Consider the following 144,179-nt stretch of genomic DNA (forward strand, 5'->3'; position numbering starts at 1 on the left):
TAGCTGCAAACGGCGGCTAGTTGCAAACACCCCCTTCCCGTTTTCTCTTATCTTTCGTTTTTTCTAGTTCCCACCTTTCAGCCCGCGGCACCTTTGTCATCGGTTCCGGTTGTTTCCGAACGCTGTCGCGTTGCGGTGGCGTGCGTTGCCCCGCAATGCCATGTGGTACTGATGTTGGTTGCCATGAAAAGCACGTGTATTCCTTTTATTCAGAGAGTTGGGTTGTCTGTGGCCATTAGGCGGTACGGGGCACAACTTACCTCAGCAGTCATAATGTAGTTCCGCGCAAAAAACAGGCAACAGACGAGCGAGAGGACAAGGACACACTCGCTCGTCTATTGCCTGTTTTTTTGCGCTGAACTACATTATGACAGACTCGTTCCAACTCGCCCAAGAACGTTACCTCAGCAAGACATGCGGAGACAAAAAAGTGCAGAAAAGCGGCTGTTGGGCGACTACAAGATTTCATTTCAAACAAATATACAGGGCAGCCAACACACACATTGCGACCGACTCACAGGGACAAAGTTAAGGTGGGTCGCTTTTGACAGCTATACGGTAAACAAAAAAATGGGGGGGGGGGGGGGGCTAAACGCTTCCTTATACTCGTCTCTGTTTTCTTCTTATTTTTAATTACTGTTTTGTTATGCCTCCAACTTGTGAGCCCAAATTTTGGCTTCCCTGTCTACTTCCAGTCTGTGCAGACCATAAAACCTTTCGTTTTGGTCCTTTGATGTTAGCCGCTGTACAGGCACTGGCGAGTCTTCGTTGCACACCAACGTGATTGTCTTCTGGCAGTCTCCGTCATCGGCCTCCAGTGATCCGCCTTATATATACATCAATTTGATGACATTGCCCTGCTAAGAACTGTCAAGATATTTGCAAGCCACTTCTAATGAATATATAATTCCGCAGCCTTTTCAACAAAGTTACGAAGAGTGCGTCACTATATTTGGAGAATCCGCTAGTATCAAGCATCCGAAGCTGAATTACTTCTCGGCACAGTATCATGCATTAGACATCATGAAAAAGAATCTACGTATGTTTTTACATGCACTTCCTGTGTATAAAGACCATGAACGTGTATTGTCAGATGTTTAAAATAAATACCTGTCAAGCACATTCAGCTAAGAAAACTCAAAGGTGCTGAAGAAATGTCACGGAAATCAATATTTTAAAATAACAAACGATGCATTCATTACACGCACATAAATATAACAACCACTTTTTCACACATTCAGCCCCATATAACGTTGCTACGCGCATTGTTGAATATTCTTTCAGACACAAAGCAAAAAGTTAGTCCTGGAAAAAAATGCCAGGAGCTCGGCCCGTACACGGAAATTTCAGTGGCTATTTAACCAGATTACGGGAACGGACTCAACTGAATGCATGATATGTCATGACTGCGATAGATGAGATAGAAAAAAACCGCTTAGAACAGCTGAGTGAGATCGCTGTTGTGACCACCACCAACTAATTTGCTGCGGCTGCTGCCCCAAAGGAGCCGCCGGCACCCGTTTCCCTTCCCCGCCCCGTCGCGCCGCAGCGGCCGCAACTGCAACTAGGGCCAACACGCGCTGTTCCATAGAAAGCCGCCCGACGCGGCAGGCCGTACCCTGCGCTTTTTCATCCAGCGGCCGTGGGTATACAAGCCGCCCGCTGATGGCTGCCGAGATAAGCGCTAGACACATGGTGCGATTCGGCATCCGATCCGACGTGCGACGCCGCACGCGGTATACGGCGATTCAGGACACATGGGGGCGAACGAGCAATCAGCGCGCAGGCTCCGCCCACACACGGCACCCCGGCTTGCACGCTCGGAAGACATCGCATCCTCTTCGTTGACTGCAAAACAAACAACCTTACGCGGCCACGCTTCGTTCTGTAAGAACATTGCCAATAAAGCTACGCCTTCGCAAGCGACAAACATCTCAACAGACCGCATTCACTCGCGACTCCGAGAGTAGGCTTGTCACGACACCGAGCGTAGGCCTAGCAAGGCGGACACTGTCGCTAGCGCCGTTCGCGATCAAACGCGAGCTGATCGTCGAGCACTTATTTTTATCAACATGATTAAAACTTTTACGCTGATGACACGCATTTACATGCGCAATTGGTTTTCTCGTAGACCTCGATTTGACGAGCAACGGTGGAAGCAAAGACGGCCGGTGCGGCTGTTAGCTGCGAAGTGGCCTTCCATCGCGGCTCGATATCTCGCTAGTGGTTCGGAAACGGGCGCCGCCTTGCACAAATGACACACTTCAAACGTCATGAGTTATTTGATGTCAGAAAGAAAGTTTAACCAACGTTTTTCATGATCGGAGCCGTCCGAACGTAGTTCAACAAACGCGCAAACAAGCAACAAACGCGCCACCAGAGGCGTGACGTCAGGCGTCTCCCGCGCTGCCATTGGCTGCGGCCGTCAGACCGACGCGACAGCCGCGCGGCTACATTCAGCAAGTTGGATGCCCGTGCGGCGTGCGAATCGTCTCCGCACGCTGATGGAACCTGTTGGGCGTCTGTCGGATGCGGCTGTTGGCACAAACAGCCGTACGACGAATCGCATCCGAATTCGCACCATGTGTCCAGCACTATAGCGGGCGTCAGCGATCGCGACCGCGCCCTTAGAATCAAAGTTCAAAGTTGCTGCTCGAGCGACCCCTCCCCCCTCGTGTCTTTTCATGCTCGTTCAAGACATGCGGGGCATTTCCTCTGCTTCGACGGCAGGCCTCCCGAGCCGAGTGGTGTTATCACATGTGCCCTCCGAGCGGCGGAGATGGGCTCGCTCGTTTGATCCCTGCTTCAGCCGCGTTCGTCGCCCACACTCGCACGCTTTTACCCACGGTAGAAGATGCTATGCGGGGGGATATGTTGTCAATTTGGACTTTATACGGGACATGACGGCAAAAACCAATCGAGAGTGTCCATAGAAAAGGACAGTCGTTCTCAAATTTCCTGATGCTTGTTTTACTGCGTGCAGAACGCTTTTTAAGCCACTTTTGCCGCAGTACACTTGTGTCCTGCGGAAAAGCATACTGAGATTTAGAAGGGGCTATTAGTACTAGCTGTCAGGCTGTTCCTTAATTACGCATTCGTGCACGCGCCGTGTAAATACGAGTACTAGTTTGATCGCTGACGTCTAAAAAAACATGGTTGATCCCTCCGTCATAGGAATCGGAATAACACGAAAGTTAAGCGTGCCATTACAGAAGTAATTGAATGCTTACTGTACATTGATATAAGAGAGTTTGCACAATGTATATTGATGTGTGGCATCTAATGGCGCCGTTTAACGTGTATGCACCCACTTTGATGATGGGTGGTACATCTCCATCCCGACGACTAACGTCCATGTTAAATGATTAAACAAACCCTTGTGGTAGCTGTAGTAGTTAACGGTGAAAGCGTAATCAGAGAACGAGGTGTGATAGCCAGAAGAGCGTCGCATATTGGACGCAGATGTTGGTCGCCATCCCGCGGCATGTTAAAATGTGATTGAACACCACGGCCGGACTAGAGGGAAACGCAAAGCGCGTCGTGCCGCCCCGGTAGCCCGGCCGCGATTTTTCTCGGGGCGAGCGCGTGAGCATGGAACGCGGTGTTACAGCCAGGTGAGGCAGGCGCGCGTCGCAGAGCTATTTTTGGTTTGTATTAGCGTGATGCTGAGCGAGGCCGACGCTTTTACGACGCTTGGGCAAAGGTCGCCACCTCACGGTGTGTTAAGGCATTGACAAAATTCAACTTCTATTTTACACGCGCCGAATGAGACGGACGCGTAACGTGTTGCAGGTGCTAGTCGCGGAGGCCACAGCAATGACGAATTACTTTACCTTACCACTCCCAGAGGTCAACACCACGCAGCCGACCGGGAAAGTGGTAGATATAAAAGGCGCGTTCGTAAAGCCTCTTAAGTCTGTCTCTTAAGTCTGTGACCATGGCGCAACAATAAAGAAAAAAAAGTGACCATGGCGCAGTGGTTAGCGTGCCCGGCATCTGTTGTTGCGGACCGAGCGGTCGTGGGTTCGATGCCCGTTGACGGTACCTTTTTTTCTTTGCCATCTGATTGTGTATATTTTTTCGACGTCATTTCCGTGACGGAAATACGTCACTGAAGTATTGGTGGACCCCGGCATAAAACACTTTCGTGTTAAAATTATTGGCAATCATTTTGTGCTGCTCTGTACGGCATTTCTGCGGCCTTAAGAAACAAGTAGACAAAAACGTGCGCCAGTTTTCTTTTTTTCTGCACCCCCACCTGCTTTAAAAATCTCCCGAACTTCGAGTTTGCCAGGTTTGCAGGTCCACATTAGCATTTGCAGTGCCTGTCGAATTATTTGACAGGCCCTGCAAATGCTAATGTGGACTTAGCAATTGTTCGCAATGTGGGGGCTCAACACATTGCTTTTATTGAAATAGCGGTGTTCACGTGCACTGTGTATGAGTTAGCTGATGTTGAATAGTTTGTACGTATTTTTGTTTTCTTTTCTGAAAGCTGGATTTTGTTATACTGCTCCAAATATGGGATTTCATGCTAAACAATTCAGAGGTTTTTTTCGTAACCTGCTCCAAATTTGACTTTGTGTGCTCCAAAAGCAACATCTTGCTGCTCCAAATCCTATTTCGGCTGTTGCACCCCCGCAGATGGCTATTTCTTCGATCACACATTTTAATGCTGCTGCACTAAAGATCTCAACCCTAGCTTTAGTTAGACGGCGCCCGTCCGTGCACGGAACAAGGGATTCAACAATCAGTAGCACTCTGATGTACAAGATGGCGCTAGGGGCGGCGGTGGTTTAGTGTCCCTGTATATTTCGTGGTTTATGCAACAGTTGATCGTCTGCTCGCAACTTGCTTGGCCTGTGTCGGGCGGAGCAATCCGGCGCCTGCGACTCGTATAAACAAAACCGAGCTGCGGGCGAATGCCGGGGGTCGGCACGTATATCAGCCGGCTTCGGCGGTGTTTTCCTGGAAGCGCGCCTTCGGAAACGCGTGGTGGTGTTGGCCGGAACATCTCCGTCATCGCCTCGTACAACTGTGTGGTGGGTGCAAGCCATTGCGGGGGACTCGGGCAGCGACAGCAGCGAGCGTCTGCTCAACGGGCTCGGGGCTCCGATTTACGACTTGGAAGTGCTCGCCACGGACTGCGACTCTGCCGAGCTAAATGACCCGACGACTATGGTGTTGGCATATCTCAATGGCTGGAGGCATCCGGGCACCGTGCTCGAACCGTGGGAACGTGACCTTCGCTCGAGAGCGCCGTGCATGAACTTGTGAAGACCCCGTGCAGCAGTGTTTTAAGAGACCTAAAGGGAGGGTCCGGGAGAGACGGATTTCGGAACGCGCCGAGTGCGCATCGGAATAAACGAACTGCATTTACCCAGTCTAAGTCTCCTCTCATCAGCGACATAAGAGAGCCGGCTTTCTCGGTTCACATCGGAAATAGGTGCCTTTTCCTCTTCAAACCACTACCACCACCACCACCGGTTCACACCGGAGAAAGGGGCACCACGAACTTCACTGCCTGCTTGCACAATCGCCGCATTCAGTCTCCTGTGTTTGCATATCAGCAGTCCACCATAGCTACAGTGTACTAGTAGTTCACATGGCTTCATCGCCCAAATATGGGAGGCTCCATGTCTGGCCCGCCTCACGGACTTTACACATGTGCAGGCGCAGGTTAGCAGCAAGTACAATGCCACAGTAGCTGTTGAGTGTCGTTACATCACAATTTTAGATTTAGAAAAATTTTAAAAATCCCTTTCTTGATTTTGTGAACTTCCAAATTTAATGAAATTATTTAGGTGTGGTCATCACTACAGACCGGATTTTAGGCAAATGCCTATTTTGTTCCTTGCGCTCCTATCGCGCCATTTTGATATATATGAGCATGAATTAGAGGTTAAGAAGTGCTTTTACAGTGTTCTTATAGCGCCTATAAATGCCTGTTTTTGGCGTTCGTGCCTAAATGCTTACAAATGCCTATAAATGCCTATTTTCAAAATTGGCGCTTATATGAACGCTATTTATCCTCAAGTTTCGCTCCCGGGTGCTGATTGAGACCGTTATTCAAGTTACCGAAGATTGACTGTTGGGAACTATGGGGTTCAACATATATAGTCCTCTATACTCGGGGACAACTTTCTGTGGCAATGAAGGGAAAGCTACAGAGCCACAATGCACGTATCCTAGCGCTAATGAATGTAGTCCCACAATTGCGTCCGTATTTTCTGCGTGAGAGATATAAAATACTCCTCCATTTTCTACATGTAGCTTTTTGAGACGGAACACAGCGCACTTCGCCTAATTTCTTCCCCTTGTTTTCATCTGTTTCCACAATAACCTTGTTTATTTATTCCGACCGTGGATGTTTACTGTTTTTCTGTTTTAGTTAGTCCATTCATTATGTATATCGTGTGTTTGACCGCTGTGAAGCCGCCCAGTGTATGAGGTGGCCAGGTTCCCCTCAAGCTGCTCAATGCAGCTTTTTTGCCTGATCATCCTCGCAACCTTGTTGTGAATAAACACAATTCAATTCAATTCAAAGCGAGATATTTGTATTTCTTTTAATTTATACGTTGTCACTTTGCATTTTTGCGTGCGTGAAAAAGTCGCGCCTTTTACCCGTACCTGCAACGTTTACGTCGAAATGCAACGCTAGCCATCACTTTGCACGGTGTTACGAGACGCGCGCCAAACCGGACTACTTCGCGTAGCAGTACATGTGCAGACGCTCCGCCCCCGTAGCTTTCCCTTCATTGCCACAGAAAGTTGTCCCCGAGTATAGTTCAACCGTGGCCTCCGAGAATAGCCGGCGGCGCGCCGGCGAGCGTTCGCCGCCGCGCTGACATGGCCCGAGCGGTCGGAGAGCCTTCAGCAGAAAGGAGAGTGACATAGAGTTAATATATAGAGAGTGAAGATGATGTGCACGCAGCTTTTGTTTTGTTTAGCGTAGAGAGAAATCTTTTTTTTTTTGGGGGGGGGGGGGGACAACCATACTTTATATATGTTCGTGCATGGACGCAAAATTGAATGGGGACGTTTGAACCCCCTCCCCCTCCGCCTGTCTACGCCAGTGGTTAACTGCCAGGGGAGAAATTGGCTCTACGCAATTCGACCCGGCCAATAGGAGGAATCCCTCCCTTCTGGTATTTTAGCAATCTGGCTGTCTGCTCCTGCTCTGCACTTCTCAGTCATGCCGGAAAGACACTCAACAGGAATGTGTTGATTCGAGAGTGGACACTTGACTCACTCTGCAGATCACGGTAGTGCGAACCGTGCGGGACAAAAAAAGGCTATGTTCAAATGTTGGCGCCTTTGTGCCATCTTCAGCAATAACATTTTTGTTTTCCTGTCGTAGATAGAGGTCGCACACGTATACGTTTGAAATTATCTGCATTTATGTGAAAATTTATTGTGCCTATATACGATTTTGGAAGCCTAAAAGTGTTTTGCCTGCCTATTTTTGGCGCCTAAAACCAGCTTTTTTAGTGCCTAAAAATCCGGCCTCTAGTCATCACTTCATTAAATAAAGTTTAAACTGTATTAAAACAGGGAATGCTCCACATGGAATTTACATGAGCATTTGGTTGCTTACTGTTTTAAGGGGGGACGTGGCAATGGGAATGGTAAATTTGGTCAAAATGTTCAATTTTACTTTATTTTTCAATCCTCAGACCATCTTATTTATTTATTTATTTATTTATTTATTTATTTATTTATTTATTTATTTATTTATTTATTTATTATTTATTTCACAATACTGCAGGCCACATGGCCCAGGCAGGAGTGCAATTACAGAGAAAGAAGAACAATACAAAATAATTTATAACAACACTCGCAACATAATGGTTTAACAGCAATATAAGAGCAATATAACAGCAATGTAACAGTTTATAACGCAGCATAACAGCAATATAAGTTTCAATGATTCAATATTCATTACGAAAAATGTTGCTCAAGGACTTCGTCAAAATTGTCTGCCTCGCAAACGAACTTAGGTAGACTGTTCCAATCCGAAACAGTGCGGGGAAAAAAACTCTGTTTGAATGCCTCCGTTTTGGCAAAAATGTGTTGTAGGATGTGTTTGTGAGTGTTGCGCGTAGTTCTCGCTGTAGTGGTCTTTAAATATGAAGGTGCAGACATACCAAGTTTTCCGTTAAAAATATTGCGCAAGAATTTTAGTCCACTGATCTTTCTGCGGACAGCCAAAGTGGGGATGTTATGAGCTTTCATGAGTTGAGTTGGTGAATCTAGTCTTTTGTACTTATTGAATATAAATCTGATGGCTTTCTTTTGTAGCGCTTCTAAGCTCTGTATATCTTTTTTTCGTGTACGGATCCCATACAACGGACGCATACTCCAACTTAGGTCTGATAATAGCATTATACGCTTCAAGTTTAACATTCACAGTTGCCTTTGCAAGCTTCCTTTTCAAAAAGCACAGTTTCCGAAAAGCTGAAGTGCACACTGACGAAATGTGTGCTCGCCACGTCATATCACTTGAAAGGGTGATCCCTAAATACTTACACTGCGTTACTGATTGAATGGGGGAGCCATGAATATTGTAGGTAAACACACTAGGATTTGTTTTTCGCGTTATATTCATGAGCACGGTTTTGTCAACGTTTAATTCCATGTCCCATGATGCGCACCAGCATTCAATGTTGCGAAGAGTTTGCTGTAATAGGTCATGCTGTAATACATCATGGTGAAATATTAGAACAAATTTAGCAGCAGAGGTTTCGCAAAAAGCACTTTAATAGTGCGCTGTCATCAGAAACTATGAGAAAATTGGGCTTTAGAAAATGCAAATATTGCAGCTTTCCCTTGGCACAGTGCTACCAACTTCACATCATCGTAAAGAGGACACATCAGAGCTCAAGGTAGCCGCAGTGCTGCATTTTTCCAATGAAAAATAAAACCAGCTCTCTTCTAAGTTCCGTTTTCTTAGCTTTGAGCTCCATTTTCTCGGCTTTCACTCTTTTTGCAGTTGCTGTCAGTCATCCCTGTGCCATTTTACAACAAATATATAACCATTCTGTTTTTAAATGCGAAGCATTTCATAGCGAACCCTAGACACTCTGAGCGTTTCTATCTATCTATCTATCTATCTATCTATCTATCTATCTATCTATCTATCTATCTATCTATCTATCTATCTATCTATCTATCTATCTATCTATCTATCTATCTATCTATCTATCTATCTATCTATCTATCTATCTATCTATCTATGTCTCTGTCTGTCTGTCTGTCTGTCTGTCTGTCTGTCTGTCTGTCTGTCTGTCTGTCTGTCTGTCTGTCTGTCTGTCTGTCTGTCTGTCTGTCTGTCTGTCTGTCTGTCTGTGTGCCCTCCTGATCGCCTCCTTAACTTGGTGTAGACCAAAATTGGCATGGGAGGGTAAGAGGATTTGACGAATATGACTGTCTGGTCATGACATGAATAACATGAAAATCCTGTCCTGTACGTCGTCAAACCCTTTCCTCCGGACACGTGTGGCACATACCCGTTCACCACAGGTATGTTTGCCTGCATTTGCTCAGCAGTGCGGCGGTTCGGGCACGTTGGCATTCCATCTTGAAAAAACTATGAGCGCACGGAAAACACGCACGACAAAAAGACACACATATGCACACACGTAGGCGCTACTTCCAACAAAATTTATTCTTGTGATCCACTGCTACTTATAGCACACAATCAGCCCATATCGATGCGCCGAACTCCCAAACCCCCCCCAGATGACACTTTTTATTTTGACGTTGTCATACCCAGGTATTCAAACTCTTTTTTTGTTAGTGCAATGGACGGCATGCTTACGCATTTTTCGCCCATCTTTTCAATCTGCTCTGCCTCGATTATCTCTCTTGTCAACTGATTTCGATTCTTGTTAACAATTCTACATGTGTCAAACAAAGGCACACAGCCACACTTCTTGCAATGTATCCCTAAAAAGCCACCAGCCACGTTCTGGACGTTGTACGAGTGCTCACGTAAGCGGTCGTTGACGCAGCGACCGGTATGTCCTATATAGCTGCGGCCACACGACAACGGTAGGCAATAAACAACGCTTTCAGCACATTCTACAAACTTGTTTTTGTGCTTCTTTTCACAGACGCGTTTTCGCTGTGCTCCTGGAGCTGTCATCTTGCAGAACTTCTTCAATTTTGTCGGGGCTGAAAAAACAACCCGCACGTTGGCTCGCTGTGCGATTTTTTTCTCAAGTTATGGGAGACAGTGTGTATATACGGCAACACACTCATGCGTCGTCCGCACTCGAACAAGTTAGTCGGAGGTTCATGTACACTTTTCATGTCTCGCAAGATGCGCTCCGCTACAGATACGAGTACAGGCTGTGGATAGCCAGCATCAGTCAGTCTTTTCCGCTGCAATTCAAAGCTCAAGGAAACCGAGTGGTGACACGACTTCCTCAAGGCGTTCTTGAAGCAGAGGTTGGCAATTGCCCTCTTAACCAGTTTAGAGTGTGCCGAATGGTAAGGAAGCAAGGGTTTTTGCACGTGGCTCGTAATGCCAACAAGAGTGATCTCCCTTACTTGACAAGCATTATGCATAGGTCCAAAAAACGCATGGTTCCATCTTGCGGTAACTCGTGTGTCACTTCTGGGGGTTTCAGGCTATCATGAATAATCGGCAACAACGCTTGCACCTCAGCTTCAAACAGATCGCCATGACAATCGACAAAAACCAGAAAATCATCCACAAAAAACACTTTTACTACCTTAGTTCCCACTAATCTTTCAGCTAGCTTTTTACCAAGATGGCCCAAAAACAAGTCGCTAAGCCGGGGGGCAATGCAAGACCCGATGCAAATGCCCTGTTTCTGTAAATGCGGGGTATCATCCCACAAAGTAAAGGTAGATTTGAAGTAGCACTGGAGAAGTTCCAAGAAATGCCCACACGACAGACCTGTCACGTTCAGGAAGCTAATGCCACCATATTCATCAATGGTCTTCTCAACACAGAGTAACAATTCATTATGAGGAAGGGAGTAAAACAAATCATTTACTTCAATAGAGAAAAATTGCATGCATTTTTCGTGGTTCGGTCTCCTAATATTAACTGCTTCCGATTTGTTAATCAGGAATGGGTCACATAGGGGTAAAACATCAAGCTTGGCCTGTAAAAACAACGCGACTGGCTTTTGCCATGTGTCATGCTCAGAGATAGTGACTCTAAAAGGCACACCCACTTTGTGTGTTTTTGCAGCAAAAAACACTTCTAGAGAGTCACGTTTGCTCCCCTCAATACTCTTAACCAACTTGTCTCAATTGAGACGGTTGCAAAGCTTCCTAGCCTCAGCCTTTATCTTTGGAAGCACCACCGTCTTGTGATTGTCAAAGACAGTGGAAATGGCTTCGCCAGCCTTTTTTTTCGATACTGTTCAAAAGGGAAGACGGCAAAGCCGCCCTCTTTGTCTGCTGGCACTTTGTCTGCTGTCTGCTTTGACCGCTGTTAGCGCCATATCATTTACATCGAAGCAATCTACTCAAGTCCACAGGTGTACAGCCCGAAGTCCTCCCGATGGCCATTCGGTTGAGCCTCGCGGCGTTACACAGCCGGTTCTCATTTTTTGAAGAAGTAACCATTGAGCAGTCGAATGTTAAATTTCATCTGCAACCTACAGAGCTCAAGTGGAAATTATAAGGGCTCGTTTTTCTTTGTTAGACACAATATTAATGAGAAGTGATCGTGTACTGTGAACTGATCGTGAACTGAGAACTATTATTGAAGTCAAGAAACTTGTCTAGAACGCCGGAATGGCACACTCCAGCACACTCTGGCGCCATGTATACCGATAACTAGTTGATTAAGCATTTAACCTTACGGCTTTGCATGCGAGAATTTGGGCAGTTGTAATCAGAAAACGTCGTCAGTGCAGTCCGGAGCATGGGCGTGCGCACAGGGGGGAGGGGGGGCTGGTCATTTAAGAGCGGGGCGCAAAATCTGCCCCATACATTAGGCCCCTAGTCACCTAAGAGGGGGGGGGGCGAAATCTGCTGCGTACATTGACTTAATTAGTAAAGGGGGGGGGGCGCTGCGATGAACCTTCGCCCCCCCCCCCCCCCCCGATGGCGAATCCTGCGCACGCCTATGGTCCGGAGCGCGCCTTTTTGATGTGTTAGACAAATGTGCTGACCACTGACCTGTACTGTACTACGTTACGTACCCGCACGGCAACACACCCGACGGCGCTCGGATGGTAATCCGAAGGTCGCGGGACGGAATCGTAGCATTTTCGATGGAGGCAAATATGTTTGAGACCCGTGTGCTGAGATTTAGGTGCACGGTAAAGAACCCCAGGTGGTCGAAATTACCGCAGCCCTCCACTACGGCGTCCCTTATAATCTTATCTACTCTTGGGGCTTTAAACCCCAACAAATATTACTCTTTGGTCGAGTTGCGACGCGGTATGAAGAGGTGCAAAAGAAAACGGTACACCCTAGCGCAATGTAGCAAACTAAAGGAAGAAGCAGAAAACCCGCAGTGAATTTGGCCCGGGGCTCTTTCTAGGCGCTCCAGTTCTTGATCTGTCTTCACGTACCCACGGCAGTTGTGTTCGCCACTCTCAAAGCCCAAGAGATACGATCGTACGATTGCTTCATCGCTTAGCGATTACGAACTATCAATATCTACCCTAATCAAGCCGCCAACGAACTACGCAGCGTGGATGACGACCACAAGAATGTAAGAAAACTTCAATTCGTTCACGCGAACCATGATGGCAACCAAACGCGCCTTCCTTATTTTTGTTATCACGTACCTATGAGTCGCTTGACAAGACGTAGTCACAATAACATATCCAGTTGAAGCCGGTCGCTTTAACCAATGACGTCATATATGACGTTGCAAATGGGTCACGTGACCCCGAGCTGTATTGCGCGGCCAAGCTATGACATGCATGTTATGATTCTCATGTTATGACCTGTCATTTATATTCGGCATACAGTCATGTTACGCCATATCAATTTTGGTCTACATTCCATTAACGAAACGGGCAGGAGAGGACAAAGTCGTAGGCGGCTAGATAGATAGATAGATAGATAGATAGATAGATAGATAGATAGATAGATAGATAGATAGATAGATAGATAGATAGATAGATAGATAGATAGATAGATAGATAGATAGATAGATAGATAGATAGATAGATAGATAGATAGATAGATAGATAGATAGATAGATAGATAGATAGATAGATAGATAGATAGATAGATAGATAGATAGATAGATAGATAGATAGATAGATAGATGGATGGATGGATGGATGGATGGATGGATGGATGGATGGATGGATGGATGGATGGATGGATGGACGGACGGACGGACGGACGGACGGACGGACGGACGGACGGACGGACGGACGGATGGACGGATGGATGGATGGATGGACGGACGGACGGACGGACGGACGGACGGACGGACGGATACGTTTAAAGCCGCAGAAGTTTGCTAAGAAATGCTTCGCATTTAATTCCCGCTGTGAACAGCAAAGAGAGCTTTGCCTGATTCCCGCCGGTTGCTGCATGCATCCAAAAGCGCAGCACCCGGGCATTCTCGATGCCTTGACAGACTTGTGATTTAAGTCAAAACGATACCGAATGTCGTAAGGTTACTGCACGCTTTTTTTTTTTCAGGCTATAAAAACAATTGCCCTCCAAAGCGCCGTGCGTCAGCGGCCAGGAGACACTAGCGAGGCGAGCGTGCTGGACCCTTTATGTGGCGAAGCCGCCGTGAGCGCGCGGCGGCGAAGAGAAAAGGAATGCGGTACTTTTCCCGTTCCAGTGACTTTAGTTGCCATTAGAGTGCTTTAGAGTTACTGTATATATTACCTTTAGGTAGCAGAGTTGCGCCACTGCTTTCCGGACGCCGCTCGCTGTGCCTTCGATGATTCCAGCAACGCTATTCGCCGAGCGCCGTCATGTGGTCATAGGTGGCTCCTTTGCGCTGCGGAGAAGCCAACCCTGCCAACACTTCGATGGCGACGCCGACACTCCGCAGATTCCGGCCGCTCAAGGGCGGTTGACATCGGCGCTGCTGTTATAGTACAGTTATAGTTTAGCGTTAGCGTGATAGCGGGGGTCAAGGGAATATCGTTACCGTGCCGCAAACGTTAGTTGTGGACAGCGTGTTCTAGTTTAGCGGAATATCGTTTACGTGCCCAAGCTGAAACGGTGGCGCCACCTAGAGGAGGGTGAATGCGTTAAAAAAAGTGAACAGAAAAAACAGAATTCTCGCCTGTATCCCCGCACGACGCAGTATTGCTACTTTTTCTGTATATTTGCTTGCGTTCATCGTTTTAGAATGTGACGAGTGCAATAAACGCCCCATGAAGATCTGTTTCCTTGTCCATGTGCATTATAAATTGTGAAGTACAAAGCACCAGCTGCACTTTGTCCCTGTGTAATTGCTTAGTAATTGCATGCTGTGCAGCGGGTGTTGATATAACGATGATTTACGTGAATTTAATGCAGCTTTCAGACCTTGAGCGAAAGGAATGTTGCATGGACAGGGCTGTTTAACCGCCCTGTCGCTGCCGTGGGCCGTGATTGTAAGCATGCGCGCATAATACGGGTGCCGCACGACCACTTTCGATCGCTATCGAGCCCGATTCAGTTGAAAACTAGATTACAGCTGGCTTCCTTCCACAGTTAACGTAAAGGAGCCAAACGCGAAGGAGAAATTCCGTCCCTAACGGGCTCGATCGCGATCGAAAGTGCAAAAATAATTTCATGTCTGCACATGAGAAAAACAGCGGAAAAGGAGACGAGGCAAATGTGTGACCAACTAGCTCACCGAACCACACTTCTGCTATTTCATATCGCCGGTGTATGTGTTTGTCACACGATGCATTTTATTTCATGATTACATACTAGGAACGTAAGCGTAACATCAAGGCTTGTAAGCGTTGAGCTTGTTAATTGAATTTTGCTCTAAGCATACAAAAAAATAGAAAGAAAGCAAAAGATAAATCAACACTGTCGCGCGAGCGCGGCTCCTACGCGGGTGGTGAGTGGCTTTCCCGCAAGACTTCGGAGCCCAAGATGGCGTACCTTGGCGCAACTCTGCTACCTAAAGGTAGTATAGTAGTACAAACTTTATTGAACTGAAGGGAATTAGGGCGAAGATGAGTGGGTCCCCTAGTCCAGGGCCCCACTAGTCTTTGCGGCTCGCTGGGCCTGATCGAGTAGAGCTACTTGGCTCTCCCGATCATTGCTCGCAAGCCAGACCTTCCACTGCCTCTCGAATGGGTTTCTCCCTAATAAGGGCGAATTGATTTCGGGTGGCCTGAGTGTACACGTCCACGTTATGTGGGTGAGAGATGGCCGCTCCCTGCACTAAGGACATGTGTCCGGGTACTGCGTTGGGTGGATTTTGTTGAGAATTAACAGATTGGGCTACGTGTTAGTTTGTAACCGGCGCCAGTCCCTAGTCTGCCCGATATCGAGTTTGCGGTGTGGTGGGCTGAATTTTTGCCTTTCTTTCCTTTGTGCCTCCAGGATGTCGCGTGGGGTGACTGGAGGTTCGTCGAGAGTCTCGATCGGTGCCCGGATAATGATTCCGCGAGCTATACCGTCTGCCCTCTCGTTACCCTCTAGCCCCGCATGTGCAGGACACCAAATGATAGCGTGATATTGTTGCATGTGTGTTCCTAAGATTTTCGCAGTAATTTTTGATACAGCTCCGGTTGCTGACTGCGAGTTCGAGATGACTAGGGCGTCTTGGGTCTTGTATTCGGCATCTCGTATGGCCAATGCTATTGCTGTTGACTCTGCCGTGCTAACTGAGGTGGTTCGTACGGTAGCTGTGATCGTGCTTTTCTTACTTGTGGCTACAATAGTGTATTTGTCTTTGGCTATTCTGCAGGCGTCAGTGTATTACACGTCCCGATTGTGACCAAACTGCTTTTGCAATGCCCTGGCCCTGGCATCTCGCCTGCCTGCGTGATATTTTGTACTCATGTTTTTGGGAACGGGAAATGCCGTTATATGTTCTCTGACCTCATGGGGTAGAAGTGTTTGTTCTCCGCAATGCTGCGGTCTCAAGGGATACCCTAGTTTTTGTAGTAAGGCTCTGCCTTGCTCTGTTGAGTTGAGTCTTTCCCGCTGCGCGAGAATAACTGACGTTGCAAGCTCTTCAAATCAGTGGCGCACCGACGGGGGGGGGGGGGGGTTTGGGGGTTGTAACCCCCCCCTGAGACCGACCAACCCCCCCCCCCCCCCCACTGTATCTGCCCCGCTGTCCTTCTCACCGGGAGTCCAAAGTTCATATCCAGAGGGATCCTGAGGTCGACTTTTCCTGACTGGCTCTAGAAATGTGTTGTATTCACTCATCTACTCCTAAATTGAAAAAAAAAAAAACGCAAACCGCATGCTCTATGGCTCTGCGTTCCTAAATTTCCAGGGAAGCAGCTTTCCAATAATAATATCTGGGGTTTAACGTCCCAAAACCACGATATGATTATGAGGGACGCTGTAGTGGAGGGCTCCTGAAATTTTGAACCCCTGGGGTTCTTTAACTTGCACCTAAATCTAAGTACACGGGCCTCAGTCATATTTTCGCCTCCATCGAAAATGCAGCCGCCGCGGCCGGGATTCGATCCCGCGACCTTCGGGTCAGCAGTCGAGCGCCATAACTTATCACTAGACCACCGTGGCGGGGCGCAGCTTTCCAAGAAAAAATATGCTTTCACGGGTTGTCAGTCTGGCCCGTTTTTTATTTTCTTGCCCTTTTGATTACTACAATATAGAGTCACTGTATATGCTACCTAGAGCATGCCACGGCAAATATAAGAATGGAACACATCGAGGGACGAGCTCTCATTTCACTCCAGCCGCAACCAAAAATATTTCTCAGATACGTCTAAACGACTGTTTCTCGATCGTCAAGAGATCCTACGTCATAATTTTTCTCTCTCATATAAATTTCATTGAACGAGAATTCAATTCGCCCTTGAAACATAAGACTCTCGGCCGTGTTTGGATTTTCCCGTAGCCTGAAAATAAAACACTGCAAAAACACCTAGGTGTTTCGACTTGTGTAGCTACACAAGTCGATATCTTCGGTTTTCTTCAGACCCCCCAAAAATGCGGAATATATTAGTCTTAGACATTAATGCGAAGAGCCGGAACATACTGCAGCGCACAACGTGAAAAAACAAAAGAAAAACAGATGATATATTCAAGAAACTCACCAAGAACACCTACGGAAAGTCTTTTATTCAGAAAGCAGTTCACTTTCAAAAACACGACGCAAGCTGATAAATCCAGCAACCCCCCCCCCCCCCCCCTTTTCCAATCAACACCACCACAGAAATGCATCAGTCTCTACTATCCGAGTAGTGATCGAAACCATCGCTCGCATCGACCGGCCGCCGAAAGAGAAAATTCAAGACACCAGCTGAACCGAGAACCTGAAAGAACGTCGTTTTGCGATCTCTTGCAAAATTGGGGAACGACGTCGCCAATTTTGCAAGAGATCGCAACCCCATAGCCGAAGATTCCGAGGACGCGGACAGCCGAATCAATTTTCCTTAAACTACAGTTTTCGCAGTTGAAACCAACTACCGGAAATGAATCTTGACATATGTTAACGACCCAAACAACGTGAACCGCGCTCAATACAACCTACCCCTTGTGTACAGCACACAAAAAAAAGAAAGAAAAAGAGAGAGAGAAAGAGGCATCTGCGTACCCACTTCGACGCGTCCGTCTAAAAAGCTCCCCACCCCCTTCACTGTTCAACTCATGCCTTCCGGTCAAGCCCTTGCACTGCTCTGTTCTTTTGCCGACAAGCACCGCCGCCGCCTGAAGCACCCTTCCATACCTGCCGAAAAAGAAGCACTCTTCATGTGTGTCCTTTCCTCAAACTCCGAAGAGGGAACCGCATGGTTTCTGAAACGCGGGACAATGCTCACTCAAATTTTAAAGATAAGAAGGCGTCGGCGGCATCTGATCCATCCGCCAAGCTTCGACGCACGTGTTTTCTATTTTCTTCGGGGCTGCTGGTGAATGGTACCGTCTGTCGCTTAATGGCTGCAACGGAGTGGTCGCGCACTTTTTTCTGAACCTCGTTGACAGCGGACGAACGAGACGTGTTAGTGCGGCGAGAAGAAAGGCCACCTCGCAAGCGGCTCGTTCATCAAAGCGGCCGCGAACCCACGGAGGCTGCGTAGCACGAGCACACGGCGAGTTTTAAGCACATTGAGTGGTTCCTGCATTACTGAGCAACCCTTGGGGCAACTAGTGTGTGCGTCGCCAGCCATTGTCGCAGCATCGCACGCACAGAGTGACTCTAAGCATGCCATGCGGAGTCCGGCCGTTGCAAAGATGGGAGGAGCAAGAAGCCGTGGCAGAAGGAGTAAATGTTTTTAACGACGTCTGCTAAGAAAAAAAGAACCTTGGGAAAGTGCGGAAGGTCTGTTGGGGCGGCACGTTTCCTTTTCTTTTTCTCAGTAAACGTCTCTCGCCCATTCTTTTTACCACTTCTTTTTTTGCATGTACATCGGGCGGAAACTAAAACGTTTGATGTGCACACATGCGTGCACGTTCAGTTTGCTTGCTAGAACTTGTGGCCGTGTTTGCTGCGTGAATCTGCGTTGGCAATGACCTACCTCGCCGAAGCCCTCTGTCAAAGCGCCAGTCGAACGAGGCTATGGTCGAACACATCCTCACCTACTACCCAAAAAGGATTTCGTGTTCATATTCAAGAGACGTAGCAACAACACCGGAATGCCCGCTCAGCAGATATCGTCGTCTCATGCGTCCGTTGACCAGGCAATTTTTACTAATGATGGTTCAGCCGCCGAACCTATATGCGCGGAGTGACCTGGGAATCTACGCTGGAAAGTCAGTAAGTGTGGTTATAATGCAGTTTATCCGTGAGCTGAGAATTGTACTGTACGTGTGCTGCATTGAACTGTACATGCTATTTATAATCAATACTATGTAGTTTATAAGTAATATTTATGGTGCGCTTTGAAATTTATAGTTTGGCGAGACTCCAAGGAAGCGTAGGAAATTATCAGTTGCAGCGTTTTTTAAGAGTTGAAGTTGCCATGCATGCGGGCTTGTTCGTATGGCATTTTCTTATTACACTGGTAGTGCAAATACACGGGACACAAGAAACGCACACGAAAACACACACACGGCGCTGGGTGTCTTCATGTGCCTTTCTTGCGTCCCGTTTGTATGCGCTACCTGCCATAGTAATAAAGTTTTAACATCATTGCGCGACCGCCAGCCAGCCGACATGTCGGTTCAATTTGTAGTTTATTTTCTACGTGCACAGCTGCTCCACTGAACGATTTTTTGGCCTTGTCAAGTTATTTCAAGACCTTTCTGTAAAACGCTGAATAATCATCATCATAATTCATGTTATTATTATTATTATTATTATTATTATTATTATTATTATTTGGTATTTTATTTGTTGTCGCATTACTCCAGCTGAAGCAAGGAAATGGCATATTATGCAATGTGCTTGCCCCCCCCCCCGCACTCCTGTAATCTTGTCAGAAGTTCAACCCCCCCCTGAGAGAAATCCTGGGTGCGCTAATGCTTCAAATGTGTTATGAATCCCCAGGTTTTCAAGTTTTTCAGTACTCGTATTGTGTGGAAGTCCTAGGGCTGTCTTGTATTGGCCACTGGTACATGTTGAGCCTTTCCAGGACACTGTGGTGTGGGAGGTCCACAGGACACAGGCGATCTCGCTGCGGAGGTGGTGTTCCCGTGTAATCCGCACCGGTTCTAAGGAAGCGCTGCCTGTGCCCAACCTCGCCCCCCCCCCCCCCCCCCTCCACGTGGGCGCCACGGGCAACATTGCTATGCAATGGCTAAGTGGGCGAGAAAGTGAAATCGAGCCTTCGGGCTTGGAAGTAGCACCACAATGTGGCAGTGGTGTTGGCCCGGGACAGCACCGTCACTAATGTGGGAGGTCCTTCAATGTGAGGGCCGGTGGCCAACGCAGCCACTTTAAAGATGTGCGGAGAGCTTGCGTCCCTCGGACGTAACCTGGAAAATGCTGTTGCATCTGGGCAGAGTTGTCCTTGCACGGAGGGACATCCGGGTTGTGCGTCCCCGCCCTTATCGAGCACATGCCACTGTGGGGCCACCGCACATGGAAGGGATTCCACTTCGGTGGAAGGCCGACGATGACCCAAGGTAAATGGGTACAGGTGGGGGCAAGTCAGCTCTCTCCTGGGAAGTGTGCCCGGCTCCGGTTCAACCGTGTACAACTGGAGGGAATCTGTTTGGCGGGCCGTACCTTTTTCTGCGCCCGTCTTCGTTCACTTCCTTGTCTGTGTTACTTCGCGCAGCACCTCGTTTCATGATGTACGACCGACTCGCCCAGCAACATGCATTATTGAAGTACGTTTCTTCTACAGTGGGCCCTTTCTTTTGTGTCTGCGCCCGTCTTCGTTCACTTCCTTGTCCGTGTTTACTTCGCGCAGCACCTTGTTTCATGATGTACGACCGACTCGCCCAGCAACATGCATTATTGAAGTACGTTTCTTCTACAGTGGGCCCTTTCTTTTGTGTTCTGCACCCGTCTTCGTTCACTTCCTTGTCCGTGTTTACTTCGCGCAGCACCTTGTTTCATGATGTTTCAGCTTTCCATTGTTGTCCCTAAAACCCAAGGCTTCCTGTAGACTCGTGCCCACACGTATACCTGGGTGAATATCGCCACATTCAATCAGTACATGTTCCATCGTTTCCTTAGTTCCCCCGCAGCATGTACATTGTTCTTCTTCGTTACTGAACCTCGCTTTATAACTACGCGTTCTAAGGCAGCCCGACCTTGCTTCAAACAGTAAAGCGCTTCCCCTTGAATTATCATAAAACCTTTCCCTCCTTATTTCGTTTTTTCCCTTTCGGTAGTTACTCAGAGCCGGCTTCTTTTCCATCGCTGTCATCCAATAAGTCCTCTCCGCCTCTCTGACCTTCCGCTTAATGCTCCTTGTTGCCATATCGCCCGCACTGCTAGCCGTATATTTACTGGTGAGCCTCCTAGTTCTTTTTCTCCACTGCGTGTCAACGCTTTTTCTATACAAATACCTGAAAACCTTCTCTGCCCATCTACTCTTCATTTTCCTCAGCCTCTCTTCGAATCTCATTTTGCTCTGAGCTTCCCTCACTTCAAAGCCTGTCCATCCCATATCTCCCTTTACAGCCTCATTTGTCGTCTTCCCGTGAGCGCCCAACGCGAGGCGGCCCACCGTCCTTTGATTTAACATCCATTCCTGATTGTACCTCTGACTTCATGCACACCACTGAGTTCCCAAATGTAAGCCCCGGGACCATCACACCCTTCCACAGCCCTCGAAGCACATCGTACCTATTGTACCCCATAAAGCTCTGTGCTTCATAATTGCAGCATTCCTCTTTCCCTTTGCTACCTATGCTTTCTCTTGTACCTATATATATATCCCCCTCATTTACCCATACTCCGAGGTACTTGTACTCGCTTACCCTCGGTATTTTTTGGCCCTGTATGAAGACCGCATGGTCTTCGTGATCATTGAATACCATCAATCCACATTTTGTTGCGCTAAATCCTAGTCCTAGAGCCTCACATTCCCTTCCGCATATATCTGCCAGTCGCTGTATATCATCTTGACTGTCCGCAAATAAGACAATATCATCAGCATAAAATAGACCTGGAAGCTTCTGCTCAACCATCGTGCCGACCTGTTTGTGCGACAAATTAAATCCAATTTTGCTACCTTCTAGCGCGTTTCCTCACCATGTACAGCATGAATAACAGCGGGGACAAAGGACATCCCTGTCTCAGCCCCTTGCTAATTTCAACGCTGTCCTTGCTACTTATTCCTTCCCATTCTATACAAACTGTATTTTCTCGGTATATTTCCCTCAAAAGCTGTATACAGTCGTCCCCTATGCCCACTTCTTTCAATATATATCCCACAAAATTTCCTGATTAACGTTGTCATACGCCCCGGTGATATCTAGATAAGCTACGTATAAGGGCCTGTTTTCTATTTTCGATATTTCTATACACTGGGTAAGAACAAACAGATTATCGTCTAACCGCCTGTCGATTCGAAATCCATTCCGAAGTTCTCCCAAAACATCATTTTGTTCTACCCACGCTTCTATTTTTAATTTTACTGCCTGCATCGCCAACCTGTATAGCACCGATGTAATGGTTAGCGGTCTATACGAGCGAATGTTATCCTTTTCTCCCCTGCCTTTATAGATTAAGTTCATTTTACTTTTTCGCCAACTGTCTGGTATTTCCCTCGCCTGTAAGCACTTTTCTACGGCATTCAGCAGTGCTTCTTTGGTGTTACGTCCGAGTTCGTTAATGAGGCTGACGGGAACCCCATCTAAGCCCGGAGTAGTGCGCTTAGGAATTTTTCCTTCGGCCTTCTTCCAATAGAAATTCTCTAGTACTACATCTTCGTCAGTTGCACTCCTTTGCGTACTTTTACTCCCCGGGGGAATCCCCTGGGTGACCTTTTTAAACGAATCGGCTGTTATCTTTCAGATGTAACCTAGCGCTTCATGCCCTTCCAATTGATTTCCTCCTTCATCTACCAAACGTTGTTGCATTGTGACAGACTTCCTACCTAGCGCTTTTAGGTGGCTCCAAAATATCCTAGGCGCAGACTTCTTCTTTTCGCGAATCTCTGTCATCCAGCGTTCACTTTCACCTTTAATTTTTGCCTCGACTAATTTCTGCACAATGGATTTTTGCTCTAAATATATTTCCCATATTTGGTTGACTTCGTCCTGTGGCCGCTTCTCCTTTTTTGCCTGTCTGTGCTCCCGTGATGCCTCACGTCGCTTCTCGATCGCCTACCGGATTTATTTGTTCCACCAACTTTTTGGCTTTCTCTTTCTTTTCCAACAAATAGTTTTCTTCTCTTTTTCCATTTCTTTCGTGATTACATGTAGCAGCTCACTATACTTCCAGTCTTTGCCTGGTAGTTCGTCTACTTTTTCCTCGACTCTTGCGGCTATATTTGTTATTTGTTTGTCATTTAGATACCAAACTTTGATTCTATGTTCTTATTTTCCGTTTTATATCCCATTTGTAATATTATGCTTTTATGATCACTACCCAAGCTGTTAATGCCTTTCTCGTCTATTCTCGTCTCTCTAAGTTTGTCATATATTCCTTCTGTCATGTGACAATAATCAATGCTCGATTGCCTGTTTCCGACTTCCCACGTGATCTGCCCCTCACACTTAGGCCCCACGTTAACTATCTCAAGACTATGTTGCTCGCAGAGATCTAGCAATAACTTGCCATTGGTGTCTGAATATCCGTCAAGGTCATGAATGTGAGCGTTCATGTCCCCTAGAAGGATTATTTCGGCATCATGACCAAATTCTTTAATATCGGTGCTTATGCATTTCACTGTCTCCAGATTCTTTTCTCTGCAGTTATTCCCCGTCCACAAGTAAGCTACACCTAGCCACGTTTTCTTTCCACCTACTGTGCCCGAAACCCAGAGGTGCTCTGAACCCGTACCCCCCTGGTGGCGCCGCGGCGGTGGTCCGGGAAACTAGGCCCGTCACGCCGGTTTCGGAGCACGCGGCAGGCCGTAGCCGTGCGCTTTCTGTGGTCATGCGTTGCAGCTCCCATAGACACTAGCGCCAGAGTTCCCTCTAGTAAGTATTGTAGGAAACTCTATGGTACAGTGCAACGTTTATAGAACCAGGTCAGTTGCAAAACTGAGCGATGTTGCGCGGCGCCGCCGCCATCAGCGACAGATGTGGCGCTGCTGTCGCAACAGGATTCACTCCACTCTCTTCAGCCGGCGTTGCGGCGCGTCAGTATCCGTGGAGGCTGCTTTCTGCGTGAACAGTTTCGCGCTTTCTATTGTGCTTCGGATGTGCGTGTCTTCACCATGCCGACATATGCTGTGTTCTCAGCTGTACGAGCAGTTACAGGAAATCTGAGACGCCTTTCTTTAGTGCCTAGGGTTATCAACTCTTCAATGAAGGGAGTCGGGACGGGGGTCATTGTTTCTTTATTGTTTCGGCCTCTTCAGCTGGTTACGTGCTGTTCGCAACACTTCCTCTTGCTGGAGAATGTACCCGTAAAAGTTGTCGCGCTTCGCCCAGAAGTTCAGTTAAAGTAACTAAAGCGCCCTTCGCAGCCACCGCTAGCCACCGCAACATTGCTTCGTGCATGCTATGCGTGAGAACTTCGTGTTCTGGAGCGTGACGCGCGTTGTCGGGCGTGCGTTGGATCACATAAAAATTTCTAATTGGGCGGTCCGGAATAAACCCGGGACATATAGCTGTCCCGACCGGGAAGGCTCGCGACGCTGTATGAAAAGTCGGGAGAGTCCCGCGAAATCCGAGACGTAATTGGTAACCTATTTATGCCCCGAGTGACCCTGACCAGCGAGCGGCGTGGGATCGCGCTATTCCTCGTGAGGACAAGAAACTGTCCGACGTATCACGTGTATGTGATATGCACTTTCATGAGGAAGACATCCTGAAGACTTTCACTCACATGGTCAAAGGTTGAAATCGTCAGCGGAAAGGAGACTCGACCATCGAAGGATGCGCCCCAAAGATATTCCGGAACTTGCCTTGATTCGAGTGAGTCTAAAAATTGTGCTGAAAATAATTTTTTACAGTTAACTAGAGCTGTTTTGACAAAGTTTTATACCTGAGACTAAATAAGTTGTGCCGTTTGTGGGCATCACACCATACATGTAATATCGGAAAAGTTGTTTCTCTGCATTGCGTGCGTGAAATAAATACAATTTTTCTTTCTGTAGCAGGACTGAAATTGTGGCGTGCAGTGCACACACGGCAATTTTACCACTCCATAATTGCAAGTAACGACAGCCGCGGTACAAAGTGAAAACTCCTTACTTAAAAAAGTTATAGTGAAGAATTATCGGAAAGAAAACAACGAAAAAAAAAAAAGACGGAGCACCAGAAAAAGGATTACACAAACAAACAGCGCTGACTTACAACAAATATTTATTCGTTGACATCGCGCAATACCCGCGCAGTCCACAACGAAAAGGAATAAGTACCAACACGCCCAAGTATCCACTTTATCTAAATAATTACGGACAGACTCGCAAGTTATGTTATCAAGCATGAGTTACCGTGGACAGTCTAGAAAGTCAAAGCTTTAGTGACTTTGTCTACCGCTGCTAAATATTACTCAGTTTTAAGTTGCAGCGACAGCGCAACCAAAAATCTCGATAATATACAGTCGGAGCGTAAACAACGGAGCCCTTTCTGAACGGCTGCCCCGGCGTCTTGCTATCTTGCCACGCAGACTACGCATTTTCGTCTGCTAGCGGAAGCTTGTTGCGCCGCCAGCGCCACCAAACCGGAAGCTGCCTCGGCGCCGCGCGACGGGTTGGCTGACGCAGGGAGTTTTGCAACTTACCTGGTTCTATAAACGTTGGTACAGTGTACTATTTCTAGAACACTGTAGTGATGGTAAGGAAGAGAGCCGATGCGACGCCAGTGGGGAACGCGGCAAATAATAAAACCCGAAAATCTAAAATATAACGCTATTTCGCATAATATCAATAAAAATTTTCTGGCATCATCAATGAGCAGCTAAAAATTATAACTGCAGATTTTAAAATAATGAAGTTACGCACAAAAAGTTTTTTTTTTTTTTTTTTGCAGAACTACATTCAGCTGCGCAGCGACACTGACAAAACGGCGTGGTTCGGCTCTGTAGCCTTGACTTAGTGTACCAGAATACTTTCTAACTTTCTAAGGTATAGTGTACTAGAAAATATTCTAGTACACTATACCTTGACTGCATTGCCGCAGGAAGTTGTCCCCGAGTATAGTTGCCATCGTTTACATGCTCTTCTATGGACGCGCGACGTATAAAAATCGTGATACCTCCACTTGTAAAATTTCTCAGATTTCTGTCTGTTACACCAATTGATTATTGTGACAGATATTTTAGCTGCAGTTACTAATAGATACCGCCCGAATTACAGGCTGTACAGCGCTTGAAACGAGCTGCTAGGGTTGGCCCCTGAGCAGACGACGTCTGCCGCATGCATGGGTCCCTCACTCGTATGTTGTGCGAACGCTTGCGTAGATGACCTTGGGAGGGAAAGTTCCCAATTCGGGCGAGCAAGCTGTCACCCATTCTTCCGCGATTTGCAGGCTTTGTCTCTTTACACGCTCAGTGGCTTCCGCGTTGTGTCGGCGGCGCTGATTTCTCGGTTTTTGCGTGCTTTCCCGCCTGAACAAAGGCACGTGGAAAGAAGTATTGCCGTGAACAAAGGAGAGCACTTTGCAGATTTCCACCAGTGCTCCCTTAGGATGGGGCGTAAATGTGTCGTGCCAAACTGCAACATTGGGTACACATCCTGCAAGGAGTAGATACGCAACCTTCAAAGCTCCTAGTGACCCGGTGAGGTTGGAAGCGTGGGCTCGTGCCATACCAAGGAAAGATCGAGAGCTCACGCCTCGTGACTACGTTCGTTTGCAGGAAGCCCTTCTCGGAGAGCAAGTCCCATCATTCGTTGAAAAAACTCACAGGGTCCCTTTGCATTAGACGACTCGAAGGCGAATAAGCCATCTTCTTTTGCTTCAGTCGATGTGTACCCTGCCTAACCCCCGTCATTTTGCACTGCCTCTAGGTTCGGAGGCATTAAAAGCTTTCTGCACCACACCTGGTTTTGTACTGCCTCCGTGATGGGACCACCGATCACAGAGGCAATACAAAGCGACGATGTCATGTCATGACGTCACGTCATGTGACCCCATCATGACGCCATGATGAATTCACAAATTTTGGCGATCTATGACGTCATGTGGTGACGTCATTGCGGGATGATTTTTTGCATCACTCATGTTGACGCCGTCGACGCGGGACGGCAACGGTCAATTTTTGCTTTTGACGAAGCCTGTAAGGCTTTCACCTTAAAAATTATACCTAACTTATCGAGTTCACTTTACCAAAAAATATATATTTCGCGCTCTACGAGATATCTCACTCAGGTAATTTTGCTGTATGTGACGCCCTTTTTTCCGTTAACTTGCCGAAAAATATGGAGCCGGCGAGAACACACAAGACATACAACCACTTGGGCGTAAAGCTCGAACAGCAAATCGGTGCCGAATGGCCTTGAACCGGCGAGCTCCGTCGGAGAGCGCAACGCGCACATTTTTTTCTCTCCGCTAGCGGACTTGCACGACAGAGGACGTGTCAGTTGTGTGCCCGATTCCGTGACTTTATTAGGACGCCCGAGCGAGCGCAGTTTCGCCTCCTCTAGAATTCTTGCTCCGTGGGCATACGTAATCAACATCAGCATCAATAAAGTGAAGCTCCACTGACACATAGTGAATGCTTTGCTAATTCGAAAAATTATGAATTATGGTGTAATGGACAATACAATCAAGCGAGAGAAAAAAAAAGATGGCTTTGCCTTCGAGCCGTCTTAAGCGAATGCATAAGGGACCCTGTGGGTTTTTGATTACCCAGAGAAGCTCCAATACTTCCACACTGGTATTATTCCAAAGTCGCTTTACACAAAGCTGTGTTTACAGGGCTTCAAGTAAATATTTTTTTCTGGTCATGATTTCAGCAGTAACTGAGTGATGTTTGAATGAAGCTTCATTGTTGAACTTTCCACGTGAATGCAGATAAACTGTCCCTTGTATAATTGTGAAACAGTATTTATTTCAACACCTTCAATGTCCGTAGGCACTGCAGAAGATAGTGGTAAGTGAAAACGTACGATTGTTAGTGGCTGTTACATGCAGTAATAACCAAATGCAGAAACACTTAGAATGGTGATGACAGAGGTTGGCAGGCGGGCTGTCTTTGGCATGAATGAATCAGAAAATTGGGATGACAAAAAGGCGCTTCAACTTTAGAACAAGAAAAATAAGATGCCTCCCTGAGGTACCTATACATCTCTCAGGTGTGGAATTACAATAAACAAGCCACTTTTCTGCAAAGAGAGGGTTCAAGAAGTTGCAAAGTGAGCTGTGTCAATGATACACTGAAAAAGCAGAGACAATCTGACAGAATGAAATGCACATTATAGTTTAGTGCTTATCCAATTGGTTAATGACAAGTGCTATACTGAGATCCCATATGATACACACATATTTTATACCACAGAAATGTTTTATATAGCATTCAATTTAGGAGGTTACAGTGCCTTTGAAGAGTTTTGGTGTAAGTGAACCAAGGTGCGATTGCATTATTAGCCATGTATTTAACACAGGCTTGCCATGAAAGGTTAGCAGTTATGTGAACACCTAGATACGTTTAAAACAGCCATCAATGTGATACAGAGGAGGTTTACAAGTGGCCAATTTTCAGGCAATGCTCACTACTTTTTAATGTTGAAATGCACTGGCCATGCATAGCACCAGCTAGTAGTGTTAACATCAGACTGAAGTGCTCTAAGATCAGTATCAGACGATATTGTGTGGTAAATTATGCAGTCATCAGCATACAGCCTCACAGGTGACTCAACAACACTTGCCAGGTTATTAAGATTATAAATAAAAGGAGGCCAAGGACGGAGCCTTGTTGCACAGCAGAATTAACAATGAATTTGTGCCACTGAAAAAAAATCAATGGGCTATAGCTGTTCACTCAACTTTCTTCCAAAGCTGCTTACTGATCATCTGTACATGAGAATGCAACTTTGTCCCTTGCTTTGAAAACAAGTTTTGTTTTTAACTACACAATGCTTGCAGAGAATACCAGTGTTCAAATGTCTCGTGGCTTGATAGTTGAAGTATGATAAGCTTTGATGTCCACATTCTTGACCCAAGGTTCAAAAGACTCCTGCCTTACAAAGTAATATGACTCATTATGTTGAAGTTACTGTACCAATAGGAAAGAAAAAAAAGAGCAGAGCAAAGGTTAATGATAAAGGTGGTATTTTGAGAATGCAATCCTGGCACAATCGGTGCTGGAGTGACAGCAAAGATCAGGCATAGAGGAGGAACTCCTAGCTAGCACCATAACATATTATAACCATTTTCTTGTTTATAAAATGCAGTGAGTGGGTTTACTAAGACAGCTGTTCTCTGCTCTCTCCTGCTTGAAAGTGTTCAGAACAGTTGGCATATATGAGCATGTTAATGCCCATTTTAAAGAGCAGCTCAAGTGTATTTCTGACAATCTACTAAACTAATCGCTTGTCTGTGCAAACACAATCATGTCAACTTAGAACACTGACATTTGGGGACTTATGTCTTCGCTTCAGGTGGGCAACAAGAATGCAAGCAAATGGTTCACGTCTAAGGAGCTTGTAGGCAAGGCCACCCAACATGTCAACAGTTGGGTCAAGACTGGCATGGCCAGCACAAAAGAGGGCAATGCTGAACTCGAGACCCATCCCATAGTCACACTCATCATTGGCAATGTGGATCCATGTCACAAGTTCCTGCAGTTTGTCCTTGTGGACTCCTCCCTCATGGTCATCAGAGAATTTGGCCAGCAGTTTCTTCAGTTCAACTGTAAAATGAAATACTGAAAACTTAAAGGGCAATAAGGTACACATTTGGGCTGGTTGGTTCATGATTAACTGTAGCAAACAGCTCTAAAAGACGGGACGAAGAAAGGACACAAACCACGACGCCGTGGTTTGCGTCCTTCCTTCGTCCCATCTTTTAGCACTGTTTTCTACAGTTATTCAAGGGCAAGTTTCTCTGTCATACGTTAAAAGAAATTGCGAGTCATTCCACTCAGTGACGGTGGATGACCAGCAAAGCTGTTTACACACGACAATGAGGTGGCACAGCATTTCGAACCATAGCCAATCAGCAACTAAATCTGACATGCCTGTCCAGAAAGTCCCTTTTGAATTTTGTGTACGCTCCTTTGAAGTCTTTCATTCGAGTAGCATGGTACTTGTGTCTTTTAGGCACATTCTCCATTTCGCAAAATGCATCGTGTGGGGATGGAGGCATGCCTGAAGCCTTTAACGCAGATGTTTCGCCTCTTTTGTCGATCTCCTGTTTGACCCTCAACAGCCATAAGCCAGTTTCATTAGGGTGGCGCTGCACGTGTTCTCAGTGGCCACGGAATTCGGCAAGACCGACACACGTCAAGACAATGCGCTCTCTCCCCAGGCAGCACAAGGTAAGGTCGTGTTTTCCTTTGGGAATCATTCAGACGCAGCTTGCCAAGGGTGTCTTGGCACCTACGGTGAGAGCGCATTCTTTGTGCCATTTAAGCCAAAGAGTGGTGCCTGGTGATACTATGTCGAGTCGCACTTGCCGAAGGCCCATGCACACAGAGATTTGCCCTAGCTCTCACGATCAGGCCCAGTGGTCACCATGAGAGTATGCAGCACAGCTACGAGGGACCTTTTCCCGGGAAGGGTGTCAAAGCTCACCATTGCGAACATCGATGTAGAACTGCCGCAACCCCTTCTTGTGCACTGTCCGCATGCAGATGCCCTTTGCTCCGTGTTGTTTTAGAACAAATACTGTATGTTATGCCATGCGATGCGCATCACATCTGCAGGCGATGGCAGACTCAGCTCTGTGGCTCGCTAAGCCTGAACCCATGGTGGTCTTGACTCCGGTGAGTAACAAGTAGAGGCCGAATTTTTAGGCGCCAAAAATAGGCAGGCAAAACAATGCTTTATGCCTCCAATATCACAAATATAGGCACAATAAATTTTTACATATATGCAAATAATTTCAAAGGGAGAAGTGCACGACCTCTATTTGAGACAGGCAAACAAAAAAAATGTTATTGTTTTTGCCTGTGTTACACAGGCAGCAACAGTTGAACGTAGCCGTGCAATTGTCCATTGTCAGTCACGCTTTGCATACAGTCTCTCCACTTGTTCTGTAGCATGGTGAGTCAAGTTTCTTTCATGACATGCGCACCTTGAATGCGTCACTAACAATGCCAACAGATCCTCGGCTACATACGCAGAAATTGTTCTAAAGCCCCGTACCACTTAAATGCATACTGACACCTTTTTTTCGAAGGCGAGTTTACTCTGCCATACAAATGTCCTGTATGCAGAGACAGCTGTGAGCAAGTGTGAAGCTCAGCAAATGCTGATAAGATATTTTAATTTGATATTAAAGTCAATTTTTCCATGGCGCACCTACTGACATCCACACTAACTTGACGTTAGGCTACAGTACAGCCGTCTGGCTAGTTGTGATGACGTTAGGTACCAAAACTTCCAAGATGGCCGCTTGTGCATCATGAAAACTTCGAAAATGGCCGCTTGTGCATCCCCAACGCAGCCACGGTGCAGAGCGGCAGTGGTAACGTCACTATATACAATGTGCAAGCACGAGACGAGAAGCCCATACAGTGTTGCGACGTCACGTTACAGTAGGAACCGAAACTAGCTTTTAAAAACATACTGTAATTACTTTTTCATGGCGCACTCGTGCTTAGCATTACCTTTTCTAGGCTCTTGAGGGCTTGCACTTTCATTTGACACAAAAAAGTGACAACTGAAAATATTCGTGTCAGTACTCCTTTAAGATTAGTACTCAAAACACTAATTAGACCTAAGCTTGAGTATGCGCCATCTGTTTGGGACCCTGGTCAAAAAACATGAACAGCTATCATCAGTTCAAAATCGGTCAGCACGATTCCTTAATTCAAACTATTCCCACACATTTAGCGTTTCACTAATGAAATCAGACCTTGGACGAATTGATTTGCAAATTCACAGAAAAATTTCTACAACAACAAGAAGACACGGCCTTGATTGCTGAGAAGTTCCTGGGGTGGACCGTGACGCAGCATGAATCGGTGTAGCAGGAAGGAGGCAACATCGCGCGCTGTAGCCGCTGTGTGGGCGGTGGTTTCGGCGTATCGCGTTGGATGGTCAACAGCGACGATGGCCCAGCGGTTACCAGCCGATGTCAGAGGAAGTGGTCCATACAAATTGATGCCCACGCGCCCAAACGGGCGGTTAGGGCAAGGTAATGGTTGTAGACCGGCTGGTGACACGTGCATTCAAGGTTTGCTACGTTGGCAATCGAGGCAGGAGCGAACTTCTGCATGTAGCGGTACATCCCTCGGCAGAAGTATCGTTGTCGAATGCGGTGGTAAGTTTTGGATGCCCCAGAGTGCCCGCATTGTAGATCAGAATGGAAGGACTTTCATATTCCAGAACCCAGACTTCAGGGTATTACAAGTAGACACTGGTGGCTGTTGGCGTTGTAATTGCGTCGGTGCAGTAGGTCGTCATGAATGGTGAAATGGTGGGCTTGACGACGCAACGTGCAAGTGGTTGGTGTTGCCGACGGATCAGTGAGCAAGTCCATCAGTGAGCAAGTCCATCAGTGAGGCAATCCATTTATCCTTGCGCTGTTCGGTAGCGATGGAGTGAACGTCGATGGAAGAAACAACAATGTTAGGTACTGAGGAGGGGGCATTGTCATCAGGCAAGGGGGAGCGCGAGAGTGCGTCGGCGTCAGCATGCTGGCGTCCGTTGCGGTACAGCACGCGGATATCGTAGTCCTGTAGGCGAAGTGCCCAGCGGGCGAGGCGGCCTGAGGAATCCTTCAATGACGACAACCAGCATAGTGCATGATGGTCGGTGATGACATCAAATGGGCGACCATACAAATAGGGTCGGAACTTCGTAAGGGCCCATATGATATGGTGTAATTAGTCTCGGCTTTAGTAAGCGTACGACCTGCATATGCCACAACATATTCAGGGAACCCTGGTTTGCGCTGCGCAAGGACAACGCCAAGGCCAACACCACTGGCATCTGTGTGTACATACCTCTGTAGGGGCCGTAGGGTAGTAGTGGCGTAGTATGGGAGGCGACGTCAACAAACGACGGAGCTTTGCGAAAGCGTCGTCGCACTCTGACGACCACGAAGAGAGGGGCCCGTTACTTCCAAGGAGCTTCGTCAGCGGCGACATGATAGTCGCGAAGTTTCGAATGAAGCGCCGAAAGTAGGAACACAGTCCTACGAAACTGCGCAGTTCTTTGACGGACGTAGGTTTCGGGAACTCGATCACAGCCTGAAGCTTGGCTCGATCGGGGAGAATTCCGTCCTTGGACACGACATAGCGGAGTATTGTCAGCTGCCGTGCTGCAAATCGGCACTTCTTTAGATTCAGTTGCAGACCAGCGTCGCTCAAACGCGTCAACACATGCCGCAGGTGTTGAAGATGCCGTGGAGAAGTCCGGAGCGAAAACGACAACATCGTCGAGGTAGCACAAGTACGTGTACCATTTCAGGTTGCGCAAAACAGTATCCATCATGCGCTCGAAGGTGGCGGGCGCATTGCACAGCCCAAACGGCATGACGTTGAATTCGTACAAGCCGTCGGGCGTGACAAACGCGGTCTTCGGTCGAGCGTCATCAGCCATAGGTATCTGGCAGTACCCTGAGCGCAAATCGAGAGATGAAAAGAATTCCGCTCCTTGTAGGCTGTCAACTGCGTCGTCTATTCGCGGTACTGGATACACGTGCTTATGAGTGATCTTGTTGAGTCGTCGGTAGTCCATACAGAACCGCACAGAACCGTCCTTCTTCGCAACAAGAATGACAGGAGACGCCCAGGGGCTGTTAGAGGGTCGAATAACATCGCGTCGAAGCATGTCGTCGACTTGCTCGTTGATTACGCGGCATTCTGTGGGAGATACGCAATAAGGACGTTGCCGCACTGGCAGTTGGGCGCCAGTGTCGATGCGATGCGTAACAGCGGATGTGCAGCTGAGAGAAGTTTGAGCGACATCGAAAGAAGCGCGAAATTCTTCCAAGAGGCCCAGAAGCTGGGAACGCTGGACCAGCGTAAGGTTGTCAGCAATGGAGGAAGCAAATACATGAGCGGGCGATGAACCAGACGTGGAAACAGCACTGAGCGTACTGGAACTGGGGCAGTGCGTGTCATCTGGTTCGTCCATAACTTGTGCGTCTTCGAGGGGTTCCACACTGCCGAGACATTCCCCTTGCAACAACGTAACACTTTACGGAGATGGGTTGATAACAAAAATTGACACGCTGCCCTCAGTGACTTTATAGGGGTTACTTTTTGCAACAAGCATGAACACAACAAGCCGGCGTGCGAACCTGTCCCTCGTTTGGATCACACTGCGCACTAGAGGAGCGTAGTTACTCGCTACTAGTGCTACGCAGCAGCCCTAACAGTCAGAGCTGTGACCCCCTATCCCGCGGTTCGCGTTGAGTTGCGACCGTGGCGGGTTTCAGGCCAGTGGGGACAGAGACAAGTCTTTCAACTGAAGGTGTTTATTCACCTCAGATGCCAATTGCAACAATAAGTAGCACATCAAGTTAACAGACCACCCCAGAGGCTGAGTGTTCCGCACTACTGGGGGAAACAAATAGCAAGCACACGTCGAGGGAATGATAAACGCTCATCTCACCTCGCGTGGCTTTTGCACTCCGGTCCGGGGCGGTGGTTCGCACTCCATGGCCGGAGCGCTGCAGAGGTTGATGGCGGCGGTGGTGCTCACGGCTTGGGTCCGATGTGGTCAATCACATCTCCCAAGACCGAAGACCAGGAGCTCCCCAAGAAAGCGGCGCGCGTTCCTGGGGTCTGGAGAGGAGTCTCTCCAGAAAAGGGCAAGGAGGGAAAACGGGGCATCTCGTCTTCGGCCATGGAGCAGGACGCAAAGGGCAGCGGGAGCGGCACAGTGCCCTCTCCTACGCAACCCCTCTTGCCACTGCGCGTACAAACGTAGCGCAAAGCCGAGGTGCCGCCGCGTTGAAGACAATGGGTTGTGTGTGCAACCCCACAACTTGCACGGTCGTGAAAGGCACTGGCAAGCCTTTCTTCGTGCAAACACAGTCAGATGGCGAGAGGAGTGCAACGATGTCAAAGAGACTGGTACAGTAGACTGACACCGCCATTGACATGTTTGCAGGCACTTTGGTGTCATCTTTGACCTTGCTCGCAGACGATGGACTGTCTGCCGGCGTCAAATCAGAGAATGGTGAAAGCTCCATTTCGGCTAGTGCGCAATGAATGACGGCGTCGTGGTGGGAGAGAAAATCCCATCCTAGGATGACATCGTGAGAGCATGCAGGAATTATGATCAATTCGACGGCGTACAGAGCATCCTTAATCATGACACAGACTGTGCACACCGCTGTAGGGTGAATACATTGCGTGCTGGCTGTACGGAAGGAGAGCCTGGGAAGTGGTGTCGTCACTTTTCGCAGTAATTGGCTAAGTTTGGCGACACCGACAAGCGCAAAAATAAAAGATGCCAGCTCAATCAGTCTGTTTTGTTTTGTCAGTCAGTCAGTTCAGTTCAGTCAGTCAGTCAGTCAGTTCAGTGAATCAGTCAGTTCAGTCAATCAGTCAGTCAGTTCAGTCAATCAAATAGAGCTACCGCTACCATGTGTATATCTCCTAACCTGAGTAGTATGCCTTTGTTGCCAGGCCAACGGTACCTGGGTCCCGGGAATCCACAGCGCAATGGAGATCCGGTGGACGAGGACGACAGCATAGCCAAGTCGCACGACGAAGCCTACGAGCGGGCCACGAGCCACGAGGACGTCTTAGCTGCTCATCAGGCATCTGCGGCTCTCTTCTTGAATGACTTTAGACGCACGGGTAACTGGCACTCCGCATTAGGTGCAGTTGGTCTGGGCACAAAGAATATTGTGGAACAATACGTCTTGGGCCATAGTCTCTATGGAATGCCAGGAGATAGACGGAAACGTGCACATAACGGGGAATCAGATACAGCAGACGCAAAGCGATACCAGCCTGACTCAACTACCGGCGACGCCCAAGGTGCGCAGATGTCGCAGCAGATGCACTCAGACGCCCCCACCCGTCCAGGCGGAGCAGGAGTTGGAGGTGACGGTGAAAATTCGACAGAGCTCGTTCAGCAGATTTTGCGCGTACCTCGCGACCACGGAGTGGTCACAGTCTTCCGTGACAGCAAAATACTCACCACATGGGCCTATGCAATGCTGAAGACCAATATAGTTTATGACACCGAGAAAACGTTTCCAGGAGTTCTGACTAGCCTGTCACACTTGCCAGTGGACCGGCCGTATCTTTACATTCCTCACGGCACCTACCTTAACCTACCAGCTCACACAAGAGCTGTGAGTTGCTCTGTCAAGGTAACCCCTCATGGTTTACGCACGCCATGGAAGACTGGCTCTTCGGTTGTCCAACCCATCAACTCTGACATGCTAGTTTATGGCCTTAGCTCCGTCGGATTGAACCACTACTTGGATACCGGCATGTGTCATGTGAAGAAAGGCGAGACAAACAACCCGATGAAGCCACAGTCTTATTTACCATTTCAGGAGAAGGACCACTCGGATCTGGCTAAGAGCTACTGGGGTGCTAAAATCACACCCGGAAACGAGGATCACGATGGCAATGACGAAAAGAGCATACCTGCGTGCATGGGAGTACCACGTCACAACTTTGCTTACGACTTTATTCACATTGACAAGGCTAGTCCCCGCTTGACCAAGTTCGTAAACCAGTTTCCGTTCAAAGGTCACGTGGGCACACCTATAGTCAACTATGAGTACCAGTTTGGAAGTGACGCATGGCTAAAGATGGGTCCCACTTATAACGCGGGCAACGAGTTGCTAAGACGTACACACCTTGGCCTGCCTGCTGACGTTGTATCCTACACCACTAGCAACATGTCAAACTACGAATCGTACGAGCAAAAGCCAGATACCAACATCACCATGCGACTTCGACCCGACAATATGCACACGCGCCACATGAAGTATTTGGACCCTATGGAAAATACTTACTTCACCCGAGTTTCAGTTTTGGGGTATTGGCAGTAAGCAATTCTAACAAGGACGACCCAGCCAGTACTAAAACATTTCAATACATTGCCGTGTTTTTTCAAATTGACACAGAACTGGTGGTTCACTCTGACGTTGACACCATAGTTGCCGACAGTGTTACTTTACCCTCGAACGTGGGGCCTTACTTGCGTCACTCCAACGAGAACATCAAAGCAAGTTACAACAGCCTCACACGTCACGGACGTCCAGTCAACCTCGCTCGCACGGAGCCCGAAGTTACCGAACACAAGGCAGAGCTGCAGAAGATTGCGCAAGCGCAAATTAGTGCATCAAAAGAAGCTGCTTCAAGAACTCAACGCTCGGTGCCATTTTTCCCGCAATAGATCGCTCTGTTTAATAAAAGCAAAATAAAAAACACAACTTTTGTTAGGTTTCTTATTTACTTCATAATGCTGCGCCGTTGTCGTTGTCATCGAAGCCTGAGAAGGGATATATTTAAATATATATATATATATATATATATATATATATATATATACAAAGGCCGACACTTCCTCGTGGATGCCATTAAACTGAAAGTTTAATAGTTCCATCATGGGCATCAAACGATGCGGGCACATCCATGTAAAAGGTAGCGAGGTCACCGTGTGGGGCATCAAAGAGAGGCTGGGTGTTCTGGTACATTTCAATAAAGTCCAAGGTGGTGTACGAGCATATTTCGTCATTAAACACCTGGATAGCTCGTTGCAGGTGCTTGTCGTCCAGGCGAATGAACCGAAACACCGGGTCTGCCAGCCACTTGGGTGTGCGCACAATGTTTGTCAACGGCGATACGGGGTTTTCGCATAGCCACTCGTAGATGGATTCTTCCGACGTTCCTTTTGAACGTTTTCGGCACTTTGCACCCGTTCTTGCGCGTACCTCGTCAGTGTCTCCACCGCTCGTCTGACCTCCATGGGCGTCGTCACATGCAACTGAATGCGGCAGTTTCGGGTGCAGTATTTCCAAAACTCGCCCGGGCTCGTGTCCAGAACCTTCGAGTTGTCCCAGAACTTCATCTCTAACGTCGCAACCCCAATCATTTCCTCCCATTTTAATGTATTCCAATACTCGGGGCTCACTATTGAAATACTTGACGAGATGGTAGAGGTCCCATGCACTGGCGCTTGTAGACCAAATTGACGAGCGATTTGGTCGTCTGACGAAGCCAGCGAAGGTAACACAACGGCATGTGCCGTTGCTCCAGCTGCAGTCGTGTAAGACGTGGACGTGTGGGAGTGTAGTTCCTTGTGTGTGGAGTGCGACGGCAGCGATTCCGTACTGGGTGGGCCCTTGCTCGAATCCTCTGATAATGTCGCGACAAACAGTCTCAGCCTCTCCGTCGTCTCGAGCGGGAAACACATCGTGCACAAGCTTTCTTCGTTTTGGAATTGACTGTAGCTGCAGTGCCCAGCGTGGAGGGGGTTGTAAACTTTTTCCATCTCCTCCAACCCCTGTTCCTGGTTCGGACACGTTTGGATCTGATACTTCTCGCATGCCTCGATCAGGTTCTGCAAATGCCGCCAGGGTTTCATTAATGTCATAGGTACTGTTCTCGTCGCTCGAACCAATAAACCTTGTAGTTTGTCCCTGGGAATATAGATGGCGTCACCAAAAAATAATTCCAAATGGTAATATAGGGGTACCTCATCTTCTGTTTCTTGATCGTCAAGCTGACGTTTGCGTGATTCTGCCATGGTCTCTATTAAAAAGCAGAAAAATGCAAGAATTCAGAATATAGCATAGCTAACCGAAAAAAAAAAAGTGCAGAGTCTTACCAAAGGCGTCTTGAGTGTCCGCTTGAGGTCCTCCTGAGTGGACAGCCTGTTGAAGACTGATTTCTGAGCTGCTGCAGACCTCTTTATATACCCCTCGCGGCGGCCTTGGAAGCCCTTTATAATTAGTGTAAAAACCCGTCTAGAACTAGTTACGATTGCGCGAGAACTAGTTAGTTATTCTCCGTCTCCTACATGGCGCTCAGTGGAATATAAATGAGTTTTTTTTCCTCCTATTCTACAACAAAGGCGCTTTTTGAACACGTATTTTCCTTGTATGTCGTTGTCGTTGTAGTTACACTCAGAAAAAGTATATATATATATATATATTTAAATATATCCCTTCTTAGGCTTCGACGACAACGACATGGCTTTATTTTTTTGTATGTCGTTGTCGTTCCACTCAGAAAAAGTATATATATATATATATATATATATATATATATATATATATTTAAATATATCCCTTCTCAGGCTTCGATGACAACGACAACGGCGCAGCATTATGAAGTAAATAAGAAACCTAACAAAAGTTGTGTTTTTTATTTTGCTTTTATTAAACAGAGCGATCTATTGCGGGAAAAATGGCACCGAGCGTTGAGTTCTTGAAGCAGCTTCTTTTGATGCACTAATTTGCGCTTGCGCAATCTTCTGCAGCTCTGCCTTGTGTTCGGTAACTTCGGACTCCGTGCGAGCGAGGTTGACTGGACATCCGTGACATGTGAGGCTGTTGTAACTTGCTTTGATGTTCTCGTTGGAGTGACGCAAGTAAGGGCCCACGTTCAAGGGTAAAGTAACACTGTCGGCAACTATGGTGTCAACGTCAGAGTGAACCACCAGTTCTGTGTCAATTTGAAAAAACGCGGCAATGTCTTGAAACGTTTCAGTACTGCCTGGGTCGTCCTTGTTAGACTTGCTTACTGCCAATACCCCAAAACTCAAACTCGGTTGAATAGTTGAGTGCGCCATCGTTTTTAAACCTCGGGTCCTGATTCTCTGTCGAAATCTTCGTACACTCCTGCGTAGCCTTCGGCATTAAGCACAGGAGAACAACTACGTAATGTGCCCAGGCAAATCTCATTGAACGTGGGAATCGCAACATCAAGCACATGCTCGTTGAAATTGTGGGGACGCACAATTCCTCTCAGGGTTACTGTGAACACGCTCAACTGGCTTTACCCCCGCCACACTCAATCTTTGAAGGGAGCTGCCTAATGCCGTAGAACATACTCTACCGGAACGCAGCATGGCACTGGTTGCTTCGTCAGCACGCGCTGATTATGCAGCTGGGCTGCGTGCGAAGGTGACGAAATCTTTGTGCAAAGCGCGACGAAACCTGAGCACTCCTTGTGCGGAGCAGAAAACGCAGTATGAGCGCTCTCATCAGGACGTTCAGTAAAAAAAAAAGTGGGTGAAAAAAAGTTGAAGCGCAATCATGTCCTAAGCGATGCCAGTAAGAAATTCTCAGCTTCTCTGGCACCGCAGTGGGTAGGACCGTACCGGGTAGGAGATACTGTCTCTTCTCTCGTGTACAAGCTGACGGACTTAACGCTAAGACCGATCGGCGGACCGGTGCATGTCTGTGATCTCAAACCCTACTATGACAGAGGGAACGAGTGGCCCGAGGGAAACGCTCCCTCGCGCACGCAGGCAGTGGCATCCGAAGGCACGGCTCTATGTACGAGCTCAGTGCAACATTACAACTTACGATCTCGGCAGAACTAACTCTGTCCGGTTCGTAGGGGCTTTATTATGCGTGATATCGGACGGGACGCTCCTATGATATCTAGCATGCAGCCTTCGAGAGCGAGCACGCACTTGCTTTTTTCGGAGAGTAAGAGAGGGGCTAACTTATTGTTCAAGTCGCAGATCACCCATCGGCAGCATTTCAACAGCAGCAAAGCCGAAACGACCGTTTTCGCCAGCAGATCCCCATAGCCTGGCACTTCATCAAGCCGTCAACGCAAGCGTGTTACAGCAGAGAGCGGCGACACCAAAGCCTACAGCAGCAGCCAGAGTCAAGGCGAAAGAAAAACAGCAAAACAGCTTCCGGTCCCGAATGGCCTCGGTGGAGAAGAATTCGCGGAACCACTGCACAGCCCGGCGAAGAGTTGCAGACCCAGCGACCGGACTACGGAGTGCACCCGTGGTACGAGCGTGGTATCCCGCTGCTCAAGAGGGGGGTTGCAGCCGGCCAGCCGCAGGCGTGGGGGATTTTCGACTCCAAACGCCTTAGAAGAAAAGAGGAAGAGAGAGGACGAGGCCGCAGGAGCAGAGCGGACCCCTACTGAGCAACAAGTGGCGAGCCGCTAAGGACGGGTCGGCGCCTTCTTTGCTGCTTTGCGTGCCGATAGTCCCAGAGCAGCGGAGGCGCGCGACACGGAGAAATCTTCAAAAAGAAAAAAAAAAGAACCATTCCACCACAAGCGAGCCCCTAACATCGGGACGGCCACCAGAATCGAGCCCAAAGCCGGGTGCCCCCTTTCAGCAGCATGAGCCAGCGATCGACGCCAGAGGCAAGCAAAAACGTGCACGGTCCGAGCTGCCTGGTTTCCTGCCGCGCCCCCCTCAGCTGTCACGTCTCTCCAGTGCCATCACTCAGCGTTAACGGTGGTGTGATCTGCGTCTCCGTGCGGCTCCCTCATCGACACGGACGTCGCCATGTTTCTGGTGGAGTCGCTAGCCCCCCTCTTAGAAAGCCCTTGGCGATGGCGGTCCTCTTTTTTAGCTAAAGGGTTCAATTAAGGAGGGGGGGATGTGGGGTTGCACACGCAACCCATTGTCTTCAACGCAGCGGCACCTCGGCTTCGCGCTACGTTTGTACGCGCAGTGGCGAGAGGGGTTGCGTGGGAGAGGGCATTGTGCCGCTCCCACAGCCTTTCGCGCCCTGCTCCCTGGCCGAAGTCGAGATGCCCCGTTTTTCCTCCTTGCCCTTTTCTGGAGAGACTCCCCTCCAGACCCCAGGAAAGTGCGCCGCTTTCTTGGGGGCCTCGGTGTCTTCGGTCTTGGGCGGTGTGATTGATCACATCGGACCCAAGCCGTGAGCACCACCGCCGCAATCAACCCCTGCAGCGCTCCGGCCATGGAGTGCGAACCACCGCCCCGGACCAGAGCGCAAAAGCAGCCACGCGAGGTGAGATGAGCCTTTATCATTCCCTCGACGTGTGCTTGCTATTTTGTTGTTTCCCCCAGTAGTGCGGAACACTCCACCGCTGAGGTGTTAACCAGATGTGCTACTTTATTGTTGCAACTGGCATCTGAGGTGAATAAACACCTTCAGTTGAAAGACTTGTCTCTGTCCCCACTGGCCTGACACCCGCCGCAGTCGCAACTCAACGCAAACCGCAGGATAGGGGGTCACAGCTCTGACTGTTAGGGCTGCTGCGTAGCACTAGTAGCGAGTAAGTACACTCCTCTAGTGCGCGGTGCGATCCAAACGAGGGACAGGTTCGCACGCGCGGCTTGTTGTGTTCATGCTTGTTGCAAAAAGTAACCCCTATAAATGCAGGTATTTTTTACAATTTGCCATGTTTGTGATTTTTTTCTTCAAAAGTGTTTTGACATGTAAGGGAAATAATAGACTCATAAGATTGTATTTCACTTGTTCTTTGAGGGGAATAAATATTGCGACCAAGAAGTGGACTGTTTGTTCCATAGGTGCACTGAAAATTGAGAATTCACGAAATTAGTGGAAAAATTATTTTTGCAGCCAAAATTTATATATTTTTTTTTCAGACGAAGAAAATTTTTTTCTTTACAAAGCTAACTTCGAAATCATGGTTCTGGGTCTAAGGCCTAGGCCCACAGTAAATTTCATCAAAATCGAAAATGGTGACCGGAAACTCGTGTTCGATTTTATCTGGACACAGCAATCATGACATAAATTGAAATGATCTAGTGTGGACGAGAAAACGCCCTTTTTGCTGGTGAGGCCCAAACCCAAAACCTTCGACTTAAATGTACGATGCTCTAGCAGTGGATCGTTTTCCAAACATGCAGTGCCGTGCTTTCCCCTGGTGGCGCAGTCTGGCGAGGGGGGTGTGCTGGCCAGCAAATGTCCATAGGAATGTGAAGGCGTCGTGCAGAATTTTATTTTTTCACAAACTTTTAGTCTATCAACTGCAGCGATTGATTGGCGCATACTAGTGCACGTACTGCTGAACCTTCGGCAAGCATTTCCGATGATTTTAAAGCCAGCGGCTGGAGCACAAGCAAGGTGGCTGACGAGTCTGTTATCTTGAAGGCTACGTCTTACCACAATGGAAACACCAAATTAGGCATAGCGCTCATACTCAGAGCGCCGATCATAGATTGGAGGTAATGGAACAGTCTTTTTGTTTACAAATAATGCAGTTAACTATACTGAGTGTAACAATCAAGGATCTGAACCATAATTTGATGATCGTATGCTAATTCTTTCACTTTTTTTTAACGTCTGTGCACTCGCATGGAGGAAAAGTATCACCTTTGTGACTGGAGTCCGGGAACTGGTTGGGGGTATTTGCGAAGCACTGACACAGACAGGTTTTCAATTTTTTTTTTTTTTGAGAAACTAGGCAAGTACCAACTCTAAGTTCAACATCAAGAGGTCGTGACAAGAATATGGGTATTTGCTACAATATTAGAGCGCAAGTGGAGCTGCAGTGAGTGCAAAATCCATCTTAAATAGAAAAATGCTGGTTCCAGTGATGCACTTTCAGTAACAAATAACGTAAGAAACTGCTCACTTAGTTGATGTCTCAAGCCTCTAAGCATGACGATGGAACAATAGCATGCATTGGAAAAAATCAAGAAGCTTGAAGACTACCGTGTTTACTTCACCGTAACATGACTGCTTCCACGAAGAAAAAATATAGTTAGTATTTTGGTATTCGATTCTAACATTTTAGGTAGCAAAAATCTGGAAAAATACTCATGTTACATTAGAGTAGATACGGTAATTGTTGACCTAAAACAGCCAGTCAATTTGTGATCACTAGAGGCCGGATTTTTAGGCACTAAAAAAGTTTGTTTTAGGCGCCAAAAATAGGCAGGCAAAACAAAGTTTTAGGCCTGAAATATCATAAATATAGGCACAATAAACTTTCACATAAATGCAAATAATTTCAGACGAAGACATGCACAACCTCTATCTATGACCGGAAAAGAAAGATGTTATTGCTTAAGATGGCACAAAGGCACCAACAGTTGAACGTAGCCGTACAATTGTGTTTTGTGCGGCGTGGTTCTCAAAACACGATATCTTCTGCAGGGCGGTTCAAGTGTCCACTGTCAAATGAACACACTCTTGGGCGTCTTTTCGGCATGACTGAGAAGGGCAGAGCAGGAGCAGACAACCAGGTCACTAAAGGACCATAAGGGAGGGATTCCATTAATGGATGGGTCGAATCGCGTAGAGCCAATTTCTCCCCAGGCCGGAGGGGGCGGGGTACGGAGGGGTTCAACCCCGCCCCCCCCCTCCCCCGAAACTTTTCAGTTTTGCGTTTCTGTATATATATGCACACATAAAAACGCATGCAAGGACATGCATAAAGTACGGTTAAAGGTTAAAGCCCACTCGCCCCCCCCCCCCCCCCCCCCTGAAAAAGTTTCTGGCTTCGCTACTGCAGGGAACGCCTTAAAAAGTAAATTACAAACAAAACAAAAGCTGCATGGACATCTTATTTTTCTCTCTTTTATTGCTCTTCAATCTCCTTTCCACTGACAGCTCTCCGCGGTTTCGCATTCGCCAAGCAGTCACACCATGTCAGCGCGGCGGTGAATGCTCGCCGGCGTGTCCCACTTCACTGCTGCTAACGGTTGTTTCCGGTAGTTGGTTGAGCTAGAGGACTAGGTTGAACCCCACAGTTCCCAACAGTCAGTGTTAGCGGTAACATGAATAACGGTCTCAAACAGCACCCAGGAGTGAAACCTGAGGCTAAATAGCGTTCATATAAGCCCCAATTTTGAAAATAGGCATTTATAGGCATTTGTAAGCATTTAGGCATGAACACCAAAAATAAGCATTTATAGGCACTATAAGAACACTATAAAAGTCCTTCTTAACCTCTAAATGCTCATATATCTAAACGGCGTGACAGGAGCACAAGAAACAAAATAGGCGTTTGCCTAAAATCCGGTCTCTAGTGATCACTGGCTGCATAGGGCACAGGGACGCCCTATGCATTTTTGACTAAGTTCAGGAACCGTTTTCTAAGTAACTAAGCGATCTCCAGATAATGCATATATGATTCTACTACAAATTTTGCACTGTTTTAACTATAGCAGATTTATCAAAATCTGACTAAAAGTACTACTATTTTGGCGAAATTGTTACAACTACAAGTTAAATTTTAACATAATTTGCACATTTGAAAATTTATAACACAAAAACTATGAAGAGCATATTTCCAATTCTGGCACAGCAGTTGTCAACTATTATGCAGATGACAGGCGGAAAAAAAAAAGAGATGGTTATCTCAGTGTACATAAGAAATAATGATACCAAAGTAATAAACATGGTTCTGAGATAACTGAGTTCAAAGTAAGAAAACAGCTGGAAAGCGACCATTTTTTGCCACAATCACCATTTAACTCGTTTAATTAAAACCCACTAGCTTTATAATCATTGTTGAAGTAATTTTTTTTGCTTTCCAGCCTGTCATCTTGCTTGCCTTGTTTCTTTTGTGAGCTGTCGTGCAGCTGTGTATGCAAAGTATCGTTAAGCGCGGTCCACTTCTTTCAGCAAATTAGCTGTGTTGCGGCCAGGCTTCAGTCCTAATGACTTTCAAATGTTGGCACTCGTGATACTGTCACCATTAAACGAAAGAACACTATTCAATGTCATAATCCTCAGACTGTGCAGTCCAAGCAAAGACATCGAAAATGCTGCGATGCAATTTCGATGACCTCAAAACTTTTAAGTTCCACCGCACAGTTTGCGCATACAATTCTGTCTAATTACATCACAAATAATATCCATGTCCATTACAGCATACCTATTGTCAGCCTGCTCGTGATTCTCCTCTTTGAAGGATGCTGAAAAGGCTGAAAGCATCGACGCTGAAGAGCTCGCTGCTTCATCATTCGGCACCTCACTACGCCACCGCCATCCACTTGCATTTGCTACAAAACTGTATTGGTTGCCGCGAAATCTGCGCTTCCCTTGCCCTCTGCTCTCGGCATCCTAAATTATGGACAGGCAAGGCATGAGACGCAAGGTGCGGCTAGGAGCTAAAAGTGCTCAAACAGGTGTGCTCCGAAGCACAAATGTGAAAAAAAAAGAACGCACAGCGTCTTCAGACTGCCTTGGCTGGGAAATCAGCTAGGCAATAGTTAGCCATTATACTATACAGCTAATTCCAGACAAGCATTTTGATGTTCGTACCAGAAGTTTTTTTACTAAAATGAACAGTAAGCACTGAGTGCATTCAAGGGGCCATGTTCACAGGGGTGTGTTCTCTCACTACTTGCTTTTGGAAAAGCTGTTTTGCAGCCAGAAAAAAAAACTTTTTAAGAAGAGTGCGAATACGGAAAATATGCTCAAAGGATTCCAACCTGCAAAGAAAAAAAAAAGTAATTTTTGGTCAATTTTGATGAAACTTCCCGAGTTTATGTATATTTGTGTGCTCATTTCAAATATGCAATTATTTTTCTAGTATGATGTGTAGTTTTTAAAATACAAAATATTTCATGCGCCTTTTGGGGAGCTAGATTTTTTTCTAAACTGAGTTAGTCACAAAGTAAGTCAGCATATCACGATAATCTGGAATCAGAACTGTGTGCAGTGCAACAAAAAATAGATGTTCTAAACTCATTAGAACAAAAGCTACGGTATGTTGAACATTCACGAGTGAAATTTTTGCTTGAAATTGACTCACTCGCAAATGTTCAACATACCATAACTTTTGTTCAAATTGGTTTAGAACATCCATTTTTGTTGCACTGCACACAGTTCTGATTCCAAATTATTGTGATATGCTGATTTACTTTGTAGTGCACTCGGTTTAGATATAATCTTGCTCCCCAAAAGGCACATGAAATATTTTGTATTTTAAGAATCATACTTTAGACTAGAAAAGTAATTGCACATTTCAAATCAGCACACAAATATACATAAACTCACCAAGTTTCATCAAAATCAACCAAGAAATAAAGAAATATTTTTAAGAGCCATGTCCCCCCTTAAGAAGGTATTAACACCACCCATGCTACCACTCATCCAGGTCACGAATGGTGAAACGTTTCCTGTGCTTTGGATGTGCTCCACGCATATAAGTGTTGCTGACCGCTCCACTTCCAAACTACCTGCTGTGCTTGAGAAATGCTCCCATGAACTTATCCTCAGTATGGGCTTTCCATCCACCCACTCGGCCCTTATTGAGTGCGGAAGTGGCTCACTTCAGCTTGACCTACCGTGTTTCTGTGACACTCCAACAGCACATCAACTGCATTTGTGTTCTGTGGATTATGTTTGCCTAGCACCTCAAGCAGTTACGTATGTGAACTTGAGGTCCTTCCCTCCTATTCCCAACAGCGATTACATGTTGACTCCTATTGCTGACATCCTGTTGGCCAGAAATGTTGCCGTTCCTCACACACTTTTGACAGTAACGAATAGTCAAGCGCCTGCAACTTATCTCAGATGGCGTGACTCTGGCCAAAGTTTCTTCCATCGATGAACATGCTGTGGTGGTTGCGAATGCTTCTTTGTCCTCTGCTCCAACCACTTCCTCAAAGAGCACAACCGATGGTAACAAGAAGATTGCCCCTGACCTCCTGGTTCCAGCACAGACAGCCGATATCCCACCACCACATCTTTGACTTTGATGACCGCCCTTTGGTTGAGACATCCCTTGCCACCCATAAGATCAACACTGGAGACGCCAGCCCAATCTGACGATGTCCTTATTACATGTCCCATCCAGAGCGACAAGTCATCCATTGTCAGATTGAAAAATCCTCACAAAAGACCTCACTGAACCATCCTGCAGTCCATGGGCATCGCCAGTCATGCTAGCAAAGTGGAAGGTCGGTAGCCTGCACTTCTGCATAGACTATCATCACTTAAAGGGCCCCTCACCAGATCTAGCCATTTTGAGCTGACAAGCACAATGCTTACATTGCTAACTCACAAATGTGTCAGCCAAGACTTACATCACTACGCGCCCCTGAAAAAGCTCAAATTTCAAATTGAACGTTGTCTGCTCTTCTCCACACGGGCACTGTGCTCCAAGATAGAGCGATGACGCATGACACCAAGTGCGACGTAGTTAAAGGTGCTGTGCCGGGCACCAAACAGGGCCTCAATTTCCTCCTCACTCGCCGCAATGAACGGCAGGCGAGGGGGAAACCTAACTCCTGTCAAGATAGGGTGCACACAACCACGCCTGGCTTATCAAAGTCTTGCCGGAGCCATGCAGGCACCCTCTTCTTTGGGCCCCTTATAGGCCTTTCGCGTGCCGAAAGACAGCCGGCGCATTTCCTCTGCACTTGAGCTGCGACTGTTGGCGTCCCTCAAACGCTTTCACTCATACATAGAACATACAATGCATGGGGCGGTGTTACTTTATATTGAACCCGATGGCAACAGCAAGATTGTGCCTGAGGTGTCCAGATAATTGCTATCGTAATAATAAAAAAGTAATTGATGAATGTATGTCAGTATCACACACAAAGGTTAGGTGAAGACAGCAAAGAAACCACCTTACCATCTGAGAGGGGCAACTTGCGATAGCCGACACCCGTTTTGCTGTCATAAGGAACCACCAGTCCAGCCCCATGGAAAGCAGCGCTCTGTGGCTTAGGCCGCTTCTTGGAAGACTCCTGCAGTGAGTGGCCCTTCTGCTCTGCAAACTCCACCAGCGCACCATTGAGCTTGCGCAGCTTAGCCTTGTCCCGAGAGTTGTCGCATTTCTCCAGGGCTTTGGAAATCTCCTTGCTGGGGTAAAGAAAATGGTCGACTGCACTGAGACAGTAGTTAACAACACATGCATCAAAGCCATAGGAGAAGTACTCCTGTTAAGCAGTACAGACATGATTTTGAGGCATTGCAAAAGGGAAAGTTTTCATTTCCTTGGCATTCAGTGTTAAAGGGGTACTGGCACAAAATTTCACGGCTGAGATAGCCCTCGGGATCGTACTTGAACTGGTACAGCGCATTACGGGGAAGAAGAAATGGCCGAGCAGACCGACACAAGAGGACAGAGCGCTAACTTCCAACTCAGCTTTATTGTGAAAATGCATCAAATATCCCAGTTGAAAAAAAACAATTGGAAGCATTTGGAAATATCAATGGGTCCAAATGGTAATGGTGATTTTCAATTGGGCCAAATAGTATCCCAACAGGACCATTTGGAATTTCCAATTGGTTCAAGAGCTCACTTCCAATTGGGCCGAATGGGATCTCTAACTGGACCATTTGGAACAAATGAAACTACCAAATGGTTCAAATGGTTGCTCACTTGAGCCATTTGGAAGCTCACAATTGGAAGCTCACTTCCAATTGGGCCAAATAGAATTCCCAATAGGGCCATTTGGATCAATTGGAATTGCCAAATGGAAACACTCGTTTTCAGTTGGGCCAGGCGGTTCCATTGGAAATTTACGTCCACAATTGAATCAAGGAATTTGAGTTATCAAGTGCTTCGACTTCGTTTACTTGTGAAGTGTTGAAATAAGCGCTTATTTATATATATACTTGTTATGCCAAGCACCAATTGGTTGCATTAATTTAAATGGTGTGAAGAAAAGATGCACATTTTACAGCCGTGATATAAAGTACCCCGCATGTACGTATTGCAAAAAATATTTATTCCTTTATTCGACGTTTCCCGTAGATCTGCGCACGCCCGACACGAAATCTACTAGCCGTTCGGTCATACTGAGCCGTTGCGCAACTAGCTAATGTTTAAAGCATAGCGGTTAATTCCCTACGAGAAGAATTTTTTTTATCAACATTCGTCCTATCTGCCACGATCGGAGCGCAGTGAAGTGTGCGCCGCCACGACGAACGCCACATTGCCGGCATTTTTGTTGACAGCAGTAGAGTGTACTAGAACAGAGGAGTGCCCGGAACGAGCTTCGAAAAGGGAAGCCCAAACAGGGTCAATCCGCTTGGAGCGCTGCGATTGGTAGTCTGCAATGTGTCGTCGTTTAAGAGATGCGCGCGGCTCCGCCAAAATGGTGCAGGGGTAGAATGCCGGCTTCCCACTCAAAAGGCCCGGGTTCGAATCGCAGCTGCAGATAGTGGGTTTTTATTCTTAGTGTCACGTTTTGTAGCTGTATTGGTTTTCCTTTGTTTCTTAAAACTAGCTTAAGTTGCTACGTGTTGGTTCAAAAAGTAACGCAAAATGTGAAGTAAAATAGAAGAAATTTGAGAGCGAGCGCAGTTATTTGCAGCGCCACCACCCGGGATTGAACAAAAACGTAAAGTATGGCCTCCGAGATTTTCGCGAAGACGAGACTCGAAACGAGATTTCACATTTTACGTTACTTTTTGTATCAATACGTAGCAACAGAAATAGCTTTAAGAAACAAAGGAAAACCAACACAGCCATGAAAGGTGACACTAAGAATAAAAACCCACCATCTACAGCTGCGATTCGAACCCGGGCCTTTTGCGTGGGAAGCGGGCATTCTACCCCTGCACCACTTTGCCGGAGCCGCGCGCAACTCTTAAACGACGACACATTGCAGACTACCGATCACAGCGCTGCAGGTGGATTGACCCTGTTTGGGCTTCACTTTCTGTACATTGGTGCTGCGGCCGTTCCGAGCACTCCCCTGTTCTAGTACACTCTAACAGCAGCATGGACAGCAGCAATAGCAATAGCCGCATCTCAGTAGCAGTAGTCTCGTATCTTTTCTTCACGTTTGCCGATACAAATGCTGAATAATAACGTACCTTATAATATGAATATACATTAAAATTAAGCTGCATTTTTTTATTTACACGTAAGAGCATTACAGGCGGTGGTCTAATATTATTATGACCCCGTAGTTTTGGTAGTTTCGCACATAGGGCTAGTCGTGGTGCTCGCTTTCCATGTGTGCGTGCGGCACGTTTCATAGTGAAGCGTGTTTGCTAGAGGAACCTTGGTGACATTAAGATGAGACATTTATTTTTGGTCGCTTTTATCTGTGGAAAGTGTTACAAGTCAACATCAACACGTTCGAGCGGTTTTTGGTGTTGTACTGGTTGTACCATGCGGTGATCGCTTCGTCAGCATCGATCGAGGGTCACCGATTTCCTCAGCTCTGATCCTCCCATGTAAGTACTGCACTTACATATTTGGAGTTAAAGCGAACGTTTGTCCTGAGTATTTGTGTTCTTTATTATGAGCATGGTGTCATTGGACCTTGCTGCAGTATGAGATGGAATGCGCGAAGTACACTACGTGCCAGTTGATGTGAGCATCCTTTGTGTAATGCCTGTGCCTTATGGCGCACATGTGTCTTTGTAGAAAGCGCTAGCGATTATGTGCAAGTGAACTCATTTGACGTCTAGTCAGAGTAGTATTGAATGAAAAATAATCGGTTGCCGTAAGGGTCGCATTTCGCCTCCATTGAAATGCGACCGCTGCGGGCAGGATCGAACTCCTTTCTTTTGGGTCAGCTTGCCGAGCATTGTAAATGATGGACCGCCGCGACGGCGAATGTTAATAATCGTTACATAGTTTTCCTACAGCATAAACTGCGAGTGCTTGTCAGACTGGGCTAATTAAGGGCTATTTTAACGCTGTACTGCGAAACACGAATGGGCTCATGCTACGCATGTTATTGGGTAAAACTATACATTTACTGTAATTGCGTACGTGTGATGAGTCATTATTGCCTTCATTTCTTTCAAGTGGTGTACAAAGATACGCGCAAGCACACTGCTCATCTAAGGATATTTTCCAATTATAAGAACGCCTGCTGCAACTGTTCAAATAAATTCTGAGTTTTCCCACCATGCTGCCTTGGCTATGTGCAGTTGGCTGGACCAGCAGGTCCTGAGCCAATCAAAGTAGGAACCAACTAAGTGACATGCGATAGCAGCCAGCTAAGATCCGTGCAAATTTTGGCCAATTTGAATTCTACTCTGTGTTTAATCCTGAAATTCCACCTTGGCATGGCTTACCACCAAGGTGTCTAGCTTGAGCACAGACGGATGTTTGTGCTAACTGCGCCACTTGAACCAATTGGAATATAACCAACTGGCCCAAATGGTTATATGCTGACTGCACCATTTGACCCAATTGGAGTACAACCAATTGGCCCAAGTGGAATACAGCCAATTGGCCCAACTGGTTATGTGCTACTGTACCATTTGACCCAATTGGCATACAACCAATTGGTCCAAATGGCCCAATTGTGTACTAATTCACAAATGGAACCAATTGGAATCAGGTGGAAATTTTCCAATTGGTTCCAATTGTTTTTTTAATTGGGATGTAGACTTGCGCAAGCATACAAAAAACACCCTAACGCAACGCCAAGATTAGGCACACCATCGCACCGTCACACGCCACAGATTCATAGATGGTTTCCTTGATTAAGGAAGGCCACTTCATGTTCAGATAAAGCCAACGAAGGGGCGCTGATACATCTGATGCCAGCTCTTGCTATACAATGCTCTTCAATAATCTCTCGAGTGATTTGTGACGGGTGCTTTCTTACTACTTCACATTGATCAAACATAGGGGAGCATCCACAATTGCGGCAGTGAATTCCAATGTGGCCCTGAATTGCTTTGTGAACATTATAATGGTGCTCTTTTAGCCTTTCATTAAGGCAGCGCCCCGTTTGGCCGATATACCTCTTATCACATGAGAGTGGTATCGAGTAAACAACCCCCACTTCACACGGCACAAACCGAGTTTTGTGCTTAGTTGAGTAAACAGTGGCGCGTGATTTGAGGGGATTGACTGCTTTGCAAAGCCGCTGTAACTTATCAGGCGCCGAAAACACCACTTTCACACTGACCTTCTCCCCTATCTTTTTTAGTCGGTGGGAAATGTCATGCACGTAGGGTAAAACCACGGGTCTTTTTCGGTCGTTAGATTCCGGCTGAGCCTTGAAGTTGCAGTCTTTTTTCATCTGTTTTAATAGCTTTTTCAGCTACAGATGCCAGTAGGATAGCTGGGTACCCAACACTCAAAAGCCTTTCAGCTTGAGCTGCAAAGCTGCGCTGCATGACATGATGACATGATTTCCTAAGGGGGTTGATGAGACAAAGATTTGTGATGCTTCGCTTAACTAACTTGGAATGGGAAGAGTCATAGGGTAAAAGAGGTTTTCCAGTTCTAGGTTCATATAGCCAGCACACATGGTCAGGTGAAAGAATCAAATTCAAATCTAAAAAGCATAAGCTGTTGTCAGTTGGCATCTCATGAGTCAATAAAAGCGGTTTAAAACATTCATTAAAAGTCATTACAATATCGTCGGTTAGGTGCTGGCAGGTAGCGTCACTGCAGTCGATGAAAATCAAAAAGTCGTCTACGTAACGACATACTTTGGCGACAATATTTTGGTCAAGCATGCTCATCAGCAATCGGTCATGATATGCAAGGTATATGTCACTAAGGATCGGGGCGAGGCATGACCCGATGCAGACACCGCTATTCTGTATGTATGTATGATCATTAAAAGATACAAAAGTCGACTTGATATAAAAAGACAGAATATCTAAGAGGTTACTGTTATGGACACCCGTAAGATTCTGGAAGGTTTATGTTTGATCAATGATTCTGGAAGGCTTATGTTTGATCAATGTGAAGTAGTAAGAAAGCACCCGTCACAAATCACTCGAGAGATTATTGAAGCGCATTGTATAGCAAGAGCTGGCATCAGATGTGTCAGCGCCCCTTCGCTGGCTTTATCTGAACATGAAGTGGCCTTCCTTAATCAAGGAAACCGTCTATGACTCTGTGGTGTGTGACGGTGCGATGGTGTGCCTAATCTTGGCGTTGCGTTAGGATGTTTTTTGTATGCTTGCGCAAGTCTACATATTTGATGCATTTTCACAATAAAGCTCAGTTGGAAGTTAGCGCTCTGTCCTCTTGTGTCAGTCTGGTCGGCCGTTTCTTCTTCCCCGTAATGCGCTATACCAGTTCAAGTACAACGAACCAACTCGCCCAATCTTCAACACTTGTGCCCCTCGGGATCGATTCTCGTGAACATGCGTATACAGTAGAACCCCGCTGATACGTTTTTGAAGGGACCGTAGGAAATAAACGTAAGAGACGGGAAACGTAAGAGCCGAAAAACAGGAAAAACGGCAAAATATTTAGTGGTACAGAATTTTATTTCAATTCTTACGAGCAGCAAGAAAATTGGCGCGCTCAGCCGCGATCTAGTCGATGGATAGAAACGCGGAGCTTAGGACGGCCTTATCCACAGAAATGTAATCAACGTATGTGATTTTTTTAACACCAACAGCTGTAGGCATGAAAGAACTAAGTACACGCAATCACGACCGGCGCGGCAAGTCCGACCGCGAACCGCACGCACGACCATGCGAGCTCCAACCAGCTCGAACTCCTCCCGTTCTCCGACAAATAACGATGATGATGAGTCTACGCCAACGCGATGGCAGAAGTGAATGCCAATCTCGAAGGCCTTGCTTTCGCAAGCAATTACGTCATACACGCCATGTTTGTGCAATGCAAATCTCAGAGGCTATGCTTTTGTCAATAGTAAATGCCAATCTCGAAGGCCTTGCTTTCGCGAGCAGTTACGTCATAGACGCCATCTTCGCAATTTGAATCTCGAAGGCCATGCTTTTGTTTGCATCAATTGAAAGATTCTGTTGCTTGCGCCTCTCATGCGGCTAATATTACGGTCAAACGAGGCCAAGCTGCGTGAAAATGCACCATGGCCGCTCTCTTTGGTAGTCACTCGGTCGGCTCCAGGCGCACTTCGTGACGTATCATACGGGAACGGTCCGACAGTTACGACGTAACAGCGGGGTTCCCAATACATTGTATCCTATGGGAGCTATGCCGGGACCGGCGGAAAACGACGTAACAGCCGGCAAAACGCAGCAGTGAGGAACGTGACAGCGGGGTTCTACTGTATCACCTACCAAATCTGAACAGCGAATACAGCTTGGAAGGTAATTCATACGAATTTTGAAGTTCACGTGCCCGATCCAGCACTACCACTATACGTTGCACCTCGCGACACTGACATCATGCAAAGTGACCTGAAGGGGACCCCCAAGCTTCCGCAACGTCACCACTGCGGTCGACCTCTGAGATGCCCAGTTAAACCACAACGTCATAGTCGCCACTGCACTTTTTCTGCGCTTGCGCCAGCAAGCTACTGTGGCTGCTCACGAGTCCGTCCCCCCGGCGAATGTGTGGAAGCCTCAAGAAAGCTTTTGCCACCAGGTGACATTGATGACGATGATGACATCATGCTGCACATGCCGCGTGCAAAAGACCATGCAGGCAGTGCGGAAGTGCATCACAGTTCTGTGTGCCGTTTCACATGCTAGATGACATTAGTTGTACACAGCGGCTTGTCGTTCTTGGAGCTCTCCCAAAGCGAAACTGAGACTGCTCAGTAATAAACAGACTGTGATTAATTATCTGTCACACATCGCAGCAAGCAATGTGTTGTGTTATGACTAATAGGCCTCCAGCAACATATTGCAGCAAAAGAACGCCACACCAAAATTTTTGTGTCAGTACAGCTTTAACGCTCTACCCACACTGGAACCAGGAAACATGTATAAAACATTTGTTTCATTTTTAAGTTTTTTTTGCTCAGCATCTGCAAGCCCGCCCCACTGCAATGGACATTATCATGACGAGTCAACGCAGTTCGCTGGGTTGGCAAACTCTGCGTCCTGCATGCTGATAAAATCGACGAAATCGCTGTCGGAGTCGCTGATCGATAATTCATTCATCGTTGTTTATGTGCACCTCATACAACTGACAGCAGACAACAGAGCCACTGCTAGTACATCACTACTGTCCCCACATGGCTTGAACCTCAATCAGAGTGCACTGACACGTCACTCTGAAACCACCCCCTCAATTTCCTCGTTGAAAGTATCTTTTTTAAATAGCAGAACTAAAAACATACGATACTCTTTTTAAGGGTTCTTACACCAGTGTTTTTATTGAGAGCAACAATATGAAAATTGCTAAAATTTGTGCTGGTACTTCCTTTATTGAATGCATTGTACACCATACTGTTGCAGTGAAACAGAGGAGGCGTAGCACAACTCCCTCGAGGTCAACAGTGAAGCATGCAGATATTTTATTTTTATGGCCTTCTTCATGCCTAGACAACCAGCTTTGCTTAATTAAGAGCCACCTTTTGCATCCGATCAGCCACAAGCCTACACATAACATTTGAAACTTCGATGGAAAATGTGTGCACATGTTTACGATCTTAAAGCATCTATCTGAACTTGCATTAACGGGCTGAGATATAAAATTTGTGGCTAGTGCGTTCTTTCTTTCAAATGTTTCTTATTGCTCCAGGAAGCATGATAAATGCTTGAAGATTCATACATTCTTGATAAATAATATAATATTGCACTGTTTATGTGAACGACTATCGGTTTCGGTTTCTGGGAGCCGAGTTGGACAGTGACGTCACTGTCTAGGAACCATGACGTGGGCCTCAAAGCTGTGATGTACAGAGTGCTGCATCGTCTGCTCTCACACACACGCACGCACACACACACACACACACACACACACACACACACACACAAGCAACCGCCCTGATGCTTTTAACACGTGCTAAAACACTATACGCCTTGTGCACCGCCTATAGAAGCGCCACTGATAGCCACCTAGCAGGCGCCGCCGACAGTACGTGCGGGAAGCCGAGCAGACGACAGCGCTTTGCACAGCTTTGCTGTGAGGAGATGAATGAAGTTCGCGGCTGCTATTTCCCCTTCGTGCAGGTGCCAGACAACTAATTCTGCACTGGCAGCTGCAGGAAAGGCGCGGGCCTCTACAAAAGTGGACTTGTGCACGATGTTTGTCACGAACGAGCGCTTAACTAAGCGCACGTCGCCGATTTCGAACGACGGCATGAAAGCCTGGCGCTGACGGTTCGTGCGCGACAGAGCGCGCGCATCGAAAAAACAAGTATAAAAAGGCGCCGGGAGCGCGCCCGCGTGCCTCTTACTCTCTCCGCAGAAGACGCCACCGACATAGCCAACGAATGCGAAAGATTGGGATATTCGAGAAAGCAAAGCCGAGCCAGCGGCGCCGTCTGATTCCGCAGACAAATCGGTGAGAGGATCTCGCCCTTTCCCTAGCTTTCGCTGTGCTACGCACAGACGAATCATACGCAACTTCCCGAACCCAGGCGCGATCCGATACAGGCAATGCAAGCGCAGCAAGCGCACGGGGGCAGTCAGTCAGTGAGGAGTTAGTCGGCGAAGAAGTTATGTCGTTCTAGTGATAGCATCGTTCGCTCGACCGCAGAAGACGTGTTGTTTGATGATCTAGTGCTGTGAGTTAAGTATCAAGAGATGACAGTGACAAGTTTTGAAGAGGGTCGCCGAGAAGACATGTGATGACCGACTGCGGAGGAGAATGAACGTCCACGTGGAGTGAATTGTCATGCCGGTGAATATCAAAGGTGCGTCACGCAGACCAGCGTAACAAGATCCAGCTATGAGGTGCAGCTCGTGGTGAACATCCGCTTTGTTTTGTTTCCAAAGGTGACGTCTCAATCACTTCTTGTTCTTTCTGAAGTCAACCATTGCTGCATTTCTGTTTCTGTAAATAATAAATATAGAACTCAGCTTGTAATAGCGCGGTACATGTACCGCGCTAGTACAAGCTAAGTTCGTGGATGACCAACTCGCCCAAACTACAACACTTCTGAAATATAGAACGTTTGAGCGAAGTGCCCTGCACGGCAGTCGAACCGAACCAACGCATGCTCAGGCTGATAACTTTAGTCGTCTACCAGTGTCAACATGATCGAGTGCATCCAGCGAGCACCGATATGACAGAACGAAAGCATTAGAGCAAGAAGCGACGTGTTAACCCGCACAATGACGAAGCGGCTCGTCTTTGCCAACGAACAGCGGCGATCCATTGCTTCCGTCGCTCTTGCTCAGGAGGCTTTGCGGTGAGTGAGTAAAACAGTGTTCTGGGCGCGTTTTTGTAGGTGTTTCAGCACTCCACTCCACAGCAATTGTTATTTGACATCCCTTGAAGTTTCGGCCACCACACATACAATGAACATTGCTTATTTCACTACGGAAACGTGAACAACGCGGAAACACACGTACAACGACGTAGGAAACCACGGCGGCCGTCTGCTTGCTTTCCCGAGAGCAATGATTGAGTTCGTCACCTATGGCGCTTCCGTCGGTGCGCACTAGGCGTATAACAGAGAATCTTAGTGTGCATGGTATTCCGGTATATGCGGAGGTGTTTGCGAAATACCGGGTAACCAGATGATGGCACCTATACCTTCTGACGCTTCGGACAATTGCAATTACTGACACCATACCTGCCAAGTTTGGAGAAACGGAATCCGGGAGATCTACTCAATGGGGGGGGGGGGGGGGGGGGGGGGGGGGTACTGCGATAGCAATTATATGGACACTGTCAGCGGGATTTTGCGGTCGCCGCTGATCTGTACAGAGTCCAAACCGATAACATCGCTTACGCATCGTCTCTTTCACGTGTGAGTAAAAGTGTGCTAGCGCTAGGGACGAACGCGGTTGAAGCAGAGATGAAACGACCCGGCCGTCGCCGTCGCGCGAAGGGCACATGCGATAACATCGCTCCGCGTGCGAGGCCTGTCGTCGCTTGCTTACCAGTTATTTCATCGGGCAAGAGGCAATAAGGGGCGCCGTTGAGACGGGGACGGTCGCAAGCGCTGGCGAACACGCTATCTCGACAGACATCGGTAACAGGTACCCTTTTATGTGCTGGGCTCTCCACTTAAAGCAGTAGTGACACAAAATTTTGAAGGCGAGACAACTTGTGGGATAGATTTGTGTGTACACAAACGCATCATCTACGAAATATTAACGGCTGATATAACCTATAACACATTTAGGATCAATTTTTAAATTGCTTGTAGCACATCTGTACGCGAAACGTCCTACCTCGCGTCACCGTGACGCATGGGGCAATGCACTGGACGCGCGGGGGGAAAGCTGGATTTCCGGGAGATTTTGCTATGCCCCGTACAACCGGGAGAAACGTTCAAAATCCGGGAGTCTCCCGGGTAATCCGGGAGACTTGGCAGGTATGTAACACATTTCTTTCTTTTCAACAAATGTCCTTGAAAAAAAAATGTTTAAAATGGCAACAATTCAAAGTTATGCCGCTACCGAGAAAATACACCAGCAGAGAAGTAGAATACACTAGGTTTCTCAATAACAACTCTGTGCTTGCTCGGTTCATCTTAGCGCCGTCAGATGGCTCAACATGTCCGGCCTCTTACGTTTAACCGCAAAGAAGTGTGTGGACGAACTAACATTCTCTAATGCCGTCTTCGTAGGTTCGCGCGACGATGCAAAGCAGCGCTTTTCCTGCGTGTTTGATTTTTGGGGCCGTGCTTTTTTGTGCTGTTTATCTTCAGATGCGAAGTACTTCGCAAAATGCCAGCAAGCTTGGCTAGTTCAGCAACACTGAGAAAAACGAGTGAAGGTGGTTTTGCAGCTGATGCTCTCCACAGCGTTTGTAAACGTTTCAAAGGAGAAAATTCAAGGATATTCAAGGAATTTTAAGGGCCTGTCTCACGTTTTTCAAGGACTAGAAAACGGCATCCATATGAGGATTTTTTTTTATAAGTGTTTCAAAGTCTGACTAAATTTATCGCACTTCTACATGTACAGTTGAAACTCAATTTAACGAAATCATCACCCCGCTCAAATTACTTTGTTAAATCGGGAAGTTTATAAAATCGAGAAAGGGGTTTTTCAGTCCTTCGAAACTCAAAATTATAACATAGAGACACCCAAAATATACCACGGCATTGGTCTTGCCGCTAAGCCACGCGTGCTCGCGTGCTCTGTTTAGTTGTACCGAACATTGAGCTTCACGTATGTGGTCAAGGCGATGCAGAAGGTAGACAGTCCCGTGAAATATGACATGCAGCCGAAAAGCAAACAGTGGGAGAATGAATGCAGTGATTATGCGAGCAAGGCAAGCAAGTAAGTTGTGAGAAGACGATCAGTGTCATCTGTTGCATAAATCATGAAATAATGAAAGCACACAGTAGTCTTCCTGCAGGTGCATCATAAACCACTGCCACCCACAGTACAGTAAAATACCACTTGAAAGAACGTCAGTTAAACAAACTATTCAGTTGTACAAACTTTTTTTTAAATCCCCCACCGAAGTTTCGTTGGACCCAATGCTAACACATTTCAGTTCTGCGAACATATTCTGTGACATCATCGAACGCCTCTCACATCATATTGATCACAAATTGTCTGAAAGACAGAGTACAGGCAGCACTTTGCGTTTTGAGGACTATGGCACCTGTGACTCTCGCGTGGAGACATGTGCCACTGTCTGCAGAAGAGGTTGCAGGGAGCGTCCTACCTCAGGAAGAAGAAGAGGAAGAAGTAACCCTTGTAGAGGAAGCACCAAGAATTTCAGCTAAACAAGCACTGACGTACTTAGAAAAAGTGAAGTCCTTCGCTGCCCAGCAGAGTGTTGTGCCAGAAAAGGTTTATGAGAGCTTGGACGCATTGGCTCAATTCATGACCACTGCAGTCTTAAGTGCACAAGTACAGCAAAAGGTTACTGCATTATTCAGAACATGCTAAATAAGCAGAAATTCACATTCAAATGTGCTGCATTGCAAATAAAAGGGTTCAAATTTCACTTCAACAACTGATGTTTTCTTTAGCTCCAGATATCAAGTTCCAACATAGTTATTTCGGTTCAGCAAAGTTTCACTTTAACGAACTTTTTCCGGGGTTCCTTGAAGTTCGTTAAAGTGAAGTTTCATTGTACCATCTGGTACGTAACAGTGCGACTGTTGAGTCCACTGTTCTGTGCATGTGAGTGGTGTGCAGCCTTGTCAAAATAAAACCAGGTTCGTGACTATGGGTGACAGATGTTTGAGCACAATAGTGTTAGTGCCCGCGCTTGAAGAAAAAAGCCATCTGTGTAAAAAAAATTGAAAAAAACTTGCGCTCCTTTTTACTAATTTATCTCAGAAAAAACTTTGTGTGAGCCGGGTCAGATTAGGCCTAGGCGGGATTTTCATTGCCAGCATTGGCGGTGTGCTTTGAGAGGAAGGAGATCGGCTGTTGTGGCATGTATGAACATGTCGGCATGCTCAGAGGTTTTTTGTTTCTGTTCGCAAGTTCTTTTTTTTTTTGAAGAACGTCGTTGAGTTGTCAGTACGAGAGCCATATGGTCCACATCCTGGGAGAGTGAGGCATAGAGCAAGTGGATTGTAGGCAAGCCCGAAGCGAGTGAGTACGGAAGCCTCGTAGGTGGTCCGAGTTTTCTGTAAATAGTTTTTTCTGTCTCTTTGACTCTGGGAGTCGCAGCTCAGGGAGCCGGGTGCCCAGGGTCCATGGGTGTCAATGCTGTCTTGTATTGCGGCTCGACGCTGGGGCGTCGAGACACCGTCAGGGATGGTGGGCGCCGATCGCTCGGTAAGCTGCTGTGTGCAGCGAGCAAGTAAGGCCACCTCACAGAGCTGACGTCTCCTCATGGCTACCTCTTCTGCGCCTATTCTGGGTGCTGGTTGGATGCTGGTTGTTGTCGAGCGACTCGTTAAACCTAAGGCTCTTCAGAGCTGCATGTCGCATGTAAGACACAACCAGATGGATCGTGGGGTTGAGGTGTTCCACTCTGCTTCCCTCATTCTATCTTGCGTTGCATGAAGTATGCCATGAAGTATGCGTCAAGTATGCATGAAGTATGCGTCAAGCCAGTGCAGCGGTGTCAACCAGCGGCTGTGTTGCGGTGCACGGACATTCTTTAGAGACATTTGTTGTTAGGGATTTGAGGGACATGTGTTGTCTTCTTTCGTAGAGTTTGTGTAGCTTTTGTTTTCAGTTTTTTTTTTACCGGGATATGTGTTGATTTAAAGGGACACTAAAGGCAAATAATTTATGTCACAGTGAAAGCTGAATGTATGACGTCTAAAATGGCAATATTATCAACAGCAGTGCCCTAACTTGCCGAGAAATTAAGCTAAATGTATCACACAACGTGAGCCACGAGCAGGACATTTTGGAAATGATCTCGATGACGTGAGAGCGTCCGGCTACAATTAATCACTAGTAATCAAACTAGCTGCAATAAAAAAAGAACCTTCCGTGCATCAAGAGACGTAATAAAATGCTGCTTGTTCGTTTCTGTTTGATTCATGGAAAAAAGAACCTCTTTGGCGTTGCCTTGGGGAACGGCGCACGTGGTTCAAAGGTTCCGTTTTCGCCGAACTGCGCTTCTCCTGGCGCTCGGCTTCGCTCACACGGTCGCATGTCAGTGGTAGTTTCGGTATCACGTACTGCCACCTGTGTTTTGTACGCTCATGAAAGTTGCCCTGACAGAAAGTTCGACAAAATGCCGCAAGCATGTGATGTTGCCGGATGCCCGAATGGTGCACGCCGCCAGTGCACGCCACTGCGCAGTAAAGGCGGGCAACGTTGGGCACGGCAACAGTGACGTCAGAAAGGCCGCTTTCAGGCGGATGATTTGAAGTGTGCTAACGCGATGTGTACCACTAAAACTTTATTTTATTTCAAAATAAGCACTTCCTTGGCACAAAAATAGCACTACGAGATTTCTGGACCGCTATTTCAACAATCAACATCGACTTAATATTTGCCTTTAGTGTCCCTTTAAGGTTGGGGGGATGTGGGGGTGCTATTACCCCCTGTAAAGTCGTTTGTGCCTCATGGTGCACGTGCGTCTCGTGGATAGGCCGCAGTTAGCTTTAACAGCCGCCAAACGAAAGGTGGTGCTGCGCTCGTGCGAGGTAGGTTTAGCACGGTGGCGCGTGCAGTGCTGCCTGGCGGGAGAGAGGTTAGGCGGGTACACAGAAAACAGCAGGGAGTCTCTTTACTTCATTTGGGCATAGTGGGTGCATATTCCGGAAGTAGAAGCAGCGCAAACACACAAGACGGCCCCAGAAAAAAGACACGGCACACACAGGTGCTGTGTGTGCCGTGTCTTTTCTATGTGGGGTGTCTTGTGTGTTCGCGCTGCTTCTCTTTGTATGAACGGCTCTCAGTGGGGTCCTTAGGCACAATTCCGCGGGTTGGGCCCATGGGCCCTCGTGGTGAGTCAAACATCAGAGACGTCGCATGCGCACAATGTATGTGTTAGGTTTTCTGTGTATTGCATCTGGTTATTTCGCGCTACTAGTTATGTATTAGATTCGGCCGGCGAGCTCACCATGATGTAAAAGCAGTTGAATAAATGTACATGTGCATAGTCTCCATCCATGAGTGCGCATTTAGGTTTCTTCCACAGTGGCTGCGGTGCTCAGTAGTTTTGTTCCAACTCTGTGTGTGTAGGCACACGTCCCTTCAGAACTGCGTGGACGCTGCCTATGATCGTGTTATTAGTGACCACGGTTTCATCCACAGCAAATCAAAACTATCAAGAAAACAATAAATAAGTGTCTCTTACATCAGTGCATTTTCATTTTCTTGATGAATATGTAAATGCAGGATCTATTTTGCATAAGGGCAGTGTAAAAGCCGCAATTTTAGTCATTCACAACTTCGTTCAATTGTGAACGGCTGCTCAAGACCCCTCTGTCTTATGCCGAAACGTGCTCTGAACCTATTCCTTGTTACGTACTACCACCATTACCAACATCACCACGAGCACGTGACGCTGGAAAAATGGCCGGCAATTGATTGTTCATCCATCACAATGCAGCAAGCGAGTTTTACGCCAGCATTCGGTCAGTGCCTGAAGCCCTTCCTCTTCAACAGCTTCCACAGTGTCCGAGTTTTGTGAAATTGCGCGTGCATTGCCTGATGCCAAACGAAGCTGAGTGCCACATCCGCTGTGAACGAAGCTGTGGTCACTTGTCGCAGCTTTGACTCCAGTAGCTATCGACGCAATCACAGAGGTAGCGTACACTGAGTGAAATCTAAAACAAAACAAATTTGTTGCAGCCGCTGAAGCGTTGGTTGCCGACAATCCGACTGTGGTAAGATTGTCAGTGGTGATCACACATTTCTGAAGGCCTACAGCTGTTTCGGTTGTTCACGAACGCAGTTTTTGCCCCTTTGCATAGCACATTTGAGGTACTTCATTCTTGGTGCGCTCCAAGGATCATCCGAAGCAACCAGGTAATGGCCAAATATGACCAAATTAACGAGAGTTTGATGCCATTAAACGATACATATGCATGTCGGGACCAGATAACATGTCCTAATTATCTGATTTTCCGAACAAACGGGGGTTGAATTAGCGAGCTTTTACTGTACTGATTTTTTTTTCAGACCAATTTGGTTTCCAACTACAAGTTTCTTCTGCTAGGGTTTTTTCACATTGCATCATACTGGTTATGCACCAACTTTCCCAACCTATTCTCCCAAGCACATTCTGGCTTACATTGCAGAAGGAGCTTGATGTGGGCGAGTTGGTGTAGCATACTGGAAAATTCCTCGTGTGTTTTGAACAACGTTAAATTTTCCAGTATGGCTTACATTGGCTTATATTGCACTGTTACGAGAGGGGGTGTGCATGTGATGAATTAAATGAGAAGCACATGAGCAACAGTGAATACTCAGTGCATGAAGCGAGATGATGGTGCGAGATTTTGGTGTAAATATAGCATCATTTAGCCCAGAGGTGTGACCTCACCATAAAAATATGACTATATGCTCCAAGACTAGATGGAAAGTCCAACTCCTGAGCATGGCTTTTCACGATGTCAAGATACAATGTCTTACCTGAGTACAGCAAACAGGTTTCCAGCTACCTTTACAATTTTGCAGCCTTCTGATGCAACATTTGATGCCAGGAATACAGGCATCTCCTCTGGGTCATCCCTGAAGAAATTCCAGACTTAAGTTTTCTATGACAGATATACTGTTTTTCTTCAGCTAGGGAATATAAAGGAACTTTTGTCCAAAACATGCATATAAATGGACAATTAACAGAAAAAGGGAAAAATGAAAGATAATATGTTGGAAACTAATACATAAAATGGCAAGGAATTCCCATGTATCACCCCCATTTTAGGAGTGAATGACTCTGAAGTCAAGGTGAGCAGTGAATACCTTTTCATTATGTTAAAAAGCAAGATAACACACGTCAGACGGTAAATGTAGCCAGGTGCCATTCAAAGATCATAGTTGCAATCCAGGTCTGTGACATTAAGAAATGCAACCAAATGCATCATGAAGCATTATGCAGCTAGTTATGCATTTTTATTGCTGGGTCATTCCACGCCAACTGTCCCAGTCTGGGCACTCGACAAAAATCAATTTCTCTGAAAAAATCTGAGAAAATTACACACGTATAGACATTAGTTCTGCAGCATTTTCCCAAAATATTTTGAGCGGCAAAAATTTTTTGGGCACGTGAGCGCCATTTGAACTTCTCGATATGGTGGAAAATCAGGTACGAAAGAAAAATTCGCTATAAATGGAACATTTCATGCATTCATTTGAAACTTGCTTTTTTGTGTTTTTAAAGCATCGCGCTTTCATTAGAGGACAGTTGCTTAGAGTAGCTTTATGTTTTTCACTCCTTGGCGCGTAGGTAAATTTGGGTAAATTGCAGCGTTTTTGAAAATTTTTTTTACAAAAGACAACTGTAGATCAAATACATCAATTATTTTTATAGAACTCTCCATAAAATGTACTATCGCCTAAAGTTTTTGATTTGCCCGTGTGCGGCGCGCAGGCTCCAAAATAAAATCCTGAACTTGGAAAAAATGCTACATTGGCCTATGTTCAGACGTCTGTAGCACCCTAAGGTGGTCCAAGAAAAAATGAGCAGAAAAACGCATACGATTGAGAATCATAACTTCGTCCACAGAAAGTTTAACTGAAGTAGTTTTTGTTTTAGTGAAGAAAATATTTTTTGAAATTTAGTCCCACCATTGCAATATTTTGCTATGGCGGCAGTACAAACCGACTGAATTTATTGGATAAAAAAAGAGGTAATGTATCCGTAGCACATGGTTTTCAGCTTTTTTTGTTAGTACTTTATGATTTATATTACATATCAAGGAGACGATAAACAGAGGTAAAAATATAACAATACCATTGGCTTAGGTGCCGAAATTCCCCAATAATGAACCACGTTACTTATTGCATGCGGCTCTGAGAACCATTTGGCGTCAAAATAAGTTAAGTCTCATAGTTCATGTAAATCGGAGAAAGGAGGCGTGAGCGTGGTCATTTACAGCGGATCCAAACGGAGTTCATCTAAGTATTGCGCAACGAACGGCACATGATGTGACAACGCGCCGCGTATTCACGCATTCCGTCCGTCGACCGCGACACTACGGACGGGATATGCCAAGCTATTTTTCACATCCTTATTTGGATGGTTGCAGGCAGCAGATTTTGGTTAAAGTAGAATTTGTCAGTCTGGTAACATGCACTGTTTTACAGCTGTTATGAGATCACAACAACCTATTTATGTGGCGTAGTTGTCCGGCGCCGCTTGCTCCACCTCCAGTGTGCGTAAACAATGCAATAAGTAACGCGATTCATTATTGGGGGAATTTTGGCATCTAAGCCAAAGCTATTGTTACATTTTTACCTCTGTTTCTAATCTCCTTGATATGTAATATACATCATAAAGTACTAACAAAAGGAGCTGAAAACCATATGCTACGAATACATTACTTCTTTTTTTTATGCAGTAAATTCAGTCGGTTTGTACTGCCGCCATAGCAAAATAATGCAATGATGGGACTAAACTTCAAAAAATTTGTTCTTCACTAAAACAAAAACTGCTTCGATTAAACTTTCTGTGGACGAAGTTGTTATGATTCTCAATCGTATGCGCTTTTCTGCTTATTTTTTTCTTGGACCACCTTAGGGTGCTACAGACGTCTGAACATAGGCCAATGCAGCGTTTTTTCGAAGTTCAGTATTTTATTTTAGAGCCTGTACGCCGCACACGAGCAAAACAAAAATTTTAGGCAATAGTACGTTTTATGGAGAGTTCTATAAAAATAATTGATGTATTTGATGTACAGTCGTCTTTTGTAAAAAAATTCCCGAAAACGCTGCAATTTACCCAATTTTACCTACTCGCCAAGGAGTAAAAAACAAAGCTACTCTAAGCAACTGTCCTGTAATAAAAGCGCGATGCTCTAAAAACACAAAAAAGCAAGTTTCGAATGAATTCGTGAAACGGTCCATTTATAGCGAATTTTTCTTTCGTACCTGGTTTTCCACCATATTGAGAAGTTCAAATGGCGCTCACGTGCCCGAAAAATTTTTGTCGCTCAAAATATTTTGGGAAAATACTGCAGGATTAATGTCTATATGTGTGTAATTTTCTCAGATTTTTTCAGAGAAACTGATTTTTGTCGAGCGCCCAGATTGGGACAGTTGGCGTGGAATGACCCTGCTTCGATTCACCACTCCTTGCGATCATCATGGACAATGAGCCGTGACAAAATTGCTACTGATAAACAGCAAGCATTCAAAGCCCCCTTTCCCTAAGCTGCATATCATAGAAGCCCTAATTAATGGCTGCATTCAGTTTTAAACATGTAATACAGTGCTTGAATGAAACATGCACAGGTGCACTTCCAAATTTTGATCACAACAACGACAGATTTATTTTGAGCACCTGAAGGCACCGATGTACTCCAATGTCAGCAAAGCGCCGCGTTTTGCAGCTAATGACCACGACTGACAGCTGTGCTCTTATGCAAATATGCGGCCTCGCATGAAATGCAACCAGAGCTATTTATAGCTGGGCTGCTAGGCACGGCATCGCCAATTTGACGTAACGAAGCGAAACCACCATGCTCAGCGGTTGCCATGTGTGTCACCCTTTACAAGAGAATAAGAAACCTACTCCTCTGAAGTGATGCACATGTAAACAATTCACACAAAGCTGCAGAGTTCCTTGATGTGTGCAAGAGCGTGTTTTAAAAATGGCTGAGCCAGAGGAAATTTGATGGGCAGCAACAATGTTACTCATTTCAAACAAATTTTTAAAGATCACAGGGCATATAAAGAGATTAAGGCGGCCTTGATGAAACATTTTTATGTCGGCATGCATAAAGAAAAACTTAAATGTTGACATTCGTTCCTAGTGCATTTTTTATTTGTCTCGTACTTACACGCACCAATATAACCATGTTCCACCAAAGGCATAACACAATTCAGCTTGCTGAGATTAATTAGCTGAAGGGGCAGTTGTTACTTGTACAACAAACTGCAAGAGATATTTTTCAAGCACATGCGCCACCAACGGGCACGCTGCAGGAGCCACCGTGGCGAGCACGCAGGCTTAACCACAAGCTATGTTGGGCTAGTTGATGCTGAGCTACTTGAAAGACAGGGCGCAAGGTTACGAACGAGAAAAGGCAGAAAGAACACCGCATTCTTTCTGCCCCTTCTTTTTTCTCCTCGTTCATAATCTTGCGCCACAACTTCCAAGGAGTGCGCAGGCCCCACGCTTCAGCGTTCCACAAGTGCCACGCTAGCACTTCTCAGATCAAGTGAATTTGGCAAGGCACAACATATTACTGCATAGTTCAACCATGAACTTGTGCGTTTTGCTGCAGTGGCCTCTACAATTTCCATCTGTTTAGTGTTTCCGTGAGCCACTGTTGGGCCAGCTGAGCAGTTCAGAAAAGTCCCCCCCCCCCCTTTTTTTTTTTGCCAGTATGCCCTATGGCATGAATTAAATCCAAAATATACAACTCTGTTCTCTAGAAGAAGTCCAGGAGCAATCTCTAAAATTCATGGACGCATTTGGAATCAATGTTCACCGACATTGTCCATGAGCACAAGGTGAGGTTCTGATATATAGAGAACGAGAGAGTATAGTCGCCATTTAGTAAACTAAGACTTATGAATTCGGCATTCCAGCTCATACTGCTTATGATACTATGTCTTCACAATATCGGCACGCGATGACACGCATGCTGCTTCACTGCTAGAGCTGATATACATCCTCCTGGTAATACCTACACTGAATGTGTTATATACCTTTCACATTTCATGGGTAGAGATACATGCAGGTGCATTCGGACATATGTAGTATCTACAATTTCAGAATAGTCAACAAGCAGCGATGCGTTCTTTTCGTTTCGTGCTCCCACGGCACCAACAAGCAGCAGGCGACCGGACAGCCAGCTCGCTCGATGTGCGCACTTTTCCCATAGTGCTCCACGCACCCGTGGAGCATTCTAGGATTACTTGACAAAGGATTATAGCCACATAGCTAATCAAATTATCACTGATTACCATTTTAATTATTCACTTTAGGGCATGTCCCCTTCAAGATGATTTAGATAAAAGGAAAGAGCTTTTAAGAAGAGCTGTGCGAATAGCAAAATTTTGAGTGCGAAGCGAATTCGAGTATTAAAATGTCAGTGTGAATCGAACTGAATATTTTTCAAACAGTTGTCGAACATTTTTTTAATACTTCGAAGTGAAATTACAGAAAAAGAGTTGCAGAGGATGCCTAAGTACACTCTTATGAAATAGCAACATGAAAGCGTTTCTTTTGGCTAGGTTGGTGAAGCGCTGGACGGGTCGTGTTCCCTAGTTGTCTTATCAAAAATGTGGCAATGCACAGACCGAATTGTATTTATTTAGATGATTTGGTGCAACCAATGTGGTGTCGACAACACTTTACATGCGAAAGGAAAAGACGCTATTTTCTCAACCTCTCCTCCTCCTTAAACTTCTGCAGAGGCCCAACTAATGAGGCAGACAAGGGCACACTCCCTTCAAGTCCGGAACCCCATAGATGTGAATGTAAAAGAACATCTGAAATTTTGGCCGCTGAAACTCTTCAGCGACAGATTTTCCAGACTTTCTGCCCAAATTTCAGGTCTGAAACGGCATTAATTAACTCCCCCGCAGCCCCCACCTCTGCCGCATCTATCATCTCGTAGGTACGAACCAGTGCTTTCTCGAGTCAATCTGTTTGCGGCCGTAGCAGAGTCCGAAAGGCAGCTTTGCCGCAATGCCAGAGTGTGATGGGGTGAAGCATATCGAAAATCTGAAGGGGCCACTGTCACGGCGCAGTGCAGCGATGTCTTTACGGATGAGCACCGGAAATGCACGGAGGTGTGATGGCGGCAAACACGCCCAACCCTTATGATAAGCATGTTCAGCTGACTGCTCAGTAGTGCATGTGGCCTAGCGCAGTGGTATTAAGCGTGCACACAGACGCACTGCCTTCACGAATGAAAGCAGCTCGCCCGGGTGCGATCGGGAACAGAGTGTTCATGACATAACCAGGCCTATCAGAACGAAAGCTATCATGGCAAACGCGTGCATACAGTACAGCAAGTGCCCTGGCAGTGACGGCGTCAGCTTGGTTAGTGATGTGCTGCACACAACTAGGAACGATCGGCTTCACGCGGCAGCAAATTGTGCACATCAGCGGAGATTCGGAGATGCATGTGCACATCGTTTACGTGCGCACACGCGTCGGAGAAAGCAAGAAGAGTCGTCTGCTCTTCCTCCAGTCTTTGTGTTCCGCGTCATTGTTTCCAAACGCTGCATGTGAGAGGGCCGTAATCTATTCCACGCTTGCTGGCAGCGGAGCCCATCACAAGACGGGGTTCGCGGCAGGTACCAAATGTATTCACGAGGGCCTGGGCGTGCACCAAACTGCCTGATAAGTGTACTGGGAGGCATTAAAGCTATTTCGGACATGGCTGTGCCAATTTGAGCGCTTGAGTGGAATAAAAAGCATGCATTTGTTTTTTCGGACGATTTCGCAGTACCTATAGAATCCGAAAAATCGGACGTTGACAGTATTTATCTTCCGGAAGTTCAAATACTTCGAAAAGCTAAATTCCGGTACGAATTGAATAGCAAACACTATTCAAAAAATGTTCAAAAGTTCAAATATTCGCACTCCCCTACTTTTAAGATTACTGGAACACTATAGATATCTGCCTCCAAAGTCTTTTGAAAGATGTGTTTGAAATAATCCTGAATCCCTTTGCAAACTGTTTGGTCTTTTGTTTTGCACTATCGTGCTGTCCGTCTCGGTGGCTACACAAATCTCTAACTGCGTTACATGCAATATCGCTTCATAAAAACGTGTTACGACACTGGATATAAAGGCACAGAAAACACCATTTTGCTGTGTTGACAAACTCTGAACTGTGGAGGCCAGTACAGCAAAAGCACTGTTTCATGACCCCAAATGTTTTGAATGCTGGGACGTTATGCTTTGTGCTAGGCGATCTACCACAACCCCTCATTCAAATGTGCATTGAGCAAGCTCTCTAATGAAGTGTGGTTCAAATCGCCATAGTGCATACGGAAAACACAGTGTGTCAGCGAACAGACTAAAACGTAGAGCACATACTGCCAGGGCGGGACCACCACGTTAAAAAGTGTTCACGTTTACAAGAACACAGCACAAATTTTGCAGCGAAAGCTGTTACAAGATCACAACAACAGCCGTTTTTGGCGCCGCAGTTGTCCGCCGCCGCCGGCGTCCGTGACCGCTACTGTGCGAAATAAGAAAAATTTCCAGGATGGAACGGAGTTCAAACCTGGGCCCTCTGCATGGGAGCCCAGTATTCTTCCTCAGAGCCATGCCGGTGCTTGATGCTGCTTTGCAAAAAGACCCTATACAGGCTTCATGTCGCAAAGGAACCACATTAACATATGTAATATAGCGTGGTAGAAGAGTAAAATAACAACCAGGTATCACACGATGCGAATCCTTAACCAGGTATCACACAATGCGAATTGTGCAACGAGTGGGTTGTTGAATGCTTCCAACCCATTACAAGGTGCTCTGCCATAATTCTTCATCGTCATCAGCCACAGCATTAACAAAGTGCACATAATGCCTTACAGGTGTTTAGCGGGTACCACGGTTCTCCACAGAATGGCGAAAAATTGCATAGTGGCTGCTTCCCTACTTCACAAAAATTATGATTTATAGTGTAGTGGGTTCTTCGCAAGTGCACTGGTATTGGTTGCCAAGGAAGCTCATAAGGCCCCCTTGATCCATTTCTTCAGGGTCTCAATAATGTTCTTTCCCTCTCTCTTTCTCTCTCACGTTAACATATGTTATATAGCGTGGTGGGAGAGTGAAATAGCGACCGGGCGTCACACAATGCGAATTGTGTTACTGGGTAGTTTAGTGCTTCCAACCCATTACAAAAGACTCAGCCATAATTCTTCATCGTCATCAGTCGTAGCATCAACAATGTGCACATAATGCCTTACAGATGTCTAGCTGGTACCTCACTTCTCCACAGAATGATGAATGGCGTAGTGGGTGCTTCCCAACTTCACAAAAATTATGATTTATTACGTAGTGGGTTATTACCTAGTGTAATTGTATTAGTAGCCCCAAGAGAGTTTACAACGGGCTCTAGAAATACCGCTCTTCCAGCTTTCGCTGTGACTGTGCTGGGCTTTCTGCTCAGGCCTGGCATTTTTTGGTGTGTGCTGAAGTATCAGAGAGAACACATTTTGTCAACATTCTTTGCAGCACTTATCAAAAGAATGCTTACCTGAAATAACCAATGTGGTACATTGTCTCATCGTCTCCACTTAGGACAGTCTGCATTTCAGGAGGATCATAAAAGTAACGCCAATGACAGAGAAAGTCATCGAACGTCCTAACGCTCTTATTTGTTAGTTTTCCAGCCAGCACATCAAAGGGGCCGACAAGCCTCAAATGAAGCAGCTCATAAAGTGCATCTGCAGAAAACAAGAACAAAACATCGAGCTATAAAATGCATGCAAAATCTCATGGGAACTTGTGCATAACAAAAATTTATGGTAGTGCATAACTTGAAATAGCTACAGGTGGCTAGAAACTACCTTTGAAACCTCAGCCTGTGCAACCACAGTTACACACCACCATCATGTACAAAAAAAAAACGCACAAGAGAATATCAACAATACTGGTGCTTGTGTTTTTATTCAAGGGACAGACCATTTCACGGATGTATTTAGTAAATGCCGCCATCCTGGGCAGTTAACTTTACCACTTTATGACAACTAAATGAACAGTGCTATGGTGGACCGATGCACATCAACATAGCTGGGCTGGTTCATTCAACATTTCATGACCTTGTTAATTTGATGTCATGATATAAAAAACTGAGCAATCATTCATTTTACAGCCAAAGGTGACATCACCCATTAGCCCAAAATAAAATCGCCCCTAGACGAAAACAACCTCTGAGGTGAAATCAACACCACAGCAAAGTGAACACTCCAAACTCTGTTTATCAGTTAGCCCTACTTGAGCACAATGGAAATGTGCCGTGTCTATTTCCAGTCTATGTGAGCAACTCTGATCCTGTACATTTATGTCACTATTGCAATCATAACACATCTATGTGCACTCGCTGCATACACCTGTAGCATTCAAAGGTGACCAATGGTTTCCTCGAGGCACAAGTAGCACATTACAAGCGTGCAACTGTTTATTTCTCATCCACCTTTTCTCATTGGCGCTTGTGTGAGGTGCACTCGGCTGTGCAGATGGCCTTCCAATAAGACCAGCTTTTTGTAATGAACTGTTTCATTCTTTTTCTTCTGCACTGATGTCTGTATATATGCAACTGTAATGAATTGTCCATGCTTTAGCGAGCCGACACTTTGAAGATTTGTGCAGTGAAATTTTAGAGGTCTGGTCAGAAAGCAACAAGACTGTTTACCAACGCAATGAAATTGAAGTTTGTGATAGCAAAGCCTGATTACCAATTGTATGCTAACTAAGCTCCACAAATAGACAATTCATGCGGCTATGTGGACACTTGGCAATGACAGAGGAATGCACAAGAACTGCATAATCAACAAATCACTGTGTGGCTGGGACCAAACCTTGAGCTCCATAGTTGCAAGTTAATCTGCAACAAGTGGTCAGCCATATTACACTAAAAGCCAACAAATATGGCTTTGATCATTAGAGGATACCAATTACCAGGGAATTCAAAGTTGCCTCAACATGCTAACTGGGATTCTCTCCTGCCAAATTAGTCTGTTTGTACACGCAAATGTCAAAATCATTCAAGGGTGTCATGCAAATGAACACAAGAACGCACCAGGACAATATACAGTCCACTGCAGACTTTTACACACTAAGTGAGCGCACAATTAACAGCGTCTGCACAACATTGCCATTACGTAATCGACAGCAATGCTACACCCAAGGTGCATCCCTCTCTTTCCCATCCTTCTCTACTTAACACAGCACTCTCTTCGGCAGCCGTGGCTATGTGCTTCTGTCTTGAGAGCGGTTTATCTGCATAACTACCATCAGTCACAACCTTTCGCACAAATTGATATCTATGCAATGGCACACTGCTTGAGCCACGCTGCTATCAGAGCACAATTGCGCGACGGCCTGACTGCCGTTGAGTGCTTTGAATGAAAACAAATTAACAATGTACTGTGTGTGGGAGCATAAAATCAATATGTTAGTGAATAACAAGATCCATTTTCTGGCTCGTGCAGCAGTTGACGGCAGGTGGTGCAGACAGGGTGTGGCCTGACAGGTAATAACTGCACAGAAATAAGAGATAGTGGATTGCATAAATATGGACATTAAGAAATTTGGTAATGGGCCGAAATCATCCTTTTAGAGGACATGAACGCCCATATACATGACCTTGACGGATATTCAGACACCAATGGGAAGTTATTACTAGATCTCTGCGAGCAACATAGTCTGGAGCCTATGTTGCTACATGGGGCCTATATGTGATGGGCAGATCGCGTGGGAAGTCGGAAAGAAGCAATCAAGTATTGATTATTGTCCCACGACTGAAGGAATTTATCACAAACTAAGAGAATAGACAAGGAAGGGATTAACAGCTTGGGTAGTGATCATAAACAAGAGAAGAAAACTATTTGCTGGAAAAAGGAAGCCAAAAAGTATGGGGAACAAGGAATTCTAGGAAGCAATAGAGAAGCGACGTGAAGCATCACGGGAGCATAGACAGGCAAAAAAGGAGAAGCGGCCGCAGGATGAAGTCAACAAAATATGGGAAATATATTCAGAGAAAAAATCAATGGTAATTGGTCGAAGCAAAAATTAAAGATGAAAGTGAATGCTGGGTGGCAGAGATTCACGAAAAAAAGAAGGCCGCGCCTAGCATATTTTGGAACCACATAACAGCGCTAGGTAGGAAGTCTGTCACATTGCAACAACATATTGTAGATGAAGGAGGAAATCAACTGGAAGGGTACGAAGCGCTAGGTTACATCCGAAAGGTAACAGCCGATTCGTTTAAAAAGATCGTCCAAGGGATTTTCCCGGTGAGTAAAGGTATAAGGAGAGTACAACCGAGGTAGAGCTAGTACTTGAGAATTTCAACTAGAAAAAGGCAGAAGGGAAAACTCCAAAGCACACTGCCCTGCGTTTAGATGGGGTTCCCGTCAGCCTCATTAACAAACCAGGACACAACACTAAAGAAGCACTGTTGAAAGCTGTAGAAAAATGCATACAGGACAGGCAAATACCGGACAGTTGGCGAAAAAGTAGAATGAACTTAATCTATAAAGGCAAGGGAGAAAAGGATAACATTCACTCATATAGACCGTTAACCATTACATTGGTACTATACAGGTTGGCAATGCAGGCAGTAAAACTAAAAATAGAAACTTGGGCAGAACATAACAACATAACAATATCTTGGGATAACTTCAGAATGGATTTCGAGTCAGCAGGCAGTTAGGCGACAACCTATTTGTTCTTACTCAGTGTATAGAAATATCTAAAATAGAACACAGGCCCTTGTACGTGGCTCTCCTAGACATCACTGGGGTGTATGACAACGCTAATCAGGAGATTTTGTGGGATATATTGAAAGGAATGGGCATAGGCGACGACTGTATACAGCTTTCGAGGGAGATATACCGAGGAAATATGGTGTGTGCAGAATGGGAAGGAATAAGTGACAAAGAAAATGTTGATATTAACAAGGGGCTGAGAAAGGGATATCCATTGTCCCTGCTGCTTCACACTTAGGGGAACACTCTGAGCGCATTGCAAGGTGCTCAGAGTTTTCCCCTAAGGGTGAAACAGCCAGCTTGTACATGGTGAGGATGGAAAAAGTGCCAGAAGGTAGCAACATCAATTTTAATCTGTCACACAAACAGGCCGGATTGATGATTGAGCAGAAGCTTCCAGGTTTCTTTTATGCTGATGATATTGTCTTATTTGTGCACAGGCGAGATGGTATACAGCAGCTGGCGGATATATGCGCAAGGGAAGGTGAAGCTCTTGGACTAGGATTTAGAGTAACAAAATGTGGATTGATGGTATTTAATGATCCCTGCGATCAGGCGGTGTCAATGCAAGGCCAAAAAATACCGAGGGTAAGCACATACAAGTAGCTCAGAGTATGGGTAAAAGGTACATGGAGGTACAGGAAAAAGCCTCGGCAGCAAAGGGAAAGAGGAACGCTGCAATAATGAAGCACAGAGTGTTAGGGGATACAAGAGGTACGAGGTGCTTCGAGGTCTGTGGAAAGGTGTAATGGTTCTGGAGCTTACATTTGGAAACTCAGTGGTGTGCATGAGGAATGCATGCGAATCAAAGCTCTGTGGGATGCATCGCATTGGGCGCTCATGGGAAGACGACAGATGACGCTGTAAAGGGCGATATGGGATGGGCAAGTTTTGAGGTGAGGGAAGCTCAGAGCAAAACAAGATTCGAAGAAAGGCTAAGGAATATGAAAGAGAGTAGGCAGAGAAGGTGTTCCGTTATTTGTATAGGAAGAGCATGGACACACAGTGGAGAAAATGAACTACGAGGCTCACTAGTAAATATACGGCTGGTAGCGTAAGCAATATGTCAACAAAGAGTGTTAAGCGAAAAGTCAGAGAGGCGGAGAGGATTTACTGGATGGCAGCTATGGAGAAAAAACCGGCTTTGAGTAACTACCGAAAGGGCAAAAACGAAATGAGGGAGGCATTTACGATAATTCAAGGAGAACCACTTTACTGTTTGAAGCAAGGTTGGGTTGCCTTCTCCGAATGAGTGTGCATGGCTCTCTTGCGTTTGCCTCCAATCAGAAAGGTTGCGGCTGCATGCAGCTCTAAGCTTGCTTCCCACAAAACGGAGAGTCTGCTTGCGTTGTACGGGAATGTAAATTTACGCATGCTTGTCGTGTAACTGCGGTGTTTTTAGATGCAAACCTACAATGAATGAAGTTGCACGCATTTCTTGGAGAAAAAAATGTGTGTATTTGCCGCAAGCACGCGTTAAAAGCCCATTTGATGCTTCAGTTCAACACAAAATGGTTTGTTACCTTTTACAAAAGCAGCGCGCTGGGCCCCTGTGGCTTCATAGCAGACGACGTCGGCCGTCAGGGGCCTAAGGCATTATGAGGAGCGTAACATTTTTTCGCAGCCGTTATTTAGCATTTCGTTCAGTCAATAACGAGGCCGCCGCAGTGAAGCGCTACCAGAATAATAAAAAAGGAGACAGCTGGCGTAGCAATCCCACCTTGCAATTGAGAAGCCCTTTCGGTGCAAGAGTGATTCAAATATGTCGCACCTGAAGGATTTTCTTTCTTCAGAGAACAGCAGAAGTCCCAGAAATCATAAAAGTCTTCAGGCATTTCCACCAAAAACTTTTGTTTAATTGACTCCCGCACGTCATCAGGCGAGTCGGGAAGATCGTTCTTTGTGTCCTTGCCCGCTGGTACCTTTTCGTCGACCGCTGCTGCGTTGTGACAAGAGGATAAATAACAGCGATAAAACATCACATAAAGACCTTACGTGCGTCTTCAGAAACCCCGGCGTCATACTGCGGCCCCTGGAGAAGAGAAAATAGTCGCAGAAAAAATGAGGTAGCTACAAAGGGCAGGGTTCTGTTTGGTGTCGCAGAAGTCCGTGGTATGCCCGTGTCACTGTGGCGCACGTAACCCACGAGCCGCTTCGCCCTCCTCAGTACTGGGGCTCTTCGAAGCGACCCACGAGCCGCTTCGCGCTTCTCACTCGACACCAAACAGAACCCTGCCGCTACAAAGCAAGTGTCATACCATCTCCGGGTGCCTGAACTTTTCCAAATGATCAGTACTTTTGCGATAACATTTGAATCCATATTTACAAGGCGGCCTATCACCATCTTTCGCGGGTCGCTTTCGACGCTGAGCACGATCTTTGGGCATCCCGTGGCATCCCGTATAATAATGGGATGCGCACTTCCTCTAGCGTCAACCATAGAGTTTCCTAAACTGACCTAGAGGGAACTCTGGCGCTGCGATCGTTCAGCCACTAGTGTGTCTCAATGCGTGCGCCCCAAAACGCGCAAGAAAACGCGCATCAAGGCACCCTATCAGCCACTAACCACCATGGGAATAACACTGTTAACACTGTCACGGCCGCTGGATAAAAAGCGCACGCTACGGCCTGCCGCGTCGGGCGGTTTTCTATGGGAGAGCGCGTGTTGGCCCTAGTTGCAGTTGCGGCCGCTGCGGCGCGACGGGGCGGGGAAGGGAAACGGGTGCCGGCGGCTCCGTTGGGGCAGCAGCCGCAGCAAATTAGTTGGTGGTGGTCACAACAGCTACCTCACTCAGCTGTTCTAAGCGGCTTTTCTTCTATCTCATCTATCGCAGTCATGACATATCATGCGTTCAGTTGAGTCCATTCGCGTAATCTGGTTAAATAGCCACTTAAGTTTCCGTGTACGTGCCGAGCTCCTGGCATTTTTTTCCAGGACTAACTTTTTGCTTTGTGTCTGAAAGAATATTCCACAATGCGCGTAGCAACATTATATGGCGCTGAATGTGTGAAAAAGTGGTTGTTATATTTATGTGCGTGTACTGAATGCATCGTTGTTATTTTAGCATATTGATTTCCGTGACATTTCTTCAGCACCTTTCTGAAAATGCTTGACAAGTATTTATTTGAAACATCTGACAATACACGTTCATGTCTTTATACACAGGAAGTGCATGTAAAAAACATACGTTGAATCTTTTTCATGATGTCTGATACATGATACTGTGCCGAAAAGTAGTTCAGCTTCGGATGCTTGATACCAGCGGATTCTACAAACATAGCTAGTGACGCACTCGTCGTAACTTTGTTGAAAAGGCTGCGGAATTATATATTCATTAGAAGTGGCTTGCAAATATTCTTGACAGTTCTTAGCAGGGCAATGTCATCAAATTGATGTATATATAAGGCCGATCACTGGAGTGGCTAATATCTCGAAGAATCAAGCTACAACTGAAGTATTCTTTAACTCAAGATACAAAACCACGATATGGTTTTGTATCTTGAGTTGTGTCTTGGTCTGGAACGCCCCCCCCCCCCCCCCCCCCCCACACACACACTTTTTTTTGTTGTTGTTTACCGTTTAGCTGTCAAAAGCGACCCACCTTAACTTTGTCCCTGTGAGTCGCTCGCAATGTGTGTGTTGGCTGCCACGTGTATTTGTTTGAATGAAGTCTTGTCGTCCTCCCACCATGCCGCTTTTCTGCACTTTTTTTGTCTCCGCATGTTTTGCTGAGGTAAGTTTGAGTCTGTGCCCCGTACCGCTAATGACCAGAGACAACCCAACTCTCTGAATAAAAGGGATACACGTGCTTTTCACGGCAACCAACATCAGTACCACATTGCATTGCGGGGCAACGCACGCCACCGCAACGCGACAGCGTTCGTAAACAACCGGAACCGATGACAAAGGTGCCGCGGGCTGAAAGGTGGGAACTAAAAAAAACGAGAGATAAGAGAAAACGGGAAGGCGGTACGTGTCACGGCTGCTCGATTTCAACAACGTTTGCAACAAGCCGCCGTTTGCAGCTAGCAGGGATGAGCCCTGAATTCATATTAAATAAAATAACTTCTCACATTTTGTCCAGATTTTATGTTCACTGTTGAATTCGTTGCACGATCATGAAAACGGCGTAACGGGAAGATACAGAAATACTAAAAGCGCAGGAATTCAAGCAGCTGTGTTCGTGTGTTTTTCAGGCTTTTAATCACTCTTTCCGTCTGACCGTTTTCATAATAATTAATCCGTAACAGCTCGCCCAATTGTCAGTATTGAAGATGTAGTCACTGAAATTTCAAAGTGACTCGAATCTCCTTCTATGAGATGGTCGCACATATGATAAGCATTATTTCATGGCAGTTGCATGCGATACCGTACCGTATGTGTACTATAAACATGTTTGGAGGAAGGAAGAAGTTTGTCTTATTTTGTGTCAAATAAACAGTGGCCGCTGCAGTTTCTGAGATCACGTTTTCGAAATGAAATGATTAAATCTGAAGCAACATACTCAGAGCCAAAATAAAGAATTTCGATGCATCAGGAAAGGTGCAGCGCCTCCAGGTTGGTTAGTTGTGGTCTTCTAGGATACCAGAAAAATATGCCCACGCGATTACTTCCGCAAAAAGCGATCGGTGCGCGAAATGTTGCATCTTTGGCAAGACAAGAACAAAAATTCCCAAGCGCTGCAAGAATATACAAGAAATATCGGTAATTAACTGATGTGCACATGCTAGATAAATTTTAGAAGAAGATTTCGGGCGTCACATGAAGACGCACGCGCTCAAGCATAACTGCCGCAAGCGCGCCGCGCATGTGATCCCGCGGGCGTCCGCGAACCCGTCCCGCCCGGTGGCGCCGCGGCGGTGGTCCGGGAAACTAGGCCCGTCACGCCGGTTTCGGAGCACGCGGCAGGCCGCACCCGTGCGCTTTTTATCTAGCGGCCGTGACACTGTAATGGGAATGATGGTAGAGTGTACTAGATAGGGGTAGTGGGGCGAGGGAGAGCTGGCGGCAATGGCGCGCAGCATAGAGTTAATATACTGACTCTAGAGGAAAAGCTCCCCATAGGGCCCATGCATTGAAACCTATAACCGCATGGGTTCCGCCATGATGGAACAAAACGAACGTTGCCAGACCCTGAGACGCTCGCTATATTTGACGGTAGTCGTCAGTTTTAATCTACCAACCTAAGCCAGTTACGCCGTTACGCGCGGGTCTCGTTACGCGCTGTTCAGGGAACATCAGAGGTCTCTTCGATTTGGCTTGCACTGCCTGCACTAGTTCTGGAAAGTGCCGTGGGTTCAGCAAGTGCAGCCGAGCCGGTGCAGCCGCGACACTGGCGACACTACCGCGCGGCGGCTACCACCGAAGATGCAAGAGCAGGCCGTGGTGGTCGAACAGCCGATGCAGCCGACGCGGCGTGTATCGCTGGTGTTATTTACCAAAACACTGCCGCGGTGGCACTCTTCGTAGCTGCCGTATGGAACTGCTTGACTCTGCAGCGAGGACGATTCGGACAATGGCGATCCTCACAGCGACTCCGAGGAGGAGTTTGACTAGGGACCATAGTTTGACGGTGTATGTTGTCGCCTGCATGTTGATACGTGAAGATGTAACTCCTGTTCCCGGGTACGAGAACGTCGTCGGCAGGTTACATGAGTGTAATTTCAAGAGACTGTTCAGACTATCTAGAGGCGTTTTACTGGTTCAGCGGAAAATTGCGCTGGTTTCGGCCTTCTATGAAAGCGTGTGCGAGGCCATACAACAATAAAAAACGAAAGTATCTGAGGTCCTTTGACCGACGCTAAGACGACTTACCGCGAATGTTCAGTTATCTTGGAAAGTGTATGCTCGCAAATTTGTGTTCAAAGGGTTTTACTGGCGTCGCCACTTCACGCTAGACTATAGGGAACGAATGTGACAATTTTTGTAAACCATTAAGACACATGTATACGCACGCTCACCTGATGAATACATTTTTAAACTCAAAAGTATTTCTAGAAGACTTCCTATCGCATCAGCTTCACGATTTCGCAAAGGCGAACTGAGAGAGCAGCATCGCGAATCGCGCCACATCTTTATTACTTTTTTTTGTATCATTCATATTGCCGTCATGTACGGTGAATTTTTATGCTCACGAGACATGTAAAAGGTCCGGCTTAATAGCTGCCGGAAAGACGTGGCTAAAATTACCCGTCAGATCGTCAGCAGTTTAACTTGCTTTTGCACGCCCTGAACAACAACACGCAGCGTCGTCTGCTCCAAGCTTGGGAGGAGGAAGGGCGCCATGCTGCACTTCTTTGCACCTCCTTTTGAGCGAGTGCAGGCCGGCAGAGAACTCGTGCAGAACTACGCTTGCACCTTGACAAAACGAGGGAACCGGTGCAGCGGGCGCGCGCGGCACCAGCAAAACGAGGACGACGGTGCTGCACCCGCTGAACTGGTTCCGCCGGTGCAGCCAAATCGAAGAGACCTCAGCTGTGTTTTGATGCGTGAAGCCGTGTGTTAGTGTAGCGTTGTCTCTGCCGCTCGCCCGATTGATAACAGTTAACAGTTCCACCTGTTTGTGCATGTTTTTACTAGGCACGCCCTACCAATAATGCATAACGAATAAAGTTTCTCCGTTCGCTGGCACAAGGGTCACTCGACAGATCCGCAGCTCGAAGCAAAGTGCGTAGGCCGTGGTCGCGCCGTGCTTCGACTTGCAATGACGAGGCACCTGTATCCACGTTCTTTTTCAGCTCACTGCTGCTGTACTTCCGCGCAGAGTGCCATACGCAGAACAATGTCGATTGCAGCATGCAGCGGCGAATATGAGTGAGACTTCACCCGAAAGCTTCAATCAAAACTAAAGATACACGGCACACGAAATTTTATCGCCGTTAAAAAGACTACAAAGAACTTCGGTCGGGCCTGTTTGGTACCTAACTTTTAGTGCTTGTCTCATCTCTTCTTTGCCGTCCGTCCTGGTTTGCACTGAAGTTTTCAGCTTGAAAGAAAAAAAGGGCTGTCACATGAAGTCGAGTGGTACGTGCCAACAGAAAACGCGCACAACGGAACACTACCAACTTTTCTTGGCACCACTGTGGAAGCTACAGAGCCAAAGTGCCTGCATGCGCGTGCGCCAAGAAATAGTACCTATATTTATTTTCTAATTCGAAAAGTTACCTAGCTCGAATAAATAAAGATTTCTTTATTATAAAAAGAGAACGAGTATGGGAACCCATGTAACACAAAAGAAGCTATTTCCCGTCTAAAAGACGTCTTGAACGGCTATCAAAAAGGGCTAATAGACGTCTTGGCCAAGACATTCCCGTAGCCGTAGACGTCTATCCGACGTCTGATAGCTGTGCTAATGTCCCGCTAGTTGACGTCTTTAGAAGACGTTTTGAAAAGACCAAGATAAGACGTTTTATAGACGTTCTTGTTTTTTCGCCGTTTTCGAAATTTTGGACTTTCGAAATATAAAATAAACTAATATAACTGTCTTCGCAGATGTTTGGTCGGCAGCCTGACGGCTACCATAGGAAGATAGAGATTGAAGGGACCGAAAGAGGTCCCACGAGAGCACTTTCCTGTTTTTCTCACACTTCCTATGTCAGTCGTCGAGCAAGTGACCAAACAATCAAGCAAGATCACTAACATACGTACATACCTGTTCACCCACGCATGTCCCCGCTGTTGCATATATAAGTTTTCGACGCTGAGTTTACTCGCGTTTATTGCGGACCGAATCAAGTTGTTGCGGTCGCTCATATATGCCGCGTGAATTATTGGCTACTTCAGCACACCATACATATCAAATTTTCATGTAAAAGACATCGGTTTATAATAAATTTGAACACGTACGCAGGGGATCAACACGTATACTGTACTACATAAATGATGTTTAGCGGATGGCGCGCAAATAAATAATCGCGCTTCTCAGCAACAATAAATTATCCCATGATGTTGTCAAATCGGCTTTATTAATGAATAAAGCACAACCAAATGTGGCACAAAACACGCCGGAAGGTGACCGCACAAGGTGAAGCTGAGTGGCACGGCAGCGACGTAAATAAAATTCTGCATGAATGCACTCCAAGTCTCGTCAAAGAAACTGCACTGGCTTCCGCATTAGCTGGCGTGGTCTCAGGCCCAATATCTTGCACAAACAGCAGTGAAGAAAAGCTGCATACAGAGAAAGCAAGTAAGCTACGTAGGATTTACAACAAATAACAGATCATCAAGTCACTCTAAAGAAACATTTCCAATTACAGATATGATAAAATGCTGTCATGTATTAAGAAACGACAATCAATCATAACCGCACCTACAGGCGAGGCGCCTACGGTAGAAGCTTTGCACTTTGTCAGCGACAGGCCGGCGTAGTTGTAAGCATGCTTGCCTAAACTATGTCGGCCTGTCACTAGCGTGCGTGCGTGAAGCCACGAGCTGTAACGCGCAAAACATAATTACTCAAAATAGGGCGAGTCAGTCTGGCTTACGATTCGCACCGGCGCGTATACTATAGTTTCGCGTTCGACCACGCGGTTCAACCTAGCAAAGAACTGTTCACAGTTTAATCACAATGCTAAAACCTTTCAGTAAAAACGACGAAAGGTCAGGTGCACTTACCGAAAAAAGCACTCTATCCGAACGTGCACACGTTCTTAGCTGTTTGTCTGGCTGCAACGAAGGTGGTGAGCAGAACAATCGCTTCTTGAAACGAACGTACCGACGAACGTACCGTCGCAAAAAGCACAGTAAAGCTTGTTTCACCAAACACTGATGGAAAATATGCGACAGACAGTATGATCACCGTTACTTGATGCCAAACAGCCCGTAATCCGTTCATCCGTTCACAAACAAAAGCTGACAATGCTACACAAAACGCAAATCACCGCCGGCCGTCGCCTAGCTCTGCTGCCGATCGAGCCGCCGCAGCCGCCGCGAACTGGCGGCTGGCGCGAACTAGTGGAGGAAGAGGGGAAAGGGGGAGGAAGGAACAAGTATTCTGAAACAAGCCTCATGAGCACAGCGTCACTATTCAACAGAAAAGACACAACGGTTCTCACAAAATAATCCCGCCTATTGCTCAATATTTAGTGAACATTCCTGCCAATAGGTGTATCTGCCATCGTTCGCTGTTGCGCGAGCGTTGCGCGGCCTTAGCCGCCTTGGCTTGAAAAGAATATACTTACCAAACTGCTGATAGAAACGCGCCTTGCGGAGCGAAACCAATTATTTTGAGGGATTTGTTTTCTGCGTCTCTTCTTTCACTAAAGCGACAGTCACCGCTCTTTAGACATGCCGTTTTGGCGTCTTTGCGCTCGTGGACAAAACATTTGAAGAATCATTTATATAGTCGTTGCGCGCGCACTTTCCCCCAGAATATCTAAAAATGTCTCAAAGTAGACGTTGTGGACTTCTTTGGCACAATACACTCTGGCTATGTCGTAGCTGTTGAAAACGGTAATAAACAGTACGCAGGCATATCTGAGAGGCAAGTGCTTTATTTTGCAAAAATGTCTATTCTTGATCTTCTCGTAAACCAAGACGTCTATAGCCGTCCGTAGCCGTTTCGAGACGTCTTTTAGAGGTTTTGTGTTACATGGGAAGCTATTCATGAAAAAATGTTATTGTAAACTTCAAGTTTGTTTCTGTCTTTATTTTTTGGACAGCACCACGTTTTCCTCACGCCTGCACCACATTTTCCTCACACCTGCTCAGAGTCTCAGTAAACATGGCGTCCGCGATGCCCCCTGAACCGTTGGCCTGAACCGTGTGCGGCCGCCAACTCGCCGTTTCGTTTTCCGAAGAAGCTGTACTCTAAATGTGACAGAAAGTGGCTATCAAACCAGACCACGCAAGTTATCTGCAATGTCATCGCTGGAGTGAGGCGCCGTCAGCGTGACTTGTCTGCAAATGCAGTGTGCCGGACTGTCGCCGAGCTCACCGGAGTGAGTGAGCGAACAGTTAAGCGTATCAAGGCTGAAGCTCTGCGGGCCCCACTTGCCTCCCCGAAGCGCAAGAAATTGAATTTCTCGGGCCAAACTGAGAAGAGCATCACCGGCAAGACGCGGCTCCTGCGCTATTACACGTTTGCGTTGGCAGCATTGCGGCGCAAAGTGCACAGCTACTTCATGCGCAATGAAATACCTACGGCCGAGAAACTACGCTCTGTGAAGGTGTGTGACCAGCGAAGCTTGATAAAATAATCTGCGTCAGTCTCTTTTCAATTAAACGTGAGCTCTCTTTAAATCTAAACCCAATTCAGCGGCATCATGGTACTTGCATTCCGTATTTATCCGAATACAATGCGAGCTTTTTCTCCAAATTTTTCCTACTAAAGTCGCCCCTCGCGTTACAATCGAGATCGCGTTACAATCTAGCAAACTCCGTATTCAGGTTGCGGTGTGCGCTTGGTGGCGTTCATCATATTCCCATGTGTCTTATTTTGTTGTCTTCGGGCTTCACCCGCAAGGACTGTTTGGAATGCTACGCGCAGACCGCGATGCGATGTTCCAGAAGCGCCACGATTGTTTTAGATCTTTCTGTTAAGATTGCGCGCGGTACGCGAATAGTCAGAGATTACGTGGCCACCAGCGATAACACTGGAACATTCGATAGAACATGTATAAAAGCCGACACGCTTTACGACTTGTCAGAATTATTGACGGACGACGCTCTGACTGACTCGTTTCCCGCCCACAAGTTGGGCCAAATAAAGAGTTTGATCTTCGACACACCCACTGCTGCCTTCGTCAACGTAACAACCCTGTGACAATACACAGTACAGTAGGTAGATGCATCTACGCACACTGATGTTCCCATTCTGCATGTAGACGTGGTGCTAAACGCCCTAGCGATGCGAGCAAGCGAAACCGAAACTGGAACTGAAATTGGTTGCAAGATGCCGAACTACTTGCGTAGTAACACAAATGTGCGGATGCCCCGCCTCCGTAGCCTTCGCTCCAATGCCAAGATAAGTTGTCGCCGAGTATGGGTGTGTTCCAATACTCACCGTAGACGGCTAAATAGACAGCTAAGTGGACAGCGGCCATCTTAAGTCCCATTCCAATTCTCACGTAGCCGGCAAAATAGACAGCTTCGAGAAAGACAAAAACGATGCAGGCTACTTTGCTGTCCAAACAAGATGGCGGCTCAGCGCAATGCTCGCGTAGCTCGGATCTCGCCGGTATGGTCGTCTGTACACCAGTAGGCGCTTTTCCGGGCGCTCAATGTAAGCTACGTTAATTTTTTCATAGGTTTGAACACGAAATAGGCTAAAGAAAGAACATTTACGTTTGTTTTTCTTAGCTTTCTCTTCTCGACGCGAGGTGGCGTCACGTCGCGTAGACGTCTTCTAGACGCGTTCCATTTGTCGGACAACATGACCTCGATGCTGTCTTCTAAGCTGTCAGCATAGACTGTCTACGATGCTGTCCAGAATTGGAACACAGCCTATACGAGATACACGACGTAAGCGAAGTTCTAGGGGCGATATGGTGGCGCCATCTAGTAAAGCAGCCTGCAAACCCTCCTTTCCGCGTACAGTAAATTGCATAAATAGCCGTCGTATTCTTTCGTAAAAGTATTCAAACTAAACACAAAACAATATCCGCGCGTTTTTAATTGTGCAGGTGCTTTTTTTGGGATTGATATGTGATGGCAAGAATGACAACGTTCCAAGATGTCAGCGTCCTTGTGGTTAGTGGTCTCGCGGCCCAGCTTTTCCTCTAGAGTAAAGTACGGAAATTTTAACCTGCCGCGTGGTGGCGTTGCTGTGCCTTTCACCTTAAGGTCCCTATATTTTGAAAGGTAGCGACAACTACCCGCGCGCCCTCTCGAGGGGTCCAAGGAGCATCGATAGCAGACGACGCGCCGCTCGCTCCCGTGCATATTGCGGGCGCCTGAAACCGAACTCTGTGCTCGCTTGAACCGTTAAATTATTAATATTTGTGGCCTAAGATGCTCGTCAGTTATCAAACTACAGGGTCAATAACTTTAACGAGCACGGAGCACGCTAAATATTGAAATAAAACGCGTGCGTTTCCGAAGCAGATTCCGAGCGGGTTGCCCACAGCAGCTGTCATGCAGGGCATTTATTTTATTTTTTTTTTCTTTGCATATTTGACATTCAGCGTAACTTGAAGAACAGGTGGTGTTTGGGTGAGTTAATAGTGCTTGTTTTCCAGTTCGAATAAAATAGGCAGGTAGTGAGCGTACTGCTACTTTCGGAAGCTTCATCGGGCACCTAGCGCTCTTGTATTGCGTAGCGCAAAATACGCGCTATCATTGGTTTGAGTGTGTTTGTCAGCGTTCAGAAGTCTTCCCATGGTTACACGGTATTTTTAACTAAGCTTATTTTGTTTATAGGTTTACTTAGGGGGAGGGGGTATTCCACAAATCCAGTTGCACTGCATTTGAGGAATATCAGCCGCTTGACTGTCTAGGAAATATATAGCATGCCCACTGGCGTCTTTAACAGTTTTTAACGACGTGAATTTATGCAAAGTCGTTCCCCCTTTTTACTACCCCCGTCGCCTCCGTGTCCCGCAGATATAAAGGTATGTTGCAATGTTACCCAATGCAATTTCAAATAAATTTGTGGTATGTATACACCTGCAGGCCCTAAAACCATACTACAACCAGAAAAGCTGAGTTAGGTGGCTTTTTGTAGAGATGCAAGAGAACAAACGAGCACTTATTGAAAAACAGGGTTTCATATGAATTCATAACAAACTTGTTCTTTGGAAGTTTTGTTGTGAGCACCGATCCCACCTCATTCGCTTGCAGGGTGGCTTTCGTTCCTTCTGCCTTGGAAAATTAGCAAAGATGCTTGGTGCGGCATATATGGTTTCAGCTTTTCCTCCCAGTGTTTGCGGTATAATTTATTCTAACTTCTCAAAAGCAGCCTTAATCGATCTCGCACACAGCAGTGCGGCAAAACACGGCAAGGTGTGGCAAAAAACTAATCCCAAATGCTCACTTCCCTGAGAGCTTGTAGTGTTGAACCCACTCCGGTGAGAAAAACAAAGACAGCTTTATTGGGTTCCGAGCAATTTAATGTTAGAGATATGGGGTGTGACTCTGCATTGACTACTACGCACAAATATACGGCATAAAGAACGTCGAAGCAATAATATCGTTGCTAAGACAATGCTCATGCATATGCACGAACAAAAGCACGCCGGCCGGGCGAAAGGCTGCTTGAAGTTATAACCATTACAAAATCACTCAGTTCGCATAGCCGGGTGTTTTCTGTGGCCACAAATTTCTTGCGACTGATTTTGTTGGGCCTTCCTTCAGCATATATTTTTGTCACCGCGAGGAACGGAAAAAAAAAGAAAAGCTTTTTTCTATCCTCCGCGCGGGGAGGCAACCGAAGGCATAGAGACTCGACGTACTAGCACGTCACGCTCTAAACATTAAATTCAATCGCGGAATTACTGCGTCCACTCAATTTCAGGTACATAAACGCTTCTAGTTTGCAACAACAATGCGACAGAGGCGCGTGATGTACTCTCTACTTACTAAAATCGCCCCACTCCACGCTTGAAAACACAGTGATCCGTACCTATCGCCGGCACAGCGCTGACAGCGCTGCCGCCGCTGGACCCTTTGGGCGGGGCGCGACGGCGAAAAGGTCACGTGTCGCCAACCGACCTATCGCAGGGCGCGGCGGCTGGATCAAGACCACGGAGTAAGATAAGACAGGAGCGCCGACTCCGCTTGTCGGGAAGGGACACATTATGCAACGCCAGACCTTTCTTCACGGCGTGTTCGCGAGATGGCGCTACGGATGGAGAAAAGTGGCGGAGGAGAAACTGCGTCGTCGAGCGGAGCCGCGGGCGGGGATTCCCTCTGTCGTTGTTACAGCAACGGCGCACGGTCACGCTTCGCCGCGTGCCGCGTTCCTGCGTCTGCTTGCCACCCGTTTTGTCGTCTGCTCCCCGCGTTCCGTTCCCCGCCGCCGCCGCCGGAGGCCTCCGCCATTCAGCGCATGCGCTCATGAGCCAAGGCGTTGAGTGATTCCCTTGCGACTCGACAGATGGCGCTACGCGTTGTGATAAGCGCAAGGAGAGGAGAAAGCATGTGCCAAAGCGTGAAGGGGAGCGGAGGAGAAGAGCAAAAGAATGAGTTAGACCGCCGCGTCTGCGTTGCACGATTTGTCCCGAGCGAATGCGTTGGGCGGCGGCGGAGTCGGCGCGCATGCCGGGCGCGGTCATTTGGAATGTTTGGCGCGCCTCGACATGTTCTGCTGAACTTCGCGTTAGCGTCTTGAATTGGGCTGGTTGGTACATACTGAATTTTGAACGAAGACACAGCGCTAGAACAGGTTTAAGACGAGAGGACACAAACACGGCGCTGACTAACAACCATATTCTATTGCGTTTGCACGTCGATATTCGCAATGCCCATAGACTGTCGCGCCGCCAAGCGAAATTCAGGAGCGTCCTCTCGAGGAGGGTTAGTAGACGACAAAATGGCAGCACTACGCAGTCGCTCCCTTGTTCGGCTGTGCTAACCTCAGTGTTAACGCGTTGGCAAGGAAGGAACACTACGACTTGGCATGTTCCCTGCATCAGTGAACAAACCGCGCCCTCCGTGACACTTGAAATCTGATTCGTTCTTGCGAGGCGCGAAGTTTTCGTGAAAATACGTGGCGACTCGCGCTTTCAATGCTAGCCCACAGCGTACGCATACTATCAGCTTCGCGAGGCTTTCTGTAGCCACGTAGGTTAGTTAAATGTTATCGTCTGACATATTCAGTTGAAGCTCACCCTGTTTTACTTGTATATAGCATTGGTCAGCGTTTCTTGTAGTGCATGAATCCCATAACACTGTACGCGGGAGGTCGCGCCGGCTCGCGATCTGCTCTTGTAAAACTGAGCGATCTCAAGTTGTCGATACATTAAAATATGCCTCTATCCTTTGTCAGCAAAGCGCTGTTACTAATCGTGCGAGCGACGTTTCAATCATTCGAGGACGCGTCCGCTCCACGCCTTTCGTGGAGCGAACGCTTTCCACGCCGTCCTTGGTTTCATAGCCAGCGCTGCGCCGCTTGTTTTTGTACGTTTGTTGATAGGTGGCAGCACACTGCAAGCGATTTGCTCGTTGACCGATCTGAGAGCGAAATGTTCTCCGCGCCCAGACGTCTCTGTAATTGTAAACATGGTAAACGTGGTCGAAGTTGTTCGGCGGAGGAAATTCTTCAGATTGCTTTGAGCAGTGATGTTCAAAAAAACCATCTTGACGACGAGGATTTTTCACTGGACGTAGAAGACTGTGAAGGCACCGAGAGTGACAGCGATGATGAACGATCAGCTGCTAACTCACGAGGAGCGAGTTGCACTTCACGTCCACTCGTGCGTTATTGTTCTTTCACGCTCGTAAGTCACTTTGATTGTATTTAATGTATAATATCCTTGAGCGAGATCAAAATAAAAGCAGAGTTCCTCTTGTGCATTGCATGTATCAATTATTGTGGATATTATAGAGCGCCGCATGCCGCCAACACGCTCGAGCTCGACCAGAGAAGCGAAATGGTTAGAGCGTTGGAACGGCAGTCACAGCCACAATCCACGCCTCTCGGCTAACTTCTTCGACGTTGCGAAAAGGATACGTGTGCATTCTCTTTTCGATATTCGTGTTTCGATCGTGCTGATCGAGCCTGCAACATGCGAGTGAAGTGAATTGCACACGGCTAGAGTTTCAGCATGGCTGTGGCACAAGCGCTACTGAATGGGAAGTTAAATGCTTGTGTTCCGTCGAAGACGTAACTCCGCGTTCCCAACTGCACATGTAATGACGACGGCGTATTATGTTTGCAAACCATCACCACGTTAAACGTGCGGTCCCGTGCAGCAGCGATGGCGCTACTCGCTGGCGGCCTACTACTGCGGCAAATCCGTAAGGCAGGCTCGGTACAACGTACCTATAAACGTTGGCTCGGTACGTACTACCTCGGAGTGCCGTTCTGCTCATACGTCAATTTTAGTTGATGCAGTTTTATGTAGCACGCACAGGATTTCGCAAAGCATCGTTGTGCACGGTAACCGGAGCTGAAATGCAACATTTCGCACCACAGCAAATAATTAGGTGGGGAGTACTTAGCACTTTCCATGGTTTGGGAAAGTAGTTTAGTCTCATATATCCAATTCAGCACTGCTCATGACTTCATACGGTGAAAGTGGCACGGGCCGTACGTCCACACGTACTATCTGTTCCTATGCTAACAAACGGGTTGACCCTCCTCCTGGCGCCATCTTGAAAAGCACGGCGCGCCACCTATAGTTCGTGGGCATTGCGAATACACAGGGGAAAACACAATCAGTATACACATCGGGGACCGTGAGCAGTCATCTGGTAGATCACTGTAGGAAATGTGATTGCGAACCAGTTTTTAAAGATTGTGAAGTTCTAGGCACTTATGTAGAGCAACGCCAACGTGAAATCTTTGAGGCTTTTTGCATCCAGATAAGTGGAGACTGTTGTGTCAGCGCAGCTTCGCTATAACTTCGCAAAAATGAAATGTATATTTGAAAACGCTGATTTGGCAATGTTACAGCGCTATCTTGTTCCCCGATGTTTATACTGATTGTGTTTTCCCCGGTGTCTATTGACGTGCAAACGCAATAAAATATAACCATATTTTATTGCGTTTGTTGTTGGTCAGCGCCGTGTTTGTGTCCTCGTCTTCGTGCTGTTCTAGCGCTGTTTCTTCGTTCAATATTCTTCGCGTTATCGCGAAGGCCTGCTTCCCCCACTGTTGCAGACCTAGTTAACTTTCTCGATTACCTGGGCAAATGGGAAGCCTGCAGCCCTGGAAAGACGGGATTTCTAAGTGACTCCGCGGTGACAGGACTGAGAGTCACCATTGCCAGCACTCTCTCATTACTTCAATACCTTACAGAATCACTTGGATTCAAGTACATATTGACTTCGCGTCTCAGTACAGACCCCATAGAGCACCACTTCGGTATTGTTCGATAGTCCAGTGGCTGTAACGCTCACCCGTCGCCAGAGTAGTTTCTGATCACTGCGAACTGCCTTTCATTCTACAACATTGCCAGAAGTGTTGGTGGTGCCAATGCAACTCCCGACATCGTCAGTTCACTGCTTAATGAGCACGACAGGACACACCAAAGAAAATCGATGACCTGCTCGTGCAAGGCAAGTTGTGAAGCACAGAAATGCTTGGTTTCAACCCCAGCTCCTTAAGCAGTCACCACTTGCCTTTAGTTGTGGAAAAGAGTGACTCACGACTGGTCTACTACATGGCGGGCTATGTAGCCAGGAGATGTGTTTTGAAGTTTGGCTGTTCATCATGCAGGGACCTTCTTATAAATCCAAGTGAGGCAGTAGAGAATCGGCTCCCGTCAGGGTTCACAGAGCATTGTGACTGGGGCGGTCTTCTATATCCATCAAAGGAGCTTTACATTTTCATCTCTACACTTGAGGACCTATTCACAGAATGTTTTAGTGTCAGCGAGCTTCACACAAACAGCATATCCAATGTTGTGGCCCTTGAGAGCAAGAACTTTCTTCCTTCCAACACCGTGGGCTGCACATTTCACAGTGAATAATAATAATATGCGGGGTTTAGCGTCCCAAAACCACGATATGATTATGAGAGACGTCGTAGTGGCGGGCTTCAGAAATTTCGACCACCTGGGGTTCTTTAACGTGCTCCTAAATCTGAGTACACGGGCCTCAAACATTTTCGGCACAATTCACAGTGAGGAATAAATTAGTCTCAAAGTTGTTTCTTTTTATGTTCTTACGCGCCTGCACTTTTTTGGTTAAAGGCCTGAACAGTGCTATCTGCACTAAGCGTCAGAGGGCCAAGCACCTTAAACTGAGCAGGACAATTCTTAGATGAAAATTATGCGCAAATTCATGACCCTTCAACTCGCTCACGTGCACTTGTTGCCGATGTATCCTGTTGTAAATAAAATGTACCTGCTTGTTTTCAAATGCAATAAGCAGTTTTGGCAGACTGAATTGTTAAAAAGTACGCGGATTCACTTCAAGGACTGGATATAAGAGCGCAGGCGCATCAATAGGTTGGTAGGCGGCCGGCCCAGCGCGTTTGCGGCGCCCAGGTGAAAGTCGCAGTGGCGCCATCTCCCGTCGTCGATGCAAGTGGCCTCACCGGAGAGCTCACCCTCACCCCACTACCCCTATCTAGTACACTCTAATGATGGGTAGTACACCAGGGGCGTAGCCAGAAATTTTTTTCGGGGGGGGTTCAACCATACTTTATGTATGTTCGTGCGTGCGTTTGTATGTGTGCGTGCCTATATACGCAAGCAAATCTGAAAAATTTCAGAGGGGGTTTGAACCCCCCCCCCCCCTTGGCTACGCCCCTGTAGTACACGGATTTGCCTAGTCTTCGTGCTTGTGGGCTTCGAACGCACTTGTGGCTTTGTTTATTGCTATGTTCAGGTTTTCTTTCGGATAAAAGAATGGATCGTTGTGAACTTCGTGACCAGATTTGAATTGGTGAGCCTAAAGAAGTTAAAGTGGTGAAGTGAAACTGCTGATTTTTGCTGAACTTCGTTTTGCGACAAAGCGGGTGCAGGCGACGCGGAGCCAAACGGAGCCGAAAGAACGAAGTTTAGACAAATCCGTGTACTACCCATGGTATTCTAGCCACCCTACCCATGGATTCCCATTATAGTGTACTAGAACAACATTCTAGTACACTATAATTCCCATGCTGGCTGAAGCGCTATGCATTGCAGCTCCCATAGACACTAGCGCCAGAGTTCCCTCTAGTAAGTATTGTAGGAAACTCTATGGCGTCAACGCCCCGAGCCCCGTAGAAAGTAGAGAGGCTAGAAGGGTTTGACTAGTGTTGTGAACGAGTCGGCGCAGTTGAAATCATTTGCTATGACGGCGCACAGGTGGCGCTCCGGCCCGCTGGCGCGGGGCGCGCGCTCTTTGGCCCGCCTACAAGCGGCACCCAGCAATGCGTTTTCTGTGCGCATTTTTGTATAATTTATCTGCGTGCTCGCAATCGTTCGTTGGCTCATGCAGACAGGACAATACGAGCGTCGTGATGTTCTGTGTAGCATTCTTGGGCAGCTGTATTTTCGGTCGATCACCCCTGAAACTTCACTTAGAAGCAGATGCTGGCAGTTCTTGCAACCTACGTTGGAGTTGTATAGGCCCGCTTTTATTATATATTAAACGGCGTATTACTGATTTTTGTTATTTCTATCATTATCATTAGTCTGTTTTAATGGAAGCTACTTCAGGCTTCCAGAAAAAAAAAAAGGTCTTGTAAGTGGGAAACAGCATAGCTGAATAAGGACCAAAGTTCGGCCCTCAGGTTAGAAACGCATGATCGTTCCACTCCGGAGACACAGTGACGAAACGGTATAATGAAGGGTGCAGAGCACAAAAGTGACACGTTTATTGAATTCAATATTTCGCTGTAGCAGTTCGGAGATCACTGACAGCTAGCGCCTCAGTTTGAGCAGCTTTTGCTTCTCGCGTTGTGTAGACTTACTTCTCTTTGTTGATGGCTTTAGTGAAGAAGTGCAGCCTAGTTAAACTATAAAACTTAACCATTTCTATAGTGAGTGCTTGACCATGCTCGCTGCAGCCAACTTTTTGGTGGTCATGCCCGTGCAAAAACTCTAAAAATGATAGCATACTTTCAGCATGCAGCTCATTTCTGCTTAAAAACACAGCAAACGCGTTCTCCAGCTTTGCAATCAAGTCTTCAAGGTGTTTTGAGGGGTACAGTAAGCCCCCATGGTCAAATTTCCTCGTCAATGAGGCATTCTCATTTGTCTCTGCCTGCAAAGGCAAAATGGCTAAGGCAGGTGCACATGTGGGGCATGGGAACCTTTTAAGTGCTTTCCTGACGACGTAGCCAACACCATAGAAAATTAAATGGCTGTCACTTTTCTGTTCAACACAGCTTTTGTGGTCAAAAATACTGCTGTCTTCAAGCACAGCTGAAGCATTTGCGAGGTTTCTCTCATCCAAGAGTTCATCAATTAAGCTTGTAATGCGGGCTGCCTTTTGTTTTCCAATGTCTGATGGCCCCAAGAGTGCACTTATGATCTCTGCTGGCGAGTTACCACTTCTAGGTGGTTTCGCTAAGTTGTAGAGCGCTAGATTGTTTACTATGAGCAAAAACTGCTCTGGGATCGGGGTGATCATTACACAGAAACGATCGTCTAACAATTCCAAAAATATTCTCTAATTTGTCTTGGCTCAAATTCGCTGTTAGCAAGTATCTGTAATTTATTTATCTATTTATTCAAAATGCCTTACAGGCCCATTGAAGGGCATTGAGTAAGGGGGGCATCAGTAATTACAATTGAGCGATGACGTTAGATACCTCTACAAGCTCTCCATTAATGATGTGCTTGAAGATCCTCACAATAAACCGATCGTCAAAATGACGAGAACACACAACGCATGTCTCGTCCAGCACTCTGTCTTCTCGTTTTATGTTCCTTGCCCATTCTTCTCGACGAAGAGCGTCCGCCGGAGCACGGACCAGGGAACTTTTTCGGCAGACGTTTTGTACCCGCCTTTGCACAGAGGCACGAAGCATGTCCTGCCTTTCTTAGCAGGCATACTCCAAAATACGAAGAAATGACGGTAATGTCACAGTTGATGTTTGGCGGAAACATATCAGGTAAGCCACAATAAAGCAGTACGTTGACAAACCACGTGCAGAGACGAACGAAATTCGCGCTTCCACACAACCAAGCACAAACACAAGCAAACAAACAATGATCGGCAGCGGCAGCGGGGCCAGCTCGTCAGCTCGCCTCTAACCCGATGGATGGATGGATGCTATGAGCGTCCCCTTTAAAACGGGGCGGTGACATGTCTGCCACCAGGCTCGAAGAAAAAAAAAAAAAAAAAAAAAAGCTTCCTTGTTTCATGTTGGCCTAATACCTTATCTACATTGATTAAATCTATGTTATTATACCAAAAAATATAAATTCACGGTCCTTCTCTCTGCCTCTTAAGGCAGAATGACCTTATTTTTCCCCCATTATTTATTTTTGTTCTTTATCTCTACTTTTCTGCCACCAATACTCTAACCGTCTCTTACTTATTTCTATCGCGGACGTGTTCAGCTTTCCATTGTTGTCCCTAAAACCCAAGGCTTCATGTAGACTCGTGCCCACACGTATACCTGGGTGAATATCGCCACATTCAATCAGTACATGTTCCATCGTTTCCTTAGTTCCCCCGCAGCATGTACATTGTTCTTCTTCGTTACTAAATCTCGCTTTATAACTACGCGTTCTAAGGCAGCCCGACCTTGCTTCAAACAGTAAAGCGCTTCCCCTTGAATTATCATAAAACCTTTCCCTCCTTATTTCGTTTTTTCCTTTTCGGTAGTTACTCAGAGCCGGCTTCTTTTCCATCGCTGTCATCCAATAAGTCCTCTCCGCCTCTCTGACCTTCCGCTTAATGCTCCTTGTTGCCATATCGCCCGCACTGCCAGCCGTATATTTACTGGTGAGCCTCCTAGTTCTTTTTCTCCACTGCGTGTCCACGCTTTTTCTATACAAATACCTGAAAACCTTCTCTGCCCATCTACTCTTCTTCATTTTCCTCAGCCTCTCTTCGAATCTCATTTTGCTCTGCGCTTCCCTCACTTCAAAGCCTGTCCATCCCATATCACCCTTTACCGCCTCATTTGTCGTCTTCCCGTGAGCGCCCAACGCGAGGCGGCCCACCATCCTTTGATTTACATCCATTCCTGATTGCACCTCTGACTTCATGCACACCACTGAGTTCCCAAATGTAAGCCCCGGGACCATCACACCCTTCCACAGCCCTCGAAGCACCTCGTACCTATTGTATCCCCATAAAGCTCTGTGCTTCATAATTGCAGCATTCCTCTTTCCCTTTGCTACCGATGCTTTCTCTTGTACCTCCATATATCTATCCCCCTCATTTACCCATACTCCGAGGTACTTGTACTCGCTTACCCTCGGTATTTTTTGGCCCTGTATTAATACCGTATGGTCTCCGTGATCATTGAATACCATCAATCCACATTTTGTTGCACTAAATCCTAGTCCTAGAGCCTCACACTCCCTTCCGCATATATCTGCCAGTCGCTGTATATCATCTTGACTGTCCGCAAATAAGACAATATCATCAGCATAAAATAGACCTGGAAGCTTCTGCTCGACCATCGCTCCGACCTGTTTGTGTGACAAATTAAATCCAATGTTGCTACCTTCTAGCGCTTTTTCCATCCTCGCCATGTACAGCATGAATAACAGCGGGGACAAAGGGCATCCCTGTCTCAGCCCCTTGCTAATTTCAACGCTGTCCTTGCTACTTATTCCTTCCCATTCTATACAAACTGTATTTCCTCGGTATATTTCCCTCAAAAGCTGTACACAGTCGTCACCTATGCCCACTTCCTTCAATATATCCCACAAAATTTCCTGATTAACGTTGTCATACGCCCCGGTGATATCTAGATAAGCTACGTATAAGGGCCTGTTTTCTATTTTAGATATTTCTATACACTGGGTAAGAACAAACAGATTATCGTCTAACCGCCTGTCGATTCGAAATCCATTCTGAAGTTCTCCCAAAATATCATTTTGTTCTACCCACGCTTCTATTTTTAATTTTACTGCCTGCATCGCCAACCTGTATAGCACCGATGTAATTGTTAGCGGTCTATACGAGCGAATGTTATCCTTTTCTCCCCTGCCTTTATAGATTAAGTTCATTCTACTTTTTCTCCAACTGTCTGGTATTTCCCTCTCCTGTAAGCACTTTTCTACGGCTTTCAGCAGTGCTTCTTTAGTGTTATGCCCGAGTTCGTTAATGAGGCTGACGGGAACCCCATCTAAGCCCGGAGTAGTGCGCTTAGGAATTTTTCCTTCGGCCTTCTTCCAATTGAAATTCTCTAGTACTACATCTTCGTCGGTTGCACTCCTTTGCGTACTTTTACTCACCGGGGGAATCCCCTGGGGGACCTTTTTAAACGTATCGGCTGTTATCTTTCGGATGTAACCTAGCGCTTCATATCCTTCCAATTTATTTCCTCCTTCATCTACCATATGTTGTTGCATTGTGACAGACTTCCTACCCAGCGCTTTTAGGTGGCTCCAAAATATCCTAGGCGCGGCCTTCTTCTTTTCGCGAATCTCTGTCATCCAGCGTTCACTTTCACCTTTAATTTTTGCCTCGACTAATTTCTGCACAATGGATTTTTGCTCTAAATATATTTCCCATATTTGGTTGACTTCGTCCTGTGGCCGCTTCTCCTTTTTTGCCTGTCTGTGCTCCCGTGATGCCTGACGTCGCATATCGATCGCTTCCCGGATTTCTTTGTTCCACCAACTTTTTGGCTTTTTCTTTCCTTTCCAACAAATAGTTTTCTTCTCTATTTCCATTTCTTTCGTGATTACATGTAGCAGCTCACTATACTTCCAGTCTTTGCCTGGTAGTTCGTCTACTTTTTCCTCGACTCTTGCGGCTATATTTGTTATTTGTTTGTCATTTAGATACGAGCTGCCAAACTTTGATTCTATGTTCTTATTTTCAGCTTTATATCCCATTTGTAATATTATGCGTTTATGATCACTACCCAAGCTGTTAATGCCTTCTTCGTCTATTCTCATCTCTCTAAGTTTGTCATATATTCCTTCTGTCATGAGACAGTAATCAATGCTCGATTGCCTGTTTCTGACTTCCCACGTGATCTGCCCCTCACACTTAGGCCCCACGTTAACTATCTCAAGACTATGTTGCTCGCAGAGATCTAGCAATAACTTGCCATTGGTGTCTGAATATCCGTCAAGGTCATGAATGTGAGCGTTCATGTCCCCTAGAAGGATTATCTCGGCATCATGACCAAATTCTTTAATATCGGTGCTTATGCATTTCACTATCTCCAGATTCTTTTCTCTGCAGTTATTGCCTGTCCACAAGTAAGCTACACCTAGCCACGTTTTCTTTCCACCTACTGTGCCCGAAACCCACATGTGCTCTGAACACGTTTGTTTCACTCTCTCCCATTTTGTTCTGCTATGAATTAGCATTCCAACCCCGCCACCTCTCCTTTCTGATGTGATCCTGTTACATCCTTCCCAAACATAATTTTCAATATGTGGTGGCTCTTCCAAGTCTCTAAGGTGTGTTTCTGTAACCGCATAAACACCTATCTGTTCCTTGTTTAACTGTCCCTCAATCTCTAACCATTTTGCCTCTTTTCTGCCACCCTGCATGTTAATGTAACTAATTGCAACACGCGCCTTCTCCCTTCTTTTACCTTTTCTCTGTTTTTTCGCTATACTACCTGTCAAAGAGTCCCCCTGGTTGTTTTCCTCATTACAAGCTACCATGGGCACCGAAGGGCCCGCGTGCCCCCCAAAAAAGCTACTGCGCGTCCTGCAAGACGCCAACCCACCTCATGGCCAAGCCTCCTATCGAAGTGTATTCCGTCTCTTCGAAAACCACCCCACCTGTGCACCTCTCTGTTTATTTCCACTACCTCGATGCCTTTCTCTCTACTCATCTGCCATATCTCTTTGTTTGCGTCGACAACCGCTCTTTGCAGGTTGCCGTCACGCACCGGTACCTCCGGTATTGTGCATACCACTATCTGCACCTGAGGGGAAATGGCGCGCATGTCATCGACCCCTTTCGCCAATGTGGTCGCTAGTTCGGCTGATTCGTTACTCAAGACGTCGTTTAGACCTCCCGCGATTATCACGAGGTTACGTCCATTAGACTTAGCTGCGAGTTTTGCGTTAGCTTGTCTCATCACTGATCCCAGCCTGTGGCCCGGGAACTTTCCTATTAAAACTCGTTTGTCGCCTCTCACCCTTTCCTTGACTGCTTCTGCGCATGTAGCTAAATTCGAGTCCCCGGCGATTATCACGTGATCCGACTTTTCTGGTGGACTCTCCCGCACCTGGCCACTGCACCTGTTACTAGCGCGTGCTACTGCTGTTGTTTTGTCCCCTCCCGTTCCCAAGACTACTTCGCGGAAGGTGGGTCCTGTGTCCCTTGCACCTGTCTTTTCCAAACCTGTTTCCCCCTTCGCGCCTACCACTGTGGGGGTCGATGCCCCATTTTTCCCGCTGTCGCCTGCTTCCCTGTTCCCCGTGGCTACATTTGCTGGCATGGCTACCTTTGCTGGCATGGCTACCTTTGCCAATCCCTCCTCGGCTGACTTAAGCCTTTCCGCCATAGCCATCGTTTTTTCCCGCTCTGTCGCTACCGCTTTCTCCAGCTCGGATATTCTCACCTTGAGCTCATTCTGGGCGGCCATCATTATTTCCATCTTCGCCTCTAACTCGCATTGCTTACACTTGGCGTCAGCTCTCTCTGTCGTCTCATCCTCACAAACCTCTATTTTCCGCCCCATTCCGCATCCTGAACACTTTACGGTCTTTTTGACCATGGCTATAGAGCATTCACGCGGCAGATTAGATTAAAGCCAAACGATATCACAAAACTCCGCAAGTATGTTACACTTCAAAGCACCTGTGCACCTTCCAGCCACGTGGTGGCCAAAAAAACAAATATTAAAAAAAAAAAGAAAAAACCCGAAGCGACTGTCACACCACTTTGTACCAACAGCACAAAGTTGTAAGCTCTATTAAGCTGCAATCTAGTGGCTTAACTAAACAAACAAGCTCGAATCATGCAAAAAAAAAAAAAAAAAAAAAAAAAAAAAGCACTTATCTGACGCTGTCATTCCGGAGCCCACGAAAAACCCGTCTCCGGAGCGCAGCGCCCCTAGCGGCGTCATAAAAACACGTTTCACCGCGGCGGCCGACAGAAGCGTCTGCTCACGACACTAGCCAAACCCTTCTAGCCTCTCTAGTAGAAAGATTTCGCTGGCAGTGTTGCCAAATGTATGAGAGCAAAAATAGCTAGATGGCCGCGTAAAAGTAGCTAAAAATAACTAAAAAAATCCAGCAAGGAGCTAAAGAGTAGCTAAATTATTTCTTCAAGCATTTTTAAACATATTCTAGGCATGAAACAAATTTACTGGCAGCTGTGTTGTCTTAAAGTTTAAGCAGAACTATCAAGTTACTTTTTCTTGCAGGCAGCTACGCAGAACATGAGTGAACAAAAAACAAAGTACTCCCGTTTTGACCCCTATAATATAGGGCAGGCGGTTTTTTTTTTTTTCGCGAAGCGTCAAGGCCAACGTGCTCACAAAATGCGAGCTGCCAATGCACGTTAATATGTTAAAAAATCGAAACTAATTCTTACCGAATTGTGTAACTACAAAAAACTGAGGAAACAAGAAATTGCCTTAAAGGGACCGACAACTGATTTTTCTCGACCCAGTTTTTTACGGCACGACAGGAAGCTTACCCTTCGTAGCGTTTGTAGCTGCGGTGGTTTATCCTAAAAGCACGTAGGTATTTTATAAGCAGTATTTTTCGATCTGAAAGGCTCCAAACACGCATGGAGGCTTGCTCCAGCTCTCCAGCATCGCTGAGAATTGATAGCGATGCCGCTAGCCCTTGTGAAAGCTGTCGTTCTGCTTTCGCAGCAATTACTGTAACTATTCTTAACCACCTTTATTTTGAGCTTTCCAACCATTTTTGAAAATAGCAAGCTGTTACAATGAGATGATGTGGCTTTATACACCTTCTCGGTATTTGTACAGCGTTGTGTGCGCCTGCGCCCAAGGTTGCCTGCGCCTGTGTCGAGGCTGCCCACGCCAAGCGAAGGCAGCGCCACTTTGTTGCATACAACTAACGCAGGCCTATATGTACATTTTTATGGAGTAATATCTTTTAATATAAAGAAATGAACAATATTTCAGTACTAACAGAAAAGTAATCGAACGTGTACACCAATCAACGGCCACGTGACCGGCTTCATCGGACCATTTATGATTTCGCCACCAGAGGCGCCAAAGGTCATTTTTCGCGACTTTCAATGAAGAAATAAAAATATAAATCCACCATTCACGAGATAAACAGGGTTGGTTTGAGTCAATGCGACGGACAATCTTTTCATCAGTGCAGTCATCTCATTTCATGTTCTGGGCAGTTGTCGGTCCCTTTAATTCTTCGTTGGGATGGGCAGGAAGCAAGAGGCACACCAAGTTTCGAGAAATTTCGTTGAGCCAGCTGGTCAAACATGATATGAACATGAGGCACGTGCCTCATGTTCATATCGTGGTCACGGTACGTGACACCCCAAAATTATTAATGCATTGTACATGACTCGAGATAAGTGCGCTCCTCCCCCAATTTTAGATGCGAAGTATCTTATGGCGGAGTTCAATTCGGTGGTGGTGGTGGTGTGCGGCGTGACCACCCCTACTGCGCATGCGCATACCCTCTCCACTCCCCCTCTCCCCTTCCACCTCTCCACACCCCCTCTCCCATCCCTCTCCACTTTCCCTCTCCCCTCACCCTCACCACTTCCCCTCCCCCTTTCCACTCTTCCTCTGAAACGCGGGCTAGACATGCCGAAATTCTCTCCTGCGCAACGCCGCGATGACCACCAGCGCATGCCCGTCCCCTCCCCCTCTCGCACGCCTGCCGACCGCGTTCCCCGCTCGCCCTGTGAGAATTAAAGGCCAGGCTAGAGGGAAGACAAGACGCGCGTAGCGTTTCTCTTCGCGTTCCACGACGCGAGGTCGGTAGCATGCCCAAAGAACGCCAACGGAACGCGATCGTGCAAGTGCTCCGGCTTCGCATCGCCTCATGGTCCCCTTTAGCGGGAAATGGTGTATTTCTTTTATTTTCAATATGTATACGCTGAAAAACAAAACATTTATGAAACGTTTGCCAGTTCTTTGACTGACTTCTAGTACATATCTGTGCTGTTCCCTCAGCCCTTATTGTTAAAGGCCAACTCCGGCGATTTTAACACGAAAGTGTTTTATGCCGGGGTCCACCAAGTACATCCGTCACGGATATGACGTTGATAAAATGGACGCCAACGGGTGAGAAAGAAAAAAACCAAGAAAAAGATACCCCTCTGGGAATCGAACCCACGACGTTGCGTCCGCGACGGCAAGCGCCCGATGCCCTACCGACTAAGCTAACTCGGTTTTTTTTATAACCTTTTTATTCAGAAATAAAGCAATACATAGGTATAAAAACCACATTGGTCTACTCGACCATTGTGATGGATTAAAAACATTTCATTTTCACCAATTCATCAAATACCTCCATACAATCTGGAGGTTCATCCAATGTTCGAAATGTCTCGCGCACATACATTGCACATTCAATAAAGTTCTCCCGTGTCGATTTGGCTTTAGAATCCATAATTCCATATGCCTCACGGCCATAAGCGTGCGCAGGGTTCCCCTTCAGGGGGGGCGAAGGTTCGTCGCAGCGCCCCCCTCCCTATTATGTCAATGTATGCGGCTGCCTTTGCGCCCCTCTTCTCGCCCCCCCTACAATGTATAGGGCTGACTTTGCGCCCCCCCTTCTCGCCCCCATTCCCCCCCCCCCCCTGCGCACGCCTATGCTCACGGCCATGCGTGTGATCCAGAGGCTGTAAAGCCCCAATAACATTATCATGTCGTATGGAACACCATAGGCGTGCGCACAGGGGGGCAGGGGGGGCGGCCGCCCCCCTAATCACCTATGAGGGGGGGCGCAAAATCTGCCCCGTACATTGACCCTTCTAGCCACCTATGAGGGGGGGGGGCGAAATCTGCCCCATTCATTGACTTAGTAGGGTGGGGGGCGCTGCGGCAGATCTTTGCCCCCCCTAATGGGGAACTCTGCGCACGCCTATGTGGAACACCACACTCATTCTGCACTGAAAGATAACGTATTCCATGTGGTGTTATCGGTAGCTCTTTCTTCAGGGTTCTTTGTAACACATCCCAAAAAAATATTGGATCCCAGCAGTCAATGAATGTGTGTTCGATCGTATCCGGTTTGTTACACAGGGTGCAGTTTGTCGTCCACGGTATAAATATGCCTTTGTCTTTAAGCCATGTTTTCACAGGCAATGTGTTCGTGTGCACTTTAAAGAAAAACGATTTTATAGATCATCTAACGTTCATTTTTTTTAACTCTTTTTAGCACGTCTTGCCCGGGGCCTTTATGATTTAGTGATCTATATAATGGTGTGGGCATCATTACAGTGATCAGGTCTTTGTACAGCTTTTTTCTTGATACAAGACTCAAATACTCGAGTGAAAATCGTGCTTGAAGTATCCTGAATGCCATCACCACTTCTTTGAGGTAGCCTTTTATACCGCCGTCAATTGCAGCTGCACCAGACACAACAAAATCAGGAATGGCATTTTTTAACCTCACATGCATAACGGTTCTCAAAAACGGGTCTTTCTGGTCCCGTAAAAACACAAACCGCGACACAATTTGTCTGACGAACAGATGTGAAAGACCAAGGCTCCCGTCTTTCAGTGAACGAAAAAGATTTGTTCTGCTGACTCTTTCCCAGTTTGAGCCCCAAATGAAAAAAGTAGGCCGTCCCACTTTCACGCATTACCAACGCGGAAGCTGTGCTAGGCTGGATAGGATATACGCTACGGTCTCTCTTGCCAAAGAGTGTGTTAACTTCAAACACGTATCTTTTAGCGACCATAGCCTTGTAACAGCCACACTTGGAACCAATTTAAAAAAGAGCCGGTTCAACTGGGAACTATGGAAGTTCAACGTGAAACTCTTAGAAGACGAAACATTTACACAAAGTGTAAAACAAAGAATCGAAGACATGGTATCGACAAAAACACACGGATGGATAGCGGAGTGGGAAAACTTTAAAAACGCGGTCAAAATGACTGCGGTTGAAAGGGGAAGCATACTTTATCAGAAAGAAAAGACTAGAACTTCAATGTCAGCTCAATTATCTTATGTGCATGGAAAGTGCAAATCCCGGCTTATATACAAAAGAAATACGCGAGGTAAAAAACAAGCTTGCACTTATCGCAGCAGAGAAGTACAAAGCAGCAGTGATAAGAGCACGAGCTGATAAGCTAACTCGGGAGATGCTAGACACGGCACGAACGCGCCTTATATCTTTCACACATTCTCTTTCGCGGCGGGCGGAGCGGGGCGGTGCCGCCATCTGTGAGATGTGAAAAGAAGTAATGCATGCTTTACGATCGACACTTACTAGCTCTTACTCCGAGATTGCACGCGATATCGGAGGTCATGGTTAAGAGAGGTAGATTGGCCACGCTGGCGTCGCTGAGGCACCCTTGACGCAGTTACGTTCTTTCCCTTTGGCTTCGTGTTAGCGTGCGTCGGCTCATCGGAGTGGTTTAGCTTCCACGTGCACCAACGAGATTTCTCCGCCGCCGACTGCTTCAATTGCGAGAGCACCGACTAACAAAACTGCTGCAATATGCGTTGCAGAAAGGACGCGATGTCGTGCCTTGGTGGAGCGAGAGCAGCGCCTGCTAGACAGAGGCCAGCGCGACGCACGAGTTTGCGGCTCAGGCTACGAACCTGTACATCCCGTGTTGCTGAAGCGCAGTGTGTGTTATGTATTCATGAACACAGGCGTCTTAATTGACGACGCTTTGAAGAAGTGCATACCGGGTACCAGTGCTGAATATGAGCTTGTTGCAGTGGCGTATCAACTCGTTCGCGAGTGGGGGGGCTGGCGTCACTCACTCTGTCCGTCGTATATATATTCATAGAGATGAGTAGATGGCTTACTTTTCAAAATTTAGAATAACAGAGAGCTGAGCTAGTTGGTAAGTATTCATTCTAAAAAGACAGGGCGTGCAAACACGGACACAAGAAAGAAGTCAGGACACCACAAACGCCGACTAGACGCACAACGGCTGCCTTCTTTTCGTGCCTTCTTTCTTTTCAGCCGTTGTGCGTCTCTTCAGTTGTTAGTCGGCGTTTGTGGTGTCCTGACTTCTTTCTTGTGTCCATGTTTGCACGCCCTGTCTTTTTAGAATTTTCAAAACTGTTTGTATTAAGTCAAGGAAGAATCTGCACAAACAGGTTGTGCAGGCTGGGTCGTCCTATACCGCGACAACACCAAAACAGCGGTGTTTAATAGCATTTTAGAAATATTATCGTGACGGTTAGAAGGTCAGCCACATTTAACCTGCTCTTCATCTGAGCATTCCATTTGCAAACTTCACAGCCTCAGTTTGGCGTTGTAAATGCGATGAGTATAAAGAACCTGCTATGAATCTAGTACCTTAAATTCTCACTTATTTTCTGGGTCATGCTCACAGCGCCTGCTCGTATCCCTCCGCAACAAATGACGCGCAAATGATTCACCGCGTAATTATCACTTACGTATGAGTGCGTAAAGAAAAAGTAATAAACTATTTTGAATACGGCGTATATTGTGTATTTTCAATACGGCGGTCATGGTTCTTTGCTATTCGTCAAAAATTTTTCGGTGTGCCATAAAACCGCCTCCTTGTTAGGCGACGTCCAGGGGCGTAGCCAAGGGGGGGGGGGGTTCAACCCCCCCCCCCCCCCCCGAAATTTTTCAGTTTAGCCTGCTTATATATACACGCACACATACAAACGCACGCACGAACATACATAAAGTATGGTTGAACCCCCCCCCCCCCCCCCCCGCCCCCGAAAAAAATTTCTGGCTACGCCCCTGGCGACGTCACAAGTATATGCGTAAACTCGCGGCGTTAAAATGACGTCTGCACAGTGAGCAGCGCATTACTGTGCTGCACAATAATTTTTTTCGCAATAGCCCGAGAGTGTCTCTTTCTGAACGTAATTCAGGAAAGCTGCCCGCCAATCTCATTGGCAGTGGCCACTTATAGCAGCGGGCGAGATTGATTCATATGTGTATAATAGATACTTTCAGTAGTAGTATAACGATGTTGAGCTGTTTTTGCCCGTATACAACATTCTGTGAACTCATCGTTGCTGATAGAGAGGTAGAGAGAGAAATAAACATTATAAGGAACAAACACAATGCTTTAAAGGTGGCAGCCTTCTTAGTTCAGAAAACCGTGGACGTTGTTCATCTTCCTGGTGATGTGGATCAAGTTACGGGGCAAGCTTGACAGCTGGGCTTCTCAATGTGCTCTACTCCACTGCCTTGTTACAAGACGCCGCGACCACTGCAGGCATGACTGCAGGCTACCATATGATAAGCAAGGTGAAGCAGGTTAATCGAAGACCAAAGTGGGAAACTTTTTTAGCTCTTCTGGCTATGAACAACTACAATACTCCACACTTCTGCACACATCGACTAACAGCACCTTGGATATGGAGCAGTGGCGATGCTAATCGTTTTCAAAGAAAGAAACTAAGGTTCCTGGAAAAAGAGAACATTTGATCGGGCTATAAAACGTTTACTGGTTCTCGCCCGTATTTCAGTCGCCGATTACGTACATTTCAGGCCAGGCAGGACAAAATAAAATCATTACAGATTGATGTAATGTTATAGATCCCCAGCTGAGCGATAGCATCCTCTGCAATGCTCGAGCGCAAGACGCGAAAGCGTGGAATAGGCAGCCCGCACCAGAGAGAGCCTACAGTGCATGACGGAGGAGAGTCGTCACAGCTGAATCGTAGGACAAATTTTATTACATAATTATGTTATTGCTGCGCTCAAGTAAAACTTTGCCTGACTTGTTAGTTTCCAAGTCTGCCGCCGACAACGACCACTGTCGAAAGTGGTGGGGATCGGCCCCCCTAACATTTCTCAGTGGGGGAGCTAGAGCCCCCCTTGCTCCCCCCCCCCCCCCCCCCCCCCCGGTAGATAAGCCTATGTCCCTGCATCAGTGAACAAACCGGGCCCTCCGTGACACGAGAAATCTGATTCGTTCTTGCGAGACGCAAAGTTTTCGTGAAAATACGTGGCAACTCGCGCTTTCAATGCTAGCCCACAGCGTACGCATACTACCAGCTTCGCGAGGCTTTCTGTAGCCACGTAGGTTAGTTAAATGTTATTGTCTGACATATTCTGTTGAAGCTCACCCTGTTTTACTTGCATATAGCATTGGTCAGTGTTTCTTGTAGTGCATGAATCCCATAACACTGTACGCAGGGAGGTCGCGCGGGCTCGCGATGTGCTCTTGTAAAACTGAGCGACCTCATGTTGTCGATACATTGAAATAGGGCCTCTATCCTTTGTCAGCAAAGCGCTGTTACGAATCGTGCGAGCAACGTTTCAATCATTCGAGGACGCGTCTGCTCCACGCCTTTCGTGGAGCGAACGCTTTCCACACCGTCCTTCGCCAGTGTGTGGGTTTCATACAGGGTTACCAGATGGTGCGAGCCTCAAACCGCTAAATTGGACTCCGAGGTAGCCCAAACATAGCCCAACGTCAAAATTTGAAGTAGCCCCAAAATAGCCAAAATCAGTAAATGTATGCGTGAATCCGTTGTATTGCGTAATATTTTTTTTGCTATTCAATCCACAATGATTGAGCGATGGCTGCAGAATCTAGAAAAAAGTTTATTGCCACATGATAAATGAATGCAATCACAAAGAAATATAGAAGCATATTTACAAAAAGCAGAAATAGGTAGGGTTTACAAAAAGTAGAGATATACAAAAATTCAAATGAAATAGAGAAAACAACAAAACAGATGAAAGTGGAGAAGCGAAAGAACTTAGACATGATCACTTGATTTGGAGGCCGAGGCACTGCAAAGAAAACAAGCCCCGCATTCAGTGGTGTATCCAAGGAAGTGTGTGTGTGTGTGGGGGGGGGGGGGGGTCCGTTCGCCCCCTCAGAGCCTCAGACCCGAAACGCAATTAAGTGGACAAAAGTGGCCGAAATTTAAGTAAATTTAAGTGGACGAAATGACAAACTGCCACCGCCAGGGTCACTGAACCTGCGACCTTCGGATGGGCGCTTCCCACGTGTCACGCGAACTAGTAGCTTTCACAATCATGTGCCCCCTTCCCCTTTTCGGGAGACTTGAAAATATGCGCCAATGACTGACCAAGCGCCACCCCCCCTCACACCCCTCCTTCTCGACGTTTTCTTTTTTTCTACCTGTTCTCCGCCACATAATCCTGCAGCAGCGGTTCCCGAGGGCAGTGACTATTCCGACCCTCGTGAAAATAGCGCTTCGTTATTCTGACGCGGGTCAGAATAAGCAAACGCTATTTTCACGCAACTTGGCTTGGATCTGTGAAAGATTGTGGCTTTTTGCCTAAACTTTACGACGACGATTCAGGCAACCTACAATAGGCATGTTTTATTTTTTATTTTTTTTGTGTGTGTTATCGACTGCTGTCGACTGCACACTTACGTCGATGTTCGTGTGCGGCTATTTATCGTTGCCCGTGTGCTCAGAGAACACCCATACACTTGTGTGCTTGTTGAGGAGTGAATAATGGGATCGTTGGTCTTTGAATGCGTGTGTTATCGGCTGCACACTTACGTAATTTGTGCTCGGTATGGCTTTTGTGTGGTGCCTTTGTGTGGTGCGTGTGCGGTGGTCGATTTGTGGCCATCCGTTCGTTGTACTGGTTGTACCAGTTATACTGTGCGCGTTTCAAGGAAACTACGTTTTTCACTTGCATGACCATACAAAGCGTTCGGCAAACTGCGCGATTGTGTCGGCTCAGCGAAGCTGCTTTTCCGTCTCGATTGAGGAATACATTTCGATCGCGATTGAGCGCGAGTTCCTTAATCGCGATTGCCTTATGCGGAAGGGAGTCCATTGCGGTCACGAAATTCCATCCGATCGAAAGTGCGGCAAGTTTGGCAGGTTTGTAAAGATGCATGACTTCGGAATGAGTAGCGCATAAACAACGGAGGCAAAGAAGACGTAGACAGAACAAGCGCTGAACTTCAACCCATGTTTATTTGGGAACATACATGAATATATACTAACTCTAATCACGAAGATCTCACGCATCGCGCTTATATATGACAGTTCTAAAAAACCCTTTACTCTATCAAGGAAGAAACTGACCCTACCAAGTAAGGAACCCCGCATGCGTCGCCTGCAATGATACCCAAAGATGCAGTATCGGAAAATACACAACAATAACTCTGTCATAAAGAAAACCATCAAAATGAAACCATGCACGCATTGCAATTGCAAAGTGCAACATTAGGCAGGTATGTTAAGGAATGACAATTATTTATCAAAGAGGTCTACAGACACACGGAGCCTTGCCTCTGGATAATGCAAGCCTCAGTTATTTGTTGAGTTACTTGTACCCTGTGACGGAATAAAACAGAGCCTAGTTCAAACAGCGGCTTGCATCCACAGTGACTGCACTGCAAGGTCAAATTTAATGTCGGAGCACGTTTCAAAGAGGTGCGGTGTTTGCCAGACGAATTTTCATACAGTGGCCAGTCTGGCCTACGTAAACTTTTTCACATGAAAAGAGAATCAGTTATACTACCCCCTTAACGCACAGCACAAATCAAAGGCCGTGTTTCACGGTGCATTCCCCTCTTGCTTTTCTTTCTTGTCAATACTGGTCTTGCACAAATCCCCTTTAGCTTATTCTTGGTGGAAAAAATCACATTCACATTATAGCAGTCACCACTCGTAGTGATGGGACACACCATGAACATAGGGCATCACTCAAAGTGGCCTTTCTTCACTTCTTTCTGGGGGCACCAACTTGCCACTATCACTTGTAGCCACTATTGCTGCACCAGGGTAACCCGTCTCTTATCATCAGGTGCAGGCATAGGTGTGCGCAGGGTTCCCCTTCAGGGGGTGCGAAGGTTCATCACAGTGCCTTCCCCCCCTCCCTATTAAGTCAATGTATGGGGCAGACTTTGCATCCCCCCCTCTTAGGTGACCAGGGGGCCGGCCGCCTCCCTGACCCCCCCCCCCCCCCCTGCGCACGCCTATGGGTGCAGGCAAGATTTTGAAATGGCAGTCTGGATAAATGAATTAGCAATGCCGTTTTCTACAAGTGTAGAGTGGCTGGACTGATAGCTGTGCAAACCCTTTTGCAATCTTGGCTTATACTGCCAGCGTATCTCATCAGGGCAAAAAACCAAATCAGGGTGGATGTTGTGGACAGGTGTTTCTTTTTTTGGCTCTGAGTTCTTGAAAGTTCCACGCATCGAGCATACAGCCCCCGTGCCTCTTGGCCTTTGAGCATTCAAAGCGCGCCTGACTAAAACTGTTACTGTAATCCCCTCCGAACTGGGCTATAAAATGGGGGACACATGCACCACTGTCAATAGCTGTTTTTGTGGGAGTGTGTTTGTCGTGCAAGGAGGAGAGCTCAGCGAACTACAAAAATGTCAGTCACCAGTGAACCTTTCGAGCTGCGTGGATTTTCCTTTTTCTTGATGTGTCAGATAAATAAGTTTGTTTTGTTCTAATCACTGGCTTTGTTTTACTTTTGGGTGGTCTATGACTAGAGCAGTCGAGTCGTAGAGACCACGACCTACTGTACTCCTGACCTGCCCAGATAGTGAGGGTCCTATGGGAGCGCGCGTCCCCGCTCTCATTCAAACGCTAGCCGTAGGTGGTGCTTCCTATAATCTGTTCGTCTGCTACTCTGCGACTGTTTGGACGGCGCTGGAGTAAAAACGCCCGTATTATGTGACGAACTGCCGGCATTATGTGACTGTTTCTGCAAAATTAGACCAAGGGTCAAGTAAGCTATTCAGTGCGGTTAAGTATTTACTGCGCACTGGTTGACTAACGTGAGAAGCCGTAGACTTGCATAGTGTAGGACGGCTGTGTCCTTTTAAATGCAAAGAATGTTCTAATTCACTTTCCATATTTTTATTTGAAAAGTATTGTGCATTTATGCAGAATAATTACACGATATGAGCGCTCTACGCTGGCGAAACATCACCACGAGCGTTAAAGCTGACGTTGGCGAACGGGTGCTGACTAGCACCACAACGCTCGTAGGTTACTTCACTAGCGGCAGGAGGTATGAACTAGAACGTGGGCGCTGGAGAGGGAAGATCTGGGCAGGTGAGGAGTACAGTAGGTCGTGGTAGAGACACTAATGTCTTGATACTGCAATCTATCGTTCTTGGGGATTTCTGAAGTGGACATGAGTCCCTGCCCTTGTTCCCTGAACACCTTCATTACGTCAACCATTTTTCAATTGAAATCTCACCTGTCAGTGAAGAACAAGTAGTCGTCAACAAAATTAATAATCTTGTCTGCTAGGCCAAAAAGGTTGCTCTGAGTGGCCCTATCTACCGTCGCTAAAGAAGTCATACTCACTGCTTAGAATGGGTGCCACGCAAGAACCAATGCACACACCAGATTGCTGTGCAAAAACTTTCCCTTTCCATATGATGAACATCAAATCCAGGTAGCACCTCGAGGAGACCACCAACAGACACACCTGAGCGAGTAGTGAATGCATGTTTGGCATCCTGATTGCTTATACAGTCCTTTGCATTCTGCAACAGAGGGACTTGTGGTAAAGAGTGCTATAGACAATCAATGTTAAGGCTAAACGCCCTTAACCTTCCCGAATAATTGTGCCTAAGGTATTCCACAACCATGTTGGAACTGGACACAAGGAAGTAGTCGGCAGCAACAAGGGATTTCAAGTTCTTCTGCAAGTACCAAGACATCACCTGAAGCCAAGTGTTTCAGAAACGATGGTTTGGAAAGGGATGTTAGGCTTGTGGGTCTTAGTGGAAAATAAGACCTCTAGAGAGTGGCCTGCCTCTTTCTTTGCCTCATTGACCAGCTTTCCTGGACTAAGGCTCTTGAGCAGTTGCACTGCTTGCTTTTTTTTTTACTTTGGCAGGCTTGTCTGACACTTTTCAAAAGATTTTCATAATTGCTGCATTGCCTTGTTCAAGAATACATCGGACAGCTAGGGTACTTTTGTTCAAGTCTGTCTTTTGTAGCATGGCAGGTCTTGTGAATATGTTCACCACTGTCACACTTTTCATGCCTGAGGACTTGACGTGACTTGCTTAATAGAGCTGCGCTGGTAAACAGGTCCAGTCTTCCTTTTGTACACCTCCTAAACTTGCTTGCTCATTCATACAGAAGGCTGTGGCAATGACATTTAACAACCATCACAGAGCTGCGCATGTGCTCTATTTCAGAAAATAATTCCCGCACCTCTCTCCGTTGCCTGACCAGTTCTTTTCGGTCGAAGTGGCATAATATTTCCCATCGGGATCCTGACGTAGCACTGAGCATGTTGATTGGTCCTCCATGCTACAAAACTGATCCTTGGCCCAGCGGTGATGCTGTTTTGGCCAAGCGGTTGTCGCATTCATCGCGTTATTATCGACCTCGTCAGTGCCTTGCACTGCACTTTGTTATCTCCTGTATACAGAGACGGCTGTAAGCACGTGTAAAGCTTGGTCAATGCTCATAATGTATTAATGCGTGGGTGTGACAGTGAAGTGAACGAAACTCAATCTGGTAAAAATGAAACTCTTTAAGCTTGTGTGGAGAAAAATAAGTACACTCACAGTACAATGATAGCGGCAAGCACAGTTGTTGATCAGGCACAATCTCGGAGCGTTTCTTTAAACCAACTAATTTTTAAGCAAATTCTAATACGTCTTTTGTAAGCACTACCCATGCAAAACTCGGCTTCTGTCTTTTATGCATGATGTCATCTTGGAACTGTCTAATATACTTGTGAAGGTGCCCATGCGTTCTGGCGTGGCCTGCACCAAGTGGTAACACGTGTAACCATTTTCATGAGTGAAGCCCAGTCACACGGAAATAATAAAACAAGCACATGTGGCAATCTTCTATTTTGACATTAAATTAAAGTCCATTTTCACGTAGTGCACGTTCAGACAATGGTGAGCTACAGTATTGATTCTGGTGACTTCACACACCAGTATGGCTAGTTGTGATACAGAACATACAAAAATGGCCCCTTGTGTCTCGCTTTCCCAAAAGTCTGCTCTCACAGTACAGTTAGCATAGTTCAGTGTACCCATGAAGCGAGCGAGTGAAATCGAACTTGCCCTTTGTTGTTTCCATCTATCTTTGTGTATCCATGTGAATACACAGTCTAAATTGACCAAAAGGCAAGGGCATAATTGACTGTGCACTTGTTGCCACACGTGTGGCATGCGGGTAGCTGTGTGGGAGGGTTTCAGTAGCAGTGTGGGACCATTGCATTGTAGTTGTGGGTTCAGTAGCACCCGCATGAAGCGGCTGCCCAGCACACAGGGTCCAAAGTCAAGTGCCCAATCGAACTCGGCAACAGGACCCTGCACAACTTCATCACCTTTCTCCTCCTTCGCTTCAGCTCTTCGGCGTCCTTAGCTGGCCAAACCAAAACAGAATCATCACATGGGTAAAGCACATTGTGCATCATAGTGGAGACATTGTTCCCGAGCACTGTGACAAAAATACCAGACTCTTGCTCATCAATGAGACTGCTCATGCAAGCAAACACATCGAAGCACTTAATATAGGCTTCCAGATTGTTGTTTGATGGACAGAGCTGAGGTATATGTCCAATGCATAGTTGGCTGGCTTTTGCACTTGGCTCTGTGCCCAACATAGTGACTGAACTTCTACTCATACACAACTGCTATTGGTGACTATACGATCCTCACTGCCACCGTTATATATGAAGAAGACAACAGGCAGAAGACAGTTTATTCAGTGGTAGCTTGCCACACCAACAAAAATTTGAAAAAAGACCCACCCCCTTCATATCCCATTAAGTTTTAGAACAACACAGGTGCCATTGCTTGCATGGCTGCTTACAAGTCACACATCAGGCACGTGGTGAGTATTTGAAGAATCTCATTGCTACATGCTTTGTCCATTTCCACTTATCACTTTTTGTTTTTCAGTATAGGAGTTGATATATGAAGTCAGTGTCTTATAGCGACTGAATTCTGGGCTCTCTAGCCACATGCATTGACCTGCAAGTCAAAAATGCGCTTGAATTTTATTGTGCTTCACATCACTGCAGGTAGCAGCACAAGGTGCATTGTCATTTAATATATGGCAGACGCTGTATCTTCTCACAGATAAATTTATTGTTGTCCTCTCCATGAAGAGTTCCCAGTGCACTTAAAAAGCACCGGACTCAATGAACCACCTCTTGAAAATATTTGAAGTATTGCTACTATTACCTGTGCAATCAGGTCGAGCCATTTCCAAACCTGCCCATCCTCTACAGCTCAAAAACACCAAGATCAAGACCACGAGTTGTGCTCTACCCATTACCACATTGCTTTGCCACATCACACTTTTCGTTAACATTAACGGACTCATTTGCCAATTTTTCATTTTATACACCCAAACTTTTAAAGCATTAGATGCTGGATGCCTTGTCTGGATTTAAGCATGTGTGCCTGGAGACCACCCACAAAGTGGCTTCTAACAGGGCTACCTGTCTTATATGTCTTATTCCATCATTTGTTTACCATGCTGCGAAATTACTGACACACCTTCATTCTTGCGTTCTTGCTGGACGAGCTTGTAAAAACAATAAATTTTATATTTCATTCACAGTGTGTACAAAAAAAGTTGGTTTCCTCTATCTCATACCCTTGAGCTTCGAAATAGGATGTGACAGTCTTGTGTGCCTTAAAATAAAATGATATTCATACCCTTGCTTCCTCTGTGGCTTTGTTCAGGGCCGTACCCAGGGATTTTTTTCGGGGGGTGTTTGTGTGTAGAACGGCCAACTTTGGCAACACGTGGTCGCTGTGAAGGCATGCAAATATTTGACTATCACCCGAAAAGTTAAAGAATGAAAAAATTTTGGGGGCTGTCAGAACCCCCTCAACTACCCCCCCCCCCCTTAGTTACGGCCCTGGCTTTGTTGATGCCAGGGGCACATGCATAGTCCCTGTACTGCTCTAGCCATGTGGCATGAAACACAGCAAAGAAAAACACTCTTCTTTATGGTAAAGATTCATTCAAACAAGCCCAGTAGGGATTAGGTGACAAATTGCTCACAGGGTTCTTTTCTATGTTAAACAGAGTTATGTGATTGTGTCAACAGAGAAACAGATAAATACCAGAGACCAAGGTGAGAAAAAATATTGCATCCACGCCCTCCTGAATATAACTATTTCCTTTTGTTATGACTAAATTCTCCACTCATTTTTTTTTTTTTAGCATGTGTCTATGCTAAGCAATCTTCTGATACACAATAGTGCCAAAATATCCTGCGTCAAGTTAGGGCTGTGCTTGCTGGGTCATGTTTAGCAGGTGTCTTAATTAGTAGGCTGCATCTGCATGGGCTGGATTAAGCCATGCATTTCTTTATGAGGAAGAAATTGAACAGCACCATAAAGACAAGCTTGGGAGAAAATGATGCACACAATACATGTTCTGTTGCCTTCTCTCTATTTCATCTACAGCGCTGTTCGATTCCCTTCTAAAAAAAGCCGTATTCAGTAGTACACCTGCAGTGTGTGCTACCAAGGACATTCCGAACAAGTGCTACACAAACCGTAGGGTATCTCATTTAAGAGTCAAGTATAAGCAGAAGCTCTCTGGTACAGTGTTGCAGAGTTGCCACTCCACAATTGGAATGACTCCGGAATCATTCCACATTTTCGCGACCCCGGAATGGAATGTGAGTGGAATGGGGACAATGCTTGGAGGAATGGGAATGGAAGTAAGCACCTTTTGCATGGAATATGGGAATGGAATTGCGTCTTTTTCCGAAAATAGAGCACGTTTTCGTCTATGTGCTGTTTTTCAAACTTCAAACATTAGTAAGTCAGAGCCTTGATTTAACAATAAAGCAGTATTTTTAAAATGACTTGGCTGATTACAAGCACGGTACATTAATAAGCAATGCGCCTACTACAAACCGAGGCAGAAGTTAGTGTACAAACAAATGCATTATCCCAGCAGATACCGAAGGGAGAAACAAATTATCCCTGCGCGTTGGTTTCCATTGATACCCCAACACGAAAGTGGCGATACTCTATGCACAGCCTGATCTTTATCTCGCGAGCAGTTTAGTACCTCACACATAAAAATAACCTTTGTGACAAGGAAGACATTGCATACCTGCACACAGGCCAACATAGAAAGTTCTCCTCACCCCATCCATGATTGCAAGGCGCGCTTGACAAGCGTGAGTGCTGACAAGCAGTGTGGCACAGTGTTCCGTATTCGATGCAAAGGCACAAGGTGCCCGAGCGGTGTACTGTTCTAACTAATACCAGCAGATCTAGAGGGTTTTGTTCCCCATTAACCAAATCTTAGTTTTCTCCATATTCACGACTGCTCCAGACACGTGGAAACTGCTTAGTCTTCTTGAATACTACTTTTGTCAGTATAAAAGTATGCTATGCCGTCATTTAAGCACTAACACACTTAACCTTAAACGATATGAAAACATCACCATTCGTTCAAACATGCTGACCATGCAAATACTGCCCCTATCGGAATTAGTAGGGTGGTTGTACTGCACAAGATATGTCACCAAGCTACTATTCCTCGACATTGGTAATGTGTTTTGTGTACTTTTGCAGTCCTTAATGCATCTGATGACATCAGCGTTATGGGGCGTTCATTCTTAACTCGATAAAACTATCAAGATGCCTTTCCTACATTGAGGAATTACAGGAATGGAATTGAACTGCCCGGCCATCCCCGGAGTGGGAATGGGTTCAGTTTCTTCATTCCGAGTAATTGAAAGGAATGGAATTGCGGCTAAGTTCTGATTCCCCGGAATGGAGTTGGAATGGAATGGAGGCGCCCATTCCGCAACACTGCTCTGGTACATATGCATGTGTTCTAAAATAAAAAAAAACACTGGATAATGCATTACCAGAAAGTTAAATGCATGCCAGAGATTCTAAAGCTGGAGAGAAAGGTTTCAAGATGCAAAGTATGCAGGTGAGGTGGTGATGGGAGCGATGTGGTTGGGGATCGAGGCCGTTCCGCCGTTCCAGCCTTTGGCTGTGCGATGGAAAAATGATGATGAGCAAGCGACAGTATGCACACTCAGGCGAGCGACGTTAAGTTGATGGGCTGCGCACAGTGAAATGCACGAAGGAGGTCGATTTTTTGTTAGGTCTATGGCGAAGTAAACTGTTACAGAATTTAATGATATAATGATAAGTTCGCGAGACGACAAATGTGCTAGGGCATGGGTCTCAAACTGGGTTTCGCGGAACCCAGGGGTTCCGTGAAGGACGTACATCTTAGGGTTCCGCGAGCGGCCAGAACGAATACAACCCGCTCCCGTTTCAGTCCCCATTCGCAACTAATTTATTTATTCAGACATGCAAATTTGCATTGCCATATATATCGTACGCCGCATCCGCACACGGGCGTCTGCGGGCAGCGAGAGACCCGCGTAGTAGCAGAATTAAAGACTCGTCGTCTAGTACGTGCGTGCCATGAAACTTGCACGACTTATGCGGACCCGTGGTGAACGCGCGACGTGAACAAGCATTTAGGCTTAGCATTACGACCAGTGTATCGGTCGATGGCCGCTTCGCTGTGCGACAGGCGTGCCTCCTTTTTCGTTTTGCAAAAAATAAAACAGGCCTCTGTACGTCCGGCACTTCGTTTGCGTGAACACATTGCTTACGCTGCGCGGTGCCTGAAGCACTGAAGCATGCAGTGTATGGTCGGCGGGCGGTTTGCGCGACTCGCGAAGCGGCGAGGGAGCTCTACATCAACGGCGATGGCCTTCGATATTAAAGAAAGAGAGGCCAACGCAGGCAGTGTTAATACTGTGGTTGCACGCGTAGATAGGCGTCATCAAGGCGGCTAGAAAAAGTTAGGGGTTCCGCGGCACTCTGGAAAAACCGTGTTGGGGTTCTCCAAAGCCAGAACGTTTGAGGACCCCTGTGCTAGGGGGTCCAAACCAGAATCTGCTTTTAACGACGAAACGCTGATATCGAATGAGAATGATGAATAAATATCCCTTACGACGCGATTTTGTGCGGATTCTAAGTGCTGCTGAGGTAGATCTGGTGAGGATTTCATAGGGATATTCAAGTTTAAGTCTAACCAATGTTTTGTATGCGAGTAATATTACATGTTGAGAAGCACCGCGCAAGTGTTACGTTTCAGAAAACCTGAAGTTTTGCTTGTAAATGATGTGATGTTGGTCACATGAGAGCACCATGCATTTGACTGAAGTCACGTATGATCGTAATGCCTAAAGCAATTGAATTAGTTGACACTGTCAATGGAGGTGTTGTCAAGTGTGAAAGGGAAGTGATATTGATTATGGCTGTGAGAAAGTGGCATGGATTTACATTTCTAAGGATTTATAAGACCATGATCCAGTGGTCACGCCAGTTCTTAGCATTAAATAATTCAGAATGAATCATTCTGCAATAAAATGCGAATGTTATTGTTGACAGATCAATAAAGAACGCAGTCATCAAACATTCGAATGTGAGAGGAGACATGGTAGACCGCTCTTATATATGAGAATAAGAGGGGACGTAAAACTGAACTCCCGGGACGTCTGATGTTACTAGGAGAAATTGTGAAGCAGTACTGTTAATAATGACATGATTGTGATTGGTTACGAAAAAATTATTTCATCCATGTTATGATATTAGAGTGCAAGCTAGTGATCGTTGATGAGCTGCTTTATCAAATGTCTTTGCAAAGTAAAAAAAAAAATATGTCGGTTACAATGTTACTATCAAGATTTGAGTAGAGGTCATGTAGAAATGAAGCTAGTTGGGAGTCGCACCATAGAAGCCATGTTGTGACAGATGGAAAAAGTTATTGCTGTTCAAAAAATTCATAACATATGAAAATATGATGTGTTCCATGATTTTGCAAACGACACCAGTGATGGATATGGGACATGTTTGCAATAGTTTAAGGGCGATTGGCAGTTACCTGATTTGTAGACTGGAACTACCTTGCTCTTTTTCCACTCGTCTGGAAGAGTGCCTGGTAGTGATGGTCGTGAAACCGCAGGTTTAGATTCATGGCAGAGATCTGTACTTGACATTTCTTAAAACCTTTGAGGTGATTTCATCAGCACTGGCTGATGAGGATAACTTAATTATGAATGTCACTTAGTGTGGATATTCTGACTGGTGAAAAAATAACATCAGGCATTGAAGGCATGACAGGAGCAGCATATGCAAGAAAATGCATGAGAGGTTCGGTTGTAAAAACATGTGAACAAACAGAATTAAACGTATTGTCATAGTCTAGGTCGGATAAAATTTCACAGTCCTTAGAAATTCTGATGCCAAGGGATGAGTTAGGGTTGGTTATCTGCCAGAATTTGTTGGGGTTATTACTAAGCATTCAGGGTCAGACTGACCCCGAATGTTTGTTTTGTATATAAATTTTGAAAAGTATTATATAATACCCATTGTTTTCAATATATCAACAAGAAATAATGTACTTAAGCCAATCTATACAACTGGAAACTTCATGCTTGGATCCCTGATCTCGAATGGTAGAGCCAAAATTGGCATCTTGAAGAATTTCTGCCTAATTTACAATAATCAAGATTAGATAAACCTTTTTCCAGTATGTAAACAGCATTCTTGCCTTTAATTTTTTATAAGTCCAGATTCAGATATTAATGTTTAATTTTTCCCGAAGCGATTTTGCTGCACATATACCCTCTCATATATCTAATGTACCTGAGATCATAAGTCCAAAATTGTCGTGATCACACTTGTTTTCCCAATTCTACAGAAATTAATTTTATGACTGAAGACTTCAATTTAACCCTTCTGGCATCAAAGCATATTGCAGCTGCACTCCATTCGAAATCTCCATTGCATATTTAAATCATATGAATGTTTAAATGCCAGTCACACACATGCCATATGAAATCACGCACATGAGGGCTTGCGCAGCTATATGCTTCGAATAATAAACCAATGAGCAGGTTTCATCAATCTTGCTGGATACATGCTGCATGCTCGAATATTTGTTTTGACTCGCCGTCATAACTCTTGCTACCTGCTCTATACCCATAACTTTTTGTGAAGTAACATATATAGCGTTAATGTGTAGCCCAGATCCACATGCATAATAATAGCTTTTCTGTAGCCTAGCCCCAATAGTTGTCTTGACAAGTTTCTGCAGCTTCACTGGAGCATGAAAATATTTTGCGGTGAATCACACAAAATGTGTTGAGGTGAAGCATTTTTGCTGTGCAGTGAAGTATACTAAAAAGGGCACTGTCACGGCCAAGGAAGTACACCAGAGGTCTTTATGCAAGCTTACTTGGAAGATAACGAAGAAACTCAAAAAGAAGTTGCGAACCACGCAGTGTGTGATGGAACGTCAGATGAGAGGTGTAACATTAACATATCTAGCAAGAGAGCAGAGTGGACTTTGGAGAACAAACAGGGGCAGCTGCCGACATTCTAGCTGAAATTCAGAGAAAAAAGTGGATATGGGCAGGTCACGTCATGTGGGGGACGGATAATTGATGATCAGTCAGAGCGACGGATTGGATATTAAGAGATGGGAAACATATATAACAGAGGATGTCAGAAGATTGGATGGTATGATACGAAATTAAGAAATTTGGAGGCATAAAATGGCTCTCGTAGCTAATTGGAGCTAAATGAAAGAAGCCCTGCAGGGGACATAAAATAGGCTGACTATGATGGAACCTTACATGCGTTGTTTCTAGTCATAGTACAATCCAGTGGGATGCCTGATAACTGTATGTTTCATCAGGCATTCAGAGCTGCTATTGATTTGGTTATCTAAGCTTTCAATATTACCGTCTCTATCTGAATTTCTCCCTTGCGATGACTCATTCACTCGCACCTTCTCTACACATACGAGTGAAAACAACAATGTAATTATGCAATGAACTACACTATTATAAATTATAATTGTAGTGACATATAATTGTCAAGTGGCCTTTATAGTAAAGTAATTATGCAGTGAAGCATTGCTGGTGTGCCTTGTAAGTACAGTTAAATACTTTGCATTACGTGTTTAATTTCCAGCGTGTAATCTATGTCTTGTGTAAGATCTGTCTAGGTGTAAAGAACGTACTCAAGGTGTGCTGTGAGTAGTTTCTGCAGCCGCAAGCAACATTTACAGAGGACTTTGCCGGCTTCACTGCATCAACTTTTGTTGTGCAGTGAAGATTTACTGGTGTGCACTTTACGTAGACATGTGACCACACTCCAAATTAAAAATCATCCGCAGTACTAATTAAACAATACTAATCTTGCAGTTCCTACAAATCCGTTTCTCTTAGAAATGTATCCAAGGTTTTTTTACCAAATAGCTAGCGTTCTGAAACTTTTGTCCTTTCTTTTCAGTTTTAGAAGTGCTGGCATGCATTTAACTTTCTGGCAAGAGTTTTCTTTCAATTATAGAAGCCATACTTATCAGATGTAGAGCTTCTGCTCGTATACTTGACTCTGAAATGAAAGACTCCCAAAGCTTAATCATGAGAAATTTTGTCTGGAATGTGCTTGGTAGCACACGCTGCAGGTGTACTACTGAATACACCATTTTTAGGAGGGAATCAAACAGCACTGTTGATGAAATAGAGAGAAGGCAACAGACACAACATGTGTCTGTCATTTTCACCCCATTTTTTCTTTATGATGCTGTTCGATTTCTTCCTCATAAAGAAACTGCACGGCTTAATTCAGTCCATGTAAATGCAGGACAGCCCCATCTTGAAGCAGGATACTGTATATTTTTTTTGTAAAGCAGGCAGGGCTGCAAAAAAGCTAGAGCTTGACTGAAGCCAAAGACACAGGACGTGTTAGCCCTATTGTGTATCAGAAGATGCTTGGCATAGACACATGCTAAAAAATGATTGGAGGGATTAGTCATAACAATAGGAAATAATTATACTCAGCAGGGCCTAAATGCATGCAGTATTGACCTCACCTTGGTGCTGGTTTTTATCTGTTTCTCTGTTGATGCAACCACATAATTCTATTCAACGTAGAAAAAACCCCACTAGCAATTTGTCACCTAGGCCATACTCCCTCCAGGGCTTGTTTCATTGTACTTTTACCGTACAGAAGAAAGTTTGTTTTTCTGTGCTGTTTCATAAAACATGGCTAGAATTGTACACAGACTACACATGCACCCCTGGCATCAACAAAACCATAGAGGAAATTAAGGCATGAATAGCAGTTTATTTTAAGGCACACAAGAATGTCACATTCTATTTTGAAGTTGACAGGTATGAGATATCGAGGAAACCAACTTTTTTCGTACATAATGTGAACGAATCACAAAATTTATTGTTTTTACGAGCTCGTTCAGCAAGAAGGCAAGAGCGTAGGTGCGTCAGTGATTTGCGTAGCATGGTAAACAAATAATGGAATAAGACACATTGAAGGCAGGCTTTTTACGAGCCACTTTGTGGTTGTTTTCCAGGAACACATGCTTTCTTAGCACCTTTGCGGTGCCAAGAATGTAATTCCAGACAAGGCACTCAGTATGTAAAGCTTCAAAAGTATGGGTGCTTTTTAGGTACTGTGGGGACCTCTTCACGGAGAGGACAACAATAAATCTAGCTGCGACAAGATACAGTGTCTGCCATATTTTAAATGACAATGAACCTTCTCCTGCTACCTGCAGCGATATGTGAAGCACGATACAATTAAAGCACATATCTTTTACTTTCAGTTCAATACATGTGGCAAGCCAGCTTTCAGAATTGAGTCATTGTAAGACATTGATTTCATATATTAAGCACTCTCGTGCAAAGCAAATAGAAGTAGAAGTGGGCCAAGCATGCAGCACTGAGACTCTCCAGCCACTCATCAGGAGGCACACATGCGGAACAAAAAATCATATGTGCATTTTAAAGACACCCTTCTTTGTGCTGGAATTTCATGCATGTAACTATCAGCCATCCATTCAAGGGCGTCCGCAGAACTTTTTGCAGGGGGGTGCATATGCACGGGGGGGGGGGGGCATTCAGCACTGGCAGCCTTTCTTTAACAGCCGTGACATGACAGGCAAGATTAGTCAGTAGTTTGTAACGCGCGAAATTGAATGGCAAACCTGAAGGCCAGGACCTGAGTGTGCTAATCAAGCTGTGTAGCTTTCGCGACTGCATAGAAAAATATTATCCGAAATTCCAAGGGGGGGCAGCTGCCCCCCCTTGCACCCCCCTCCGGACGCCCATGCATCCATTATTATTTTTTTGTTGGTGGGCTAATACTCTTCGTAGGAATCTGGCGGGCAGAGGTAAGGTGGAGCTAACGTTTCTATTTTGCGTGCAACTTTAGTAGTCTGTGGGATTTCCTCCTCAAAGGCGGTTGAATATGAGCCTGAGCCAACGCTCGTGCACTTTGGCTGACTTATTTTCTTTCTTAAAGGAAGAATCTAGCTTGTCATCTTGCTTTTTCGTCATGGTGTTGACACACTTTCTCTTTCTCACAATTTCTTTTACAGGATGATAGCTATAACGCGAACTCAAGGAAACGATACAAGGCACACAAAGAGGAGTGTCCTTGTCCTGAATTCGTGCTACAGCTATCATCAAGACATACTAACTAGCCCAAGCGTCCACCCTTCTTTTACAGCTCACAAAATTGCCCACCTTACATCACGTCATCATCTTCATGCATATCACAGCACACCAGACATTTCTGGTGTGCACCAGACACTTCGAGACACAGAAGTTTCTCGGTGAGGTAGCATTCGAATCCACATACCAACGATTTGAAGATGAGTGGCGTAACCACTCAGCTATCCAGGCATGCAAGTAGAGCATACCATAGCCTTTTATAGTACAGTGTAGGAAGGGGGTGTGAAAGGGAAGTGAGGAACAGGGAAAGGAGGAGGGGAGAGGGTAAAGCATAGCATAGAAAAAATTAAGAGAGAAGTGCTGAAAGAGAAAGATTCAAGAAGAGAGAGAGAAAGGCGAAGAGAAAAATCTTAATGAAAAAAAGACAGGAAAAACAGAGAGAAGAGAGATAAATAAATAAAGAGAGGAAGGAAAAAAAAAGAAAACTGAAGACAAAGAAGGCCGCCCAGTTCCGCACTTCCTTCTGGCTTGGCACTACTAGTGCAAATATGCCTTAATTTTTTGTAATCTTGTTTTGATCTTTGAGGGTGCACAATTCTGCTGTGGATGATGTGAAAACAACACATGGGCACTGGTCACAGGGGTCTCAAACACGTGTCCCACGGACCTTTCTTGAGCAACTCAGCCCGCACATGACTGTCTTCATCCTCATCATAAAACAGCTCACACACAAAAGGAGAAGGAAGAACTGTAGAAATAGCGCTAAAAGATGGGACGAAGAAAGGACACAAACCAAGGCGCTGACTAACAACCAAAACTTTTTTTGTTTTTTTTGTTGTTGTTGTTGTTAGTCAGCACCGTGGTTTGTGTCCTTTCTTCGTCCCGTCTTTTAGCGCTGTTTCTACAATTAATCATGAACGAACCAGCCCAAATGCGTACCTTATTGAAGGAAGAATTGATGACACGAGTGCTTCCTTCTTTTAATATTTGTGTGTGTGTGCACTGTTTTATGATGAAGTTTGACCAAGTCGCCCAAATAGCTACCTTGCTCTTGTCTTCATCTGATATTTTACCCTAATTAAAAAGTCAGCTCTCTGGTTGAGGATGACTGATGAGCACCTGTGATTAACCACGAGGATCGTCTCTGCACGAGAAAATGCGGACATTTTTTCTCACATCACAGCTAAGCTTTGCAAGGCATTAAGCCAGCGTGTTTAGAACTTCAGCAGTTATTTTGTATTTTGCAAGGAAGAAAGTTGTGCGACTTTGCTAAATGGTACTCACAATTTTCTCGCCTGTTGCACCTAATAACGCTTTGTTTGGGTAAGCTACACAGACGTGACTGGTCTCAAGCATTTGTTCCTGGAGCACTCCATGCAGACAAAACAAAAACGTGGAGTAAAAACTTTTTATTTTGTAGTTTTAGCCATTCTGAAAGTCGATATCGTCATCTTTCTCGAATTTTGATGACAGATCTCCTTCAGAGATGACCCATATATGAGATATGGGAAAAGGCTTTCTTTTAAGTGACAATACTTGACATTTTGCCTCCCCCCCCTCCAAATGAAGTGTTGAAGTTTATTGACATGAAGTAAATACAGATCGATTGCAAACACTGCATGGTCCCTTAGCCGAAGGCTAGTATTGGGGCCATTTACAGACATGCAATTGATAGTTTCGATCGTCAATGACAATACAAAAAATTAGCAATAGCAGCAAAAAAAAGGAAAAAAATACAACAGACAGAATATATAGTAGAACAAGGAGACATGTCATTTTTAACTTAAGTGTGGTAAGCATAACATTGAGAGAGAGAAAAAGCAAGAAAAAAAAATCATATGTATGTATCTACTGGTTGTGCACGTGACATAAGTGTCTATACATGCCCGGATGACATCTGCTATAAACTGAATTTTTTGAACCAGAGTGAAACGTTCTTGCTTTGTTTTCCCTCAAGTGGTACGTCGTTTCATATTTTTATACCAATAACTTCCACTAGTCTCTAGCCATATAAATTTCTAGCCAATGGTATATTAAAGTTGCCAATTTTTTTGTTTCTTGTTGGACGATTGGGCACACGCAATATTGGTATGTTCAAGGGATAGTTGTCCTTAATTATACTACTAATGCACTTTGCCATACTTATTTTGCGTAAAAAATGTAATGGTATGATTTGTAGTTTAGCAAAAATTGGTTTACTTGCTTCATTTCCCCGCGAGAAATTAATAGATCAGATGGCTCGTTTCTGTAGACGTTGAACAGGTTCTAGGTACGCATTGAATGTCCATGCCCATGACTCAATACAGTACGTTAGGTGAGATTGGAAAAATGAAAAATACAAGGTGCGGAGAATGTTTCTTGGAAAATGTTCCCGCGCCTGAAAGAGCAAAACAACCAGATGCCAACTTTGAACAAAGCGCTTTCATGTGACGCTGCCAATTTAGATGGTGATCGAGAATAACGCCAAGATAGGTATATCAGTAAGTGAGTTCGAGTGGGCATTGATTTATATGCAGTGGGACAGAGCCATTACAGATAATTTTAGAACGTGAGTGGAAAGCGGTATATTTAGTTTTAAATGCGAAGCATTTCTTAGCGAACCTCTGGCACTTTGAGCGTTTCTTTCTTTCTTTCTTCTATCTATCTATCTATCTATCTATCTATCTATCTATCTATCTATCTATCTATCTATCTATCTATCTATCTATCTATCTATCTAATCTATCTAATCTATCTAATCTATCTATCTATCGATCGATCGATCGATCGATCGATCCATCCATCCATCCATCCATCCATCCGCCTACGCCTGGGTGCTCTCATGATCGCCTCCTTAGCTTGGTGTAGACCAAAATTTGCATGGGAGGGTAAGAGGATTTCACGAATATTATTGCCGGGTCAGAACATGAATAACAATAAAATCCTGTCGCGTACGTCGTCAAACCCTTTCCACTAAACACGTGTGGCACATACCCGTTTACCACGGGCCGCGGTGTACGGGTATGCGCCACAGGTCACTGACAGTTTATATCTACCCAGGAACGGCGAGAACAGACATTGGTAACTTAAATGCTAGAGCGTTAAGAAAAACCAAGATCGGCAGCGTTGACTCAACGAATGGAAAGAATGAAAATTAGGATCCCAGCAGGAATCGAACTCAAGCATTCTGCGTGGCAATCAGGTATTCTACCACTGAGCCACGCCAGGTCTATAAACTGGTTTGGAAAAACAGCCTACGCAGGCGTAATAACGGTGCAACGTCAATTGTGGTTGTGGTGCTGGCTATCTAATTTTACAATAAAGCAGTAAACACTACATGATACTCCTACGATACAGGCGTCATATCAGATTGACGTCTGTAGTTTCAGTGCTGGCTCCGCTTTTATAGCAGTCTAATAAACATTACGTTTGTATTCCTATGATTCAGCAAGCTATATTGCTCGACCCCGGAGGAATACATTAACGAAAGTTACATATGATATCTACATCACCGCACCGTAAAGTGCACTTCGTCCACCAGAACGACGCGGTGTCCTCTTCATTTCTTACGAGGCTGGGCGATGGCCTCATGCTGACCGAGGATGATGCCAGATTGATTGACAGCCGCTTTGTAGACTAGGCTACGTAGGCCACATACGTCCAGGTAGTCTACGAATACCACAAACACCATCCACTGATGTTGGTCTACGTAGCACTATCCAGGCCTACCAGCCTCGAAGGCCTATACCTCACCAACGCGAAGGGTGGCTTCAGGTTCCGACATGTCGCCGGCTCTGTCCACAGACAATTTGTCGACGAAATAACCGAGGCATCCACGAATTCCGACAGCTCTACTATACCACATACTTCCCTACACATGGACCCCTCGTCACCACGATCACGACCGGATCCTGTAACAAGTCATGACCAGCTGCTGGTGCTCACTGATCACGGTGATGATGGCCTTGTTCAAGAACTGTCAACAACTTATTCAACACCAGCACACGGGTTCGTGAAACGTGTGTGCGTTCTCCATCACAAGGGCCAAGTATAAGCACTACATATCAGCTTAAGGCTTCGGGTGTTGGTAATGCCCACGTTGCCGTTGGCAGCGTTGCCCAACTGTAAACAATTGGTTATATAACACATATGCGGAAGCTTCAACATATATATGTGTGCGTATAAAATTTATACAAATCTTTAGCGTCATTTTGTAACGTGTTGCTCAGTAAAAAAAGTTACGCCACAGTCACCAACCCGCCGCATGCTTCGCATAACATCGACTCCCACGGTACGTAGGATCTGCCGAATTTTTTTGTAGTATTAATGGTTAGTTTATTGGCAATGAACCATTCAGAAACCATAGCAAGCTCGATTTGGGCTTCTTCCTCTAGTTCCTTCATGTTGTTACCTGTAATTATCAAAGCGGTGTCATCAGCGTACATTGATATATCAGCGAATTGTAAAGTTTGGGGCAAGACATTTGTATAAACTGAAAAACAGGGGACCAAGTACTGAACCCTGCAGTACTCTTGTACTAAGATGCTGAGGGCATGACATTGTGTTGTCTATATGTACGATTTGATTTTGATTATCAAAATAACTGAGAAAAAAATCAAGTTCACTGTTGCGAAACCCATAAGCACAACTTATTGAGTGAGATGCCATGACTGACGGTGTGGAAAGCCTTTTTTAAATCAAGAAAAATAACTGCCACTAGATGGCTATTATGAAGAGCGGTGTTTATTGTCTGTGTTAATGAATGTCTGCACTGGCCCGGCCTCTGCAGGACTAAATTTTGTGATTGCGGCCCGCTAGCTCAGGCGAGTTTGAGACTCCTGGTTTGCTTCTAATGGTGGGCTTTCTTATAAAGCTGGTTGCAAGATGGTGCTGTGGTGTGTATTTCTTCTTCTTGTGTTCTCGTTTTTTCGTGCTGTCCATTTTAACATGTATAAAATGCAGCCATGTGCAGACTTAAAACTGCTCAGCATGACAGTTGATAAGCAACACAGGTGACACGAGGACAAGCGCAGACTTCCAACTGAAATTTAACACAACACAATATATAGCCTACACCCAAGATAAGAACAACATGCTTATGCTAGAAACAAATAACATGAAGTGAAGGATGATAGTGCAGTGAAACTATAAAAAAACAACTAAGGCGGAATACCACATGACGATGAATCCAGGTAAGCGAGTTCTTTATCAGATAGGAATATTGAAGGTTTACTGACACAGCTTCCTTTAGCTATTCTTACAACGTCAATGCCATCATGAAGGTGAGCTGCAAGAGCTTGTTTTCTTAAACAGAGACTGGCAACAACATTCTGAACAATGAGAAGCCAAAGAACCATCCCTATCCACGTTTTTTACTTTTTGATAATGCTTCTGTAACGGTATATTTAGGCATCTACCTCTTTGACCAACGTTGCTGTGTTCACAGGACAAAGACACGCTGTAAACGACGCCTATTACACAGTCAACAAACTTCTTACGGTGCATAACTTGGCAATGGCTCGAAGGTCCTTCTACGGCCCTAGTTCGAACACATAACTGAGATTGCTTATTCGGTGCTTTGGTCAAACGGGCAGGTTCCTAAGCATATGATTACAGTGTCAAAAATTAAAAAATGTGGGTAGCAACGTTATGGATAGAGACGTTTTTATGGCTTCTCATTATTAGAAATATGGTCGCCAACCTCTGTTCGAGAAAACACGAGTTCTTGTGGCTCACCCTCATGATGGCACCAGCAACCTTCATTATTCTTATCTGATAAAGAACTGCCTTATCTGGATTCATTAGCATGTGCTGTACCGCCTTTGTTGTTTTTTTTACGGTCTTACTGTGCTTTTATGCTTGACCTCTTTTTTTTTTTAGCATAAGCGTGTTGTTTTAATCTTGGGTGTAGGCAATATATTTGAGAGTTGTGATAAATTTCAGTTGGATGTCAGCGCTAGTCCTCGCCTCACCAGCGTTGCTGTCTACTTTCGCGTTGAGCAGTTTTAAGTATGGAATACCAACTAGCCCGCTACCACACGTTGCTCCGTGCGTAGAACCCGTGGGGTGCGAGCCGCATGCTCTTACGAGCAACGTGATGGTGACGAAGGCGAACGTTTTGTCACATAGAACTATCGATCGTGTAGCCGTGGATGCGAATAGTGAGGCTTGCGCATGCGGTGACCAATACGGGTGTCACATAGGCACTTTCTATTGAAATCGAAATTCTGGACCGTGACTGACTCGCCTCCGCATCTAGCGCAAATAAGTAAATCGCGATTAGGAAACTTGGACTGGATCGACATCGAAATTACATCGTGTGATGCCCGTACTATGAAATCGAGGCTGGTCATTGGCTTTTCTGCACGACGAAGTGGTTCAAGTACCGTGCATTTAACAGCTAAGCCACGGCGAGTTCGATGCCATTACGCCTATAAAATTAAGCTTTCGACGAATATGCGCAAAAGCACAACGCGAAGCAGGTTGCCGAGCGGGTAAGAACGGCCGTGCAACGAACACAACAAACTTCCCTAGAAATGTGCACAACTACGGACTACCACAATGCTACCACCGTCCACGTACTGCACGAAAACAGATCAAATATGAATTGCAAAGAACACCGAAACAGGTTCATGAGAGCCCTAGACATCGTAGTGACCACGCAAGCTCAGGCGAACCACAGTACCGGTTCCAAACACACTGATGCGAACACAATCCAACTATTCACGTTCAAAAAGCACACTGGCAAACGACAAGCACAATCACAGCGTCCGCGCCCACCACACAAACACCGCGCCGATCACAAATACGCAAGAAAACATCCCCATTGCGCCCACAGGTTGCCTGAACCGGCGATGTAAACTTTCAACAAAAAGCCACAATCTTTCACAAATCCAAGCCAAGTTGCGTGAAAATAGCGTTTCCTTATTCTGACCCGGGTCAGAATAACGAAGCGCTATTTTCACGAGGGTCGCAGTAGGGCCGGCCGTTCCCGAGTCTTTAGATATGTGCACGATTTCTTATGGCGTATTCGGTTGGGCGATTTTGAGCGCTCTAGAGCGCTCTGAAAAGTGGTCGCGCCTTCGGTTGGCAAAATCCGAGCGCTCGAACTACCTTCGGTTGGTTCTTTCGGAGCGCCAGCCTCCGACTCGGAGCGCTCCCGACCGCTCTGACTTCGAAGTGAGAGCGTGGTGCGATCTGGCCGGGAGGGGGGCTCGTTTACGGGCAGGTGACAGGGTGACAGCGCGAGCGCGCATTTCAGAAGGGGAGAGCATCGGACGCGTAATACTTCGTACACGTGTGTTGTATCGTGTTAGTGGCGTTTTTGAGCGTTTGTGTGGTGAGTTCACATGTACCAAGCCATAACTGCACCATGTCGAAAAGGAGGCGGCTACTGAAGGTGGACGAAACGTAAATGGGGTTACAGCAGCTCGCAGACGAATGCCTTCACATCGATGACGCCGAGCAACTTAATAGCGTATGCTAACGCATTACATGCGAGTACAAAGCTTAATCCTGTTGGCAATAACAAGCGCTCTATGCCGAGCTCGCGTGTGATCGTGAACGGCGTAGGCGACGGCCGGCGTCCGCCATGCTAGGCCTACCTCTCGGAATCGGTGAGTGGCGGCGAGCTGTTGCGATGTGCTTGTCGTTCGCGAAGGCGTAGTTGTAGTGATTATTTTCTTATATAACGAAGCGTGACTGTGCAAAATTGTTTGTTTTCTGCTTTATTACGAGGATACGAAGTCCTCCAAGTGTGCATGCCGAGGCGCCCTACGTGGGCGGAGCCTACGGCTGATTGCTCGTTCGCCCCGTGTGTGCTGAATCGCCGTACGCCACATGCCGGACATCCGACGCCGCACGCCAGATCGGAGGCAAAATCGTACTATCTGTCTCGCCCTTAAAACAGCAGCTCGGGCGATGACGCCAGCTCGGATGGTCAACCCCATTTGTCGATGTTTACCCGGCGGCTTCCCGCGCTGGTTGCACGGTGGCGCTACAGGCGCGCTGCTCTTAAAGTCACTGTAACGGGAAAAGTACCGCGTTCCTTTTCTCTTCGCCGCCGCGCCCTTTCGGCGGCTTCGCCACATAAATGGTCCAGCTCGCTCGCCTCGCTAGTGTCTCCCGGCCGCAGACGCACGGCGCTTTGGAGGGCGATTGTTTTTATAGGCTCAGGAAAGCGTACAGGAACATTACGACATCCCGTATCGTTTTGAGACTTCATCGAAAGCCTATCGAGGCATCGAAGAATGCCCAGGTAAGGCCCTCTTTGCCATTCCCAGCGGGAAAAAGGATGCCAAACGACGGGCTGTGTGGCTGCACAGAATTAGGCGGGAAGAATTTGTTCCCACGACTGATACCCGCATTGTGAGGTAAGCGCTTCATTGAGAATTCGCGAATGTTTCGGGGAATGTTGGCGCCTACCCTACACTAGTGCAGCTTGTTTCGCGTGGTTGTCGCAGGAGGTTCATGCACACTAACATTTTATTATGTTTGGCGTAAAATTGACGCCTTTGGGCTCACATATAATGATCAGCGCGCCATGAAAACTGACTGCTACAGATTGGTACTGTCTGACGTGACTGTACGACGAACACAAATAACAGATGGTAGCATGAAAATAATGGCTGATGCTGTCGCGGCCGGTTCGCTTGCTTGACATGCCCCGAAATCGGTATTACGTGACGTGACTGTATGACGAACATAAATACCGTGCGGTAACATGAAAATATTGGTACGCATGTCATGTAAGGCATGATTTACATGCCATGGTCATGATGCACTCGCGGCCGGTTTGCTTGTTTGATATGCACCAAAATCGGTATTGCGTGACGTGACTGTTTGACCAACATATATACCGTGCGGTAACATGAAAATAATGGTACGCATGTCATGTAAGGCAGGATCTACACGCCATGCTCATGATGCTCTCGCGGCCGGTTCGCTTGCTTGATATGCACCAAAATCGGTATTGCGTGACGTGACTGTAATGCGAACGTTAATAACAGGTGGTAACATGAAAATAATGGCACGCATGTCATGTATCGCATGATTTACGTGCCATGCCCATGATGCTCTCGCGGCCGGTTCGCTTGTTTGATATGCACCCAAATCGGTATTGCGTGACGCGACTGTATGACCAACATAAATACCGTCATGATTTTCACGTTACCACTTGTCATTCGTGTTCGTCATACAGACCTCACGCTATACCAATTTGGTTGCATTTCAAGCTAGCGAACCACCCGCCATCGCAGCATGAGCGTGGCAAGTAAGTCATGCCGTACATGACATGGAAGTCATGATTTTCATGTTACCACCTATCACTAACGTTAGTCATACAGAAATAGCTCGTCATAAAAATAGATAGATAGATAGATAGATAGATAGATAGATAGATAGATAGATAGATAGATAGATAGATAGATAGATAGATAGATAGATAGATAGATAGATACGTACATAGTCACAGAAATTCGCTAAGAAATGCTTCGCATTTAATAAATGCAGACAGCCGAGCGCGTAAATGCCGCGCAGTTCGCATTTCTTTATAGCGTTAGTACGCGTGCGTGCGCATGTAGGCAAGTGAAAATTGCCGCCATTTCTTTCCTAATCACTCAGAGAACAACGGTATGCTTCATTCGGGGCTGCAAAAGCGCACGCAATGCGTAAAACATGCGTAGCTCCACGTGAAATCAACACCGCACCGCCGCAGCTTCGGCGGCGCTGGACCAAATATGGCGGCGCGCACGACGGTCGCGGTACTTTTCCCGTTCCAGTGACTTTAGCTGCTCTGAGATCGTCGATCCATTCGGTTGGTACGCTACCTCTCGCGCTCCGATTGCAGGCTGCCTCTGCATCTGCCGACTCCGATCCAGAGGATCGGAGCGACCAACCGAATACGCCATTAGTACTTGTACAGTGTGATGTCTCGGGGTCGCATTCCGGGTTGTCGCAAATTGTTGGGGTATTTGAAGAACGTCTTTCCACTCTTGTCATAACACGTGAAATGTCAGACGGACACCCTCCGATTCAGTAAGAACTGTAAATGCATGCGTATTCAACAAAGCATTTCATAAGAAACACAGGTGTGCATTCTACTTAGAAGCACTTCCGCTGTTATCTTGGATTTTGGTCTGGGACTGAGCAAGAGGGCCCCCTCCACAGCTTTCTTATTATCTTTCACTGTGTGGTGGGGGGAAGGAGGGGGGGTGCTTGCTCGGCATTTTACGGTAGTAGAAGTCAAGAAAGTCTAGAGAAAACGTGAGCCATCAACAGTGCGGTTTCAAACTGACGACACGTGAAGCCCTTTCTTGGGCTACGTCTCTATTTTTTTTATAGGTGCTGGGATCGTTCAACACACTGGAATGTTTTGATGGCGGGACCTATTAGCGGCATGTGCATGTAAGCCTTGGCATTTTTTGTATAGAGCTTTCTAACAGAGAGAACACCACCTTTCTTGGCTTGTGCACGGGTGTACAAAAGCTGACATCGCGCCTCGGTACTGCATTTTTGGGGGGTCAGGCATGCTAACAAGAGCCCAAACACTCTAAGCAAATATCGAGTATTTGGGGAGTATTTCTGCCACACAACAATAATCGTCATCTGGCTTGCTAGCGTTTCCTTTCTTGAAAACCCAGCTCTCCTCACTTTCCTGTCAAGAATGCTATGTCACGCTGATAACGCGCGCGCCGTTCGTGACCGGAAAGTGCCGCGACCGCGGTGATAACGCGAGGAAAGCACGCGAGGTGGATGACGATTGTTGTTGTGTGGCAGAAACACTCCCAAAATACTCGATTTTGGCTTAGAGTGTATGGCGGGGCGTTCGTTGACAAGGTGCATTAGAGTTACTGGAGAGTGCCGGGGACCCCCAGACGCTCGCGTACGCACGCTCCTGCTTTCCTTTCTTCTTCAGTGGTTCAGAGGAAAGGAAAATGGCACCTAATTTCTGCAGCCCAATAGGGAGCATGGCGCAGTGCCTATAGGGGAGGGGGGATGAGGGAAAAACAGAAAAAGAAAAGAGAAAAGAGAAGGAATAGAGTTAGATGTAGCACACACCCGCACGACATGCAAGCGATGCAGTGAAGCCGCAGCAGTCCGATGCTGCAGGCAATGTTTGCGAGAGTTCCAGGCGGGCGTCTCGAAGTAAGGGGGCAGGTAGCCCCTGCTGCACGTCACTTAATCCTTCTTGGGGGCACCGGGCTGCACGCCAGCTGCTTGGAGGAAGACAGCACGCATGGGGTGGCCTTCGGGGAGGTAGTTTCCCACCTCCCGAAGCGCGGCAAGAAGGCTAGTGATGAGGGCATCCCGGGGGTCCTCGGAGGGCTCAGCGGGTGGTGCGGCAGGCGGGCTCGAGATCGGGGAGCTCGCCGGTAGCAGGAGGGATCGGCGCGGCGCAGGAATAGGGCGCTGCAGGCCGGGATCCGTGGTGTCGCTCTCGGGAAGGTTGGTTTTCACCGCAGCAGCATAGGAGCGCACCTCACGGGACTCCTCGCGTACTGCGGCTTTGACCGCCCGTCTCGAGAGCGGCGTAGGAGCGGCGGCCATCAGCGTGGCCACTCTCCTTTCCTCCTGCCAGCGAGGGCAGGTGGGGTTGTCGGCTGCGTGTCTCCCTCTGCAGTTGACGCAGCGAGGACGGCAGACGGCGGTGGCCTGATGATGTTGGCCGCATGTGAGGCAGTTGCCGACACGCTCGCATGCCTCGGTGACGTGCCCGAGGCGCCCGCATTGTCGGCACTGGATGGGACGCGGTCTGGCATGCCGTACTCGAAGCCAGATCCCGCAGAGGGAGACGCGCTCGGGTGGTTGGCTGCCGGCAAACTGCAGCCGCACCGTGCTGCCCTGCCTGGTCGCCGCAACCACCGGGACCGTCGATGTGATGCCCTCGAGCAGCTGCTTGTCCGAGGGCTCGCCGTCAACGCCGTGCACGAAGCCGACGCTCGTGCGCCGATCCGCAGGCACCCTGGCGGTGACGGGAATGCCGCTGAGCTCCTTGATGGTCAGGAGCTCTGACAAACACGGCTGCGTCGATGCGTCTGCAGCCACGATGTTGCGGCGGTGGTTGATGCGCACCGCCACGACATCAGGCCGCATAGCAAACGCCGCCGCGAGAGTCAGGCGTGGCGATCCCTTGAAGGTACCGCCAGGGGCTGAGGGACGGTACAAAACAGTCCCCGCGACTGCCGGATCAGTCGCAATGGCAGCGGCCGCCAGCGCCTTCGCCCTCCGTTGTGCTGCCTTGGAGACGACCGTCACGAAGTCTTCCTCGGCAGGCGGTGGGTGCGGCGCGGTGACCGTGGTGTTTGCGGGCCTCGGAGCTGCCGGGGCCACTGTTGTTGATGGCTCGAACGCGCGCTGCTTCCGCCGGCGCTTGGAGCGTGTTTTCCGCTGTCCTCGGCGCCTTTTCCCGCCGACGATCCTGAAGGGGGCCGCAGGGGTAGCAGCCACACTATCGCCGGTGGTCTCAGACGGGAGGGGAGCAGTGGGGGGTGCAGCAACGCACGCCGAGTCGTCCCGCGTCGAGGGTGAACCATCGGGTGTGTCTCCTGCAGTTGCGTCTTTGGTTGGCTGCTTGCGCGGGCATTCCAAAGGGTCGTCGTCGCGTCCCCGCTTTCGCGAGGCCGCTGTAGTGTCCATCTCCCCAGCTTCCGCAGTCGAGGAGTCGACCGTGCTGGCCGTGGTTGCCGGCTCGGGAAGGTCAGGAGAGGCTGGAGGTGCATCTAGCAGCTGCTGCTGCCGTTGTTGTTGTTCTGCTAGCTGCTGCTGTTGTTTTTGCGCCTGCAGCTGTAGTTGGCGCGCTCTCGCGCTCCCAATTTAGTCGGGCCTTTGCGCGCTGGTATTCCGACAAGCCTGAGAAGTCGGGTGCGGATTCACCCATCGCAGATTAGCGTGGTGGGTTCTGCGGTAAGCTGAACGGCCGGGTGGCTGTTCACGAGAGTCAGGAGCTCTCGTTCGGGGCGGCCAAGCGGTGGGACATGTCGTGCGCACGTCTGTTCGCCACGGCTGCCCAAACGGAACTCCTGTTTTCCTTTGTATTCTCCGTGGCTGCAGCTGCTGGGGGGCACTTGTAAGGCTGGAGGTACAAACGAACGCAAGAGCGTGCGTGCGCCGTTTGGGGTCCCCGATACCAAAATTATCTACATTTTGTAGCTTTTTGGAATTCTTGGCTAGTCGATAGCAATGTAGCCCAAAAATAGCCACATAGCCAAAGAGAAAAATTCGACGCCAACTCGAACAAAAAGTAGCCCAATTTGGCTATTAATAGCCCAATCTGGTAACCCTGGTTTCATAGCCAGCGCTGCGCCGCTTGTTTTTGTACGTTTGTTGATAGGTGGCAGCACACTGCAAGCGATTTTTTCGTTGACCGATCTGAGAGCAAAATGTTCTTCGCGCCCAGACGTCTCTCTAATTGTAAACGTGGTGACGCGGAGTCAGTAGCGCACCCAGGATTTCTGTCAGGGGGGGGGGGGGGGGTTCAAATTTTGACGAAAGTCATGTGATTGCATATTTGATGTGTAGGTGGAGGGGGGGGGACCTTGCGTAACATGCCGTTTCCTTGCTTCCGCTGGAAAAATCGTAGAGCAAATAAAATGCCAAATAATAATAACAACAACAATGATGATCATAATTATTATTATTACTTCTTCGGCGTTTTCCAGAGACATCCTAACTGTTAACTTGCAAGAGCCTGACAGGGCCATGAATCCATTAAGCGAAGCAGTTCACGTAGAAAAAAAACGGCAAATTTATTAAACCAACGCATAACAGTTCCCAACAACCTTGTCTATCACAAAATTAGTTTTGCCGCTCCGTGCAGTGAGAAGGGTGGCGATATGCCGGCCGGTTGGCGGTCGCGCAATGCTGTTAAGAAAAACTCTGCAGGTCAGCATGTTCTAAATTATGAGAGCCGAACATCACATATTATGTTTCCTTTGAGCCTCGTGAAACTATATCTCAAAGTGAATTGTCAGCCTTAACTAGCTGCATTTGTACGAAAGGCATAGTCTGAATAAATACACTGACCCCATGACAACAGTTCATAAAGAGCTCATTTAATATCAAGGGAATAAATCATTGCATAGAAACAATGTGACTGGCGTTAAAAAAAATGACGCCACACAGATTCAGACACCGAGAAACTTTTTATTCGGGTCTACAAGAGGTCTATAAACTTAATTCTGTCAAGGTCGTCTCGTATGTTTGAAATGTGAAAGATTAACCTGACATCATGAAAAATACTTCCGAAATTTGTTTGGGTAGGGTAGGAAAATCAGTTGGCCGTTGACGTGTATTATCATAGCATCGTTGGCAAAATTAAAGTCGAATCAGGTAAGTGCCTCAGTCGTGTTTGCCAACATTGCGACAGAAGGATTTGCGTCTGTCAAGGCAGCTGCGTCATCACAGGCGTGTTTGGTGCAGTTGTGTGCTCGTTCTCTTGTCTTGCTGCTGATGTTGGCCACCTGAGGAACAAAACTCAGAGAGAAGTAAGCATTATACACTATTTCAGTCACCAGCATGGGCACAAGAAAAGCGCCTCGCTTCTGATGGTAGAAAGGGGGTTAGGATCAGGGAGAAAGTCTGATGAAAATTCATACGCAGGGAAAGCACGCAAGTCGCGCTGGCGACAGACACGATAGCGGCGCCGATGGTTACGTCACAGAAGACGGCAAGTTGTAGAGATATGGTCATCCGTTTAAGCTCTTACCTAGAGAGCCGTGGCAGCGGTGAGTTTTGTAAGCATTTTAGAAAGTTATTAATGACTGACGGAGTGGACTAGCTCTAGAAATGCGCAAGCTATATCAGTTGGAACAACGAAGAGAATGTGCGAGCCAGACAGGTTGACCTATACAGTCCTATACTAACATTAGGAATGCGTTAATAATGAACTGGCGAAGTGAGCGAAGAGCAAGATAATATATAATGTGGACAGAGCCCGAAAGTTGTAATCTGTATGATTAAGCACAAGTGAAATAGCTAAACCAAGCGAAGAAAAATGTTAAACAAACAACTACAGGCATACGCATGTTGTAGAAGCTGGTTTAAAACCACTCAATTCAGTAGGCAGCGTACATAGGTCTGTTCTCAAGCAGGCGTTTGTAGCAGTGGCGCGTTTGCGGATGAGACACTCTACAGCTTAAAGTCCAGCCGTCGTGGCTTCGTTGCCAATTCGTCCAAAATCTCCTCAGGTGATAGAGGAACTTCTCGGTGAATAATTAGCAAAGCTAGACCATTTAACCTTAGTGCTCCAGTCGTGTTGCGAAGATAGGTTTTAAGACGTCTCAGAGTTGAGAAGGACCTCTCACTTGTAGAAGTCGTTACTGGGAGAGTAGCCATAATTTGAAGAAGTTTTCGGATCACAGGAAAAATACCAGGCGGGCAGGACTGCAGGGCTTCCAAAGGACCTATTGGGCGTTTTTCAAGCCGCTGAAGCTTTCTGTACCAGAGATGTAGCTCCCCCACGGCAGACGACACGGAGTCCCCGACATCAAAATGGTAGCTCTCACAGAGAATGCGCATTGCATTCTCGTCGTCCTTGCTCGGTAAGAGGCTTAATGAAGAAGGAAGGAGAACTTTAAATTGAGTAAGAATGCTCTTGTGCTTCACGAATCTCTCATCGATTTGTTCTGTGAAAGCTTCGGGAAATGGAAGAAACACACAACGACGAAAATACTCCTCCGGTGTCGACGAAGGCACATTTGAGCGCATCCTTTGCTGACCAACGATCCTTGGCATTTCAATAACCAAGCCAATCTCTTCACAAACTGACGTAATATGTTCAAAAAGTTCATGAAATACCTCGTGAGCTCGGGATCTAAGGTTACGTGCAGTAAACAAAACGTCATCAGCCAATGTGAGAGCGGATGAAAGATCCATGTTTACAGTTTGCAAGTATTTGCTTAACGGCAAGCTTATGGAGAAAACTTTTTCCGCCACAAAGAGACAGACAAGAAACTCGCTTCTCTGCAAAGCGTACAGTAGGATTTGAGCGTTCGACGAAGATTCCCGATCACTCGACTGTCGCTAATGTTTTGGAGAGTAGACAGAACGGGATGGAGATCTATTTACAAACACATTGAGAGCATCGTGTCTCTGAACCCATCGTGTTGGACAGAGCGACTTCAAGCGCGTCACGCGAGCTGTCGGTACTAACTTTTCAATTTGGTCACCTAGAGCAGCTTGGCGTTTTGGACTCGCATGAAAAAACTCACAAACTTTCGCCACGGTTCCCATGCAATTTCTAATCTGAGGCACAGAGCACGCACTTGACAGACTTAAATTGAGGCTGTGAGAGGCACAGTGAACATAAATGGCGTTAGCACACTGCTGTCGGACGTGTGCTTGAACGCCGTTGTAAGCACCACTCATTGAGGCTGCACCGTCATACCCTTGAGCTCTGATATACTCGGTTGCAATGCCTATATCATGTAAGCTTTTTAAAATTGTATCGGCCAGGCCCCTTCCCGTTAGGTCAGTAACAGGAACAAACTGCAGAAATTCCTCCCGAATTTCGATTTTTTCCATATCCACGTAACGTGCGCAAAGCGAAAGCTGCTCAACGCCGGCTATATCGGTTGTCTCATCAGCCAATACTGCAAAGTATTTAGCAGCATTCACTTTAGAAACTAGCTCTCGCAGAATAATGCTATTACATGCTGAAATAATCTCATTTTGGGTTCTCCAACTCGTGTAAGTTGCATTAGCGCCGCATTCTTCTAGGTGACTCTTTAGAGAATCATCGCCGTTGCAGGCGCGCAACCTAAGCAGGGCCTTGAAATTTCCTTCGTTCTCTACAGGCTCACGCGACAAATCTATTCGCCCGCCATCTCTATGACCTCGAAGAGCAACTCCCTGCCTTCCGCACCAGATTACCGTTGTAATAACAGGAGTCAGGTTTTTTCTGTTTTTGGCTATTTGCTCTCTTAGCCCGCGGTCAAGGTCCTGGTCAATCTTCTTGCCTTCTAAAATTTCTAGAAAATTGTCCGCACCAAGGACGCTGTTTCTGTAAAGGCTGTTGCTAGAGTTACGTCCAGACGTAACTGTAGTCACCGCTATCGTTACGTCCAGACTAAAGTCCCTAGATTTTTCCCTGTTGAAGAGCAGGGAAAATCTAGGGACTCTAGTCATGTGGCTTTCCACAAACGTGGGTATATTATTTTCCTGTTGCTCAGTGAAGGCCCTCTGCGCCCTTCGGGCGCGGCAACCTAATCGTGGCTTCGCCCTCGCTTCGCGAGTGCGGCCATTTCGCTAACGCTCAATGGCCGGTTGGCAGGGTCACGGTCACGCGCTAGTGGCCGCTGTCGCGGCCACGCGCTGTTCAGCCTGCGCGCCTGCCCCTTCGGGGCAGGCGGAGGCGCACGTAACCCAAGAGCCGCGTCGCGCTTCTCTGGCAACAGACTTCAGCAACACCCAAGAAAAAAAAATGCACCAGCAGCGAGGTTCGAACCAACGTCCTCGCAGTTCCGAGCACGACACGCTAGCCGCTGCGCCACTGAGGCCAATCGGTTCGGTAGGTCTAACGGGCTGTATTTGTATTGCCACGCTGGACGTAACTTTTAAGACTCGTTATTCTTACGTCCAGACGTAACTGCAACGGCTCGTACCGTTACGTCTAGACGTAACGCTAGACACTCCCTTCTGTGAAACGACTTTTTCTCATGCTCGTTAAAAGCCTCAATCGCATTTTTCCAGTTGTCGAACTTTGACATCACAAGTTTGCCCGAGGGCAAGCCTCGCGCACCGACCCCAGGTGGAGCGAAAAGGACGCAATACTTACAAAAGGCGCCGTTCTCCTTTTTTGAATAGACGAGCCAGTTCCATCGCTGCAGCCACCGGTACTGAAATTTCAAATTCCTTGTTCCCGTTGGCCTGAATGGAAAGGTTGCGGCAGGTGTCCATGCGCTTGTCAGTAGCTCCTTTTTCTTGACATCGGTAACCTACAAAATATTTGTGTAATTAATGTCCAGGGGCTAACCAGAAATGCTCGCACTGGCAGCGTCAAGGGTTGAATCCCTTATTCTGTGTTATCATAGCAAAATATGTTTTTTAAAAAAGAGGCTACGAAAAAAGATTGCTTTTATACACGCAGTTTTTGTCGCTTAGATTAGGAAGTAACAAGCACCACTATGATACGTGTACACATAAACATTAATTACTAGACAGCAATCATGCATATTGAAGGTTCTACTAAAGTTTGTTCATTCCCTTCTAAACTAATAGTCTGCGAGCACTGGGGGGGAAGGGGGGGGGGTTGCTCGGAAATAAAAAATCGACGCCTTCACTTTGATCTCGAAAATTTATTAAACTCTGGGGTTTTACGTGCTAAACCACGATGTGATCATGAGGCACATCGTAGACGAGGGCTCCAGAAATTTCGACCACATATATGTGGCTCTAGTTCGTGTGTTTTTTGAACATTGCGCATGAATTATTTATTTATTTCGTGGGCGCTCCACAATATAAAAAAGCAGCTGCAGTCTTAAACTGCCTGGAAATGTGCAATCCTTCTTCTGTAATTTTTCTTTTTGATGTTCTTTAAGCGCTATAAATGCACGAAAAGTCAGTTTACAACTAGCCGAGCCTTTAAGTAATGCCCCTTCAACTACACTCATAAACAGTGAAATCCACGTGAGAATTTATAAGAGCATAAAACGGTACGGGCGTCACGAACATCCTCCGAATTTGCCAAGGTCTACAAGGGCTGCGAGGCAAATCTGACAACCCTCAGACTCCGCAGGAGTGGCTACAGCCATGCACATGTGACCTAAGCAGAATAGGTCTTATGGCTCTCCCCGTTTCACTCGCCATTCTAGACTGTAGTTAACATATAGTTTAATGATTGATTCGACTTCAGTTTGTACCTGGCGCGTTAGAAAGACGAAAGGAACAAAATACATGGCTGAACCCACGACACATTTCCCTGTATGGGAAGTCAGGGACAGAACGTGCTCACAACTGGGAAAGCATCCCAACTTCATAAACCCATTTTGAACAGAAACCAAGCAATGGCATCGGATCGAATAAAACAAGTGACATTATGCAAGAGCTAAAATCTAGCAACTAGAGTCAGCCTAATTTTTCAAATAGGCCCTCAGTGTAATTTGAACATATTGCGATAATCAAAAAATCCTGAACCTCACGAATTTATTTTTACGAGTTGGTAATTCGAACAAAAATATACATTTCGGAATTGACGAGATTATTCTGCGTAAATCCACTAAATAAAGAGAAGTAATTAAGGAATGGAAAATGAGACAGCTGCACAATCATTAGAGTGCCCCCAAACAACTTGCGTACGCAAGCTGCTGCTTTCTCTTGTGCTCGCCTTGGGGGCAGCTGCAGGAGAACAGAAAAAAACGGGCAGAGTACAAAACAGTACATACCATATAGATTGCTTCGATGTCTCATTTTCCAATCTTTAATATTGGAAGCCGGGAGATTGCGCGTAATCAACCACCTGCAAAAGGGAAATTTTGTATTTCCGTTTAGCAGGTTGCTTTGTCATTAGGTACATACTGTAAGTTTTGCCATGTCGCAAATACCGAACTGTCTACATATTTTG

The 144,179-nt window shown here is 46.4% G+C and overlaps 1 protein-coding gene across 4 annotated transcripts; it reads right to left on the bottom strand.

The window, feature by feature from the left end:
- Positions 1-27,654: 27,654 nt before the first annotated feature.
- Positions 27,655-77,959, bottom strand: LOC119382384 (histone PARylation factor 1). Of its 4 annotated transcripts, none has more exons than XM_037650079.2 (7): positions 77,640-77,959; positions 77,377-77,413; positions 77,102-77,317; positions 72,147-72,336; positions 64,393-64,491; positions 48,233-48,462; positions 27,655-29,479 (listed from the first exon to the last, which is right to left on the bottom strand). In XM_037650079.2, the coding sequence occupies exons 1-7, from the start codon at positions 77,766-77,768 to the stop codon at positions 29,184-29,186; spliced, it is 1,197 nt and encodes a 398-aa protein (XP_037506007.1). In that variant the 5' UTR covers positions 77,769-77,959; the 3' UTR covers positions 27,655-29,183. The 4 variants fall into 4 exon arrangements, with proteins under 4 accessions (XP_037506007.1, XP_037506005.1, XP_037506009.1 ...); XM_037650077.2 differs by having other exon boundaries at positions 77,102-77,320; positions 77,640-77,958; XM_037650081.2 differs by having other exon boundaries at positions 77,153-77,317; positions 77,640-77,954.
- Between the last annotated feature and the right edge of the window lie 66,220 nt (positions 77,960-144,179).

The sequence above is a fragment of the Rhipicephalus sanguineus genome, chromosome 2, assembly GCF_013339695.2.
Source record: "Rhipicephalus sanguineus isolate Rsan-2018 chromosome 2, BIME_Rsan_1.4, whole genome shotgun sequence".
NCBI classification, from domain to species: domain Eukaryota; kingdom Metazoa; phylum Arthropoda; class Arachnida; order Ixodida; family Ixodidae; genus Rhipicephalus; species Rhipicephalus sanguineus.

Excerpts from the sequence above, each read along its gene's own strand:
- LOC119382384 (XM_037650077.2), bottom strand. The coding sequence starts at position 77,768 with ATGCCCAAAGATCGTGCTCAGCGTCGAAAGCGACCCGCGAAAGATGGT. Across the intron at positions 77,321-77,376 it reads CGGGGTTTCTGAAGACGCAC|CAGCGGTCGACGAAAAGGTA; the intron begins GTAAGGTCTTTA and ends GTCACAACGCAG. Across the intron at positions 72,337-77,101 it reads AAGGGCTTCTCAATTGCAAG|ATGCACTTTATGAGCTGCTT; the intron begins GTGGGATTGCTA and ends TGTTTTCTGCAG.